This window comes from Acipenser ruthenus, chromosome 4 (genome assembly GCF_902713425.1).
Source record: "Acipenser ruthenus chromosome 4, fAciRut3.2 maternal haplotype, whole genome shotgun sequence".
Taxonomy (NCBI): Eukaryota; Metazoa; Chordata; class Actinopteri; order Acipenseriformes; family Acipenseridae; genus Acipenser; species Acipenser ruthenus.
Genome location: NC_081192.1, coordinates 73,246,322 through 73,347,855, shown reverse-complemented (window position 1 = coordinate 73,347,855; position 101,534 = coordinate 73,246,322). Strand labels below are relative to the sequence as shown.

The 101,534-nt window shown below is 41.0% G+C and overlaps 2 protein-coding genes across 4 annotated transcripts; both read right to left on the bottom strand.

Moving 5' to 3' along the window:
• Nucleotides 1-12,317: 12,317 nt before the first annotated feature.
• Nucleotides 12,318-71,708, bottom strand: LOC117400266 (sterol regulatory element-binding protein cleavage-activating protein-like). The gene is made up of 23 exons (XM_033999931.3): nt 71,534-71,708; nt 46,589-46,783; nt 37,691-37,820; nt 36,313-36,470; nt 35,731-35,951; nt 35,116-35,221; nt 34,457-34,629; nt 33,802-33,928; nt 29,944-30,056; nt 27,846-27,940; nt 27,504-27,602; nt 27,012-27,248; nt 26,315-26,697; nt 25,830-26,015; nt 19,378-19,579; nt 18,729-18,844; nt 17,826-18,312; nt 16,960-17,045; nt 16,441-16,523; nt 15,903-16,069; nt 15,340-15,420; nt 13,160-13,366; nt 12,318-12,925 (listed from the first exon to the last, which is right to left on the bottom strand). The coding sequence occupies exons 2-23, from the start codon at nt 46,708-46,710 to the stop codon at nt 12,680-12,682; spliced, it is 3,825 nt and encodes a 1,274-aa protein (XP_033855822.1). The 5' UTR covers nt 46,711-46,783; nt 71,534-71,708; the 3' UTR covers nt 12,318-12,679.
• Nucleotides 71,709-79,944: 8,236 nt separating this feature from the next.
• elp6 (elongator acetyltransferase complex subunit 6) lies at nt 79,945-86,410 on the bottom strand. Of its 3 annotated transcripts, none has more exons than XM_059022743.1 (8): nt 86,294-86,410; nt 85,503-85,671; nt 84,897-84,975; nt 84,145-84,215; nt 83,698-83,825; nt 82,523-82,721; nt 82,033-82,182; nt 79,945-80,365 (listed from the first exon to the last, which is right to left on the bottom strand). In XM_059022743.1, the coding sequence occupies exons 2-8, from the start codon at nt 85,554-85,556 to the stop codon at nt 80,237-80,239; spliced, it is 810 nt and encodes a 269-aa protein (XP_058878726.1). In that variant the 5' UTR covers nt 85,557-85,671; nt 86,294-86,410; the 3' UTR covers nt 79,945-80,236. The 3 variants fall into 3 exon arrangements, with proteins under 3 accessions (XP_058878726.1, XP_034774006.1, XP_058878727.1); XM_034918115.2 differs by having other exon boundaries at nt 85,503-85,674; nt 86,294-86,366; XM_059022744.1 differs by having other exon boundaries at nt 85,503-85,619; nt 86,294-86,366.
• Nucleotides 86,411-101,534: the final 15,124 nt, after the last annotated feature.

Sequence of the window (101,534 nt, the reverse complement as noted above, 5' to 3'; positions counted from 1 at the left end):
TCCTAAAAAGGAAATTACTGTTGCAGGACATTTGGCTCACCCTGTACCTGTCTTCCAGATCAGATCGTGATGCTTTGCATCACAAGAGAACTTGTGGCCAGATACACTGTGGATTCCACTTTGAAAACTTTTTTTTTTTTTTTTCCTTTGGTTATTTTAATTTAATTGGTGTAATAAAATATTGCATTCCCTTTTCTATTCAATCAAAACAAAAAGACCAGAACATAGGTAAACAAACGTGCTGAAGCATGTTTGTTTGAGCTCCTGGTAATTAATGTAACCGTTTGTTTGAGCTCCTGGTAATTAAGATGGGAGTCCTCTTCAGCAGTGTAGAGCAGATAACCAGTGAGAACAACGCTGACTCGTCTCCAATGGATTAGGTGTGCGGACTGCAGGGAAAGGGTTATGCCAGTGATACTCACCAATTTCCAAAGTCTTCATTGTTTTGCCGAAGTTCTCTTTGCAGTTCATCAGCACTCTTCAACTTCCATAAGCAGGTCACTTGAATCAGACATTCCTGAGAATGTCTTCCATTTCATTCACCTCCTGCAGCAATGGATTGTTCACAAGATGCAACAATGTTTCACACTCTTTGAACTCTCCCAGCATAGTTTGACAGGTCATTCAACACTTTGCAGAACACTTGTTGATTAGCAACAGTACCAAGATTTTGCTCAAGGATGCTTTGTACTTTGGATGGTATTTACCTTTCCTAACTTTGCTGTGCAATACTTGCAGCTTGCAAGTACAAGCTGTGACAGTAGAATGTAACTGATACACTGTTTTATTCTTCACCTGCAATTTAATATTGAACTCTTTTAAGTACTGAGCAATGTGGCACAGAAATACAACACACAGCAACCAGACCGTATCATCCAAGAATTGAAAGCCTCCAGTTTCACCGCAGCCAGTGTGGATACTGCTTCAGCGTAGTGGACACTACATTGAAGAATGAGAAGGTGGTTTAAACGCTGTTCAGTTCTGGATGGGTGGTATTTTCTTCACAGTAAAAAATGGCTTATTTCTTCACAGTCTAAAAGTAAGTATTTCAAGATATTTCACGATTTAAGGTCTCCACACACCGTACACGATGCGATTTGTTCTGCGATAAAATAATACTTTCGCCGCAACACTACCTTTCACATCAGTGGAGCCAAGCGCGCCTGATGTGACAGGCGACTCTCCTCCGATTGTATCATCAGCTGAAAAAAAATCATACGTATGATAGTTATACAGCTAATAAAAATGTAGAATAGCTTTTCAGAATACCTATTTCAGTAAAGATAAACGAATCACACACACCAGCTATATCCACTTCCCAGGAAATGGACTGCCAGATGTTCTCCCTCATGGCCGTGTATTTTTTATAATCTTGGTGTCCTTCATTGTACAGCTCTGGGTACTTTAATACTGCAGGAGTTATCTTTTCTTCTGCAAGGGAAGCTGTTCCTCATTGGTCAGTTCCTTAGCTGCCGTGCGACAAAATGGAAAATATAGACACAAAGCCTTAAGTGTCACCCGTTGCATGGCATGCAGTGTGAACGGCTGGTATCAAAAATACGTCTTGCTTTTTTGTCGTGGTGCGGTGTGTTGTACGACACATTCACGTGTTGTATTGTGTCCGGTGTGTAGAGGCCTTAAAGACCACCAGGCACGATATGATTTTTTCATCCTGCGACATGGTACTTTTGATACTAATGTTGTTGACGCCGACACCCTGGGATCCTTCAAGAAGCTGCTTGATGAGATTCTGGGATCAATAAGCTACTAACAACCAAACGAGCAAGATGGGCTGAATGGCCTCCTCTCGTTTGTAAACTTTCTTATGTTCTTATGCAACGACATGACATTACACACCTAAAGCAACACAGATGTGATGCAACAGATTTGAAAACTGACAGATTTATAAAACTATTAAAAAATTGCTTTTGACAAAACTATGATCAAGACTGGTACATATTTAGCAACATGTGGAAATTATGAGTGTCTTCTCTGACCTTATTTCAAGATATATTTTAATAAATCATACATACCAGGCTTATCCAGTTCCTTCAAAATTGACTCCTATATATTATCTTTCATCTCAGTATCTTTATAATTGCGGTGAAGTATTATTGTTTCCTCCATCATTTTGCACACTGCTTCACCCTGGTGGACACCATGCATTCTCTGGTTGCTCAATTCCATAGTTGTTGTGCGAAGAAATCGCCCAAAAAAAAGTCAGCATGTTCTTAGGAAAGGGGGATCGTGTCTAACTAACCTGCTTGATTTTTTATTTGAGGATGCAGCATCGACAATGGATAATTGCAAAGCATATGACATGGTTTATTTAGATTTCCAGAAAGCTTTTGACAAAGTCCGCATAAAAGATCAAACTGAACGCAGTAGGGATTCAAGGAAATGCATGCACATGGATTAGGGAGTGGTTAACATGTAGAAAACAGAAAGTAATGATTAGAGGAGAAACCTCAAAATGGAGCGAGGTAACCAGTGGTGTACCACAGGGATCAGTATTAGGTCCTCTGCTATTCCTAATCTACATTAATGATTTAGATTCTGGTATAGTAAGCAAACTTGTTAAATTTGCAGACGACACAAAAATAGGCAGAGTGGCAAACACTATTGCAGCAGCAAAGGTCATACAAAATAATCTAGACAGCATTCAGAACTGGGCAGACACAAGGCAAATGACATTTAATAGAGAAAAGTGTAAAGTACTGCACGCAGGCAATAAAGATGTGCATTATAAATATCATATGGGAGATACTGAAATTGAAGAAGGAATCTATGAAAAAGACCTAGGAGTTTATGTTGACTCAAAAATGTCTTCATCTAGACAATGTGGGGAAGCTATAAAAAAAGGCCAACATGATGCTCAGATATATTGTAAAAGGTGTTGAATTTAAATCAAGGAAAGTAATGTTAAAACTTTACAATGCATTAGTAAGACCTCATCTAGAATATTGTGTTCAGTTCTGGTCACCTTGTTACAAAAAGGATATTGCTGCTCTAGAAAGACTGCAAAGAAGAGTTATCCCAGGTTTAAAAGGCATGTCGTATGCAGACAGGCTAAAAGGATTGAATCTATTCAGTCTTGAACAAAGAAGACTACGCGGTGATCTGATTCAAGCATTCAAAATTCTAAAAGGTGTTGACAATGTCGACCCAGGGGACATTTTGGACCTGAAAAGGACCAGGGGTCACAAATGGGGATTAGATAAAGGGGCATTCAGAGCAGAAAATAGGAGGCACTTTTTTACACAGAGAATTATGAGGGTCTGGAACCAACTCCCCAGTAATGTTGTTGAAGCTGACACCCTGGGATCCTTCAAGAAGCTGCTTGATGTAAACTGATTTGTATACTTTCTTCTGTATTAAAAAAAAAAAATATATATATATATATATATATATATATATATATATATATATATATATATATATATATATATATATATATACACACACACACACACACACACACACACAGTGCCTTGCAAAAGTATTCAGACCCCTGACCAATTCTCTCATAATACTGAATTACAAATGGTACATTGAAATTTCGTTCTGTTTGATATTTTATTTTAAAACACTGAAACTCAAAATCAATTATTGTAAGGTGACATTGGTTTTATGTTGGGAAATATTTTAAAAATAAATAAAAAACTGACTACTAAGTCGGAATTCTGACTTACTAAGTCAGAATTCTGAGATAGTTTTTTTTTTTTTCATTTTGTGGCGGGAATGGGCTTCCATAGGGTTTGATTGCTTCACTAAAGAAAATACACTTTTCCCCAGAGCAGAGAAATTGTCAGTGTTTTGGCATACAAGTTCAGGTGTTACATATGGTAGATGTCTACACCCTATAGAATTCTGTACTCTTGACGATTCCACGCCGACACGGCTGCATTTTTTCAAAGATCGCTAGACGTGAACACTTGATGTTTCTGAACAGTATTTACTTGTATTACTTTTTTCCAGTTGAGGCACAAATCTGTATATGTAAAAAAAAACAAAAAAACAAACAAAAAAAAACACATAACTGTTTTGGGCCCCCCCTTGAGTTTGGGCACATGCTTAGTTAATCCGGCCTTGTGGACCTATGCGTTAAAACAGCCCTGATTAAGATGCAATCTTTAATCATCTCACTGTCTACATAAGTGTAGCGGGTGGGACCGAGCGCTCTAGACACCCGCAGTTAATTAGGTGCTCATTATTGATAAATAGGTTAATTGCATTGGGACCAGATAAAAGTCATTTGTTTCAGCTGTGCACCACAAGCTTTCATTGTGGGTCCCTCCTTTTGTAGAGCGTGACAGTGTTGGCTGGACGGGGAGGTTTCCTCTCTCCGCCATTGAAGTAAGGGGAAGCGTGGTGAGAATGTGGCCATGTTAAATCAGCGCCTTGCCTTAATGGTTAGTGTCAATAACCGTTTCCGTAGTACTAGAAACTACCGTTGACTTTCAAGTAGCAAATTGTAACCATTACTGTATGGGTATATACCTCTGAAAGACCCAAAACCTGAATAAGATATAGCTGCTCATAGACCCTGTGAAGCAGTCATGGCCTGCACAATAAATGCAAAATATTTAGCAGAAAAAGTACTTATCTGAACCAGCTCTCCTGTCAGGTCAGTTCTTTAAAGAAAAAATGTCGTTGAGGTCTGTGCACGCAATACTTTTATGCCCTCAGGGGCGGGCCATGACTGCGTCACAGGCTCTGCGAGCAGCTTTGATATATCTTATTGAGGTTTCAGGTCTTTAGGAGATAAATACCCATATGGTAATGGTTACATTTTTATTTCAGGGAACCAGGGTTATGATAATATGTTTTCTTGGTACTAGAAACTACTGTTATTGTAAAAGGCTGTGTTTTCTTTATATGTTATCTTTTCTTTGCTTCTGTTGTTTGTTTTGTTTTTGTTGTATGTAGTGCCGTGACTTCCTGTGCATATCAACCGGGTAGCTGGAATCCAGTCTACTGTTTGGGTGCAGCTACGAATACTGAGAGTAATATTTGATGTCTATATTAAAGGTCCTAAATCAGATATTTAGTAGGACGCAAAAAGTTATTCTCTCCGGCAGTACCTGGCAGTTAATCCTACCGGAATCATATTAGTAGTAGATTATTAGTGTGTGATTTTGAAGTATATGATTGTTGATTATTAGAGCATTATTGTAGTGATTTGAGTTGTCACTTTGATATTATTTATTCACTGGGTTATTGTGTTTGTGTTTTATTTAGGATCCCGCTAGCCTTTCTTTGCCGGAGGTGCTGGGGATTACCATACTCTCCATTATTCCACTGTGTATGTTACTATCCTTTAGCCAAGATCTCTGGCTAGTGGCGCAAGGCGGTACCGCAACTGCCTGAATCCAATTGTAAAACTGTTTTCTTTTTTTACTTTGTGTTTGTATTTATCTGTTTTATTTACTTTGCGGGTGTTCAGTATTGGGAATTGAGGCACTTCTTAATAAAACATTAGTACTTTTATAAATGTATACCTGTTTCCTTGGGTTGTCATTTATTTGATGAGGGTCTGTGTGTGGAATTTAATTGTCCGTCTTCTGTGACTAGAATTCTGAGAGAGGGTATTTTGGGGCTCCTTATGCCCCAGGCATAGTCGATATTTTTTAATCTGTAATTTGCCTGAGGCATTGTGGTTCCTGCTGCCATATTGCATGTCGTGTATGGTTTGCAACATAAGGTTTCCTTCATTTTATTATTCCGTAAGAGGCAAGTGTAACGTGTTGGTTTATGTTACAAAAATGCAAAACATGCATTTTTGATTCAGTCTTTGCTGTTTGAGTTTTTTTAAGTTTGTGTTCTCTATGAGTCTGAGTCTCAGTTCACTACCAAGTGGGAAATTGTTATCAAATGTGCTGTACGGTAATGTCTATCCAAGTTCAGTTATTTTTTTTTTTTTAACACAAATTTAAAATCCCATTATTCACAGAAGCATCTATAGTCGCCTTAGTATCTTCATTTTTTTTAACGGTTGTCCAATTCCTGGCCCTACAACTGTTCTGTATGAAACACATAACCATAGTAATGCATCCTGGTTGGTTAATACCGTACAGTGCTATTTGTATTGCTTACTGGGAAATGTTGTATTTTACTCCAAAATGAGATATAGTGGGCGATTGATAATCAGAGATTATTCATGATTGAAGGAAAGACACACCCAATGCAAGCAGAAAAAAAACAACAAAAAAAACAATGATACATTTTTATGCAAAGAACCACTTGATGCTTGGGAGCCATAGCCGGAGTATCACCGGTTTATACCATCTCTGCTTTTAGAATTCTAGAGTGCAGTACCCACTCCTCAAGGCAACCAGATACAGAATCGAAACCAACACGGTTTGTAATATTGCACACAAGTAAATATTTAGCTTCTTTACTATTTTATATTTTCACAAAACTCAACTAATTGAGGTTAATTTTGTTACAATACCTGACACATTTGATTATTAATGCATTTAAAGCAGAGGAATGCAGTGTGACCTCAAACGGGATGAATAACATATAATGAAAATAAATGGTTAATGTGATCCAACAAGCAGCATTTTGAGTGAGTTTAAATTTCTTCACATCTTTGTAATCTGGATTCTGTACAGTGCTCTTGTATGCAGTTGGGCAGTGTCTCTTCAGGGTAACTGCCCCCAGTACTGCCCTACCTGGGAGAAGTGTGACTGGAAAGCCAACATACACCAACATCTAAATTAAGCCTTTATCCTTTGTACACATAAAGGCACTTGTAGTTATGCTGCACACTTCATCTTATTGTGTTGAAAATTGGTAAAGGCATTCATTGGCACAAGATTGTTAGCCCAACCAATCACCAATGAAACCTGGTATACACCTCAGATTCTTGGTGACCTAAAAGTAAATACTGATTTATGGCTTGTCATTACTTACAATAATAAAGGCTATCTGTAAATTTCTCTGAATTTCACTAAAGCTCACATGTGTAACATGGCGGAGGCTTGGAGTGAACCGGCGACAAAGCACACCAAGCGTTTTAACCTCTGCAGAAGAGCCGGACTCGTCTACAGTCTCACCAACGGGTCAAAATCCAAAACACGTTATTTAACATGCATCCCGGAGAAAAGCATTCAGGGTCCCTCATTCTTAAGTCTGTTTTTATGTCCTTCAAGACAGAATTGTGCATCTGTAAAAGGCAGTAAACTGCAATGCAGCATAGCTCTGCCAGGATAATGGTTATGTACAACTTTGCACAAGTGAAACAGTTTTATGGCTTGCATGTCTGCTTTGCCTTGTTACATTCAAATACATTTGTCTTTGGCAGTATTAAGAACACCAGTAGCTTTATTGTGTCATTGCTGTAATCTGATCCAGCACATACTGGATATTGAAACAGTCCCTGCCACCCTGAAAACAAAACACTCACTGCTTCAGAGGTATCAAAGCATTTTATTTGAAATTACTAAAAGTCTTCCTCATGTGTTAAAATGTTAAAAATAGTACAGCACTCTTTTTCCCCTCTACATACAGTATCTTCACACTGTACAAGTAAGCCGGCAGAGGGGTGGGACAGCAGGTTTAAGACTCTGAAACTCAACAACATTTACATCAGGAATAAATTCCCACACTCACAAAATAAAACAAGATATCTTTTCACATTTCAAAAATAAAAATAATAAATCCCACAAAAGTTAAATACTCAAGCGGAGTTCATTATTTACAAATATGAAATTAATTCCAACCGTGCGAGCTACAGATAACCACTGCTTCAAAAGCAAGCATCATCTGGATGGGTCACTGTTAACCCCAAACTCCCTATACTTCATTTCTTTTTTATATTTTCATCGAAGTGACGTCATTCATGTGTTGTGCACAGGATCATCTGAGGACACACAGTAGTATTCATCACACATACTCGGCACCCCATTCCCATCTGTCCCTGGTTAAAGGCACTAATCAAAAACAAGCTAAGAAACCCTCCACCCTATTCACTCTATCAACTCGTTGAAAATAGGATTGTAATTAAGTATTCATGTCCTCCACACTGGTCAATGCCTGCTAGATAACTGACCACTGCAACAGTTAGCGTCCTCTACCGAATGCGAAGGGCCCTTGACGAAAAGCAAGGTTAATTACCTACAGATAATGAGGACATTACTGTTACTATACACTGAACAATCTGTGTTTATGAAGAATTTTCTCAAATGTGTTTTTAGTTTTTATTTTGTTCTGGGTCACTGCTTGAAATGCATGTTACCATTTTATAAGCGAGTTTCAAGTCCTGTTAGCTTTCAGAACATGGGATATTGACCATTCTGTTCAGAATCTGGTTGGCTGAGACAAGTGACGGTGAAGGATTAGCGTCACTGCAAATATCTCCCCTGACCCGAACATATCTCTACCTTTTTTAAAGTATATAAATGCGCGACACTAATTGAAGCTGTAGTGTCAGCTGGTATATCAGCATAACCCTTGGGTGATGAAGCACTTGGTCTGCTTTTAAGCCTTGTGTTTCACTCAATAAAACTGTGCGGGTGGAGGAAGACCACATCTCATCTGAAGGAGGAGGTATTTCAGTTTACAAACATCTCGTCAATACTTTGGCCAAAAGATGCAGCCTCTTTAAACATGTCAACGGATTGTGAGGAAATGTGGTAAAACGCAAAACGTGACTGCAGTGTTTCATTACATTCACAAACATTCATTTTCTTTTACACTTCCAGCCTTTGCAATATATAGCTTATTTAAGGTTTATATCAAAACATGGCTTCATTAACTTTAGAGTTGCTGTGAAAAAAACCAAAAAGATTTGTATGAATTATTATTATTTTTTTTAACTATATAGACCTACATCTCATACTTCATATTTTCTGGAAGTAATTTAGCTCAACGTGTTTTAAATGTTTATTTTAACATATATACAGCAACACAGAACTTTGTTTGGAAAAAGCGTGTCCTCTCCCTTGCTTGCTGTTGCCTTTTCGGAACGGGATTGGCTGCGCCTGCATTTATAAACCTCCTCCTACCCGGTTAGTTTGAGACGCAGTCGCCCCGTCTGTGCCGTCACTGGAATCGCTCAAAGACAAGCAAATGAGGCCAATTCGAAAAGTTATGCCGACCACTTGCACTAACACAGACAGTAAAGGATAGGGCAAAAGATGTCACCAAAATCAGGGGCAAACGTATTTTGCTGTAGCATCAGAGGTTTGCCCTGTCATCAAAACCGCCCCCTAGTCCCACATCTGGAGGTGTTCTGGTGGCTGTCCAATCACCTCTATAAAGAAGAGGTGTTTAAAAGTCTAAGATCCTGGAAAACATTCTTACAACCAGGTGCTTGGAAAGTTTCCAGAAAATTTAACCTTACGCTTTGCACGCTTCACATCTGAATCGCAAGGTTAAACTATTGAAAAACCCCAAACTAACTGAAGACAGCAAACAGGGACCTGGCAGAGTCTAATGTTGTGTCACCTCCGTGTGTCATCTCTAGCTGCCTTGGAGTCGCTACAGAGACGACTCTTTCTCACAGCTTTAGTTCTGTAGTGGTCCTACAGTGTCATGAGACGGGGTATCACTCACTCAGCCTGCCTGTTCAGTGAGTGAGCACGTGAGCCACACTGAGAAATACACCAGTGCTCAGTACTAGCAATGGCCCCACATCCCAACTTCTAACTTGAAAAGAAATATTAAACAGAATAAGAAAAAAAACACAACACCAATAATAATAATAATAATAATAATAATAATAATAATAATAATAATAAACAACCGATTTCAAATAAACTTAACCTCTATAAAAAAGGTACCTCACCTAATATTTACATCCAAAATAACTAATAAATTATAAACATTGCATTATTAGCATCAGCTTTTCTTTTTTAATATTCTTACTAGAGCGAGCCCTGCTAAGATACATTCATTCCACGGGGAGCTGGTCTGAATGGTTACCATGATGCTAGTTTACAGCACTCCGAGGCAAGCAGAAACCAAGTTTGTTAGGGTGTGTTCACTCTGGGTCCGTTTAGAGGGTCTGTTCTGCACTCGGTGTGGTTCGGTATGTTTGGTGTGAAGCGTGAACAACAAAGTCCGCTTGGGAAACGAACCACACAGAGTCCACCTAAAGAGGAGGCCTCCTTCTGTTTGGCAAATTGCTAACCATTACCATATGGGTATTTACCTCCTAAAGACCCGAAACCTGAATAAGATATATCAAAGCTGCTCGTAGAGCCTGTGACGCAGTCATGGCCCGCCCCCGAGGGCACAAAATCACTGTGGTCACAGACCTCAACGTCATTTTTCCTTCAAGCTTGCTGTAATCATGGACGCAGCGACCTTGGTTAATGGTTACATATATATTTCAGGGAACCAGGGTTATGATAATAACCTAACGTTCCCTTTCAGGTACGAAATGTAATTGTGACTGTCTTTGAGACTGCTTCAGCCTAGGGCGCCAGTTTGCCACTGGTTTACGCACTAGAGGTGGTTGCTTGGAAAGCAGGCGCTACAGCTTCTCATCCCCCATGGGACCAAACTTATGCCCAGGTATAATCGGGGCATCCAACAGAGGTGCCTTGTTCCCGTCCGGCGCGTGTGCCTGGGAAAGCTAATGCTACCTACATGCAGCTACCAGCACAGCCAGGTTCCTACCCACAGCCTGCCCGTTGACTTTGGACACACGGAGCAGGTTCTTGTTAACCAGGTGCAGCTCATCCAACTGTTGTGGTGAGGGCCTGCCGTTCTCAGAAAGGGACCTCAGCAAATGGCACTGGTAGGCTACCAGGATGCTATTATAACTGCCCAGCGGGCAGTGTAGAACCGTGTAGAAACCGGGTCGGTGACTTTAGCACCGGGTCGGTACGGTACCGGTTCTGTGAATTTAGCATTGGGTCGGTATGGTACTGGGTCGGAACCGGGACATTACCGGGTCGGTTCAGTGACTTTAGCACCAGGTCGGAACCGGGTCGATTCAGTACCAGTTCGGTGACTTTAGCACCAGGTCGGTACGGTACGGGCACGGTACTGGGTCGGCATCATTGCGGTACTGGTTCGGTGCCGGTCAGGCACGGAGCGGAGACCTCAGTATCGTACGATACTGGTCCACCAGTTCACAGTTACTACGGGTAGCAATGTACAGGGTAGCCCACCTGTACAAGCTACTGGGATAACCACTTAGTCAGTACTCACACAAGATGAAGGGAAGCCTGCTTGTTAGAATGAACTAACAGCCTTCGTAATGGTGATGCTAAAGCGGTCACCAAAATGGCATCAAGATACTATGGGAGAGATTGCAAGCAACCACAACCGAAGCAAGCACCTTGGGCCTGCGCAGTGCAGCTGTTAGCCCAGCAGCTGTCTCTGCTGCACGTGTGCTATAGCACCCTGTTGCAGACAGGAAAAACAATTTTCTCAACAAAATACACTCATTTAACAATTACATAAATAATATAAAACGTCTTGTAATTTTAGCCAAAGCCAAAACGAGAAGTAAATAACTCCAACCGGAGCTATTGCAGTCTATGGGGAAGAGCACAAAGTCAGCTGACGTATGTTGCTTGATCCCTGGAAAGGTGCGACTCAAGCCGCTGGCTTCACGTAGGTCACAAGGCCGCAGTGGGACATAACAAACAACAGGTTTTAGTGCACAAATTCGTGTAATTAGTAAAACAAATACAGCGACTATTTTTAATATCACATATAATTTGTGTGAAAATATATGTGAAATAAATGTGAAGTATATAGCAGAAAAAGTAACAACTATTTATCTGAACCAGCTCTAACTCTTGAAAGGAAAGATGGCGCTGAGGTCTGCGACCGCAGTGCTTTTGTGCCCTCGGAGGCGGGCCATGACTGCATCACAGGCTCTGCGAGCAGGTTTGAATATCTTATTCAGGTTTTGGGTCTTTTGGAGGTAAATACCCAAATGGTAATGGTTACATTTCGTACTTGAAAGGGACTTAGAAGATAATTCCTGGTGCTTTTATCTGCATGTTATTGAAAACCAAAAGTGAGTGAAAAAAAAGGGTTAATGGACGTTTGCCGTTCCCCTTAGAGAAAAATGTAAAATATCTTTAAAACAGAATTGTGCACTTTGGGCACAGTGGGGTGTTGTGTACTACAAAATCCCAACAGAATCAAACACATTTAGGGGGATGAGATTTTTTTTGGAGCCACGTGTCTTTTTGATAATACAGTGTTGCTCTAAAACATAAAACCTATTCTGCCTGCTATCACTAAAACTTAGTTCTGTACAGAAGAGGACTATTATTTAAACTGTAGAATGTTGTTTTCAATGTTGAAAAGCAATTCCGCAGAACGTTGAACCATCTCCTTTGATAAAAAAAAAAAAAAAGTTCTAAAAACGCAGATTCTCACTAAGGTAGCTCTTTGCATCAGACAGAATCCCACCACTACAGGTCGGAAGGTGTAATGGGATACACACAGGGATACAATGCAGAGACAGAGCTGGTCTGTGTTTAGAACTGCTCACAGACACCCCGATCTTCTGCACTGGTTCTGTATGGAACAGGACTTAAAACTGTCTATAAAAATCTGCTTGAGGCTGGTCTACATTCTTGTTTTTAACATGGAAAGCAGGGTTCATGCGCCAGGAGTCTCAAAGCTCAGTACTGTGGGTCTGAGCCCCCCTGCCTGTCTCGTCCTGTCCTGTGTCGGGGTGTAGTCGGTCAGTGCCTCTTGCTCAGTCCAGTTTCTCCAGCACGGAGGGCACATACACCAGGCTCAGCTCACTCCCGAAGTCGCACACGATGGCTGCGTTGTCCAGCACTCTGAGCTGCCGCACCCCCTGGCCCTCATTGCTCTTGCCCAGGTACACAGTCTGCAGCAAGTCCCCGTAGCTGAGGTCCCAGAAGGAGACGCAGCCCTGGCCTCCCGTCACTAGGAGGCTCTCCGAGATCACACCCAGACTGGCGCCGCAGCCAACTTCCTGCAGGGAATGACACAGACATAGGGCCGTGATATTTGGCACAGTGCTCAAAGTCTTTATTACTAGGTATTACTGTCGGTAGCTGACAGCGTCAAGAAATCAATCCAATTTTTTTAAATCTCATTTTTGATTATTTTCCTGGGAGTATCAATAAGGGATTTTTTGTGATCATGTTTTCTTTCTGTTATGAGTCAGTTCTACATATAGGAGCCTCCTCCCCTCTCTCCCCCTTACCTGCTGGATGGAGTACAGTTTAATCCCAGTGCTTCGGTCCCAAATACAGATGAGGTCATCCAGGCCACTGCTGATCACACAGGAAGAGGTGCAGATGAGGGAAGTGACATCGCCGCGGTGCCCGTACATGTGACTGACACGGCTCCCTGTCAGGACGTCCCACAGACAGATAGCTCCATCCTGACCCCCGCTGGCCAAAACCATTGTCTGGAACACAACAACCCCCAGAGACACAGAGTGAGACAGGACAGTTACTTCTGTACACGCTACCCTACTCACAACAACTTGCTACAGAGGGGCTGTAACATGATGTGTCTGCTTGGTCTAAGCTACAACAAATATTTCTCAGGTGTACAAGAATACACATACTGTAGAGTAAAATGTGATTTGCAGAAAGGAAAACCATTTCATTACTGTCTTCTTATTTTTATCATTTTTGCATCACTTACTCAAAAAAAAAGCTTTAGGGATGTAAATAGTTTAAAAGTTTAAACATTTGAATTTTGCTATTGTTAAAAACATGCAACCAAATATAGTTGTTAGCCTGTGTGTGTACATAGTAGTAAGAGTACAGTGTAGGCGAGTTTATTTCATATTCAATATTTCTTCACAGTCTTTTCCACATTGGAGCCCGCAGCCGTATGCACTTTACGCAATGTGCGTACCATTGGTTTGCAAAGTTTCAGCATCATCACGTGTGGACTCGCATGTAATCTCGCAAGATCGGTTGAAGCGAAACAGACATTTGAAGCTTTCTGAATTGTACAGTGTACCTAATCATGCCGTTTTTAGATCATCTAACCATCCAGTTGAATGATCAAGTGTGCAGTTCTTTGCCTCGACTGAAAGCCAGTATCGCCTAGCCAACAAGCTGGCCACGCTGACCCCAGCTATGTGCAATGAGATAAAAGAGCAGTATGAGGCTATGATACCCAGTGTAGAAACAGCTGATGTGGAGCTTGAGCTCTGGAGGCATTCCAGGACTGCCAAGGGCAGAAGTGATATGTGCACTATATTAGAGGATACTGTTGTGCTCAACCCCAACATCCACAACGTTTTAAAAGTGCTGCTTACCATGCCTGTGTGCATATTTAAAAGTTTAATTTGTATTTTAACCCTTTGCGGTCCAATGTCGGACCCTGTCCGACATCATCAAAAAAACGGGTTTCTAGTCGTTTTTTCTCCAGAAAAAGCTGAGAAAAAAGCTGAGAAAACCTATGACTTGGATCGCATTAAAAATAATGACTTGGATCGCATTATTGAGGAGTTTGGTGATAAAACAAGTGATCAGGAGATGATTGTTCGGTATGTACGACTATTATTATTATTATTATTTATTAGCATATGTGAAAGCTATAGCGAACGAAAGGGTGGGGCGGGGCTGGAGATGCCTATTGAGTGCTTTGTTGATATGCAGGGCCTTTTAAACCCGTTTGACTGTGAAAAAAAATATTTTTAAACAGCGCGTCTAAAATTAACTGCGCGTGTGAAAATAAATTGGACCTGACGCGCACTTAATAAATGGACTGCAAAGGGTTAACCATTAACACATATTTTCCAAGTTATTATTAGTATTATTATTGTTGTTGTTGTTTTATTTCGTAAGTGCCTGTTTTGCCACACAGTGTAGAGAAAGAAAGCTTATGTTTATATGCCATGCTTAGTTAAAGGGGATGAGTTATGATTACACTGGCTGTAGTGATTGTAAAAGTAACGATTAGAATGGAACCAGCATACCATATTTGTGAAGTAGTTTTTTCCCCTGGTTTAAGCCTGTACTTCAAATATGTTTATTTGTACCTTTTATTGTTGTCATGGACTATTTGGTTTACTGTTTGGATTTTCATGGCTCTCACTGTAGTTGTTTTTCTGTCTCGATGGCAGTGTGCTGTGTTTATTCATTTTTAGAAATGTGATTGTAGTTTTCTAATGTGACCTGCTATTCCACATATAATTAAATGATGCATACATAGTGTTACACACTGATGAAAGTTATAACATGTAAACGTGTTTTACAATACTTAACCGTTAAATGGAAACCAACAACCCCAATCACAGTTGTTTTTTTTTTTTGCCTGCCTCCCCCCAGTCCAAACTGCTCTGTGGCCTCTCTATAAAACTTGCCCCTCTCAACTGTTTAGAAAATCCCAAGTGACTACAGGATTGGGATCGGTGCTGACCTGGTCGATATACAATGCAGTGATCCCCCCAGAGTGACCCTGCAGCGTGAAGAGGCAGCACGAGTCTTCGAGCCGGTACACCTGAGAGAGAGTGAGCGAGAGAGAGAGAGAGAGAGGGGGGGGTCAGGGTGCATGTCTGCATGGACAGCTCAGGGCTGGGTTCAGTGCCTGGGAAAGGAGTGAGAGACAGAACTGTCTGTCTGTTTGAGGACAGGAACTCACAGCGCTAGAAATTGAACTCTCAATAAATACAGATCAATGGGGGGGGTTTACTGGAAAGACAGACAGACAGACAATGAATTCAGGTCGACCTCTCTATCTGTCTGTGGGTTAAGTTTGGTGCAGAAGAGGGACTCTGTTTTTTTTTCTCTTTTCTTACAAGTTCAGGGGTTGGTAGCAGAAATGCATCTCTTGAAAAACTGTGATAGAGCGAGAGAGAGAGAGAGAGAGAGAGAGAGAGAAAGAGAGAGAGAGGAGAGAGAGAGAGAGAACCGGTTTCACTGGATTGGAAACAAACCAGGAAACACCAGAAAGCAGACAGAAAGATTCCAGATGAGTCTCACCCGCACTGTGTGGTCCTGGCTGCCCGTCACGACCCGCCCTGCTGCTGCACGCAGCACTGTGATTGGCTTCTGGTGGGCACAGTGCACCGAGTGGGTCAGCCGACAGCAGATGACATCATCACTGCTGTAGCAGGGGGAAGGGGGCATGCTGCCATGATTGGATGTTCCTGAGAGAGACATGCACACCGGGTAAGAAAATGACACGCAACACTTTGGGAATAATTCAAAACCCTGGGGATATATATTCCTAGATAAGACCTCAGATTAAAACAATGTTCCAATGAGTTGATTTTTATTGGTAAATTCAGTTAATGGAATACATCAGAGTTATGGAAAATAGTGATGTACCACCTGTAAAGGCACTACAGTATCTCAAAGCATAGTTTCTGTATCACAGATATGGCCAGAGCTCAGAATACACATTTGAAAGCCTTGGTTAGCACTTGGGTTGTCCCTAAATTCCTATTTTAAATCAGACCAGCACAGCCTGGTGCTGGACTAGGGACAGGAAGGTAAGAGACACGGCTGACACTCTTACCTCTGTACTGCAGTAGGTTCATGGGTTTGTTGATATCCACAGTAAAGAAATCTAACGATCCGTTCAGCCTGGCAGCTACAATTCTATTAAAAGAGGAAAACACAATCAACACCCTCATTCTGAAGACAGGGAAAGGAGAAGATGGCACTCATGTAAAGAACTGGATGCAAAATAGGAACAATGACCTGAAAATGAGCAAACTTGCGCAAATAAATCAACATGGAGAAATAAGAATGTGGCAGTTGACTAATTTCTGCAAATATACCATTTTGTTCCATTAAAGTGGAAACATCTTCTATAGCACATATTTCATATTTTGTTCGTCACTTGTAGGCAAAATTCCCTAAATTCTTCCAACACCCCCACTCCCTGATTTATAAGTTTTAAAGCTATTTCTTAAGAAAAAATAAATAAAAAATAGCAAATTTTCCTGGAATCTTTGAACAATATAATAATGAAACAAGAATGCCACCAAAATAAAATAAAATTATATATAGGGGTGGGATGAGTGCAGTGTACCTGTTGTTGAGGAAGACAAGGGCAGTGATCCCAGACTTGCCCTCCTCGTTACTGCAGTGCAGACAGCCTTCTACTGCGTCCCAGAGCTGCAGAGAGGAGAGGGGGGCGTTACACCTCACACACAGGCACCAACAAAAAAAGCAGACTTTCTAGGGTTTGTGTCAATTTGTGGAAGATGTTGTATTATTACTTGAATCTACATTCTGTGTTTACTAATTAATTAGGGCAGCAGTGTGGAGTAGTGGTTAGGGCTTTGGACTCTTGACCAGAGGGTTGTGGGTTCAATCCCTGGTCGGGGACACTGCTGCTGTACCCTTGAGCAAGGTACTTTACCTAGATAGCTCCAGTAAAAACCCAACTGTATAAATGGGTAATTGTATGTAAAAATAATGTGATATCTTGTAACAGTTGTAAGTCGCCCTGGATAAGGGCGTCTGCTAAGAAATAAATATTAATTAATTAATTAATTAATTAATTAATTAATTAATTAATTAAATTAGTTAAACAAAAATGTACTGGGAAATTAAGAACTGTCTTTCTCGTTTTGATAAACTGTGTTTGCTTAGGGGTAAAGTTAGGGATTCATTAAGATGGAAAAGTCATTAAAGTTATAGGGACTGTTTTAAAAAGTGCCTTAGTACAGAAACAATAAAACGTGGCACAAAAGCATACTAAGCATGCGTTTGAATTCCAAAACCTCACTGCTGTGCCATCACATCTGTAACTTCAGACAACTGTTGAGGCTAGTTGCTTCATCTGTGCACAAATGTTTGATTCTTCTATGGTTTATATTATAACAGTCTTGCTTGGGGGTGCTCAGCTAGTCAGCACCCCAGCACTGGTGTTTCTGATCCAGACTCACTCACCTCCAGCTTTCCGCTGCTGCGGCCGGCTGCAATAAGGCTCCCCTGCAGGTCCAGAGCCCACACTGCGCTGTCCCAATCCCCAGGGTCGGCAGACAGACAGGTGGCGGGACGGGGATCGGGGCTGCACAGGGGCTCGTCCCCCTGGCTGCGTCTCCGACAAGGGGAGCAGGGGGCAGGGGAAGGAGGGTAGCCCTGCAAGTTGGGGGTGGTGGCCCCATGTTCCTCGTAGGCTCTCTCCACCTGCCCCCCAAAGTGGAAGCCCCCGCTGGCCCCCTTGCTGGCGTGCCCCGGGCAAGTGGGCTGCTCAGAGAAATTGGTGTCGATGAGCGGGGTGAGGTCAGGCTGGTCTCCAAATAGGATGGGCCTGGAGGGGAGCAGCCTCCTCCTGAGCGGGTAGCCCCCCACTACAGCCTCCAGCCCCTCCTCCTCGGGCTCTGGCTCACAGTTCTCCTGGCGCTCCCACACCCCACTGCTACTCCGGCATAGCCTGGACATCAACGACAAGCAAGCAGGATACTTCAAACTGGTGACAGGAGACCAGATACATTACCTACAGGGCCTCTCCACCACAATTTACTACTGTTTGTACCTTAACTCTTTGAGAACTAAGTATCTTTACAAGTAGACAACTCTTTTGTTGTGCTATTCTTTAGTGAAATTGTTATTCTTGACATCTGAAAAGCCTACTGAAATTTTTACTTTTGTGATTGATGATTGACTAGTTTTTGCACACTGTATATCATAAACAGTCTTCCTGGGGAGAAATGAGGAATTGCATTCAATACTGCTCCAGATCTGTTTATCGTGGGGAAACAAGACTTGATCATTGGAGGACCTGACTAATTTCAAAATGCTGAACACACTGTGTGCCTTACTCCCCCCGGTGGAGTGCCCTCCTCTTACCTGGGGTCAGGGATGACAGTGAGGCAGTCTCCTGTCTGTGCGTCCCACACACGGATCTGTCTGGCCAGACAGCAGCTCACCAGCAGCATACCATCACTGGCCAGGCACTCAATATCCTGCAGGGTTAGGGGGACGAGGAGGGGAAACACAGTAAATACACTCAAATAAGGGGCACGTTCTTCCCCAAATTCCATGTAACAATTACATTTGTAAATATGTTTTGGGGAGAAGAGAAAACAGAAGGACTTCTATTCCTTTGTCCCAATTACAGGTATGGAAATAAGACTTCCATTGCATAGCAGTTTGTTCCATTCCTGGTTTTACTAGGAGTTTATTAAGACACACCTGAACTTGTTACTTGTACACTGTGGCTAACCAGGATCATTTTAAGACCTTGAGTGGCGGAAACAGCTATACAATAGGAGTCTTATTTCTATCCCTGAATTATGCAGCTACCTGTCAGACAGATATTAAAAGACAACAATTCAGTGTAAAACGTATAACACATAATCTTGTCATGCTAATAAAGCCTATATGAGTTTGAATTGGAGAGGACAGAGAGGAGTGGGGGGAGAAGAGACAGAAAGGAGTGGGGGAGAAGAGACAGAGAAGAGGGGGGAGAAGGGTGAAGGGAGAGGGAGGTGTGTACCATGTGGTGCCCGCGCAGCAGCAGGGGGGAGATCTCGCTGATGGGGGGGGAATAGCCGTAGTCATCACAGGGCAGCTCTCCGCGCCGTCGTCGCCCGTGGGACAACCCATTCTGACCGTAGTTGCGTGGACACAGGACCCGGTACAGACAGAACAACAGCAGCACCAAGACCACCCCTGCTGCCAGACCCAGAGCAGCCACCCTGAGAGAGAGAGGAGAGAGGAGAGAGGGGTAGACAGACGCTTATAAAAGTTTACCACAGTATTTGTTTACAGCATGTTTGCAGTTCTCCCATGTGTATACTATGCATTTACCATAGTTTACCCTGATTTGCCATGTTTATTAATATGTTTTAAAAAGGATTCACACACCGAAGTAATCGAGGTGCAAGTTCACAAGGCTGAATCTATATTCTAAATATAGAGAAAGAGAGAACCGCACACTCAACTGCACTCCAAAATATCTTTAATTCATAAAAACATGTCACCGATGTTTCGACACAGAAGCGCCTTCATCAGGGTGCAAAATGCAAGTGTAGGATTACAGAGTTAAACACAATTGAGGTTATAAAGAGCAGGTGAATATAATTGCACATTAGTAAAGTACATTCATGTGCCAATTAATCAATCAATCAGTTTGCTACAATGTCGCCAGAATATAATTCCACAATTAAAGAAAATTATAAATGACAATCAGTCGGAAAGGCTTGTATAATGTTTATAAACTGGATTCAATATAACCCCCAATAGAAAAGAGAAACATTTAAAACATTTTGTGTACATATAATAGAGAAATACACAAGGAGAATGTGAGACCAAATAAATCAGATATATTAATGCACATGCCTTAATGTAAGATGACACAGATCATAAAAAGGACTTAAAGTTGAATTCAACATTCCTTCCAATAGGAACCGCAGTTTTTAAATAATAAAACAGCTCCTCTTTGTAAAAGTAAATTATCTAAATTTCCTCCTCTCCTAGGTAGTCTAACCTTCTTCATCCCTAGAAGAGAAGAAACTGAATGTTGGACTTGACAAAAATGAGCAGCCACTCCATAGACTAAATGTCTGCACCTAATTGTACTACGATGTTCATCTCTTCTAGATTTAAAATCTTGTTTAGTTTTACCTACATAAGATTTACCACGGGGACATTGAATCATATACAATTACACCTTGAGTTGTACAGGAGATTACTCCCTTAATGGGAATTACTTTTCCAGTAAGTGGATGCTTAAAAGAGTGACATTTCAAAGTGCTATTGCATTGTGTGCAAGAGCCACATTTATAATTGCATAAAGAGACTGAGCTGGAGGTAAATCAGCTCACAAGAGTGTCCCTTAAGTTACCTCCTCGTTTACATGCCAGTAAAGGTGGTACAGTAAATGAACCTGAGATAGAGGGATCCGATTTCAAAATATACCAGTCTTTTTCTAATTCCTTTTATTTTCTCTGCACATGTGGAGTATTTCGTAACAAAAATTGCAGAACGATGTTTGGATGTATTAATTTTACAGTGCTGGAGTGAGTCTGTACCTGCTTTTGATTAAACACATAAAGACATTTGTCTTTATATCCACGTGCTTCAAATCTAGCCTGCATAGCAGACAAATTGTATGAAAAATCAGATTCTTGTTTGCAAATATGTTTAATTCTATAAAAGTGACTCTAAGGTAGACTATTCTTTAATGGAAGCGGATGAAAACTGTCTGCTGTCAGCAAAGTATTGCGGTCCGTAGGCTTTCTATATAAATTGGTATACAGAGAAGGACTCTCTTTAACAATCCATAAATCAAGGAAATTAATCTTTTCAAAATCAGATTCCATGGTAAATTGAAGAATTAATGAAATCATGAAATAAAAGAAAGTTTGTGAGCATTTCCCTTCCACAAGATACAAATACTGTCAATGTATCTTTTCCAAAGAACAATATTAGGTAAATGCACATTTGCTGAAGCATTAGAAATAATAAATTACATACATATAGGAGGCTGTGTGGTCCAGTGGTTAAAGAAAAGCGCTTGTAACCAGGAGGTCCCCGGTTTGAATCCCACCTCAACCACTAACTCATTGTGTGACCCTGAGCAAGTCGCTTGTGCTCCGTCTTTCGGGTGAGACGTAATTGTAATTGACTCTGCAGCTGTTGCACGGTTCACACACCCTAGTCTCTGTAAGTCGCCTTGGATAAAGGCGTCTGCTAAATAAACAAACAATAATAATATAAATTTGCATAATTTGGTGCCATTGTAGCACCCATTGCAGTACCTTTAATTTGATCTTTAATCATTTTTTGACAGCACCAATTCAGCTAAAGTTAGCACTCAAGTTAAAGGAGAATGATCACCGTCTTGTTTGCAAAGGAAATGCTCAAGAGCCTTTAGACCATCATCATGAAGGCTATTAACTTTGGACTCATTTCAGAAGTTACAAGAATAATGTGTTGAGGAAGAATCTTGAATATTCGTGTAGGATCAGATTCCAATTTTAAATAAAGTGGAATGTCTATAAATCGCCCGTGTGTCGTCATCTTTACTCTGAATAACTACCCACACCTTTATCTGCCGATTTAATAAAAATGGACTGATCAGATGTCAAGTCTTGTAAAGCAATTTTTTCTTCTTTTGTCAGATGTAAAATGATCTGTGTTGATGTTTATTGTTAAGTAAAACATCAACATCTTTCTCCACAAGCCTACCATAGGCTTCAATAGAGGTATTTCTATTGCCAGCAGGTACAGATGTACTTGTTCCTCTAAAAGGTGTCTGTATACGGAAGGGTGTTTCAATAGAAGATATATTATCAGAGCTGGAGACCGCAATACGTAGACTGGAATTATTAGCAAAAAAAACCAAAAAAAAAACTACAAATACGAACATTCTTACGAAATTTAAACATATCAACTTTAATCTAAAAATCATTCCTTTGGGAAGTAGGGACAAATGTTAATCCCTTATCTAGAATGCGTAATTGTAAAGGAGACAGAATCTTACTTGACAGGTGTAACGGGGGAGATCTGTGCTGACTGTCTGGCGCATGCGTTTTTCTGCAGGAAGAGGGCAGCAGCCTCGTAATATCCGCCTGTCAGTCATGGCGATAACACGGAGAGGTGAGGAAGAGGGTGTGTTGGCTTTCCCTCTCTCTGAGTGGCTGAGAGGCGGGCCTTGTGGGATTGCTCTGTCCAGAAGTACTGCGCTTGGTTATGCATTCGGGTGGCCGTGATTGGGAATACACAGAGACGCTGGCTGAGAAGGCCAGTGTAAACATAGACCAGGCAAGAACGCCGTGGTTGGAGCGAGCGACCAAAATAGGCAAGCACGGCTGAGGAAGACAGCCAGCCTAGAGAAAGAAAATAATATATAAAATAAATTGTTACGTATCCGAGGGAACATGTATGAGTAGAAGGGGAACCTTGGCCACCCCAGAGTATAGTGCATAACAGCATAGGACAGAGACCCAAGCTGACCGGCTTAGTGGCAGTGGGGACACTGCATAAGCAGCACCTTTATTTTGAAGTTTTATTACTGTGTTTTATTTTCCCTTTTCTTTCGCCTTTTGTTATTTATTATTTCACAGCACCTGTGAGTGCGCCAGCATTTAACTGTTTACCAGTATTGGTATTTCTGTGGTCCTGTTTACTGTTGTCGATATTCAGGCCACAGACACCAGCACCCTCTGCAGGCTAAAAGAAAATATATAAAATAATAAAACGGCACCAGTGCAGTGTTTTCAATTAAACCTTCTGTCTCCTGTGTGTGTCAGTGAATTGCCCACCACCCTTCCACAACAGGTTAAACACATTCAGCTCGTTGGTATAGGCCCGTGTTATGGGTCTCAATCCTGGAATGTTTCTTCTTTTTGCCCCGTCGGGTGCGTTTCTTCCCCAAGATCGACCTTGTCGTCGAAATCCATTGTGGTCTTTTACTCTTTGTAAAAAACGGTCACCCACTCCTGCCGAGCTGGAGTGAATGTGAGCAGATGTAAATTGGTGTGATCTATTCTTTGTAAGATAAGTCTTGGAATTTTGGTCTGTTAGAACCACTCTTTCGCAAGAAGTATACATAATTTTCATTTTGATCACGTCTGAATTTCTTAATTAAGCCTTTTTTATAGTATGTTCAGACTGATAATTGACAAGGAAGTAATTACCTTGCTATGAACGTGTAAGAGTACTGCTAGCATTGTTTTGTTACAGACAACATCTGCAGCTTATTTATTTATTTTGCTTTAAAATAAAATAAATGTAGAGATACTTTATTATAAAGAGTAGCAAGGGATTTGAACCACAATTTCAAGATGACTTGAGTGAACCTTCATGGAGATTTCTGTTTTTAGAAAAAGTATAAATGTGGGGCAGCAGTGTGAAGTAGTGGTTAGGGCTCTGGACTCTTGACCGGAGGGTTGTGGGTTCAATCCCCAGTGGGGAACACTGCTGTTGTACCCTTGAGCAAGGTACTTTACCTAGATTGCTCCAGTAAAAAACCCAACTGTATAAATGGGTAATTGTATGTAAAAATAATGTGATATCTGTATAATGTGAAATAATGTATAATGTGATATGTTGTAACAATTGTAAGTCGCCCTGGATAAGGGCGTCTGCTAAGAAATAAATAATAATAATAATAATATGGCAAAGAAACCTATAACAGCTGATTTCAGAGAATCACTATCCTTGGATCAAGCTGCTTAACAACGCAATGGTGGTGTGATCTTGAATAATGCGATTCACCTGGTTCTATTTGAATGAATGCAAGATAAATTCCAAAATGAGATCCATTCAAATTATGATTCTATGCTGTTATTCGATGTTAGATCTCCTAACGTGTTGTAAAACAAAAAATCTAATATAATGAAATGAATGAAGACATTAGGTAATAGAATTAACAACAAAAATAGTCAAAACGATTGTCATTGTATTTACTAATTTCATTTTGAAGTTTCTTTAGGTATTTCTAAATGCATTGCTATTAATTATTTTATAGCTATGGATCATGTTTGTTTTAAGCCAAGGGGACACTGGTGAAGCAGACTTTTGTAATCTCCTAGTTCATATAGAAGTAGCACTGAGCTGTATGGACTCTCTGCTGCAGGCGGGTTTCCCTCCAGTTTCTGAGCCTCCACATGTCCCCCCTCCACCGCCAGCAGAGAGGCACCCCAAGGACCTGGCACCTTTAAGACACCTCACAGTGACATCACTGCCAGGCTCCTCTTTACACCTGAGGCTGGACCAATGAGCAGCAGGCAAGGGGAGGGGCCTGTAGGGCTGTAAACCTTGGGTGATGGAACCCGTTATCACAGGCCATAGAGATAAAGCTAGTAAAAACACAGATACACACACGCGTTATCTGTGTTTTAATGCACTGACGGCAAACATTAGTTAAGCTGTTGCCATTATGAATAAGTAGACCAGTGTTTTATTCTTTACTGCTGATTAGAGTGTGGGGTGCATGGTTGGTAATGTAACCACTGTCTGAAGACACCTTTGCTAATGAATGACATTCCAAAGCATTCTCTTCCTAATAAAGTTAAGTTATGACTGTCATCTCTTACTGGGGATGTGTGTTAAGAGTGTCAGCTGTTTGCTTATTTTATCAGTAAGTCACGATAAACATCAAATAAACAAAACTGGATCTCAGGGAAACATGCACTTTCTTCATCAGGCTCTGTAGAAAATAAGTCTCACTGTATGCCGAGTTAAAATACCATGAGGGCACAGTTACAACCCTGCACAAGCATTGGCACAGTGCGCTACAAACAATCCCATCAGAAGTGAATGCCCAGAGAAACAATGGAAAAGGGGAATAAAACGAGGTGCTGCATATTGTACTAGGGAATCGATATTTGAAAAAACTAAACACAGAAGAGCAAGGAAAAGATAAGTGTTGTTCAATTACCACATAAAGAAATATCGTAGTATATTGTGAGAAATATAGAAGCTGGGTATTTTATTTAAAAGGGGCTTAATCCATTGCACTTAACGTAAATGGATGGAGACACATATGGATCACATTAGTTTACTGTAAAGCTACGTCTTAGTTGGTGTTTATCTTGGCGAGAGCCGAGTTCAAATCAGCATGAAGTTTTAACATCTACTCTCGTGTAATGGAAATCATGGTAGAATATTCAGTTATACTGAAAGAAACTTCTAAAAGAATCTGATGAGACTTCCCCTTCCAGAAGAAGATGCAAGTTAATCGGTGGTGTCTAGTGTCTCTTGTTATGAGAGATGTAATCTCAAGCAGTCAGGCTGCTCAAACTGTGCGAAAGAATATCTGCTATAATAAGAGACACCCAATACACAGTGTATTAACGTATTCTAAATCACAAAAACGAAGATGCACAGGGTGGACTTTATACACAACACAAGATGCCCTGGAATGCAGGTGATGGATTGATTTCTCACGCGTGATTCATAATGTTTTTCGCAATACTGATGAGGTTTGAGTGCACTCACTTGTACAAAGTGAAGTCAGGCTGACTCAGGGTCTTGCCATTGGGCTCAGGGGCTTGGTCCGCCCGCATGTCGAAACCTGGGAAGGGGGAGTGGAAGCGCTGCGCGTCCTGGGGGTGTCTGGCCTCCACAGCTTCCTGAGCACTCAAGTAAAACGAGACGGGGATCACTGGCAGGATGCTTATGTACCTGCACAGACACAGAGAAAGAACACCACATCACTCCTGACACTAGCACACAGGCAAGGAGAAAGAACACCACATCACTCCTGACACTAGCACACAGACAAGGAGAAAGTCAGGCAAGCAGAAAGGCAGGGAAAGAGACAAGCAGGCAGACAGATAGACAGACTAGGACAGGCAGGCTGGCAGAGAGACAGACAAGAGGTGGGAAAACAGGCAGAGAGACGAAGGACTGACAAAGACAGACATCCAAGCAGGCAGAAAGACATTCAGGGAGACGGACAGGCAGACAGAGAGGGCCCTCACCTCTTGGCCAGTGTGATGTTGTAGTAGCTGAAAAGGGAGGGCCAGTGTCTGAAAGACAGCCTCCTCCAGGTCTCCTCGTCAGGGGGGCTCCAGGAGATCTCGGGAGTGTTGTCTTGGCCAGGGGGCTGATCTCTCTGACTGGTCCAGGGGGGGCGTGGTTGGTCCCGGGAATGGTTCTCCAACAGGGGGGTGGGCTCAGGGTGGGGCAGCACTGTCAGTGTGCTCTCAGGGTCCCCCCCAGGAAACACAGGGGGCACCGAAAGTGGGGGCAGCCCCCCTGACTCGCCAAGGGGACTCTGCTCAGACACCTGGGCTGCTAGGTAGGTGCGCAGACCGGCTGGGTCTGTGTACACCAGGATCCCAATCCAGATCACTGTGCCAGCCTGGGAGATAGAGAAGGAGCAGGGGGGGAAAAGGGGAGAGATGGAGAAGGGGGGAGAAAGGGGAGCAATGGAGAAAGAGGGAGAGGGAGAGATGAGGAGATGGGGAGAGGCAGATATTAAACTAAGCATTGCAAACGGGTGTAACTGTGAGTCAGATGTAATAGTTGTAAATTAATACTGTTTGACAGCACAGCATGCAAATGTGAAAAAACTGCGAAAGAAAAATACCATATGCCCAATGTCTCCCACCCTTTCTCATACAGCGCCTCCCCTCTCCCACCCTTGCTCACACAGCCCCTCCCCTCTTCCCTCACCATAATGATGCGCTGAGCGAGGCGGGTCCTGGCCAGGAAGTAGATGACGCGCAGTCTCTTGGGCAGCCTGAGGTTTCGGAAGGAGGAGGGCTGCAGGGTGATGGTGTGGGGGGTGGAGGGGCGCAGGGGGGGCGGCCTCTCGTACCGCTGCTGCTGGGCCTCGCGTGGGCACAAAGTTGAGGGCTTAGGGGAAGTCAGACAGGCCTCGGCAGGGAGGCGCCGGTTCAAGTCTGCAAGCTGTGGCAGGAGGGGGAAGGAAGGGGTAATAAGAACACATGGACCAACCATTTAACATTCAATGAACAGCCTACTGAATGGTTGACTATTACCATAATTGTTTTACAAAGTTAAATTTACAGATACAGGGCTATATACAGGGCATAAGGTAGGTTTTGTCAGGTTTTCCTATCTTGCAGGGACTTTTTTTAAACCCTATACGTACTAAAGGTGCACACGTACACACACACGCACAGGCACAAACACTTCTTTTACCTCCATACGTCGGATATCGATGGAGAGGACGGTGGTGAAGAAAAACATCTGCAGGAAGAAATCTGAGACTAGGCCAACCACAGCGAACAGGCAGAACTCCTGGGGAGGCACACAGTTACTAAACTTCATAACGACATTTATAAAGAAAAGGAGGCCATTCAGCCCATTAGTGCTTGCCCAGTTAAATCAATGGTTGTTGTTCATCTCAATCTCCGACCTATTTCGAGCTAATCTTGGAAATGGAGAACGAGGATGAGGAAATAGGAGGTCTGTTCCAGGCAGCTGCAGATATATTCAGGTGTCAATAACACATTCAACCCATACGACCTACTGGTGGGTTACCTGGATAGCCGGGACGAGAGTGAAATAGCCAATCAGGATGATGCCCAGCTCTGTGGCCATGTTCTTCATGATGGACCAGCTCTCGTTGCTCAGACCTGGGGGAAGAGAGACAGTGTGAAGGGGTGTTCACACCAGACGCGACCGGAGCCGACTCCTTGCACATCGCTTTTGTGTTGCCGCAGACCCCTTCACGCCGAAGGCGGCAAGGGGAAAAGTAGGTGGGTGGCCTGTTGTGACATCACACGTGGATGTCTTGAATGCAGGACTCACAACCAGCATAGATAACAGAATTGGGGGAAGAATTATTTTTTGTTAAGTTTAAAAAAAAACAAGAAATGTATACATTTTAAAAGGAATTAGCTGTTGTGGTGAATTACTGTGGTGACCTGTACTATGTAATTCCACAGACTCTCTTTTTTACCATTTAAGTAAAAACAGATATATTTTAAATTGATTAATTATTTGATTTGTTGGGGTATTCAAAGTTTTTCTGTTAGTCATTTAACATTTTTACAGGAGCTGTGTAGCAACTATCTTCCGTTACTACTTCAGCTCTTAAACATTTAAACTAACATTAGAGGGAAAACACTTATTTATTTATTTATTTTCTCTAGCCATACGCTAATGAAGGTCCATGAGAACTGAAACATGTTCGTGTTTGTTTGCCTGTTAATTTGAAATAAAATAAAAAGTTGAATTTGAACAGCTCTGGATGCTCGGACACATATCAGCTTTTCTTCCTCCATCTTGTTTGTTCGATCCGTGAGGGCTGTCTTCTCTTGGGGAAAGGAGCCTCCTACTTTTACCCGATTGGCTGCTGGTAGCATGCACCCCTGCACACCACCTTCGGTGTGAATGCCTTGATTGAAAACAATAGCTGCTACATTTTTTGTCACGCGCCCTGGTGCCATGTCGCGTTTTGTGTCTAGTTGTGTATACTGCAATTCTTCAGTGGCTGACAATGCTAATTATGTCTTTAATCCTTACCTACATAAGCCCTTAGCAATATCCGCTAAACAACAAACTAATACAAACGAAACAAACAAGCGCCTGTCTTTTTTCCCCCTCCAGGTTATAAAACTTTCAATGCTACAAAAAGGAAAGCTACTGCCATATTCCCGAGCGCCATGGAAATACAGAATTATTGGCAGTTTTGCTTTGGAATAATAATCCTGCAGCCCTCAGCAATGCCAAGGTGTTTTATATGCTTGAGGGGGTTCCAAGGCATATTTATTCCTCATATTTCAAATGGCCAGCTTGTGGCAGTGTGGCATCACAATACCGGCTTTGCCAAAATCCATAAAACTAAATTACTTAAATAAGTCTATCACCCAAAGTGCTTAATTGCACTTGCGTAAACATATGGCTCTGTGGGTGAAAAACAATCAGTTTGTGAGTAAAAACACAGACTTGGTCCCGCAGGGTACATGTCATCCCTCAGAACAGAGTCCCCTTTTACCTTTGGACCCCCTATCTGCTTTATCTCTCTCAGCTCTTGTACAAGACTGCAGAGATTGCCACGCTGCTTGACCCCTGCACTGAGCAGTGAATGTAAAGAGATGAACTTGAAGACCTTGATGTATCTGGCTCAGTGTATTTATTAGCCTGCAGGAATAAACCTGGGTGACACCTGGACTCTTGAACTCATTATCAGCAGTGACACTGCAAAGGGAAGTCCCTCGCAACTTCTGGAAAAAACATCAAACACAGCTTTAGCAAGAGAGCTGACCCAGTTCTCTACTGTACTGAATTGTCTGTGGGTAAAGCAACAATAAATATGAGTGCTTTTATCCATAATAAACATAGACTAGCTTAAACAATGATGTTTGTAGTGTGTAAGGCAGTGGGTTTGAGGAGCTTGTGGTTAGAGTGCTGGGCTGCAGTGTGGAAGGGACGGGGTTTGAGGAGCTTGTGGTTAGAGTGCTGGGCTGCAGTGTGGAAGGGAGGGGGTTTGAGGAGCTCGTGGTTAGAGTGCTGGGCTGCAGTGTGGAAGGGAGAGGGTTTGAGGAGTTCCGCGGTTACAGAATGTGTTGGATTGCTTCACAATTCAGTGCAAGTCTGTGTAGTGTACATGTGCTGCAACAGCCTCGTCTCTCACCTTGTGCAATGCGCAGCTTGACCTCCAGGTCGACAGGGGTGGACACCACAGACTTGGTGAGGACCAGCACGTTCTCCAGGCCGATCACCACCACCAGGTAGGGGAAGATCTCCCTGCAGAGAGAGAGCAAGAGCGAGAGCAAGCGCGAGAGAGAAAGGGATGGGAAGTTATTGAGTGTTGTGACCCCGGTGTGTTCCCATGAACCTGCTGCATGAGAACACTGCACAGTACTGTGCTGACTCCATATTTCATTTGGTTTATTCACTGTTAGGCAGGCAAGTTGTCTGTAAACTGTAAAAGTCCTATATTTCCCTGTATAAGAGCCTGTCAGTAATTTCAATACCTCACATTTTTTTGAAGTGCAAGTCAGATAGTGTAATAAAGAGGGATGTATGTGTGTAAATCAAAAGAAGCCAAAAGCACACAAACACATTCTGGTTCTGCACAGACAATGTATACTCGGAGTACACCGAGACCCTGCCAAGCAAGTCTGGAATATCAAATAGCAACATTAGTGGAAAGCGAAGGTGCAGATTTTGAAGATGGGTTGCTTGTAGCCACCTGGCTATAAGAAAACAAGCAGCAGTTACTTTGTTGTCCTGTTCTTGGACCAAGGACTCGTTATCTGCTTTTATCTTTCAATGTCAGGTCACCAGCAGCAGCATCTAACAGTGTGAAAGTGAATTTACTAGAACAACTTTGTTCTGAGACACACAGCAGGATATGTGTATAGAGAAGGTCAGTTATATTTACTAAAGCCTTAATAAAAAAACAGAAATACAAAAAAAAAAAAAGATTTGCAGCCTTGGAGGTGTACAGACAAGTATTTCTTGCCCTGGCAGGTGATTCGTGGGAGCTCAGTGGTGCAACAACCTCACCCCACCTGTCACCTAGCAACACAGGACGACATCACAGCGTTCCTGATCTGATCATTAGTAAACGGTGGACTCTGAGTGCATGCTCTATTAACTGAATAAGAAATTACTACCAGCATAACAAAGACATTTACTTTAAATACAATCTCATTTTCATGTTTTAGACTTTTGCTTAGGTACAGTAGCCAATGTTTACCTTTTGAATGCTCTCTGTGAATAAAGTTTGTTTGGGAGAAAAAGGGGGTGGATTCAATGCCCAGCAGTCTGAGCTCTAACTTTGACTGGACAAGTGGCAGAGACCAGTAAGACTAAAACTACACTGAAAGTAGAAAGTAGAAACGATGATCTTAAATAGACCTTACGCAGAACACTGTGATAATGTACCTGGATTTACAATGATAAGAATCAATGAGGTTCCCACATGCAAAGTCAAGAGCGAGCCTGGAGTTCTCATTGATCCATAGAGTTTAAATTAATATTTGCAAATGATTAGTGGAACAGACCATAATGCTGGGACTGCTTTATCAGGAATTCACAACAGGGGCCATGACTAAGCAGTTTTTTTGTGGTAATTAGACCAATATTCATAAATGTTCACTGATAAATAAAGCATCCAGTGGTTTTGTCTTCAAGTTCAGAGCCTTCTTTGTGAAATGGCATTGATTAGCCTTTTCTCTTCTATACTAATGCATTTCTTGGTCCTCAAAAACAGTTTCTACTTGTGTTTGTTTGGAGTGCATGACATCCAAGCAGCCAGCTCACATTAGAACTGCTTCCTCGTGTGCAGGTGTATCCAGATCGGACCTGTGTGCAAATATTAACCTCTTCTATCACACTCGTTGATTGATATGTTTTACGGTAAAAGTCAGAATATTGGCAAATGTTAAGATTCACTGGTAAAATGTCAACATTTACCAAGCCAAGCAGTAAATGTCCAAAATAAACATAACACTTTACTTCAGACATTTACTGGTAAATCTCAAGAATAACCAAGTGCCTTCGGATAATGACTGAATGTCTCGTTTTCGCACATTGTAAGGTGTCAGGAGTCCTGTGTAACTCCAAGTGCAACAAGAATCTACCATGCTGCAGTAAGTAAATATATCTATTCACTGCCTGTCTTTGTGGCGTTTTGTGTCATAACCAAAATGTTATTTTCTGTTGAAAAAAGTAAGGTCCTAAATGATTTCATTTGCATTTAACAGAACGTTACATTTTTATTAAACGACTACCTATTTAGAGTGCAGTATCCTCAACACTATTGTGAATGGTTTGATACACAAATGTGTTGGTTGTTCTACATACGTGAATCACAATATTTGTTCAGTACCATGTTGAATTGCTCAATCGTGCATTTAGTGTAAGCTCATTAATGATTATTTTGTTAATGGAAAATGTGTATGCAGAAATAAATATATTGCTCGACATGAATGTTTTTGTTAATTGAACATTTGTGTGCAGAAATATATATATATTGTACAGCATCAATGTTTTTGTTAATGGAAAATGTGTATGCAGAAATTGACAATTTATATGCAGGGATAAATAAATAATTCAATAATACACCTTGTGGCAGGGTGCCCCGCCCCTGTGTGTATTTTGTGTTTTGTGTTTAATGTTGTCTGTTATATTTATTATTGTACTGGTGCATGGAGTGTGGGTTATGTAGCACTAATTGTATTTAGGCACAGGGATTGCACAATCCCTTCACATGCAGATTAAAGTGGGTATTTGTATTGGGGCACGGGGAAGTGCACAATTAGTCCACGTGCAGACTGTGCCGAGATTCAAGTGAATAATTGATTAGCAATCGAGTCTCGGCACAGCAGTATAAAAGAATGAATGTTTCATGCACACAGGGTCGGGTGTACAGTGAGGAGGTACGGGAGAGAGGAGAATTAATAACAATTGCTACTCGTGCTGGAGGACCAGCACGACACTTGTTTGTTTCATCCAGTTTGGTTGAGTGTTCATTTTGTTTTGTTTGTTCAGTGTGTTTCTGTTTTGTTAAATCTTTTTATTTATAATAAACCATCGCAAGCAGCGCATTCGCATTCACAAAACAGACTGTGTCCAATCAGTTCCTTGTCTGACGTCCCCAGCAAAGCCATTCTGCTCACATACTTGTATTTACCAATGAGTTCCTGTAAATCATAATATTAACCGGTGAAGGTCTGAAAAGCAATCTATGTCTTCATAATTTTGGACATTTACAACCTTTGGTAAATACTGATATTTACCGGTAAAAATGTAAGAGTAAGTAGCGAGGTTCCGAAAAATATAGCATTATACATCCCCATGTGTTGCTACAACTGTTTAAATAATGTACCTTTAATTTTTATTTTCATTGTTAACATCCTGACAACTCTTTACACGTATAACTTTAAAGTCTGTTTCAACGCTCTTTTCAAAATGTATATGCAATTTTAGCATGAAAATGATTTTATGGCTGTGCATGTTCCTTACTCTGACGTAATGTTTTCCTCACCCCAAGCCAAGCCACCCCTTAACGATCATTTTGAATTAACTGGAAAAGAAAAGTAGAGGAAATCAAGCTCTCAGAAGCTTTAGAGAGCCTGCGCGTCCTTCCTGGAACCCAACAATGTCCTCTGGTAAAAGGTATGTAAAAAGAGCCTCACATGTGCCCGAGTAATCAGTGGAACTTTCAATCCCAGGTGGGGGACACTGCTGCTGTACCCTTGAGCAAGGTACTTTACCTAGATTGCTCCAGTAAAAACCCAACTGCATAAATGGGTAATTGTATATAAAAATAATGTGATATCTTGTAACAATTGTAAGTCACCCTGGATAAGGGCATCTGCTAAGAAATGAATAATAATAATAATAATAATAATAATAATAATAATAATAATAATAATAATAAATAACTTGAAAAGCACTTCAAAATGTACAGCACCACTGTTGCTGCCAGTGCTATTAAATAAAGTGTTGTGATAAATGGTAATTGTAAGACAGGACCTACCCTCCGTTGAGTGTGGGCGTGAGTCCGAAGAGCGTGCAGAGACCGACTGACATGAGCAGAGAGCTCAGCACCGTCACCACAGCCGCCAGGGCCAGACCCCACTTGGACTTCACCATGTCGATCTTCCCTGTGACACACACACACACACGCACTCAGCACCGGAGCAGCATGCTGCACACACAACACAAAGTACCCCTGTAATACCAGATCACAGGACTCACGACCACCACTGCTCACTTCTCCCTTGTCTGTTTAGCTACTGCAGTTTGGAAGACGTATTTTTGAGTATTATGGCTTATTTATAAATACTAAATAAAAAGGGGCCATTTTTTGGGAAACCTTCTATAAAAGAGACCATCCCAGCTTACCTTTACAAGTAAGAGATACAAGAGATGTATACTGTATGGTACAATATGCTAGTTTAGTAATTTGTACAATGCGTGTCTTGTATTTGATGAATATTCTTCAAAACTGAACTCAGAGTAAATCAAACCCAACTGCAATATACAGGATGAAAGCAAATGGGATATTGGTGAGGAACACCCATGTGTTTAGAAGTACACGTACATGAAGAGGATGCTGTATAGTATGTGAGTGTGAAGGCGTACGTGTCTGAGGGTGTGTGAGGGTGACGGTGAGGGTGAGGGATACCCACGTGTGGAGAAGTAGATGTAAGCGAAGAGGATGATATATGTGGTGACGAGGGGGATGAGCTCCACGATGCCAATCTCCTCTTTGAAGTGGACATGCACCATCTGGTCCTCGCGCAGGCTGCAGTTCACACTGGGGTGGAGCTGCTTGAGCCGGGAGCGCAGGCTACTCAGGAACCTGGCGACAGGAGGAGAGGAGAGGGTGAGAGGGACAGGCACTCCAGGGCATAAGCCTCAACCAGCTGTGATAAGACCGTTTACTAAAATGACAAGTTACACCAGCTTCTGAAGTTCAAGAACGATATGTGTGTGTGTTTATATTCGTGATAGTGGTGCAAGCAAACCTGTATTAGACAACCTAAAACTGTCTGCATGTGTGTGTCTAGCTGAGTTTATACAAAAAGTGGTATTCTGGATCAGGGTGGATCTCTTGGTCTATGCGTCTATATATTCATGCCTGTGTGCTAGTACCTCTCACTGCAATGGAAGTGAAGGCATTCTTTTGAATTATGCTTTTCAACTCTTTGGGGTTGGAATCAGGAATCATAAAAGGTATAATATAATGAAAGTCAATAAATAGTAATGCGTAGGTGTGCGTGTGTGTGTGTGTGTGCATGCGCGCGTGTGTGTCTCTGCTGCATGCGTGCAGCTCATTCCCACTCACCTGGCATGGTAGCTCTGCAATGCAATGGTGATGGTGTAGGACACTACCCGCTTCCTGTTGTACAGGCTCAACCCGCTGTACTTCCCTGGAACTCCAAACAGCAAATCTGAAACACACACAGATTGTCAATACTGCTGCATCACACACACACACACACAAATTGTCAATACTGCTACAACACACACAGACTGTCAATCGCACTACAACACATACACAGACTCTCAACACCGCTACAAATCACACACACAATACAACTATAACACACCCACACCCACAAACTGTCAATACTGCTATATCAAACACACAGTGTGTAGCAGTATTGACAGCTTGTGCATGTCTTAGAGCAGTATTAACAGAATGTGTGTGTGTTAAAGCAGTATTGACAGTGTGCGTGTGTGTTATAGCGGTATGAACACACACACATACACACGCACACACAGACTGTGACGTACTGTGTACATTATGCATATCTGACAATTGTTCAACAAACTTTTGGGGAAAATTCTAAATATTCACAATGGAAATCGTTTGACCGTATAAATCGTTTGACCGTATAATTTGAACTCAAAGCTGGATGCTGTCTCTTCCCTGCTCCATGGAGCCCCCTGTCTATACCTTTGACTGTGGCAGAGGTGTGCAGGCCCTTGGGCTCGTGCTGGTGCACGGTGCGGATGATGTCCGCGTCGGAGTCGAATCGCTCACGCTCATTCTGCCAGAAGTTTCCGGGAGAGATGAGCAGGCAGCCGTGCTCCGGTAGCTGGCTCTGCACCTTCTTCAGCCCAGACAGCAAGTCTGTCACCTGGAGACACAGCTCATCCAGGCTGTGAGAGCCGGTACTGCGGGGTGAGAGGGCGAGAGGGTAGAGCACATCTATTAGTTGAGCTGTGCTGTGGGCAGGCAGTTGTGTTACCTGCCTCTCTGATCACGGTTGTGGATGACACTTTAACCACAGCACAGAAACCAGGACAGAGGACACAGTTGAAAATAAAGTGGAGACAGACTTATGACAGAGGGAAGGAGACACTTCTTCACACAGAGAGTAGTGAGTGTATGGAATGGAATGCTTTCTCATGTAGTTGATCCATTAAAGACATCTTCTTGACAAAGTTTTGAGATCAATCAGCCACTAGGAACCGGATGAGCTTAGATGGGCCTCTCTTTCATAATATGCTCTTCCGAGTCATGTTGTGGGGTTACCTGTCTCTGTGCACATGGTTGCGAATCTCCTCAACAAGCTGGAAGACCTGTGCCAGGGGAGAGCGGAAGATGTCCACGGGAAGGAGGCTCTGGTCCCACGGAGACACCACGGCCTTCACCAGGACCTGCTGGATATAGGCCACCGGCGGACCCACGTACTGCAGACACACAACAAGGGAGAAGACATTCACAAACTGCCTCTTGTATGTGAGACAAACCAGTAAGTCAACAGCATTTGATGAAGGACCGAGTGCACTTAAGACCTAAAGGGGGGGCTAACCAAGGTTTTAAAAAAAATGTTCTTACATCTTATTAGTACAAGCAGGATTATCTTTTCTTGTGTTAAATATTATTTGGTTTTGTGCTTGTATTTGTAAACTTAACCCTTTGCGGTCCATTGTCGGACTGGGTCCGACATTGCAATTATTCCTCACAGGTCCTTTGTTGGACTGGGTCCGACATCATTATAGCAACGCAATAAACGGGTGTTTAGTCGTTTTTTCTCCGGAAAAAGCCGAGAAAACCATTCAATTGCCGAGTGGTAGCGACAGGAGCCGAGACAAGTCGGAAAAAAAAAAAAAAAAAAAAAAAAAAAAAAGGCGTATTTCATGAATAGTCATACATGGTATCAGGTATCAGATAATGGGCGTCCATAATAAACAAGCTGGCTAAGTGTGTCAGCGCACTGAGACTATCATGGACATTTGCAGAGCTTTTTTCAGATGTTATAGTAATAAAATAATGACTTGGATCGCATTATTGAGGAGTTTGGTGATAAAACGAGTGATCTGGAGATGATCGATCGGTATGTACGACTATTATTATTATTATTATTTATTTCTTACACAGCTGAACGCTATAGCAAACAAAAGGCTGGGGAGGGGCTGGAGATGCCTAGTGTGTGCTTTGTTGATATGCAGGGCCATTTAAACCCGTTTGACTGTGAAAAAAAATACTTTTAAACAGCGCGTATAAAATTAACTGCGCGTGTGAAAATTAATTAGACCTGGCGTGCCTGACGCGCGATTAATAAATGGACCGCAAAGGGTTAATCTGAAATAACATTTGAAAAAAGTACAAAAAGGCAGTAAAAAAAACCCCAGAAGATCTTCAACACAGTGATAATGCCATTAAGTAATGTTGTAATATACTTCTAAAAAATGACATGTTACTGGCCGGAAAAGCTGATTGGCTATAAAAAGGCCTGGAATCCCTGTTAACCAATATCGTCAGAAGTTTGAAGTAATGTTCCCCTTGTGATAGGATGAAAAAATAAAAATGTATTACAAAAAAAAAAAAAAAAGGCACAAAAGGCACACATGACATATGATTGCCAAATGATAGGTAATTCCCCCAAATAAACAAGATGGTGTCTCACCCAGTCTGGCCTGTCGCTGGGGTCCGTCTGTAGGGGGCGGGGGTCGGAGGGGGGAGGGCTGTAGTCCCGCACAGCTGTCGTGTACTCCTCTGGGCCAGTCCCGGGCAGAGGCAGCTTCAGAAGAGGGTAGCTGGAGAGGGAGAGAGGAAGACCATCAGAAACTACAGATATAATGAGCACAGTATGGGTCATTTCATTGCTTCTTTGGACAAACATCAAGACTCTCTAATATTACGAAATCTCAATAATTTGTGCTAAATAATGTCCTTAGCAAGATTCATCACAAATAGATAACCAGTCCTCTTCTTATATGTAAGAACTTTGTGAGACATACCTATATAAGTAGGTATAGATCCTTGGGGTGAGAATTCCAGGTAAAACATATTCAAAGACTTGAGCACTACAAATTTACAGTACCTGGAGCAACTCATGGGTTCACAGGCTGTGGGGTAGCAAGGGGGGGTGACTGACATTCTGAACTCTCAACTCAGAATGTGTGTGGAATCACTCCCCACCTCCCCAGCCCCTCCTGCAAAGTAATGTATGTGAATATTACATGCCTGTTATTAAGGAATTGCCAGCTACTGGACTCTGCCTTTAGCACTTAGAGCACAGAGAATGCTCTCATTCTACAGTATTAGAAAAAGCACCATTGACATTCCACAAAGTGGACATAAAATACATACCCAGGCACATTCCAGAGTAGTTATTTTTACAGGAGATCCCATGGGTCTAAATATATGTAGATACAATACACCCATTCATCCAATAATCAAGTGCTGGTTCTCAAGGGTTTGGTTTAAATTGTCAACAGAACACAGGATTGTGAGGATACAAGGGGTCTGTTTTCAACATAACTTTTAACACAGAGGTTACACGGGGCAATGCAACACAGTCATTAAGGCTCCTTAAAACCACATTCTAGTTTACTGTGGTTTGCTGTCACACTGCTGGATACTGGCAACAAGGTCAGGCTGCCTTCTTCCTGGATTGTGATCTGCTCAGACCTTCAGCAGCCTGAGCTCAAAGCCCACCTGTTAGAAGGTGACTCCCTGTGCAGCCTTAGCGGTGGACCTGTGGCCAGACTAGAAGAACTGTTGCAATTCACTGTCGAAAGCTGCTCTATCCCTCATTTCCAGAACAGAGTTCTTTCACTCCAAACCCTCTCCAGATAACGAGGCACAGGGCACCCAAACAGCACTGAACAGCTGAATCAACATATGAATGGAGTCTAGACCAGTCGCACAGCTCCACCCCACAACACAACTTGTCGTCAAGGCAACCCTTCCAACACCATAGGCCCCCCTTTCAAAATATTGACACAGTTTGCTGTAACAGGGCCCAGGTTTTGAAATTTGGGTAGGTACAGTAGTTCATCTGTTCATTTTAAATGACTTTATTTACGTATTTATTTTGAAGCAAAGGTCTGTGTTTGCTCCACCAGCTTCTCTGGAAAATTGCATAATTCTAAAACCATGTTGCAAAATTTTTTTTCGTTCATCTCAATGAATTTCGCCTGGTGTAATGTGTCAGTAAAGTTCAAAACAAGTTTCTGTACTGCTTAAAATGCACTAATGAAGAGACTGCATTGATGGATTTGGCTAGCTTGAATTTTTTTATTTGTTTAATTCAGGTGTGATGAGTCAAAGGGGTTTCGGTTTGTAATTCAGCCTCCTGGCACCAAGCTAATTTGGGACTTCCCTTACAAAGAGCACATGACAGTGACAGAAGTCACCTTTATGAGGGGTGGAAGTGCAAGTATGTAGGTCCCGGTCACTCGAGTCAAGTGAATTGTAGCAACACTTGTCAGTTCGGGATTGGTGTTCCACTGACTACAGGGGCGGGGCTTTGGATACAAAAGGGTACGCACTACTGTGTTCCAGTTGGTCTTTGAAATACAGGCAGGCTTATGAGGCTGGAGGGTGTAAGAAAGGAGTGCCACAGCGGGAATGTGTGGTATCGGTTGTGTTTTATTAACTTTTTGTTTTCTTTTTATGTACAGTGGCCGATCCACAGAGGACTGAGAAGGTGAAAGGTGCACGGAAGAATATTATTTTTGTTTGATATAGCGCTCCCCCCCTCACGACAGTTATTTTTTCGTGTAACAAAATAAAATACCTTTTTTTCATGTATTTTTGTCTGGAAATTCCATTATTTACTCACACGCCTCACATTACAGTGGCTCTCAAAAGTATTCACCCCCCTTGGACTTTTCCACATTTTATTGTGTCACAACATGGAATCAAAATGGATTTAATTAGGAGTTTTTGCCACTGATCAACACAAAAAAAGTCCATAATGTCAAAGTGAAAAATAAAATCTACAAATTGTTCTAAATAAATTACAAATATAAAACAGAAAATAATTGATTGCATAAGTACTCACCCCCTTTGCTATGACATACCTAAATAAGCTCTGGTGCAACCAATTGTCTTCAGAAGTCACATAATTAGTTTAATGGAGTCCACCTGTGTGCAATTAAGGTGTTTCACATGATTTCAGGTTAAATACACCTGTTAGGTTAAATACACATTTCCTAAAAAAAACTACATCATGAAGACGAAGAAACATTCAAAGCAAATCCGGAATAAGGTTCTTCAAAAGCACCAATCAGGGGTAGGATATAAGAACATTTCCAAGGCATTGAATATCCCCCGGAGCACAGTAAAGTCCATTATTAAGAAATGGAGAGAATATGGCACAACTGTGAATCTGTCTAGAACAGGCCATCCTCAAAAACTGAGTATCCAGGCGAGAAGGGCACTAGTCAGGGAGGCCACCAAGAGGCCTATGGCAACTCTAAAAGGGGTTACAGTCTTCCACGGCTGAGCTGGGAGACACTGTGCATACGGCAACAATAGCCCGGATGCTTCACAAAACTGGCCTTTGGGAGAGTGGCAAAAAGAAAGCCACTGTTGAAAAAAACTCGCATCAAATCTCGGCTAGAGTTTGCCAGAAGACATGTGTGTGACTCTGAGACCAAGTGTAAGAAGATTCTATGGTCTGATGAGACCAAAATAGAGCTTTTTGGCCTCAACGCTAAGCGCTATGTTTGGCTCAAGCCTAACACCGCACATCATCCTGAGAACACCATCCCTACCGTGAAGCATGGTGGTGGCAGTATCACGCTATGGGGATGCTTCTCTGCGTCAGGGCCTGGAAAGCTTGTGAAGATAGAGGGCAAAATGGATGCAGCAAAATACAGAGAAATCCTGGAGGAAAACCTGCTGAAGTCTGCAAGAGACCTGGGACTTGGGAGAAGATTCATCTTCCAGCAGGACAATGACCCCAAACATATACCCAAAGCCACACTGGAGTGGCTTAAAAACAAAAATGTCAATGTCCTGGAGTGGCCCAGTCAAATCCCGGACCTCAATCCAATTGAGAATATGTGGAAAGAGTTGAAAATTGCTGTTCACCAAAGGTCCCCATCCAACTTGACAGAGCAATTTTGCAAAGAAGAATGGGCAACAATTGCAGTGTCCAGATGTGAAAACCTGCCAAAGGTGCCTCTACCAAATATTGACTCAAGGGGGTGAATACTTATGCAATCAATTATTTTCTGTTTTGTATTTGTAATTAATTTAGAACAATTTGTAGATTTTATTTTTCACTTTGACATAATGGACTTTTTTGTGTTGATCAGTGGCAAAAACTCCTAATTAAATCCATTTTGACTCCATGTTGTAACACAATAAAATGTGGAAAAGTCCAAGTGGGGTGTGAATACTTTTGACAGCCACTGTAAGATTATCCTATAATCAAGTATTTGAAGTGATGGGTGCAATATTAAGAAAGTAATTAAAAGTAATAAAGAAATACAAACCAGGGACCACAAAGTACTAGGCTCCATTAAAGAGAGGGAACACAAGAATGAGTCACAAAGATCCTCAAACCATTAGGTCCCTTGACTCGCTGAATAAAAATAAAATATTACAATAAAACTGATATTAATGTACTTAGTCTGTTTTTAAGAACCTGTTGTGGTTTAAAAATGTAGAATGCTTTGTCATTGACATTCTGAGTGCGAGATCTACACTCTTGGCGAGATGTGAAAGTGTAGCTGCCGCTAATAGGTTCCAATGGGGACGTGCCTTATAATGGATTGTGGATTGTGGCTAAACCACCCTTCTAGGAAGTTACACAAGCAGAGCCCAGCCCAAAGCCTGAACAGTACAGAAGCCCCAAATCTGAACAGTGTGCCTGTTTGAAGAGAGGGGAGTGTTTACTAGGTGTTTCATCAGCTCTCCCTCCAGACAGTGCTGTGGAGGGTTCAGGGTCTAGACGGTATACACTCTTCTCTGCTTCTCTCTAAATAAACACTCTCTAGTGGTTTGGTGCTGCTCTGACAGTACTCTTGTTCATGACAGGCAGGCAGGAGGTTGAGGTAAGTCATGCAAAAGAAACAAACACAGCAACACCACAACCACGCAAGGATATCGGCTACCTTTATAGCTCAAAGAACTGCGTGAAGACAGAAAGCTGTGCTTAAGAAATCGTTTTTATTTCTTACATGGCTATTGCAGCAGCCTTTACGTTTATTTAAAAGGGGCTGTCAGTCATTATCCTCTGCAGCACACTGCATACATTCATCGTAAACAGCAATACTGCAACTGTGCCATTAATCAAGTCTGTCTCTCATCCAGTTTGTTCCATTACAGGACTTTCACTTCAGACAGTTCCTTAATTAATTATGTGTCCCTGCTTCTGAAGATCATTTCAATAATTAAACAGGCATTGATGGAAGAAATGTTTGCACCGGAAGAGCTGGAAAAGCTAAAGTTGCCCTTCCTACTCCTATGCAGGGCAATCATCACCAAAAATGCATTTTATATTCAATGTCTAGGGCAGCCTTACTGAGAGTTCTGGCTAGCCAATTAAAAGAGTTGCCATGACAAACAATGAATGGGATTCAGGCTGGAGCCAATCAGAAGCCTACCAATGCTACTGTGATTACAAGCTGTGACCTGCACTAAGCTTTTTAACAAATTATACAATTTTAAAACAAATCTACACAAGCTTTTTGACGTATAAACCCAGAAAAAAAAAAAAAAAAATCACCAAAATCTGTCCTTCACCATAGAAAAACCTCCAATTCATAATACCCTTTGTGGGATAGTCTGCTGGACCTAGCAGAGCATAGTCCTGGGACAGACTGCTTCAGAATGTTGCCAAAATGTCTAAACCTTGTGCTACTTAGATTAAACCTGACACAGCTAGGTATCCTCCTCCTCTTTGCACAATCCTGACAGGCTCCTCTGATTCTCCAAGTGAGGAACAGGTTCCAGTTGTCCTAAAGTTACCCGCTGGCTCAGTAGGTTACACACACAGCTCCAGCTGCTCATGCCAATGTGACACATCAGTCTGTCTCAGTGGAGCGTGCCCCCTTCCCATTTCTAAATACAATGTAGATTAAGGGCTGAAAACACCTATATCTGTACTGTAGTAACCTGCAGTATGAAATTAGCATTCCATACAACCAACACTCCAGATAAGGCTTTGGGTCACTGTGTAACTTACTTTTCAATTTAAATATTATGTGCGTAAACTGTATTTGGGTGAGTAAAATGCAACATTACCTTAAAGTCACGAGTACTTCCAATAAATACAGTACATACTTTATTGCCAACTTATGGGGTATGCAGTAACCACAGCCTTACATTTTAACTGTACTGGTAATGTTAATTACCAGGTCTTATTTAGTCCTGCCGTAATAATATTATAGTCCAGGAAGTTGCTACTCTTGATGTCGTTATCTACTGCGTTCACAGAGTCTCTTCCCACTAGTACTAGGCTGTTACGTTTTTTTTTTTGTTTTCTGTAAATGTTCCTTTCTCAGTCTTTTGTGTTCTCCCTTTCCAAGTCGACAGACACGCTCCCTAAAATAAAAAAAGTCCACCAATATTTTTAAAAAACTGTACCGATACTGCACTAATGCCAACAAAAGAAACGATATTGTATTCCTTACTGATCAACTTGCTATAGCAATAGAGCATCCCGACACTCTCCAAACACAGAATATTGTATTTATTATATAGATTTACCTTCCAAAAATTCGGCTGACAGATAGTAGCTTGATAGGTTAGGTTGAGGGGGACTAAGACGCACCGAGAATTAAAAGTGGCTGAGTGGCTTTGAAGAGAAGAGGAGTGCGGGACAGATATACAGTTGTAGTCAAAAGTTTACATACCCCAATGGAAATTTATAATTTCTAGACATTTCTCAAAAACAAATTCTAGGAAATAATTTTTGTAGCAAAAGTTTTGCTTTTGTGAATGAGGGAAAAAAAAAAAAAAAAAAGTTACAAGAAATAGATGTCTTCAGTTATTTATTTCAGCAATTTTTTTGCAAAACTGCTAATTTAAAAGTATTCATACCCAGACAAGGAAAATGAAATTAATAGCTAGTTGAGGCACCTTTAGCAATAATAACCTCTTTTAAACGATTAGGATATTTAATTATATCCTGATGTAACTATCACTGACACTGTTATCTGCTCCGTTATTGAATGGTATTTTATTATACTTGTACTTGCTAGAACCAAAGTCATTGTATTTTTATCTTGCTCCTAATTGTATTATTACTTGTACTGTGATTCTTGAAATGTATTTTTGTTTACGACTGTAAGTCGCCCTGGATAAGGGCGTCTGCTAAGAAATAAATAATAATAATAATAATAATAATAATAAATAATAATAATAATATTTGTCAATGAGCTTTTGACACGATTCTTTAGTAATTATTTACCATTCTTCAACGCAAAATTGTTCCAGTTCACTCAAATTCCGAGGACCTCTTCTGCACAGCCTTCTTCAACTCATAACAAAGATTCTCAAATCGGATTTAGATCGGGACTGTGGACTAGGCCATTCCAGAACCTTGATTTTAATGTGTGCTTTGGATAGTTGCCATGTTGGAACGTCCAGTTGCGCTTTAAACCAAGTTTTGTAGCGGAGGGTTTCAGATGATTGGCCAGTATCTTTTGGTATGCTATGGAATCCATTTGACCATGCATTAAAACTAAATTTCCTGTACCATTAGAGGAAAAACAGCCCCATAGAAGGATATTACCACATCCATGCTTGACAGTAGGTATGGTGTTCTTTTCTTTGTATGCCTCACCAGACTTTCTCCAAACAAAATGACTCTCAGTGTGACCAAATAGCTCAATTTTTGTTTCATCACTCCACAAAACCTTTGACCAGAACTCATATCGATAATTCAAATGCTGTTTTGCAAACTTTAAGCAATTGTCCTTGTGACGTTTTCCTAAGAGTGGCTTTTTCCTTGGCCTGCGACCATTGAGACCTTCACCATGCAATACTCGACCTATGACTGAAATAGAAACCCCATTTCTGCCAATTCACTTTAAATATCTTTGGCAGTCAATCTCAGATTGTTATTAACCTTCCTCACAATTCTTCTACTTGTTCTTGGTGAAAGAACCTTCTTTCTTCCAGACCGAGGGAGCGTTGTGACAGTACCACGAGTCTTATACTTTTTGCTAATAGACGCAATAGTTGAAATTGGTATACTTAAATGCTTGGAAATCTTCTTGTAACCTTCTCCAGCTTTATGACAAACAATTTTAAAGGTCTTCAGGTAGCTCTTTACTTTTCCCCCCATATTGACTTATTGGGAATGATAGCAATCATCCTATGCCTAACCATTTTATACTCTCTAACAATGTTCACCGACAATACAGCATTTTTCTAGAATTAGGTTCTGCATAATCCATATTGAAATGTCTAGCACCTTGTATACAACACTATCATAGCATCAAAGAGTATGAATACTTCTGAATTAGCATTTTTGGAGTTTTGCAAAAAAAAATGCTGAAATAAATATTTGTAGACATCTAATTCTTGTAACTGTTTTTCCTCATCCACAAAAGCAATACTTTTGCTACAGAAGATTTTTTCCTAAAATTCTTTCTTTTCTAGAAATTATAAAATTTCCATTGGGGTATGTAAACTTTTCACTACAACTGTATTGTTGATAAACAAATCCACAGTTAGTGCTACGAATCCACAGAAAACTGGATTCGTTAATGAAACCACAGTGAGTCAGAACAATTCAACAGAAAAGCAAATACCATTTTATTATGCAACAAATCATTTCAACAATTAGTTAATTAGTATCACACATTTCAAATGTAACACTTAGAAAAGGGCTTGCAGTTTCAATTTAGCATTTCATATTGTTTGCTAAAAGTAGGGTAATACAATTATACACACACACAATGTAAAACTTTTTTTTTTTTCATAATTACAAATTGTGACAAAGCTTCTTTATTTACGGTACAACTGAACACAGTTCCTAACACTTCTTTGGTGGATAAAGCACTCTCTAAAACAAAGGAATGGTTTAAACCAGACGATACCTGTTTTTGTTCAGCGGTGTCCCTTTTCCAGTGGGAACACGGCTTCTTTTAACAAACAATATAAAATAAAAATAAATCCTAGCTCCTGTTTTGGAGCTCATTCAGGTCTATACACAGTTCCTTACCTTCCCACAGAGAACTCTTGTCTTTAAAACCTGTCCTTTTATACCTGCCTAAATTACAAACAGGTGTATAAGTTTAACTGATTGCCAGTCGATCAGGGTGGTTGTTGTTGTTTTTTTGTTTTTTTTAAGTAACAAAAGCGATTTCATCATCACTTTGTAACCTCCATCAATTACACAGACGTTAGATTTCAACTCAGCTTTTGCATTTCTTTTCTGGCTTTAACCATTGTTCAAACAAGCTTACAGCCCACTTACGCCGAAGACTCACATGCCACCTATGGTTAAAACCAAGACTCTCAAACTGCTCTGCAATGGGAGTCTTGCCTTGCACAGCCACACAGCACAGCACCCCCCACCACGCCACCCCCCTGCCCAGTGGAGAGTACTCACCAGCAGGCAAGGATGCAGATGGCAGTGAAGAGGATAATGGGAACAGGGTAAGAGGCGCACAACAGGCCGTGTCGATAGAAGGCGCCTGAGATCTTCTGGCGGAGCCGCTCACTCAGGGTCATCCTGGGGGTCACCTGGCATACATTGGGGTACGCAGGGGGGTCAAGGGGGGGGATCCAGGGGGCATCCAGGGACCTGCACTCCAAAACACAAAGCAATAGTTAGTGTGTGTGTGCATGGAGACTGAGAAGCTCAACTCAAACTGCAGAGGGGTCATTCCATTTTATGGAATGGCTCTCTGTACAAAACACATTTGGTAGAAACATTAAACAAGTTCAGATACCGGAAACACAGACAAGTGTCTGATACAGTGAACCTCTTCAGTGCATTAACAGTCCAGGTTTTTGCCTGCTATACTGGACGCACCCGCTGGAGGATCCTGCAGTAAGGTTTGCTGGTCGGTCGGGTTTCAGTCTGCAGCGCAGGGTTGACGCAGACATAGAGCCCGGGCAGTTTTAAGGTCCCCTGTCTGCAGTGTATGTACTGTATCTGAAAGCCACACTGTTCCAGCTAGGGTCAGAGGAGTGGTGGGAATGTGTAGCACCTCTGTCTAGGGCACACTCAGTATACCCTTCTAAAAGGGGATTGTGAGTGTGCTACAGCATACAATATACATAGCGCTCCTTCATAAACATCTGCTAAAAGCAAGCACAAGTTTTGACAAGAAGTAGATTCTTCAAAGTGTCTTAATCAAGGTCTTCAGCATAAAAAGATACACAGTTGAAATTCTGACTTACTTAATAACCTCCACTCTGATGTTAGAAGGATTTTCAGTCCCCGGGAAACAGTGTGAAATTGTGCCAGAAAGATAACTGTCCTTGATACTGTACACAGTGTGGCAGGGTTAAATAAACCTACTGTACCTCCATCACTCTCCCTGCTCTGCTAGTTCACGCTGCTGTAACATGGCTTTGCAGCTGTTACTGAATTCTGTACTCTGTCCCAGATGCACTTTATGGACAACATCAGGTTAAAGAACCTGCAGCTACTTCCTTATAAAAAAGTTTGCCACAGTAATTGTGCAGTATTTCCCATGCTTATACTATGCATTAATTCAACCATAGTTTACCACGATTTGTCATGTTTTTTAGCCTTACCATACCTCTTACAGTGCTTTATTGCACTTTGCTATGCCTTTACTAGGGTAAACTTTTACAAGGGGGAGTCCGGACTACATGGAATTCAATAACTAACGCAACACTGCGCTAAAATCGTTTCATCCCAGACTAGACCCGGCACCTCCGCTCTGCTGGTGTTAGAAAGGTCACCCTCAGTCAATGTCACTGGTGTGGTCTGAATGTGACAGGAGGACTGTTTTAAACAGGGGAGAACAGACAACAGTCTATTGGGATAAATCACACCTCCATGTCAACTGCAGTCATAGCGCTGGATCCTGAGAGTCCAGGGTTGGGGCTGGGGTATGCTGCAATATGTTAAACCTATGTTGCATGCTACAAAAACCAAAAAAAGTGATCACAATTGGTCAAACCCCAAATAAATCCTTTCCGGATAATTTAACTATGTTTTTTTTATCCAACAAATAATAAATAAAGGAGCAAGAAAAGAATACAAACACATACTGCCCGCGCTTTTTTAAATAAAACAATTACTGTACACCAGTGGGACCACTTCATTTACTGTCACGTATTGTATTGGACACAATGCAACACTGAGTTAAGTGGTTCTGGAGCTAGGGCTCAGCCAACAGTACAGTAGTATGGTGTGAGCAGGTCCTTGTGATCTTCAGTAAGGGCCGGTGTTAACTTCTGTTTAATTTACTAAATTATTAAACACATTTAAAACTAACATACAGTGGAGGTTAGTACATTAAGAAGCACTCCAATACAGTTTAAAATAAAGGACTGCAAAATGAATACTACAGGTGTGTGTATATGAGGAATAGACTGGATAAATACTGTATATGAAACAGATAACTTTAAACTACATAGTTACTACTCCTGTGTAAACACTAAGGCCAGTGTCTATATTTCACATGCATATTTCTGATTCTAAATCTCCTTCTCATCTTGGCTGGCCTGGTCCCAGCTATGCAGGTTGAACGGGGACACACTCAATATGCAATAGCACACTATGTGCAGCTGGCATTGCTTAAACTTTGATACAACAGTTAATGTCACTGTGGCAGGGCAGGGCCTGTAAATAATATTGTGTTTTGGTGGTGGTTGGCAGGGATGGGGTTAATTTCCTATCCCTGCCAAAATACATGTGAGAATGTGGCTGGAGCTAGTTGAATAATTGATGATAATTAGGCTCCAGCCACATGGTATAAAAAAGCAAGAAAAATCCTTTGTTTGGTGGAGAGAGTTGGTGAGTTAACAGTTTGTTTCTGCGTGTCTATTTTTGGTTTGATAAAAGTTCAGTGAAGGCTCTACCCAGCCTGAACAGTTTTGTTTTTGTGTAAACCTTTGTTTTGGCCCATGTGCTTTTTTGTTTGCACTTTGTTTATTAAAATGCACAGCCGTGCTTAAACTGCAGCTTCCTTGTTTCTGAGTCTCTGTCCCTCATGATACCATCTGGGCCTGCAACGCTACCCTATCACAGTAACTTTAGAATGTTTTATTTGCAAACACTGCACTTAATTACTTTAAAAAGTGCATGCCCACACAGGTAAAACAATCGGTTTTACTTGTTTTAGAATATTTTGGGATTCAGCCAGGTGTACAGTATTCCTTATAAATCAGGGCTGTGAAATTCCTATCACCCAATGCCCAGGATTTGTCTGAGGTAAAACAGGTTACCGTAATACTTTAGACATTTTCTCTCACTACGTTTGTTCTGTTGCTAGAAAAACCTCTAAACTTCAAACCAAAACAATAATCACTAAGGCTGGAAGAGTTTAAAATGGTAAACAGAATTTGTTTTACATTTTAATTATACATATACCCCCTCTTTTCCCCTCCTCTATAAATAAAAAGCAAAACATTTCCATTGTTATTTTTACTTCCTCTGCGCCTTAAGCTTGTCCTACCCCTCCTCCAGTCCACCACGTGATTAATCTTTAGCCAGTCAGAGAAGAATGCAGTGTGCAATAAGTATAGACGTCCTTCGAGTCGGTAGAGATAGAAGCAAGTACACAATGTCTCATTCAAAAAGTTGAGAAGTCCTGTTTGAAAAAGTTGAGGACAATACTGTAAAATTAGTTTGTTTGTTCAAACTTGCTAAGCTATCGCAGAGGTTCCACGGGTGTATGCTCAATCATCTCCGGTTGAAACATCCTCACTACCAGCTAGATGAAGACTCGGCCCAAGCATGTCAGCCTAGGATAACACAATTTACACGCCATCGCTTTTGTGATCCAGTAAGAGCAGATAAAACATGTGATCTATAGCAGAGGTGATTGCGACAGACTGTTTCCAGTTTGAGCTGTGGAAGGACAAGGATTTAGTCAGCTTCTGTCTTTTATTGAGCCTGATTACAAACTGCCTTCCCGGCCCTCTGTGATGTGTAGAACACATCGTCTTTACGACACTGTGAAGGCACTGAATTAAGCTCTGCATGTAAGATTAGCAACGGACTGCTGGACACCAACAGCACAAGATTCCTACATTTCCTTTGTGGTTCATGATGTAAGATTTCTAAATTTCTTTTGAAATTAAATAATATTTCCTTTGTGAATGGTTATCTGAGTGTTTCCGTGAAGCCTTCTTCAGGTTGCTATAAGAATATAGTCTTTGTCTTCAAATCAAAACCACTCATTTATTGCAGGGAACGCTCTTTACAAGAACAGAAGAAGAATTCATTCAACATTCAGCATAATACATTTATACAGCAAATTCAAACTCTGTGTCCCCCTCCACTGTTTCCTCCGTGCTCCAGTCAGCTCAGGACAGCGTCCCGTTAACCCCTCCTATCTTATTGTGCCGTGTCTAAAATACTAGTATCATGTGCCTAACTCTGAACTCTGAAACCTTTCTAGCTGTTTGCTCTTACATGAATTTTATGGTTTCAGCCGGGTCCCTAATGTATCCTCAGCCCAAACCATGACTGCTCCCACTATGCATACAGATTGGTCTTGCTTCGGTATTTCATTAACACTGTGCATTCCCAGACGTTGTGGCTCCTGCTTTGGTTCTCTCTGTTGTCAGCAGTCGTGCATGCAGGACAGAACACAACAGCTTTCTACCTCCCCTGTTAAATCACCTTTTAGAAAGAAACAGGGTGTAAGTCTGCATGCTTCACAAACTGCGACCCAAACTAGTCCATGTTCTCCAACAGTTCACTACATAACTGATGACTGGGAGTTTAAAACAGCAGTCTTGGCAACAACCGAAATAGAGGCGCATCGGACGTACTTGTCGGATTAGTTCAAAATGTCATAGAAACAATCGTGTCTACAAGGCAAAGTAGTTGCTATTGTCCATGACAATGCTTCAAACTTGCTGATCTTGGTAAAAAAAAGTTGCAATGTACAAGATCTCTCGTGTACTGCAAACTGATTACAGATCTCAGTTAATGCCGGCCTGAAATCGGACAGTATATTGCATACGCTGGGGGCAGGACGACACCTAGTGAATCACTTTAAGCACAGCACTTGTTCTTGGAATGCTCTGGAAGAACAGCAGCATATCATGAACCTTCCACAGCACAAAGCAATATCCACTAGAAACTATCCTCAGGGAATCAGATGATTCCAGGGCCACCTTTCACTTCCCGAAGCTCTGCACCTCTCCAACATCAACCCGCCCTGACCATAACCCATCCCCAACCCTAACTCTTTAGAATCATCCGATGCCTTGAGGACAGTTTCTAGTGGATATTCCTTTGTGCTGCTAACCTTCCAAAACACCAGCTCGTTCAGCACGTAAAAACGCGTTGGAACAGTGATTATTGTATGCTTGAGCGTCCCTTGGAACAGAGATGACCAATTTGTGCTGTCTTAAGCGTCAGACGAATCACTAAACTCACTGATGCTCGTACTCTTGAAATGAGAGATGAGAGCTGGCAGATAGCCGAGTCTCTTGTGACCGCATTAAAGCCATTGTATTTTGCCACGACTGTTCTGTATGCTGAAAGCACAGCAAACAAATATGCGACCATTGTACACCCTCTTACGCAGGGATTACTCGACAACCATCTTGTTTTTTTCCCCCAATGACGACTTCCCCGCAATTAAAAAAATTCAAGAGGGTGGTTAATGGAGAGATTCGGTCCAGATTCAATGTAGAAAACATACAATCAGTTGCTGTACTTTCAGCTGTATTAGATCCCTGCTACAAGATCACTGCAATTCATTGATGCTGATATGAGAGAGCAAATCTATCATGTAGCAAAGGAGGTAATGCATACAGTAATTATCCCTACCAACATTGGCAGTGAAAAAACACAGGCATCTGAAACTGTATTATCAAACACAGACATCGAAGCCTCATCAACTCGAGGTACTCCGGCAGCGAAGTGGGGACGTGAGGATCCGAAGTCAGCTTTGTGCTCTCTATTGGGAAGAAACACACAGAATGCGCCCTCCTTGCCAAGTCTGAACGATCGTGAATTTGAACAGTACTTAACTGAAGCCAATCCTGATATTCACAGTAACCCACTCAACTGGTGGGCACTGAACAGTACAAGATACCAGCGACTGGCTAAACTGGCACGCAAATATCTTAACTGGTCCAGCCACTTCTATACTAGTAGAGAGGATTTTTTCGACTGCTGGGAATATTGTTACAAAATTCTTTGGATCCGGAAAACGTAGACATGCTAGTTTTCTTGCAGAAAAGCACGAGGAGTGGATTTTACCATTGAACTGGCTTGGATTTGTTTGGACATTTTAATTTGATTCGCATTTAGTTGACATTTGCTGTCTTTTAAGTTTTTTTTCGACTGACGAGTAGCCATAATAAAAGACTGCTTGAATTTATAGATTCACATGCCTTCACATGAATTTTTATTTCTGTACAATAACTTTAACCCTTTGCGGTCCTATGTCGGACCTGGTCCAACATTGCAATTATTCCTATCCGGTCCAATGTCGGACCTTGTCCGACATCATCAAAAAGATGCAAAAAAACGGGTTTCTAATCGTTTTTTCTCCGGAAAAAGCCGAGAAAACCATTCAATGGCTGAGTGGGAGCGACAGGAGCAGAGACAAGCGGAAAAAAAGGGCGTATCTCATGAATAGTCATACTTGCCCCTGGCATCAGATAATGGTGGCCATTAGGAAACAAGCTGATTGCTACTGAATCAGCGCTCAGAGAATATCATGGACATTTGCAGAGCTTTTTTGAGATGTTATAATAATAAAATAATGACTTGGATCGCATTATTGAGAAGTTTGGTGATAAAACGAGTGATCAGGAGATGATTGATCGGTATGTACGACTATTATTATTATTATTATTATTGTTTTCTTAGCATATGTGAAAGCTATAGAGAACGAAGGAGTAGGGCGGGGCTGGAGATGCCTAGTGAGTGCTTTGTTGATATGCAGGGCCTTTTAAACCAGTTTGACTGTGGAAAAAAATACTTTTAAACAACGTGTCTAAAATTAACTGCGTGTGTGAAAATAAATTGGACCTGACGCGCCTGACACGCGCAAATGGACTGCAAAGGGTTAACGAATGATAATGACGTTTAGAATGGCCCAGCTATATTGAAAAAAGATTAAAAATAATCCACAAGGTGATTAAATTATATATTAGTTGATTCCTGAATAAGGTAAGGTAATTCTATTATTAGAAAATAATGTTTTGTGACAACCTGTGTCAACTAATGTATTTCACTTCCAAATAGCACTTTTACCACTAGTTGGTGTAACAAAAAGTATATTGTGCATATCAGTACTGACCATACAGTAGTTTGCAGAAGTATTAATCCCCCTGCAAATTTTTCACATTTTGTTGGCACCTGAGACTTTACATGTAGAATCTACACAAAAAAAAGCATATACAACATAAATAAGTAAGATTTACAGAGAAAAACAGATTAATCTCAGTTGCATAAGGATTCAACCCCTAAATCAGCTCAGGTGCAAATTTTGTTTGAAAGGTCACAAAATTAGTGAAATGGTTTCAGCCTGTGTGTACTCAAAGTGGTTTAACTTGTAGATAACTTCCCTCAGGTATATAAAGACTTTCAAGCTGCAACTCACATAGTGATCCAACAAAGCAACCATGAAGACCAAGGAGCTTTCAAGTCATGGATAAAGTGGTAGAGAGGCACAGAGCAGGAGAAGGGTACAAGAAAATTTCAAAGGTGCTGATTATCCCTCTCAGCACAGTGAAGTCCATCATTAAGAAGTGGAAGATGCATCATACCACCCAGACACTACCCAGATCGGGTCACCCTGAGCAGCCAGGCAAGCAGGAAACTGGTTTGGGATGTCACTCTGAAGCCAACAATGACCCTGAGAGATCTGCAAAGTTCTGTGTCTGAGATGGGAGTCAGTTTTTACACATCAACAATAAGCCGGTCCCTACACAAAGCTGGCCTGTATGGACGGATGGCAAGAAAGAAGCCATTACTCAAAAAGCCTCATCTTAAAGCATGTATGGATTTTGCAAAAAAGCATGTAGATGATACTGAAGACATGTGGAAAAAGGTTTTGTGGTCAGACGAGACAAAAATTGAACTTTTCGGTCTAAATTCCAAGCGTTACATCTGGCGCAAGCCCAACACTGCACATCACCCAGTCAACACCATCCCAACTGTCAAGCATGGTGGTGGCAGCATCATGTTATGGGGATGCTTCTCATCAGCAGGGACTGGGAAGCTTGTCAGGATAGAGGGGAGAATGGATGGTGCAAAGTACAGGCGAATCCTTGAGGAAAACCTGTTTGAGTCAGCCAAGACTCTGAAACTGGGGAGGAAATTCACATTTCGGCAGGACAATGACCCGAAGCACAAAGCCAAAGCAACACTGGAGTGGTTGAACAAGAAGAGAATTAATGTTCTTGAGTGGCCCAGTCAAAGTCCTGACTTGAAGATTGCAGTCCATCGACGATCCCCAATAAACTTATCAGAACTGGAGCAATTTTCCCGTGAAGAATGGGCAAAAAAATGTCACCATTCTACTGTGCAAAGCTAGTAGAGACCTACCCAAAAAGACTCCTAGCAGTAATTGCTGCAAAAGGTGCTTTTACCAAGTACTGACTTAAGGGGTTAGTTTTGCTGACATTTAACCGCCTCCTCATATAACAGTGTTCAGTTTAACCACTGCAGCTTTGAATAAAAAAAGTTTGTTTGAAAAACTGTGCATACATTATTTGTAATTCAACAAAATGTGTCATTATTGGTAGGGGGTGAATACTTCTGCAAACCACTGTATATGTCAGTATAAAGTTAGTAACATTTGAATAAGAGTCACAAGAGTACTCTACATAAATAGAGATGTTATGAACTGGTAAATGACCAGATATTTAAACACTTTACATGTATATTAATTTAAACAGATTTACAGCCTTAATACTCACATATACATATCCCTTTAATTCACAAACCCTCAGTCACACACAGTAACAAAACATACTTAAATTAATGCAAAGATATTATGACTAATTTCCATTGCTTTAAATATATAATTAATACCCGCATCCGGTTCATCCATTTTGTATTGTAAAATAAATAAATAAATAAATAAATAAATAAATAAATCTTACAGCTGGCAACCGACAGAGAATATAGCGAAAAACAATCCATGTTTCAGTGTTTTGCATCTTATGAAATCAGTTTTTTTTAATAAGTTACATATTGTCGATTTACTAACTGCGTCTGAGTAATTAGAGTACCTTTGTGCAAACAATTGTGTCATCTGTGCATTTTATCTGGCTTTCTCATTTTTTGGCAGAGGTGTGGAAAAAGCAAGCCCAGGGTTTAACCTGTTGTAGAAAGACAGGTCCCCTTTATCAAAACTTGTCGTTATTCCTGAAACTTAGGCAGCTGCATGATTTATTTATTTTTTCTGCACGAGCCAAGTGTGCTGTATAACAGATCACGTTTAAATAGATCATTAGCAAATAACTAGTTTTAACTGTGTCAAGCTTCTTTTCAACTTTGAGTTCAGGAAAAAAAATCTAAGATAAAGAAAAAAAAAATGAAAAAAGAGCAGTGTAAACCAAGTGCCGGTGATGATGCTGCCGCTACATTTCATGAAGCAAAAATAGTTACTAAATCACTAATTGATGGATTGTGTTCAAAGTCAAATAAAAGCAATATTATATTCTACTTTTTTGTGTGTGTTTTGTGCGACGGGGAGGGGGCAAGTACATTTTTCTAGCATTTTGTCCCTTGGACAAGAATATTTTTCAAAAACTTCACACCCCTAAAAAAACACAATCATATTTTATTACTAAATTATAATTTACAGCGATTGGGGGCAGTAACTAGTGTACACCCAATGGCCACACCTTAATAACATAGTCCCAGAGAATACAAGACTATATATAAAACACACATTTAAAAAAATCTTGTGAAGGGGTACATTTTTTAAACCCAGTCTCTCATACATAATGAATGTTACAGTAGCTTGTGCACTCAAGTCATTCAATAGCCCTGGGAAATGGAGAGCTCTCAAATGCACCACACAGTTGTCTCACTAGTGGACACAGCAAACTTACAGAGAAACCTAAAAAAAAATCACAATCCTACATAATTGAATGAATGACTGCTAAAATAAAATCTCACCCAAAGGTAGCTCTCTAACTGAAAGCCGTTGTATTTGCTGATGAAAACTCTAGGCCCTTTCCCGCTGGCACATCCAAGCTGTGAGGGCGCCAGGCCCCCAAGGTTCGGGTGGTTCTCCACTGGCTATTTGTCGGGCCGCGCGAGAACCAAAAAGTGAAACTCTGGCCTCACAAGACATCTCAATCTGGTTTGGAGCCGAGCAGGGCCAGGTGCGGGGTTAATATATTTCATCATTGCGTTGGGTCAGTCAGTTCACTCGAGGAAGACGAATAATGCGGTGTGAAGCAAGTTGGAGGAGCGAAAAGTCAAAATTACAGCTCTCTCCAAGAAGCATTCTTCTCCTGTTTGCGTAATCAGCCCGTCATTGCATTTCAGTTGTATTCATTAAAGGGATTGTCCAAAATGATCATAAATTACAGCAAGCGTACAGTGTGCTCTTTTTCACTCCCCCAAAAAGGGTACAGAAACATTTTAATTACAGACCAGAGTGAATGTAAAAAGACACTTTTGACTGGTTTACTGTATCCTATATAGTGCTGCCTTGTAAACGAGGTGATCGGATTACAATATTATTAATCCTTTTCAAATTCGATCTCGCTGCCTTGTAAACGCGGTGATCGGATTACAATATTATTAATCCTTTTCAAATCCCATCTCGCTGCCTTGTAAACGCGGTGATCGGATTACAATATTATTAATCCTTTTCAAATCCGATCTCGCTGCCTTGTAAACGCGGTGATCGGATTACAATATTATTAATCCTTTTCAAATCCGATCTCGCTGCCTTGTAAACGCGGTGATCGGATTACAATATTATGAATCCTTTTCAAATCCCATCTCGCTGCCTTGTAAACGCGGTGATCGGATTACAATATTATGAATCCTTTTCAAATCCCATCTCGCTGCCTTGTAAACGCGGTGATCGGATTACAATATTATGAATCCTTTTCAAATCCCATCTCGCTGCCTTGTAAACGCGGTGATCGGATTACAATATTATGAATCCTTTTCAAATCCCATCTCGCTGCCTTGTAAACGCGGTGATCGGATTACAATATTATGAATCCTTTTCAAATCCCATCTCGCTGCCTTGTAAACGCGGTGATCGGATTACAATATTATGAATCCTTTTCAAATCCCATCTCGCTGCCTTGTAAACGCGGTGATCGGATTACAATATTATGAATCCTTTTCAAATCCCATCTCGCTGCCTTGTAAACGCGGTGATCGGATTACAATATTATGAATCCTTTTCAAATCCGATCTCGCTGCCTTGTAAACGCGGTGATCGGATTACAATATTATGAATCCTTTTCAAATCCCATCTCGCTGCCTTGTAAACGCGGTGATCGGATTACAATATTATGAATCCTTTTCAAATCCCATCTCGCTGCCTTGTAAACGCGGTGATCGGATTACAATATTATTAATCCTTTTCAAATCCCATCTCGCTGCCTTGTAAACGCGGTGATCGGATTACAATATTATGAATCCTTTTCAAATCCCATCTCGCTGCCTTGTAAACGCGGTGATCGGATTACAATATTATGAATCCTTTTCAAATCCCATCTCGCTGCCTTGTAAACGCGGTGATCGGATTACAATATTATGAATCCTTTTCAAATCCCATCTCGCTGCCTTGTAAACGCGGTGATCGGATTACAATATTATTAATCTTTTTCAAATCCGATCTCGCTGCCTTGTAAACGCGGTGATCGGATTACATTATTATTAATCTTTTTCAAATCCGATCTCGCTGCCTTGTAAACGAGGTGATCGGATTACAATATTATTAATCCTTTTCAAATCCGATCTCGCTGCCTTGTAAACGCGGTGATCGGATTACAATATTATTTCGGCAGTGCGCATGTGTACTAAAAATCAGAGAGCAGTCCTGCGTCTGAGTGGTTGTGTATGTTTGGGTTCAGCATGATGTCTCGTCAGAAGGAAGCAGCTTACTACTGGAGTGACAAGAAAACTGTTTTTTTAATAAAATGTCTCGACAAATTAAAAATTATAAATCACCTTGACGGTCGAAAACGCCGAAACGACCTCTTCAAAAGAGTGGTGGAAAAAATGGCATCTGCTGGATACAACAGAACGGTCGACCAAGTGAAATACATACGACTGTGCTCACTGAAAGCAACAGCTGTACGTAACAAAATTGGGGTGTAATCGTCAGTATGGCCCTGTCTGTCTTGCTCTAGAGCTAAACGCTGACAATAGACCTTATCAGGCGAATGGGCGAGCGTTACTTTCTAACCCTGTATTTACCAAACATTTGTTTTAGTGGAGAGTTGAAACAAAGTCTTGGAACAGGTAAACAGAGTCTCAGCACAAAGGATAAAGAACTCCAAAGGTGCATGTGGTCTCTGTGGATGATTCCTTGTTGCTGAAAAGAAAGAAAGATGGCGACTCCTCAAAGAAGGTTGAAATCAAAGAAACGTTTTTCCTGGCTATCTTGTTAGCTTGTAATAGTGTACAGCAGGATGAAGGCAGGAGTCTGTAATGTGCAGGCTGCGTTGTTTTGAGATGAGACGTTAGTTAGATGACACACTGGAGGGTCGAAGGTGGTTTTTTCGTAGCGTGTGTCGAAATGTCCCGTGTTTCAGTTTAAATATCCATGGAAAAGAGGCAGGACAATCCCAAATTCTCCAGTCACACTGAATCTATTTCTGTCCTTGATCAATGAAAAGAAAGAATTAGAAAAGAAAGATTAACTTTTCATTGAGGCTTCCAATACACACATCTGTTGAAATCCAATCATACCATTTCATCCATTCTTTACTCAGAACAATAAATTGTCTTGCGCTCACAGCTGGAAGTTAAATCAAGGTACTGTTTCTTCTCAATGAAAACCAGTAAAACAGGTTTTTAATTTGTAGAGTCTGGTTTTTATTTTCCTTTGAAGCCAAGAACACATGTGGGGGCCTTGTAAACAAATTGTTCTTTTGTTTAAAATGGAGATCCAAGAGCCTTGTGCATACGACGATGATGATGACGATGATGATGATGATGATGATGATGTATGCCTTTACCTAAGATTATGTTTTAATAGTAAACAAAAGCAAAATACAAATCTTATCTCCCAGCTCAACAGCGACATGCTCCACTTTTGTGTCTTGATTACCCCAGCAACCCATCTATTTATTAATTATTATTAGTTATTTTATTTTACTTCCGTCTCAAATAACTCTTAATACATTTAATTATATAATAGATACAATATATTTAAACACATTATACATTGTAGACTTTTTCCCTTTTACATCTCTATGGCTCGTAAGAGGTTCATAAATCTGTAAATTAATTCGCTAATGGGTTTTCAACGCAGTAAAACCTTTTTTTTTCTGTTTGTTGAAAAAAAAAAAAAAAAACCACCTCACTCACTATGTTTCATTCCATACTGATCACTGTCAGTGTGTGGAAAGCAGGTACTAAACTACTTAGTTTTACATATTTCTTCCTAGCATTCCATTGATCGACAGGAAGTTCAAGTCATTTTAAGGTAAATTATATCTTACTATAAGTCCTCCATGATAGTCCTACACACGTTTTCCCTATTTATACTATAAAAATACATATATGTGTCAAACGGGATTGTATTCTTCAAGGATTAGTTAGTTCAAAAGGTTATATTTTAGCTACAAATAAATTGCAAGAAATGTTGACTTTTCTAATCTGATTTTGCAATGAAACCAAGTAGTACTGCGTGACAGGCTGGATTTTTCAATCTACCTGTATTTTTTTTTTTTTTTTTTAAAGAAGCTTTTTTTATGGTACAGCGTACTGTATAAGAAACAGATTTCAGACACATTACTGTACTGTATTTTAATGAATTGTGCACCTATTTGCAAACTAGGTGAATAAAACACTCTTCACTCGAAGCACAGAAAACAGGACCAGAGAACACAGCTGGAAATGAAGTGAGCGGTCAGGCTGTGGAATGGGTTTCCTAGCCATGTTGTTGATGTTGAATCATTGGGATCCTTTAAGACCCAACTTAACAAAATTGAACAAAGGCACCAGACTAGCATTGAAGGGCTGAATGGATCGTTCATAATTTCTCTTATCTATAGTATGTGGCACTAGACATAAAACAATAGTACATTTCCACGATACGAACGGTTGTGAACCCACTCTTTCACGATACACCGATTATCACGATAGTAGCAGTTATTTTTCAGTTACTTTAACTGAATACAATGAAAAAAATAACAAGTTATGTCTTTTTTTTTCTCTGTGGGATATAAGAACATAAAAACATAAGAAAGTTTACAAACGAGGAGGCCATTCAGCCCATCTTGCTTGTTTCGTTGTTAGTAGCTTATTGATCCCAGAATCTCATCAAGCAGCTTCTTGAAGGATCCCAGGGTATCAGCTTCAACAACATTACTGGGGAGTTGGTTCCAGACCCTCACAATTCTCTGTGTAAAAAAGTGCCTCCTATTTTCTGTTCTGAATGCCCCTTTATCTAATCTCCATTTGTGACCCCTGGTCCTTGTTTTTTTTTCCAGGTCAAAAAAAGTCCCCTGGGTCGACATTGTCTATACCTTTTAGGATTTTGAATGCTTGAATCAGATCACTGCGTAGTCTTCTTTTTTCATGACTGAATGGATTCAATTCTTTTAGCCTGTCTGCATACAACATGCCTTTTAAACCCGGGATAATTCTGGTTACTCTTCTTTGCACTCTTTCTACAGCAGCAATATCCTTTTTGTAACGAGGTGACCAGAACTGAACACAATATTCTAGGTGAGGTCTTGCATTGTAAAAACTAATGCATTGTAAAGTTTTAACATTATTTTCCTTGATTTAAATTCAACACTTTTCAGAATATATCTGAGCATCTTGTTGGCCTTTTTTATAGCTTCCCCACATTGTCTAGATGAAGACATTTCTGAGTCAACATAAACTCCTAGGTCTTTTTCATAGATTCCTTCTTCAATTTCAGTATCTCCCATATGATATTTATAATGCACATTTTTATTGCCTGCGTGCAATACTTTACACTTTTCTCTATTAAATGTCATTTGCCATGTGTCTGCCCAATTCTGAATGCTGTCTAGATTATTTGGAATGACCTTTGCTGCTGCAACAGTGTTTGCCACTCCTCCTATTTTTGTGTCGTCTGCAAATTTAACAAGTTTGCTTACTATACCAGAATCTAAATCATTAATGTAGATTAGGAATAGCAGAGGACCTAATTCTGATCCCTGTGGTACACCACTGGTTACCTCGCTCCATTTTGAGGTTTCTCCTCTAATCAGTACTTTCTGTTCTCTACATGTTAACCACTCCCTAATCCATGTGCATGCATTTCCTTGAATCCCTACTGTGTTCAGTTTGAGTATTAATCTTTTATGCGGGACTTTGTCAAAAGCTTTCTGGAAATCTAAATAAACCATGTTGTATGCTTTGCAATTATCCATTGTTGATGTTGCATCCTCGAAAAAATCAAGCAGGTCAGTTAGACACGATCTCCCTTTCCTAAAACCAGGATATTGTTACCATATAGGTAATTTTCCATTTTGGATCTTATTATAGTTTCCATAAGTTTACGTATAATAGAAGTCAGGCTTATTGGTCTGTAGTTACCTGGTTCAGTTTTGTCTCTCTTTTTGTGGATCGGTATTACGTTTGCAATTTTCCAGTCTGTCGGTACAACCCCTGTGTCAAGAGACTGCTGCATGATCTTGGCTAGCAGTTTGTAAATAACTTCTTTCATTTCTTTGAGTACTATTGGGAGGATCTCATCCACCCCAGGGGATTTGTTTATTTTAAGAGTAAAGAAATCCCCTGGGCCGGATGAGATCCTCCCACTAGTACTCAAAGAAATGAAAGAAGTTATATGGTCTGCTGCAACACAAGGAAGCTACAGACTTTTAAAAAAAATAGCATAATTCTAGCAAGAATGAAAAAAATTACTAGCACACAGGTGGAAGAAAAATAATGAAATGAAATGAAACTGACCTTATATAACCATTAATAGTTATAAAAATGCCTTAATTTAAGTCTGTCAGAATGGGACTGCAAGCTTTTTTCCTCCTTATGCCTTATTTGCACATTGTATTTATTTAGAAACAGTACATAATTACAAAATATGAAGCATCTGTATTTCTTTCAATACATTTAAAGTATTTGCTTTCTGTAAGGCACACACATATACTGCTAACTATTCTCAATTCTTTTTCAAATAGTCTGCAAAATAAATTATTTTGTACGACCTGTGAATATGGAATAGAGCAGTATGGGCATGATGTTCTTTATGCATATTACTTTTTTTTTTAATTCCTTTTTTTGCTGTTATTATTTCATTTATAAAATTTAAGAAACGCATTTCAATACCGTTATCAACTTTACCCGAGGTAGCATGTTTTTCTGGTGGCATAATAGCCTATAATGTGTACATTTTAATGAACGTATTGAAATTTTATACTGATAATTGAGGGTGGAACAGAGGACAGAAGGCGCCACACTGAAAAAAAAAAAAAAGTGACCTTGCTTGTTGACCGCTGACGTCTTTTAACTCCACCGGGTGGTAAGTACGTAAGGGCAAAGCTGTTCCTGCTTTCATTGTAGATCATGTACATCCTATGGCATTTCGTAGCTATCGAAAAATCGTTTAATCCCTATGTGGCATTACAAGACCCATAAACTTAAAATGACATCGAAAAAAAATCCATTAAACTAAGCCATTTCTTTGCCAGCAGTACGATAATACAACAAACAACTGACAATACTCAAAAATAATCTTCATACAGTGCCTATAGAAAGTCTACACCCCCTTTCAAAATGTTCACCTTTTATTGCCTTATAGCCTGGAATTAAAATGCATTAAAATCGTGTTGTTTTTTTTTTTCCATTTATCTACACATCCTACCCCATAACTTCCAAGTGAAAAAAATATTCTAGAAATTTGTAGAAAATTAATTAAAAATAAAAACTGAAATAGCTTGGTTGGATAATCCTAAATTAGCTCAGGTGTAACCAATCGCCTTCAAAATCACACACCAAGTTAAGTGGCCTCCACCTGTGTTAAATTGTAGTGATTCACATGATTTCAGGATAAATTCAGCACTTCCTGTAGGTTCCCTCTGCTGGGTAGTGCATTTCAAAGCAAAGACTTTACCATGAGCACCAAGGTGCTTTCAAAAGAACTCAGGGACAAAGGCACAGATCAGGGGACGGGTATAAAAAAATATCAAAGGCCTTGAATATCCCTTGGAGCACGGACAAGACGATTATTAAGAAGTGGAAGGTGTATGGCACCACCAAGACCCTGCCTACATCCGACCGTCCCTCCAAACTGGATGACCGAGCAAGGAGACTGATCAGAGAGGCTACCAAGAGGCCAATGGCAACTTTTGCAAGAGCTACAGGCTTTTATGTGCATGTGACAACATTCTCCCAAGCACTCCACAAATCTGGCCTGTATGGTAGGGTGGCAAGAAGGAAGCCATTACTCAAGAAAGCCCACCTTGAATCCTGTTTGATGTATGCAAAAAAACCACCCTGAGTATTAACTCAGGGGGGGTGGAGACTTATCCAATTATGAACTTTCAGTTTTGCATTTTTAATATTTAATTTTTTTCTCAATAAAAACTTTTTTTCCCCTTAACAGTGTGGAGTATGGTGCATGAAACTCTGAGGCACTGACACAACAAAATGTGAAAAAAGTTTAAGGGGGTGTAGACTTTCTATAGGCACTGTATATATTTTTTTTAAATAAAAGTAGCCAGCGCAAATAACGATTTAGATGGTGGATCGAGCCGGTCGCTGGCTTATTTTGAAAACCCTGTCTTATTCCGGGTACTGCTAGCTGTTAAAGACATTCACGTTTGGAACACATTAAGCCATATTAAGGAAAAGAACAAAAATAACTTTGTTTGATCATTTTCAACAAACGTTCCTAAATATTTAAAAGCTTTAAGGTTCTAGATCATTTGGTCTCCTTTAACATTGACAGCAGGGGGGATGTCTGGTTGAGTAGAATGGCTGGTTGTCCTTTGATCTTTATGGAATTTTGCTTTTGTAGATTCTATTGCCTTTTTGTTCTTTGTTCATATAGACAGAAAACAACTGTTTTGTTTGTGGCTTTTAGTGTTTGTTTCTTATTGTTAAAAAAAGTTGTCAAAACTTTAATAAATTAAGAAGAAAAAAGAAAATGGTGTGCCATAACATTAAGACTTTGTAGTTTATTGAGACCTTCAGTTTCTTTAAGTTGAGAGTCCTGACCCTTCAAAGGGAAAACATTTTGGAGAGCTCTGGGCTGTGAAGTGCTAGCTTCATATGGTTTCTATATAAAATTGTACATATAATAAATAAAAAGTAGAGCAGCACTGGTGGGAAGGCTCTTTGTCAGTTCCTGCAATACAAATGTTCCCGTCATCACAAACCCCACACAGGAGCGCACAGCCTGCCAGCCAGCCAGCCTGTGACAACACCAGCGTTCAGATTCACAGCAGCACTCAAGGCTCTAAACAGAGTTGAGCTAGGATTGTTGCAGGAAGCAGTCTGCCATGTTCTCTAATCAGGCAGTCAGTATCAACAAGGCCATCAGTGACATAACTCAGTCACAGGCTCATGCAAAGCAAGCAGTAAACTCTGGCACAGAGTGCTATAGTATCATGTTTTTACTCTCAGTCCTGGTTCCTGGTGGACCACTTCACAATTCCTGGGAAAGGTAAAACATGAACAGTCAAAATAAACAACATGAATGAGTGGTCACAAACTGGAAGAGTTTGCGCTTGCTAAGGTTACAGTCTGTCACTTGGGGCTATTTTGGAATCCCTGAAACCGACCAACAAGAGAAAAATCCAAAGATTTGCTGTAAAAAGAGTGTAATGTAAAAAGCTTGTGTCAGATCCTGGTGGCAACACCTATCATTTATTTAGTCATCTGTGTGATCGGCACCCCCAACTTCAAGCTGAAGCTAAGAAACAGCAATTTCAATCCAAGCCACATATCAGTGCCACTGCCAAAGTAAATCAGTCTGAAATCACAACCGCTTTTGGTGTGCAAAAAGTGTACGTTATCAGTAGTGCTGAGACTACGAAGCTTCACAAAGCTGCTGGATACTGGCTTGCAGCAGACATGGTGCCAGTCAAAGGTGTTGAAAAACGAGGGGTGAAGCGTATGTTGCACGCATTTAAGCCTCGTCACTGGGTAGTCCTGCGTTACACAAAAATACAAAATAAACGACACACATTAAGTTAAGCTTAGAATTTTAAAACATGCTAGCAGCCTACATGTAAGAAAGAGCATTTACCTGTGTAGTGAGAAGTTTGATTACACCCCTGAAAACTCTAGGCTAATTATTTTTAATGACATATTTTCTGTGAAAATAAAAATTAAAAATGTAAGCATATTTGGTATGCCTTGTATTGAAAATAAGCACAGAGTTTTGTAACGTGAATCTAGGGCTACTGATTTTCATTGATAGTGGAAGGAATCACGGAATTAGGCACTGGGAATGGAATTAGGCAACGGTGTTGTCTTTTTCACCTCATAACTCCAGTTTTCTGCTTTGTTTTTGTTTTGCACTACGCCCAGCCAAGTTGAGTTCATTCATCATGTGACTTCACTCACGTGTCTGCTGAAACTCAACATGGCGGCTGCACCAACAGAAAAAAAATTGCAATGTTTCAGCAAAAGACAGAGCTCAAACATTTTCTGATAATCTAAGAGGATAGTAGGATACAATTCTGCAAATGCTGTTGTCATTCGATTGCTCATGTACAAGTCAATGCCATTATATATCATAATGCCAGTCATAAACACATAGAGAACAAGAAAGCAAAAGACCGCAACAAATGCAAAGCACTGCATTCTTCTACGCTGAAAAAATTAGACCCAAGGTACTGCGCTCAAGGCAGAGCTTTCCCGAAGTAAGCTAAATTAATTGCGTATTTAATTATTGTTTAGTTTATTTGTTTCCACTCTACCTGCCTTTAATAAAGCTAGAATTAGCAATGTTAAACCACGACCGTTTCTTCATTAAATTATATTATCTGATGATGAAGAAACAAGCTCAAAGCTATTTTCCTAGCTATACATTCCTTAAAGGAAATTGATCACTTTACTGTGTAAAGGATATAGTCACTACACTACACACCGTTTGTTTCCTAAGGGCATTCTGTCTGGAGACACACCTCCTGTTAAATTTTGCAAATAATGCAGAATCAGCAAAGAAACAATTGGGAGGATAAATTATGCGTTTACATTAAAAGGGGCGCTATTTAAATAAATCGGGTGATACACAGCAGAGAACCTTTGTTTATCAAAGTGTTTCATATTTAATCCTGGTTATTGCAATGGCAGTAAAACGCTAAACTTCATTTGTGGAGTCCTGTACATAGGATTACTCTCACATGACATTGCTGGACTGTTACTAAACGGTTTCATATTATTTATTGTTATTGTAATGACAGCAACAAGTTAACCAGGTATTTTCAAAACACCTTTATCTCACAACAGTGCTGGACATTTATTTTCTAAACTGTTGTAATAGAATTAGGTTTTCCTGCTTATTTTAATGCCAGCAAGGAGCCAAATGGTGTCATTTTTTTAAAAACGGAATTGGCTATTGCCCAGAATGGAAATGTATACTATTGTATGACTTTTGGAAGTTTACAAGAATACAATTCAGAGAGAAATAAATAACTAAATAAATAAAATATGATATATATTTCCTTGAAACGCTGTTCTATAATGTTATTGTTGACATTAAATGTTCCTTTCTTAAATTATCAAAAAGAAAAAAAATATATCTGTTCTAGATTACAGATGATTATTATCTTGATATCGCCATTTTGTCTTCAGCTTATATCGTGATGTGTAAAATCTTGTATTGCTGCAACCCTAGCGCATGCAGCACAGTACAGTACAAGAGCCCCAATGCCAGGCACGAGAACAAATGTACAACTGAATGTCTGTGAACCACTGCTGCATATACTGTAACAGCATGGAAAGTTACTGTTTGATGGTGAAATTGGCTTCAGTTCAAGGATAAAAGACCACATTCAATCCTTGTACTGTACAGTAGATTCTCTAGAAATCCTTTATGACATCCTGTGAGTCTTAATTGCAATTTACCTGTACACGCGGTGTAAGGTGTTTCTGATTAAGGCTCACACTGAAAGCTGAAATGGCTCAAACTGCTACTGTATGTAGTGGGAGTCTTATGTTATACCCTGGGTTTCTAATCTCGTACTGAATCCCACAAACAAGCCCATGCACTACCAGGGCAATTCTGTGTGTGTGTGCGTATTTCTGCCTGGCACAATAGTATCTGAAACAAGGTTTTACTACTAAAAACGGATTCAAATTTCCTCTTATTCTTGTACGATTTTATTACTGCGAGTTTCCCTAGGCAGGGATCCTGGATAGTGGTCTTAAACCAGGATGTACTGAGAACAATGCTGCCTGCTCACAAAAAGAATGCAGACTATCAGTTAAGAAAATCTTACCAAAGTATCTAATCAGTAGTAAACAGAGAATAATACATGGGTCAGAATATCTTACCACTTTTTAAAATATAGCCACAACACTGTTGTCTCGTACAGTAGAGGGGTGGGGGAGCTGAGCTCATGTAATTATGTGGCACTTGGTTTCAGAAGACCAATGTTTTGCCGATTTATACAATTGTTTATAACAATTGTTCAGTTAAAAATAATAAATCAAGACTAAACACATTTGTGACAATATCACAATAGCCCATTAAGTTTACTGTGCAGGTTCCAAGACAGCATTTCTCTACAGATTGTGAAATGCATTAGGTAACGTAAGAGAAACCAAACCAAAATCTGAAGTTACTATCCCCATACCTGAATGATCACACAGGGTGCTTAGAACCACTCCACCTCAGTCTATATATCACTATGCTCATAAACACTACCACTGCAGTAAGCAACAATAAATAGCCTTTACCTCTTCTAGTAGATCACCACCAAACAGACTGCAAAGAGAAGTAAACCAAAGTGTCCGCCTCGCAATACAACATCAACAGTCAGTGACGGCACACCCTGTTGCAATCCCCAAATGTAGGCCTATGCAATAGCCGACGACAAGCATGTAGCATTTGAGAGTGAGTGAGTGAGTGAGTCAGGGACAGAGAGGACAGAGAGGGAGGAGAGAAAGAGCGATATGGGTGAGTGAGTGAGAGACAGCTTTCATTCTCCAGCAGGCTAGCAAAACAGACAGCCAAACACTGTGCCATGTGCTACAGAACTTCCCTTCCTTTCTGTCTGTGTAGGGATTTACAGTACCACAAACACAGCAAGTAGGTATTGTACATATAACAACATAGAAGAAAGTCAAGAAGACAATGCCTTTGAGTGTTACAATTACTGTACCATGCTGTTAGACGTGAACAGCACTTTCATCATTGCTAATCCGCTGATACTTTGGCTAAAAATATCCCAGCATCATCAACACTGCAGCACATGTTACTTTAGTAATCCAGGGGTTGGTTTTCACACTGCAGATGAAAACAATGAACTGGTAAATTACACTGTTGCTTTTGATAAAGGCATTTAGTCCTAACATTTATCAACCGGACCTCTGCTTCTGATTTTTCTTAGAAAAGTGTAACCACCCAAAAATGTTTTTTGTTTTAACCAACCAGAGTAGGCAAAACACGTACATCTATTAATGCCTAATTATGTGCATCAAAGGGATACACGTGGATGTTTAAAGCAACACAAGAATGTGAAATGCCTAATTTGGAGTTGAACTGAAATGGATACACCCAAGACATACAGCACTGTAGCTAAACAAATACAGTACAGTGATCATTCCTGGTTTATCTGCCTCTGTTTCCCAGTGAATTTCCACGTGAGAGAAATGAATCAGGTAGCAAGTAGAGCAGTATTCTTCAAATGGCAGCCCGCAGGCCAAGTCTGGCCCGTGAGAGCCTTCCACCTGGCCCATCGGGCTTCTCTTGTACCTGTTTTTGAGTAAGTGAAGCTATATGGGTGTACATTGTGGGTCAGCTTTTCACTTGTGAAATGATATTGATGCACAACCATTTCTTCATAACATTACTGTGATCTTGGGCTGTATACAAATTTGACAGCCGGGTTCATTAAACTACCCACCACATGTTCGCTTCTCATTGTTCAGTTTCCCTAGTTACGGCGGGTGACCTCCAGTATCGGATCAAGATTACGGATCAGTGGAGCCTCATCCAGATCCACATAGTACAACACCTTCTCATGATCCGGTTCCAGTGAGCCCAGATCCGATCCCATTTTTTGTTAGTTAGTACAACTGGCCTGGTGCAGGATGGCTGACAAAACAAGAGTTCAGTGTGCAAGAAGGAGCAGTGAGGTGCTGTAATATATGTGTGTATGTGTGTGTGTGTGTATTATTATGTCTTACATAATGTCTTTATAATATTATGACTGACAAATTAAAAGTTAAAGGTGCTTTGCTTTTAAGAAATAAAAGAAGCAAAATAAAAAAGCCCACAGTAAACAATGAGCTATATTTGTAGCTCACATAGTTTTCACTTGTAGCTACAGTTAACTTCAATTTTGTTATTGATGACATTTTCAAAGTATTTTGTCACCTGCTTTTAAACCAATATGGTGAGCATGAAATATTGCTATTTTCACATCAACAGAAAACAAGATACACGGAAAGGACAAGTATTATTAATTTTCTTTTTAGTCCACAGTGACGGCTTGCCTGTGTTGAACAATCCCAGTCTCATTTACTACAAGATGTTTCTGTGTATGCTGGTTTCAAGAAAATGTATCATGACAATTTTATTTTCTTGTTATCATTTTCTAGGGTAAAATACACACAGCAAATGCTTGCTGTTTAAATACTTGCTGTTCTCCCTGGGCCACTTCTGACACAGAACATGATTTGGGCATTGCCTTATGACCTATTTCATAATTTAGTAACAGGTGCAGTTCATGAAATTAACTAGACAGTGCAAATTAGTAGACTAAAGCAGGGTTCTGCCTCGATGCTTCCATTCCGTTCTAGAAGTTTTCTTATTTAAAAAATAAATAAATAAATAAAAATTGCGTATTAGGGATTTCAGTGTCCTATTTTCATATCAATCTTTCACCCACATCAACAATTTTTTTAATCTTAAAATATTGATTATATTTTCTGCAAAACCGTACAGCTGTAATCATTTCATCAGTCGTCCCCCCCCCCCCCCCCTTTTGACGAATGACTGACAACCTAACTGACCTGTTCCGGAGAAGGTGTGATCCGGACCATCATCACAGGTCAGAAGCACATTATTATTAGAAATAAATACTGACCTTTATTACTGTAAATTAAGTATTAGTACAATAAAATAATTAGCTTAAAGCAAAATTCACGATAAAACTGTCAAATCAGAATATAACAGTGGCAGCCTCAGTGGTCCGGACCACCTCTTTGTACACAAGAGGCACAGCACCATAGTTCTGTTCGAGTGGTCCGGACCGCTGGCCACAGAATGCTACAAGCCTCCTACTAGCTGTCCGGCAACTATGTACAGACCAGCTAGAACAGTACAGTTTAATTACGAAGTCTAGTAGCAGCCAGTGTAGTAAAACAATCAATGTGCAATCAAACTAAGCAAGGACTGGACTGTAACATACTGGTATTACCTTCCGTTTCGGCGGACTTGTTGTTACTATATTACAATATTACATTAAAAAGTAGCTATACTTGTATGTCCACCTATGGCTGAGCCAGAGTCACTGACAATGACTGCTTTACAGAAACTGTACATGAATTACTAGTACTGGTAGTAATTTACCAGTAGCCAATAATTACATTAAAAGCATAGGCTTATTCAGAAACCAGTACTGATTTAAAAAATAATAATAATCTGATCTACCATCTATTAATTTGATCCCATTCAAAGAAATGATGGTCGTTGCTGAGTGCTGTGTAAGCCAACCAAAATAAACAAAAGGGGCGCGTTTGTTATTACATCAGCACGAACTCGGAAGCAGGTTTCCCACAGTTCTATCCGATTCACCAGAATCACCTCGACTAATAATAATGCGTTATTCACTCTGGTTCATGTTCTAATCGCCTCGATTAAAACTATTGCTGTCATCTCATGATATCGTATAATAATAATAGCCGGTAGTGTCCCCGGCTCAAAATCATACGAGTCCTGCACAGGGAGTCTGGGGGCAGATCCGGGCCCCGGAGCGCAAAACCGGGATATATCGCCCACCACACTGTGATAAACCCCCAGACAACAACTTCTGATCCGGCGCTTACCTCAGGGCTGCTCTTCTCTTTGTCTCTTGACGCTTTGCTCGGCCTCAGATCGGTCTTTTTTTCTTGTGTTTTGTAGTCTGACGCTTCGCTAGTTATAGAGCATGAGGGATCCTGTCACTGACAGCAACGTGAAATCCCAAGCCGCGACCCCTGAACTCCAACCTCTCACCCGCCTTCCAGTCTGAGAGAGACAGGGCGCTGGGTCCCTCTAGCGGCAACGCCGAGGTACTAACGCTCTTAGTAGAACAAGTATGCAAGGAAAATCTCAATATAATAATTAGTGTGGCTTGTGAAGCAAGAGTCCCCACTTTAAATATTTGACATACTTCTTATTATTATTCTTTGGTACGCTACTCCTCTTACACCGTTTAAGCTAGAAACACCGGTCAAACTTTAAAACGTGTAGACCGGTCTGGAATAGTGTGCTTGTATTCAACATTTTGATATATGTTATACTTTTTAAACTATTAAGCTTTTGTCCTTTTTTGTCTATCTTCATTCCTTTAATGGGACTTTTTTCAACATTCTAAAGCTCCCCATTGTTTAAAAACTCCCAGACTTCCAACATTCTATTTACTGTAAACGATGTAACTTTTGACACAAATCAGCTACTTTGACCACTTTCCCAACAAGCTAGACAGAAAGTTAGAGGGTATGACTTCTTCCTCTACATCTCTGCTATTGAAATCAAAACAGAAATAACTTTTACCAATCAAGGGGTACAACTGTTTTAGTAACCGCACCAAGTACGTTTTCTGTGAATTTTTAGAAATAACTGCCGTTTTGACCACGTTCCCAACAAGTTAGACAAATACTTAAAGGAAATGAAATCTTCCTCTACTTCTCAGCTATTCAAAATTGGAACGGCGTCTACCAATCAAGAGGTGCAGCTGTTTTAGTAACCGCATCAGCGTCTTTCAGTAGGCTACTTCCCACTGTTGAATTAACTGTCATAGAACTTTGAGACATTTCAAATTATAGCACATTCTAAACATGAGACAATTAGTAAACAATTTGACTTTTGACACAAATCAGCTACTTTGACCACTTTCCCAACATTAGACAAAAAGTTAGAGTGTATGAAATCTTCCTCTACTTCTCTGCTATTCAAATCTGAAATCAGTTAAAAAATATCTTCTCCCACTCAAACGGTACATGTCTTATGAAATGCGTGATCTAACTGCCCCACAGTCCAAAGTAATAAGGTTGATATAGTAGTCTATCAAAGTAATCAGACCAACTGCTTTACTAAATTTAACTTTGACTGTATATAACTGCTTTGCTTTAAAAAGTAAAACTTTTTAAACTTTTCCACTACCACAAAAATACTTTTAAAGAGCTAAAGCAAGCCCCACAACTTTACTTGTAAAGTATCTAGTTATTTTAAAGAGATTAAGCGGTATTTAAAATAAAATACTGCAAAGAACACTGAATTTAAATCTGCTTCAATACATACATACATATATATATATACACACACACACACACACACACACTGCTGTGCAAAAGTCTTAGACATGTTGCATTTTTCTACTCTGATGCATTATGAGCATCAACAATTTACTCTAAGCCTCCATGTCTTTCTATTATTATATATTATGCAACCTTGACTTACATAAAGAAGGAAAAACATTGATTTCCATTACACGAGAGTAGATGTTAAAACTACATGCTGATTTGAACTCGGCTCTCGCCAAGATAAGCACCAACTAAGATGTAGCTTTACAGTAAACTAATGTGATCCATCTGTGTCTCCATCCATTTGCGCTTCCTTCCATATGATGATGTAGATATCCTTCTGTCTGGTGTTGATGGCTGAAGTGTAATGCTGGCTCCAGGGATCAGCTTATTGCCTCCCTAGCGCATCAGCACACACAACGGCTGCGATGCTGGCTCCGGGGATCAACCACAGTGCGGTCTCCCCAGCGCAATCCGTCTGGATTGAGCTAAGAAGGGTACATCTCTGGGGTCTTCAAGTGGGCACCTTCCATCCTCGGTGTTTCGTCGACTTGCCCACGACACCTCAAGAGGGCTCGACGGTGATTCTGGCGTCCCAGAATCACCCCCCTCCGTCCCCCATTCAACTGAGCCCAGCTTACTTACCTGTACATCAGCGTTTCTTTCTTTCTGTTGTGCTTGAGATCCCCAGACAGAATCTTTCCATCTCAACCACAGCCAGTTGCTGCTCCTCTCTGCTGCTTCAGATAAGTTCTTCACTGTGCGACGCAACTCTTGGCCACTGAATCCGACGTCTCTGAGAAACCGGGTTGTAGCGTGTGCCACAAATCCTCGACAACCCACCTCCACTGGGTAAACCCGAACTCTCCATCCTTGCTGTTCCGCTTCAGTGGCTAGTTGAGCATACCGCAGTTTCTTCCTCTCATAAGCCTCATCTACAGCATAGCCCATGGCACTGTTAACTCTACCAGGTGAACAAGGCGTGCTGATCCAGATCACAAGACAATATCTGGTCGAAGGTTAGTGGTGGCAATCTCAGGTGGAAAAATAAGCCGTTGACCAACATCTGCCAGCATTTTCCAGTCTCTAGCAGCTTCCCGTTGTCCTGGGCAAGGATTGGTTTTAATACCTTTTCTTGGTGGTTGCTCTCCTGGGCAGAGGAATGTTGTCTTTTGTGTGTAATGTTTTGATGGCACACGTGGCAACTTATTGGTCATGTTACGCTTGTCTTCCAATGCTAAGGCCAAACATTGTAGCACCTGGTCATGGCGCCAAGTAAACCGTCCTTGGCTAAGAGCCACCTTACATCCTGTCAAAATGTGCCTTAATGTTCCAGGTGATGAACACAAAGGACATGAGGGATCCTCTCCTACCCAGAGGTTTAGGTTCTGTGGTGATGGGAGAACATCATATGTTGACCTGATGAGAAAACTGATCCTGCTCTGTTCCATTGACCATAGGTCTTGCCAGCTAATCTTGCGTTGTTCCACACACTCCCATCTCATCCATTCTCCCTGCTTGGCCTGGGAAATGGCCTTTATGCACCTCATCCTCTCCTCCTGCTTTTGCACCTTGTTGACCACCAGTTTCCGTTGAGTTGGGGCTGCCTTGTGCCATGTAGGAGGAGCTGAACTGAGACCAAGACCCCCTCTTCCATGCTTGCCCCATGATGTCACCAATTCGAAGGGCAGCCTTTGCATCCTCCACAGCTTTATTTGCTGCCCACTTTCTTCCAGTTTTCACTTGATTTTCAAGGTGTGGTATCCGAAGCATAATCAACAAGTACAGAGAAACATCATCTGTAATTGACAAACCCAGGTCTGGAAGACCCAAAAACTTGCCTAACAAGGATGAGCAATACTTGAAGTTAATATCCTTAAACAATAAAAAGAAGACAAGGGTTGAATTGACAACAGAACTGGCAGAAGGCACAGGTGTCGTTGTCCATCCATCAACATTCCAAAGCACCTTTGACCATTGTTCCATAGTCAAATGTCTGTGTTCCTGTGCATATTTTAGCCTTTTAGTCTTGTTCTCCTTTTGTAGCAGAGGTATTCTTACTGCAACACATCCTTTAAGTCCTGATTTCAAGAGTGACCTTCGTACTGTTAATTTGATGGACAACGACACCTGTGCCTTCTGCCACTGGATACTTTGGAGATATATATACATATATATATATATATATAATGTGTGTGTGTTATGTGCTTATAAACAGCTTTCCTCTTGTGTATCTTATGTTTCTAATAGTATATATGCATTTAATGTTATTTAGTACATGTTTATTGAAACATTTTCTATAAAAGGTTTGATTTAATAGTATTGCCAAAACGTTTTAATAAAAACTTGATATTATTGTGTTTAATGATGAAAAAAATACAAAAATGCTGGATCTCTTTTTTTGTCCAAATCACACATACAGTACATTATGTCAAAAATCATACAGTTGTGTGTTGAATGCACCCCTGCCTAGAAAATTGTCTTTACTACTCTCTACTGGTGAGATATCAGTACTACTGCTTTAGATTTCAGGGCTGCAAAGTGAGTGGTGCACCCTTCTGGGAAAAGACTGCATTCTGCACCACTTGAGCATTCCACTGGAATACAGCACTCTCTTAAGGGTCTCATTCATTAAAGGCTCTTATGCTTTAAGGTGTGCCTTCTTCATGGAAGAGTACCACTGATGGAGTATCACTGATGCTTAGTACCACTGATGGAGAGCAAGTGTTATGAGCCAAGATCCTTCTTATAAAAAGCTGCCTTTCAGCACGTTTTTTTTTTCAGATCATGGTGGCAAGAGGAAGAATAAAGGCTCATAGCCCGAATAAGAGTGAGATCCTTTCTGTGGGAAGGCAAACCTTTCTAGGTATGTCAGAGGAAGAAATCCTCACAAGATACAGATTGAGCACAAACACAATACTATCTTTATATGAGCAAAGAGGACATCCAGCTTGCCAGATTCTGACATTTCTGACTTCTTTTCGGTTTCACAATGAAAACTTCCCCACACTTCCTCTATCTCAGTGCCTTGCTTTATAGGTTATGGGCCCTGTATGGCGTAATTTCCTCATGGCTCGTCTTATCAGATAAAGCGTGCACTATAGTATGCTAATTAAGAGCGGAGCTGATTAAAGATGGTGTTCACATTTAAAAAAAAAAATGGATATAACACGATGATTACCTGTTGTACACAGAGGCGCACAGTAAAGTGTGTAGTTCCTATGGTTCTCACTAAGAGACAAGCTCCAGTGGGATCAACACAAGGGGAGTTTTCTAACGCGTGTACAAGCTTATAATCCATCAAGTAACCTGATTTCTGTTATGGCAGCAATACAAAACTCGATTCACTACTTAGACTATGGAGAAAGAGAGCCTATCAACTACAACTCAAGAGCTGCTCCTGAACTCAGGTCAAAGCCTCCTAACACAGGGTATATGAAAAATCAATTAAATACCACTCAGCATGAATGGAAACATTAGAGGAAGGTAAGAGCACAGTAAAACAAAATCCATGACAATGTAATTTAAAGCTACTTACTATTTAATGCTACCTCTTCTCACAGTGCCACACTGAAGAGTCTTCTAACAGTTTCTACTGCCCCACAAGCCTGCGATTTTATGTGCCCTGGAAATCAATATTGGTTTAATAAAGCACAGGTATCTGCTGGGAATGAAACCTGGACTGGTTAACACTGGGAAGGGGTGTCACTATACACAAGTGGTCCTCAGCTGTGTCCGATTATAAATAGAGAATAGAAAAATAAACAGGCAATTATGTCAGTAACATCTCCAGCACAACTGTAAATACACAATTCGAGCCATCAGGAAGAGGAGAAAGTGAGCACCATGACCTACACCCTGTATATACTTAGGACAATGTTTGGATCTACAGGTCCCTCCCTCAGATTCTGATGCCCTCAATAACTGATGGTAAAGAATGTCCATACCAAGTTTCATCACAAGTGGTTAAACAGTTATCTTGATACATTTTAATACTGTACAAACATGCATACAGGTACCAAAGACATTGGGCAGTAGTGTGGAGTAGTGGTTAGGGCTCTGGACGCTTGACCGGAGGGTCATGGGTTCAATCCCAGGTGGGGGACGCTGCTGTACCCTTGAGCAAGGTACTTTGCCTAGATTGCTCCAGTAAAAACCTAACTGTATAAATGGGTAATTGTATGTAAAAATAATAATGTGATATCTGTATAATGTATAAATGTGCATAATGTGATATCTTGTAACAATTGTAAGTGGCCTTGGATAAGGGTGTCTGCTAAATAATAAATAAGCCTATCAGAACTGATTATATTTGAAAACTCCATAATGATTATTTATTTAGGCTTGTAGTTGAACATAAACCATCAAACAACGTCTTCTTAAATTATATACAGTGCCTTGCAAAAGTATTCAGACCCCTGACCAATTCTCTCATATTACTGAATTACAAATGGTACATTGAAATTTCGTTCTGTTTGATATTTTATTTTAAAACACTGAAACTCAAAATCAATTATTGTAAGGTGACATTGGTTTTATGTTGGGAAATATTTTTAAGAAAAATAAAAAACTGAAATATCTTGCTTGCATAAGTATTCAACCCCTGTGCTGTAGAAGCTCCCAGTTTACACAGATGAAAGAAATGGCCCTAACAAGGACACAATTACCTTACCCTTGGCCTCCACCTGTGAACCATTAAAGTTGCTGACACATTTTCTGGATAAAAACCCTACTGTTGGAGGATCATTGGTCAGGCTGTGAATCTGAAGGAAAATGAAGACCAAAGAGCATTCTACAGAAGTTAGAGATAAAGTAATACAAATGCATAGATTAGGGAAAGAGTACAAAATAATATCCAAGTGTTTGGATATCCCAGTGAGCAGAGTTGATCAATAATCAGGAAGTGGAAGCTGCATCACACCACCCAGGCACTGCCAAGAAAAGGCCGTCCCTCAAAACTCAGCGCTCAAACAAGTGACAACAAGACTTGTGAGAGAAGCCACAGAGAGGCCAACAATCACTTTGAAGGAGCTACAGAGTTCAGTGGCTGGGAGTGGAGTAATGGTGCACCAGTCAACCATATCAAGAGCTCTGCATAACAATGGCCTGTATGGGAGGGTGGCAAGAAAGAAGCCGTTACTCAAAAAGTACCATCTGAAAGCACGTCTGGAGTTTGCCAGAAAGCATGAGAGTGACCCAGCTGCGACGTGGGAAAAGGTTTTGTGGTCGGATGAGACCAAGATAGAGCTTTTTGGCCAAAACTCAAAGCGCTATGTGTGGCGCAAACCTAACACTGCCCATGCCTCAAGACACACCATCCCTACAGTGAAGTATGGTGGTGGCAGCATCATGCTGTGGGGATGCTTCTCATCAGCAGGGATTAGGCATCTTGTTAAAATTGAAGGAAGAATGGATGGAGCAAAATACAGGGAAATACTGCAAGAGAACCTGCTTCAGTCTGCTAAAAAACTGAAGCTTGGGAGGAAATTCACCTTTCAGCAGGACAATGATCCCAAGCACAAGGCCAAAGCAACATTGGAGTGGCTGAAGAACAAAAAGGTGAATGTCCTACAGTTGCCCAGTCAAAGTCCTGATCTCAATCCCATTGAGAATCTGTGGCACTATTTGAAAATTGCGGTCCACAAGCGTCGTCCAACCAACCTGAACAACCTGGAGCAAATCTGCCAAGAATGGGCCAAAATCACTCCGACACTGTGTGCAAAGCTGGTACATACTTACCCCAAAAGACTTAAAGCTGTTATTGCAGCAAAAGGTGGCTCTACCAAATATTAATGTGTGGGGGTTGAATACTTATGCAAGCAAGATATTTCAGTGTTTTATTTTTCTTAAAAATATTTCCCAACATAAAACCAATGTCACCTTACAATAATTGATTTTGAGTTTCAGTGTTTTAAAATATCAAACAGAACGAAATTTCAATGTACCATTTGTAATTCAGTAATATGAGAGAATTGGTCAGGGATCTGAATACTTTTGCAAGGCACTGTATATATATATATATATATATATATATATATATATATATATATATATATATATATATATATATATATATACACACATACATACACACACACACAGTATATTTGTATTATTTTATTATACTGGTATTTGTTTTTAAAACTTGTTTTAATCCAGAGAAGTTACGTGGTGACTGTTTTAAACAGTACAATCCCAGGGTGTCCATTTAACCTGCAGTATCTGCAGCTGTTTTTTTTTCTCACAGGGTGTGATTATGACAGTTGGTACAGTAGGCGGGCACTGCAGTGGGACGGCTCTGGTCTGGTAATTTGGAACTTTTACAGATATACAGCTATTGTGAAAAGTTTTGCATCACCCTATAGAATTAACAAATTTTGCTTCATAAAGTTAAATTAAACCTGCTGAATAACGTTCCGTTAACATGAATTATACCGCATTGTAGTTTTCAATATACTTAATGAAAAACTGACAAATTTTTTTAAAAAATTGACAGTTTGAAGTCTAACATGAAATACTGCACTACTGTTTGGCTTCTGGCAGACTTTTGTGATATCATGTTGTAGTTTCTGTGATTACATGATTTTAAATAAAAGAGCTAAATTATGTTCATATAGTTTAAAAAAAAAAGTCTCAATCTTAAAATTCTAGGTGATGCTAAACTTTTTGCTGTAGGTCTGGCATTAAAGGCAAATAAACGCAGCACTACAGTGATTCAAAAAAGTATTCAACCATTCGTGCTGCATTTGTTACTCATTTTACCCAGAGTGCTAATAGTCCATTCTACAAATATAAATACCAAGCCGTCTCAAAATGCCAGACTGTTAACCATTGTCTCAAAATACAGACATGTATTGCCTGTGAACCCCACTTATTATATCTTGGTATCTAAGACACCTGATAGTATCACCTCTTCAAAATTAGGCAAAATAATTTAACAGGAAAGACAAAAGTGTAGAGGCACAGTTATTTATTTACAACCAATTTTACCCCCAAATGGGTTTCTGCAATGATCACTGCCAAGACTTGTATCACACTGAATCTCATGCCAGTCTTAGTCAATATTTCAGACACCTGTAAAAAAGCATTCGTTTAGGATCAATTAGGTCAAGCACTTATAAATGGTGTTTTGAGCCATGTCTGTAGGAGGAGTTCAATAAGGATGAGGCAGGTATTTGATTGGAGGAGGTGTCAGTCAGTAGGTTCTTTCTCCAGGGTGTGCTGCATGAGGCCCTGTTCCTGCTCTCACAGCACTGCACTGGAGGTGCCCCGAGCGAAGAAAGACACACCCTTGTCCTGGACCTTGTACTGGAACAGCTTGACCTGGTCTCTTCCAGGCCGACCCTGACTGCCTCCCCTCCATCTCAGCTCCATCTGCAACAGCGACAATACACACCTCACTGCAGTGACAGACAGGGCTAATAGCACACACCTCGCTGCAGTGACAGACAGGGCTAATAGCACACACCTCGCTGCAGTGACAGACAGGGCTAATAGCACACACCTCGCTGCAGTGACAGACAGGGCTAATAGCACACACCTCGCTGCAGTGACAGACAGGGCTAATAGCACACACCTCGCTGCAGTGACAGACAGGGCTAATAGCACACACCTCGCTGCAGTGACAGACAGGGCTAATAGCACACACCTCGCTGCAGTGACAGACAGGGCTAATGGCACACACCTCGCTGCAGTGACAGACAGGGCTAATAGCACACACCTCGCTGCAGTGACAGACAGGGCTAATAGCACACACCTCGCTGCAGTGACAGACAGGGCTAATAGCACACACCTCGCTGCAGTGACAGACAGGGCTAACAGCACACACCTCGCTGCAGTGACAGACAGGGCTAACAGCACACACCTCGCTGCAGTGACAGACAGGGCTAATAGCACACACCTCGCTGCAGTGACAGACAGGGCTAATAGCACACACCTCGCTGCAGTGACAGACAGGGCTAATAGCACACACCTCGCTGCAGTTAGCATCCAAACTAATCCCAGAACTCTAAGGAATGAGCCATGAAGAAAAGAAGAGTAGTCTGGATACTATAGTACAGCAGAGATTGCTGCAGAGTGTTACGTGCACACCGAGAGCGCTACCTAACAGTAGTGAACCCAGCAGTGAAACCCATCACTGCCAACCTTACATTCCCACACACACACTATGTACAGCAGCAGGGCTTCAGCCCTGCCACAAGACTAACGAATATTTGTTAAGGACTGCGGACAGATGTTAATTGGGATATGGCCGGTGTTTGTGTATTGGTTATCAGTTCAGGTGTATGGGGAAATAAGGTGTTATTTCTTTAAGGGATTTCCAGGTACCAGGAGTTTGGCACTTCAAAAGCTTATCCAAATTCTCCCTATTACAGTTAGCTTGTAGAGCTCAAAAAGTACAGAGCAATCGGCTCTTGATATCGTTAAGAAAACTACATTTTTCTTTTTCCGGTTTGCTTGGTTATTTATTGGGTATAATATGTTTCAGGACTTCTCTAACCCCTTGGAGTAATGAGCTCTGTGACATGATGCAGATCATCTCACAGCATAACCCACATCCCTGGCAGCTCAGCAGCAACAAGCCAGGAGTCTCCCAGCAGCAGTGTGTAACCTCTCCTTGTACATTGGTTCAAAAACTTTTCAAACACTGTTGCTGGTTTATGGTGCTTGGAGGTTGGACACTTGACTTAGCTAACTCAAGATTGCTTGCTAAATATCTCGATATGCCTGAATTGTCAATAATAGGCAGTTATTTTTAATAAGAAGTACCACAAGTGCATTGGCACCCCAAATGTTATTATTTTACTACCAAAGCAGAACGACTGGGCAGTGTATTTGTTCTTTAGCAACTGTTCCTGCCAAAATGGGGTGGAAATAGGGCAATTGTCTACCCTTAAGCATCACAAACCCGAAGTGGTGGTGCAGCACTTTTCTGTGGCCCTGTACCTGCAGGACCACAGTGAAGGCTGGTTCATGTTTCAATCGTGGTGGTCGCAAGACTGATGTATGAACCAACCTTAACCCCCCACCCCCAGTCTCACCTGTCCGTGGATGTCCCTGCAGTAGCCAGTGGCAAGACCCTGTACCTGCAGGGTCAGGCTGCTCTGGTGTGTGAGTGAGCGCAGCAGCAGCTCACTGTCCTCGTCCCCCAGCTCCTCCTCCTCATTGTGGACCAGCGTCACCATGTTCCCCTGGAGAGGGCACACAAGACACACACATGGAACTGAAGCTTAAATGTACAAGAACTACCATTTAGGATCTGAACAAAAATGGATTTTCGAGCTATTACTGTAATTTGTTTAGTCTTGATCATTTTTTGTACTGAGAAAATATGATGGATATTCGTGTTTCTGAAAGTCATATAAAGCCACTGCTACTGAGATTTTTGCTACCATGAATGAGTATAAATATATAAATTGTATCTAAAATGAATTATCTATGTACTGATTCATAATCTGTTTCTCTACATGTGTGCATAAACTGAATATTTTACTGGACAATTCAAATAAAATAGTATCTCTGTTCTCTCACCTGCATCCTGGAGCACACAGCTACCCTGCAGTAATGCATGAAGTCGAGCACAGCCCCAGGGCTGACTCCCAGACTCAGCAGAACACTCAGGTCATCCACAATCAGGACCGGTGGACCCCAGGCAGCAACCTCTTCCTCCGTGGATGACAGGGATGACTGCACAAACTCAAAGAGGCCCCGCAACTCAGGGACAGGGGATCTGACAGACCGGGAGAGAAAACACCATCACGAGAAGGATAAGAGAGGATTGTCAGCACTGCCGACAAACTGGGGTGCGCGGACTAGTTTGGGGGACCCCTTTTTATAAACTATATTCAATAGGAACCCCCAACTGAAAATCTTGCTAGAAATTTCTTGGGGACTTGGGCAACCTTTAGGTTTTTTTTAAAAGGGGTCCCCCTAACTTAAAAGTTTGAGAACCTCTGTCAACGAGTCAATGAAAAATCTACCTAGCTGGAAATTATACAGAAGGTCCCTGGAACTGGGTTCTGATGAGTGGACATTGATACAACCAAAAAAAAGCATCACTCTGAGGCAAGAAGTATAAAACAAAGCATCACTTTGAGGCAAGTATAAAGATTATAATTTTCTTTGTATTATTATTAATATTATTATTATTACTACTAAACACTGGTGTAAAGTTCAGTCTTGTGTCCAACAGGAGATGGTGGTGCAATGTGACGAGACAGAGTTTAGAAAAAGTAAACTCTGGTGACCAGTCTCCTTGGATCTCAACAGTTGCACAACTAGAGACTGGAAATCAGGCTTGCACAATGGAAGTATAAACCAGACTGCATCTGCAAACTGACAGTAAAAAAAACACCCCAGCTTGCTTTAGCTTTGTGTGCTTGTGTATGTATTTGTATACCTCTATTCTCCCTGACATCCATCAGTGTCAGCGATAGAATTAAGACTTATTGCATAACAGTTTCATCCATTCCAAATTTTAATGCGAGCTTGATTAGCCACAATGTGTAGGGGTAACAAGCTCAGCTATGTCTTACTAAACCCATAGTAAACCCCGGAATGGATCAAACTGCTATGCAATGGGAGATTTACTTCCATCCCTGCTCAGAGTAGAAGGGACAGTGAGACAGATTATGTAGATTGACAGCTGGATCAGAAATGCTAGTGGGAGACAGATAGACAGATGGATAGAATGAAGAAGGGTGTACCTGAGGAAGCCGAGTGGCTGAGCGGTGTCTGGGATGGGGCCGTCCTGCAGCAGCACGTCCAGAGAGCCTCGCAGACCCTCCAGGAACACCAGCTGGCCCTTCTCGCGGGCCTGCGGCAGACTCACCCCCTGAGAGAGCAGGAACCACACATGGGGGACAGCACAGACAACAACCACCACCACGCATCTAACCACTGCAGAGTCACTAAACTCAGACATCTCCACCAGCACACATTCACATAGGGGAGTTAGTTAGATTACCAGAACCACCATGGTTGCCAAGAAAATACTAATGTAACTTTCCCTTTAAGAAAATGGTACTTCAATTACACAATTTAAAATGTTGTTGAAATAAACCACTTTTTTAAGCTTAGGAAAACATTGTGGATTAACAAGTACGTATGTCTTTTTGTTTGTGTGCACAAGTAAGTGCGTGACATAGACTCACCAGTCTCTGGCCCACTGCACTGTAGTGACTGAAGGACTGCACCAGACCTAGGACACACACCCTGCAGCCCGCTGAAAAAGCACACCGAGCATGAGAACATTTAGTTGTCATGTTGCCAGGGATGGAAATAAAACTCCTATTGTATAGACGTTCCACCCATTTCAGGTTTTAATAAGAGCTTGACGAGCCACAGTGTATAAGGTAACAAGCTCAGGTGTGTCTTGTTAAATTCTTAGTAAAACCAGGAATGGATCAAAGTGCTTTGCAATAGAAGTCTTATTTCCATCCTTGTGTTCCTAGGAAGTAAGTGTCTGTTAAAATAACAGTTTGAAACACAGCTTGCAAGTCACTTTTACCCTGATGGGATAAGCCACCCGTTTTTTGTTTTAGAGCATTTTACAACACAGGGGAATCACTCTGAATTTCAGCAGCCACTAATGTTTTTGACTGATCCAGTGATACCCACAAATAGGTGGTTGATGCAAGGGTGACTCCCCAGTGCTGTACAATCCTCTAATAAAACCCAACTATGGTTTATCACTGCTGGGACAGCATAACAACACACTTCGGTTGTCTAGCTTCTATTACTGGATTTAAGAACCCAATCATAACATATTCAACAGTACTAAAAAGAAAATTAGAGAAAGTATGGCTTATCTCTGCTGGGTATAGGTTGGTCAAATCAAACATGACATGATACCCACTGCCTGTATACCTCTACTTTGTATCAGGTGTATTTAATGCACCCCCACCTTTCAGGTAGAAGGAGATGAAGTGATGAATCAGGAAGGTGCCGTCTGTCTTGCTGTCTGACACCAGGATGAACTGACCCTGTCATTGGCAGTGAGGAATAAGTTATTTAAACACTTTCTTAAAGGGTAAAGACACAAACAGAACAAAAGAGGATAATTCAACATGAGAGAAAGTCAGTTTGCTCCTCATTCAAAATATGCCTTAATTTTGCACCAACCTTCACCAAACTTTCATACACTCCTAGACTCCTATAGACGTTTCAGGTTGCATTTGGCTGTAATCCGATTAACCTGATTATTTTAAAATATATTTGAACTTTTCAGGTACTGTGAGATCATTACGTGATTATGAGGACTCTCTGTATGCTTGTGGACTGTTCGATAATAGAAAAAAAAAATGATAAAATAACCAAAGAACATGCTCAGCCATACACAACACACAATGCAATCCATGAGCACAGTACGTTTACCACAGTCATTTTGCAGTTCTCCCATGCTTTCCCATGGTTATACTGTGTATTTACTGTAGTTTACAATGGTTTTCCAGGATTTAGAATATGCTTTACCATACCTCCCTGGACTTCACAATGCGTTCACTATGCTTACCTGTTCAAACTTGTCAGGGCTAGTGTTTAAAATGTTGTTTAGTTCTGGAAACATCCTGCAGGTTCGGTGAGATCCAGTCAGGTCTTTATACAGTGTCTTCCCAATTCTTTGGTTAAACTAGGCAGTTGAAATGACAGCATGAAAAAATTGAAACTGAATCCATTCTGTCCTGCTAAGGGCGAAATTGACCGTATTAGACCCACAATACAATGTGCATTGATCAGTTTCCATCATAGTACCGTAAATGACACATACCACCGGTAAGAGTATCATGTCAGTAGGAGCAGATATGACAGGTTCTACTGTATTTGGTTTCATCATATTATTGCTATGCAGTACTGTGTATTATCAAAATGAAACACATCTATATATTATAATATGAAGCGCTGGTAAACTGCTGTTAACTGCGGACCAGGTGGTACTTTGGTGAATTCTGGTTTAAACTGCATACATTCTTTATTAGTTTAAAACTGAAAACCGTTTGCACACAACTGTAACAATGTTAAATCTTTAATTAGAGTACTTGTGCACTTTACGTACAAATGTTTATTATTGTACAGTACCAGTACATATACCAATTGAACTGCACCACTTGACTTCATTGCATGAACGCAGGGTAAAAAATAAATAAATTACAAGCTACACCGACCGAGCAGAATTTATTCTTATATTAAAACTCTCTTTACATTGTTACGCACAATGCTGTGTGCTAGTATTCATCGGTGGAAATGTATTGTTCAATCAAGTGCTTTATATAATTTTCAATTAGTAGTTGCTACAGCAATACAAACCTAGTCGCTTTCCACCACGTTGATTACCTGTCATCACAGAAAAACATCGCCTCGTTAATCTACGGCAGCTGCAGAAGGACAAACCCGCTCTTAAATGCACAGGCATTTTTTTTTTTTTTTAAACGCGGTTTGTCAACAGGGAGCGTTTACTCACTGTCGAAGTAGTGCCGTATTATCAAGAATATAAGCTCATACGCCTGTATGCCATTTTGTGCTTATGCGCGAATGTAGACATGTGGAAAGAGTTCTATTAGAGTACAGATCAAACTCAAATTAAGGTATAATAATAATAATAATAATAATAATAATTATTATTATTTATTTCTTAGCTGACGCCCTTATCCAGGGCAACTTACAATTGTTACAAGATATCACATTATTTTTACATACAATTACCCATTTATACAGTTGGGTTTTTACTGGAGCAATCTAGGTAAAGTATCTTGCTCAAGGGTACAGCAGCAGTGTCCCCACCGGGGATTGAACCCACGACCCTCTGGTCAAGAGTCCAGAGCCCTAACCACTACTCCACACTGAATAATAATAATAATAATAATAATAATAATAATAATAATAATAATAATAATAATAATAATAATAATAATAATAATAATAATAATAATAATAATAATAATAATAATAATAATAATAATAATAATAATAATAATAACCTAATCAAATAAAATCAAATTTATAAAGCACCTTTCATTGCAAGTCGTCCCAAGGCGCTTTTAACAAGAAAAAGGACATTCGGAAGTACATTTAGTACAATAAAAACAATATAAACAATAAAAACAGCACGAGAAAACAACATTCTAAAATGAAAGCAAATAAAAGCAACAGATGAGGAACACAAACCGAATAAACAGAAATACAGTATTATAAAGATCTAAAAGCCCTATTATAAAAGTATGTTTTTAATTTATTTTTAAAAATTGACAATGTAGGTGTGTCTGTCACTGTGCATGGTAAAGCATTCCAGAGTTCAGGTGCCCTATGACTGAATGCTCTACCACCTGTCCTTTGCTTTAAAATCCTTGGGACAGATAGCAGCCCTGCATCTTGGGATTGGAGTGGCCAGCCAGGGGCATACGGGACTAAAACATCCTTCAAATAGGCAGGAGCCAAACCGTTTAGGGCTTTATAGGCGATAAGAAGGACCTTAAAGTCAGTCCTGGACAGCACCGGGAGCCAGTGGAGGGCTGCTAACACTGGGGTAATGTGCTCCCTTTTTTTTGTTTTGGTTAGCACGCTGGCTGCAGCATTTTGTACAAGCTGCAAAAGTGACAGAACACAGATTGGAATTCCAGAGAACAGGGCATTGCAGTTATCAGTCCTAAAAGATATGAAGACATGCATCAGTCTCTCAGAATCGTGCTGTGAAAGGAAGCGGCTCACCTTGGCAATATTTCTAAGGTGAAAGAAAGATATATTTAATTATATCCCGAATGTGTGGCTCAAAGGAGAGGTCAGGGTCAAAAATTACACCCAGATTCCTCATTTCAGTTTCCTGAGAGTATGGGAAACTATTCTCTGTGAAGACGGACAGATCTATGTTTTTTTTTTCTTTTATCTTTTGATCCCAAAATCATTATCTATGTTTGATCTGAATTTAACATAATGAAATTATTAGACAGCCATACCTTGATATCAGCAAGACAGCTTATCATTTTTTATAGAAGAGACACCATCTGGTTTTAGAGACAGATATAGCTGGATGTCATCAGCATAGCAGTGAAAGTTGACCCCTTGTCTACGGACAGTGTCACCCAAGGGCAGCATATATAATGAAAATAAAACTGCCCCAAGAACAGAACCCTGAGGAATGCCACAAGTATTCTCAGATAGTAAGGAGATGTCGTCCCCAATTTTAACATATTGTTGCCTATTTGAGAGATATGATTTAAACCAGGACAATGCAGTGCCTGACAATCTCACAAGATGCTTGAGACGGTCAGTCAGGGTGGCATGGTCAATGGTGTCAAAAGCTGCACTAAGAGTCTATGAGTAGGACTGTAGGTGGACATAAGGACATCGTTCACCACTCTTACTAGAGCAGTTTCAGTACTATGTACCGGGTGGAAACCCGACTAAAATTTCTCACATATGTCAAGGGCTGCTAAAAAGGAATTTAATTGTTTACCTACCACTTTCTCTAAGACTTTAGATAGAAAGGGGAGATTTGAAATAGGCCTAAAGTTGTTCAGTGTTTGTGGATCAAGGGTAGGTTTTTTAAGCAGTGGTCGTACTACAGCAACCTTGAAAGACTCAGGAACAGTGCCAGATGAAAGAGAGCTAGTAATTATATTTAAGACCGTGTTATTTATTTTAGAAAAATAAAATAGCAATTTAGTAGGAATGGGGTCCATATCACATGTGGTGGTTTTAGTCTTACCAATTATTAATAATAATAATAATAATAATAATAATAATAATAATAATAATAATAATAATAATAATAACAATGCTCTTATCAGTGCCAGATTAAACTATTTTGGGGCCCTGTGCATGCCCCCCCCCCCCCCCATAATAATAATAATAATAATAATAATAATAATAATAATAATAATAATAATAATAAATGAGTAAGATATTTCTTAGTAGAAAGCACTCAAGCACCAAAGTTTAACACTCAGCCATCTCTAACTGGGGTCGCCTTCAGCTTCTTCTGGATTAGATTGCACTAGGCCGTCTTCAACAGCACAGCCTGAACTTGACATTCCTCCTATTTCAAGGTCAGTGTCAGTTACCACTTGATTGAAAAAAATGCCCAGTTTGGCCACTTTGCTGAGTAGTTCTTTGCCCTGCCTTTCCTTTTCTTTAATTAATTTTCTTTTGGTGGAACAGCTTATATATTTCCGACATGACGTTTTTAAATAAAACCAATCGTTACAGTTAACTAATGTGATTGAGTGCCTGTCACAAAGACGGCCAGAGTGGGTGGCGTCAGACCAGAAGCAGGGAGTAAACAGACAGACAGTGGTTGATGATGAGCTGAGTGCAAGAAATGTGCGTCTATATATACTATTGTGCTGGGATTCAATTACTAATTAATTACTCACTTGAATCCCAGCACGTGAATTCATTACGTGCAACCCCGTGCCACACATTATACACATTTTATCTGCACGTGAAGTAATATAATTATACACTTTAAACACACGTGAAACACAGACCCGTTTATATCCCTTGTACCAATCTATACACCAACATTTACACACGCACGCATACAAATGCACACAGGGAAGGGGCACATTGCCACATATACCCCCCCTTGTGCGCAGCACACATGGCCTCAACGGCCACCTCCCCCCTTAAAAACCCAGCAGTCCAGGACAAAGTCTCGGGCTGGGAAGGGAGGCTTCAGTGGGCCCATGGCTGGAAATGCTGTCAGCTCCCCTGCCGGTAGTGGCACGGCTGACAGCATGCTGGTCCCGTCCTGCAGCGAAAAAGCTGCGGGGGCAGGTGGTCCCCCGACCTCCCCCTTCTTCGTAGCCGGCAGCTCCCTCCTGTGGGGCTCCGGCCACAAGAACTCCTGCAGCGAAACTGCTGCTGGGGAAAGTGGTCTCCAGACCTCCTCCCCCTTCTTCGTGGCCGGCAGCTCCCCTTTCTGGGGCTCCGGCCACCGTACTCCCTGCGGAGGTACGGGCAGCAGAGACAGCTCCTGCTCCTCTGCTCCGGGCGGTGGCGGAGGCAGAGGCAGCTCCAGCTCCTCTGCTCCTGGCGGTGGTGGTGGCGGAGGCAGAGGCAGCTCCTGCTCCTCTGCTCCTTGCGGTGGTGGTGGCGGAGGCAGAGGCAGCTCCTGCTCCTCTGCTCCTGGAGGTGGTGGAGGCAGAGGCAGCTCCTGCTCCTCTGCTCCTTGCGGTGGTGGTGGCGGAGGCAGAGGCAGCTCCTGCTCCTCTGCTCCTGGCGGTGGTGGAGGCAGAGGCAGCTCCTGCTCCTCTGCTCCTGGCGGTGGTGGAGGCAGAGGCAGCTCCTGCTCCTCTGCTCCTGGAGGTGGTGGAGGCAGAGGCAGCTCCAGCTCCTCTGCTCCTGGCAGTGCTGGCTCCCTCTGCCGTGGCGGCTGGGCATGTGCACGCCGTGCTGCCTTCAGCAGCATAGCGAGAGGCTGCTGGGGGACACCAGCATCCTGCCCTTCTCCCCCCCAAAAATTTTCAGGGGGTTGAGCCTGTAACCCCTCCCCTTCCGGCTCTTGGGGCTGAACCAGCAGGCATTTTCCCTCTGCTGGTGGCTTGGGTCCCAGGGCTGTGGAAGCCCCGACTTGCCTCCCTTTGGGCTGTGGACGCACCGACTCCTCCCTTTTGGGCTGTGGACGCACCGACTCCTCCCTTTTGGGCTGTGGACGCACCGACTCCTCCCTTTTGGGCTGTGGACGCACCGACTCCCCCCTCTTGGGCTTAGGACGTTCGGGCTCCCCCCACTCAGGCGTAGGACGTTCGGGCTCCTCCCACTCAGGCGTAGGACGTTCGGGCTCCTCCCACTCAGGCGTAGGACGTTCGGGCTCCTCCCACTCAGGCGTAGGACGTTCGGGCTCCTCCCATTTGGGCTGTGAAGGCAAAACCAGCAGGCATTCACCCTCTGCTGGTGGAGATGGGGACAGCAGGTACTCACCCTCTGCTGGTGGAGATGGGGACAGCAGGTACTCCTCTGCTGGTGGTCCTGCTACCCGGGCTGCTGTTCCATTTATGGTTGCCTCCAGGTAGCTGAGGACAAACTCCACACCTTCCTCCAAGGTGTTTGGGGTGTGTTCCTCCTGATAGACCTCCCATCTCTCACTGTCCATCATCCACAGGGCCCGGACGACTATGGGCAGAGACTGGGCCTCCAGCCCAGCATTCTCCAGTAACCAGCCCCGCAGTTTGATGGCGTCTTCTGCCATTGACTTTTTCTCTTCTTTTTTTTTTTTTTTTTCCCCCAAAAACAATATTTGTAATCCTTTTTTTTTTTTTTTTTTTTTTTTTTTTTTTTTTTTAAATCCAGACCCCTCCTGGTCTGACGCTTGGAGGCGCGGCTATCCCATGATGACACCACGTGTCACAAAGACGGCCAGAGTGGGTGGCGTCAGACCAGAAGCAGGGAGTAAACAGACAGACAGTGGTTGATGATGAGCTGAGTGCAAGAAATGTGCGTCTATATATACTATTGTGCTGGGATTCAATTACTAATTAATTACTCACTTGAATCCCAGCACGTGAATTCATTACGTGCAACCCCGTGCCACACATTATACACATTTTATCTGTGCCATCCTCGTGCCTAAATATAATTATACACTTTAAACACACGTGAAACACAGACCCGTTTATATCCCGTGTACCAATCTATACACCAACATTTACACACGCACGCATACAAATGCACACAGGGACGGGGCACATTGCCACAGTGCCATACGTTTTTTTTTTGCGCTACTTACCTGTATGCTAAGGCTAAACCACGGCAGCCTCAGAGGGACAAACAGAAAGGTGCTCGAATGTTTTGTGACAACAATGAATTTAACAGAATGCGTTATTGTGTTTTTAATATAAATGTGATGTTTATGTGTATTGCTAATTTGGGCTGATTCTGATTGTCATATACACCCACTTCTCATCACATTGAGGTAATTTAAATTTGTTATTGTTATTATTATTATTTTTTTAATCATTGGTGGTCGGGGGCCCTGTGCAAGTGCACATTGGTTAATCCGAGCCTGGCTCTTATGTTGTATCTGTGTAGGAAACAAACAGAAAGAAATATTGGGGAAAATCTTTTCAGCTCATAGGTAATTGTGCTACTATTTGGGATAATATGGTAAAGTGCTGCCTATCCATTTTGTTAAACAGAGATGTTTGGTATGGGAGAATTTGGGAGAACTTTAGGCCTATGAGAAATATGGTAATTGAATACTGTATATTTAAGTATATATCAAAATATTAACTCAACTGCACAATGAGGTCCCACAAGTGCAGTAATACCCTACGTCTTGGCAGTCACAATAAACCAATTCTGGGTTTTAAAGTGAAAATAAATATCATACCAAGACTTTCTGCATTTATTGAGGTGCTACCAACACATTTTTCAGACAGCTTGCTAATTAAAACCATTTTTTCATATGCATTTGAAGAGAAAACAATGATCAATTCAGGGATACCAAGGTATTTAGTAAAATCGTTTTTGTTTTCAAAACAGATTACCCCCTCCCCCTTTCAGGAGTTGTTTGGACCCCGCAACCCTTTACATTGTTGGCCCTTTGTTAATAGACGTGAAGTTCCCAAGGCTGATGGGAGCAGGAACAATGTAATTCCCTAGGAACCACCACGCTTGGTGATGCTAGCCCTAAATGATTAATGGCATTTCTTCATAAAGGCTTCAGGATCTGTTGGCTGAGATATCATATGGGCTGGGGGGCTGTGTGATGGAAACACTCAGTGATGCAGGCTAAGGCTGGGGTGTAAGAATAGAGAGGAGATGGAATAAAGGGGGCTCTGTGTGCTACTGTGCAGTTTGCTTTCGAACCCCCCCCCCTCCCCCCCCCTTGTGTGTGTGTGTGTTTGGTTGCCCCCCACCCCACCCCACTCCCAAGCCTCTTCATCACATGCAAATTATTCATTTGTTTCCTTCTGTCACTGGTCCAACGGCAAAGCGGCACCCTGGGAAACGTTTAATACACAAAGTACCCAAGCATGCCTCAATTGAAAGGCAAAGCATTTAAACGAAGGAGAAGAATTGAAAAAGAAAAGAAATGAGATTCACACAACTAACTGTTTCAAGTTTTGAATCTGTTCTAAGTTGTAGCAAATAGCATCAGTCGCACATCATTTTTAAATTAATTTAACTAATCTAAAAGTTGATAGAAGTGGTGGCATCTTTCTTTCTTTCTTTTTTCTTTCTTTCTTTGTGTGTGTCTGTGTGTGGACTTAAGAGACAGTCACAGTGTGATTCTTTAATAATCCCTCAGTGTTCCCAACACTGATTAAAAAGCTGCAGTTTGCAAAACTGACAGCAGAGAGTGGCATAATGTACATAAACAAATGTGGAAAAATGTGTGTTGTGTGTGTGTGTGTGTGTGTGTGTGTGTGTGTGTGTTGTGTTTCCCTACCTTCTTTTTTCTCTCTCCAGCCAGTTACTGATTTGAATGTAATCCCTGTGCCTCAGTGAGCTATGGGGCTTGCGAGACACCCTGACCTACACTCAGTTCACACCACATACCCTTTCAATGCATTCAGACCTGCCTGGCTGGCAGCCACCATTCACCCTGAACCAGCGGAACAAGAGCCTTCCTGTTCATCTCCATCACAGCAGTTGAACAGTTTACTCAAAGAAGCGTAATAAATCAATCAACAAGCATTTCGACTGGAAGTCTTTTTCAGTGTCTTCAATCTTCTACTTGAAATGTTTGTCATTGGACTAATACTGTTTCTTTTAGTATTTCTAAATGCAATACTATTGAGTGTTTTATAATTGTGGGTGTGTTTAAGCAGTAACTGTCATCAATTGACTGACAGCTTTGGAGAATTAAGCTCTGTGTCTGTCTGTCAGTCTGTCTGTCTATATGTCTGTTTGTTTGTTCACTGGGCAAGTACAGTGCATGGCAGGGTGAGATAACGCCATCACTAGAGATTCCCTTATAAAACCAAACCACAGTAAGTTTGGACTTTTCTAAGCTTTTTTCTGTACCATGTGTTACCTGTATATACACACCTGTGATTTGCCCTGCTTATACCTGTGCTTTACCATGATTTCACTAAGGATTTAGTGCATGTGGAAGGTGCAATTTGATAACAAAGTTCCTGAGAACAGAGGAAATGTGTGGATAGAGAAGTGGCCATTAGACCTATAATTCATGGCTCTTCTCTTGGCTAGCACACACACTCACTTCAAGGCAGTCTTGGTTTTTTAAATAACTTTAGGTGTTGAAACTTCATGTGAAACACTTTCCTTTGTTATATATATATATATATATATATATATATATATATATATATATATATATATATATATATATATATTAAAGGGAAAGGAGAAAAGTTTCTGTTAGAAATAGTCACATTTTACAAAGAAAATGTCATCAATTTTATACGAAGAACTTAGGAATCATCAAAGCCAATGTAGTGTTGGAAAGACTAGCGAGATCTGAGAGTGGTGAAATCCATGCCTACCCCAAGCTCACTGCCAAGAATATCAAAGAAAATGTCATCAATTTCATCAGAAGCTTGTCTTCAGTCCATCACGGCAGCCAGTTGGAAAGACAAAGTTCACTTCATTCACTTCAGTGAGCATTAGAATATTAAAAGGCCATCAGGTGGCGTCGGTGTACATGCTTATAATTATGGTTTGCTGAACCAAAATGCATACTGTACTTGCATATGCTGGAACAGACAAGCCTATTTGTATGTACCCCTTGTTACAATATGAGCAGCTCTGTACCTCACTTCACAACCAAGCCCCCTGTGTAGTCCTGTGTGTTCCTCTCGGTACAGGCAGCAGAGCTGAACCCAGCCCAGATGGCTGCCCTCCTTTAGGGTAGCTCTTTAATCTGCAGATCTCAGACAGCAGATTGCAGCCGGCTGCAGGCTCCGCACACATAGACGAGAGCTGCTGAGCTGCATGTCCGGGTTCACAGTCTATAGGTGATGATCTAACTCAGACAAGGTTCTTTACACATCCTGCCTCTCTGTGGCCCCTCAAAGTAGTACAGTATACAATTTTTAGAGACCAAAATGGAATGCCCTTTTTCATAAGAGTGCACCAGCAAAATAGAGTGTTTTAGTCCTGCCACTCAAATGCATTTAACATGTGTGTAAATGTGGATTCTACATATACGATGGGCACAGCAGGGGTCTGTATGAGTATAGAAATACTAAAAGAAACTTTGCAAAATTCAGTGAACAATGTTATTAGTCTTTAGTGGGGTCTGCATTAAACATAAAATGCCTATAACACACCCGAGATATTTTGTAAAAGTGTGCCTGCTTGGTCCTTGTACAGGGTTCCTTTTTATTTATTATTATTTATTTTTTAGCAGACGCCCTTATCCAGGGCGACTTACAATTGTTACAAGATATCACATTATACATTATTTCACATACAATTACCCATTTATACAGTTGGGTTTTTACTGGAGCAACCTAGGTAAAGTACCTTGCTCAAGGGTACAGCAGCAGTGTCCCCCACTGGGGATTGAACCCACAACCCTCCGGTCAAGAGTCCAGAGCCCTAACCACTACTCCACACTGCTGCCCTGGTATCCCACTGTGAAATTGTCTTTGAGCCCCATAGGCATGGTGTTATACAGCACATGTTTCTGGTGCATTGAGCCCACTACTGCTATTTGGGAATAAATGGGTGTAAGAAAACCTTATTACCCCTTTAATACACAATGACACCTTTAATTACACGATGGTAACAGTAGCACATCTCTTAGGTATGTACAATTTAATGTGTGCCCTTTGTATGAAAAAGTCATTCTGCTTTTTAACTGCGATTAAAATCACTGTAATCAAGTGTTAACCTTTTTTTAACACTACATTAATTAAACTGTAACCAGGGAACATCCCTACAGTACTGTAAGATCATTAGAAACATAATGTAACCTCAACTACAATTAAAGATCTTAAGCTGTCACTCAAAATTACTGAAACACACATCCCCTACAGTGAGGGATTTTTTTTTTTACAAGGGGCTAAACGTTGTGAAAGGTCTGGGAGGAGAGCTGCTGCCCCTGTGTCCCAATGAACTAGCGCTGAGTAGCTCTGTGTTCTGATGAAGTAGCACTGAGTAGCTCTGTGTTCTGATGAAGTAGCACTGAGTAGCTCTGTGTTCCGATGAAGTAGCACTGAGTAGCACTGTGTACCGATGAACTAGCGCTGAGTAGCCCTGTGTCCTAATGAACTAGTGCTGAGTAGCCCTGTGTCCTAATGAACTAGCGCTGAGTAGCCCTGTGTCCTGATGAACTAGTAATGAGTAGCCCTGTGTCCTGATGAACTAGCGCTGAGTAGCCCTGTGTCCTAATGAACTAGTGCTGAGTAGCCCTGTGTTCCGATGAACTAGCGCTGAGTAGCCCTGTGTCTCGATGAACTAGTAATGAGTAGCCCTGTGTCCTGATGAACTATCACTGAGTAGCCCTGTGTCCTGATGAATGGAGAGAGAGAAATGGAAAAGGGGGAGAAGGGTTATTTTAAGACACTTTAACAAGATCCACTCAGTTGTGACATTCAGTTTACAGGATGTTCTCCTGGGAAGCCAAAGAACTGTTGGGAATGTAGCCAGGTCAGGATGCTGCCCTTACATTTACTCAATCTCAGCCCATTGAATTGAATGGAAAGACAAGGGCTCAAAGCTGGTTCAAACCATTGAACAAAAAATCAAGCTCTGTAGTTGAGAGGCAAGTATGCTGATGTCAGGATTATTAACTCATCTGCCGCTAGGAGGAGATTCATTACATCACGTTTGATTGTAAGCACAGTCATGGCCTCCCATGTGTGTGCTATGGTTGGCAGCATCTCAACTGTGAACTCCAGCTGGATTTTAGATGTACCTGTGTCTCACTTATTTCCTCAAACTGTTCAATATAGAGCACTCTGTCTAAGCAAGTGCAAAGACAATTTTTCAGTGAGGAATAAAAATCAATATAAGGAGATAAAACTATTAAGAAACCACTCAGGGCAATTGAATGGCTCTTTCCTGCAGCTAAGGTGTTACTGTTATGATTTAATTCCTCTCAGAAATGTGCCTTCGCATCTGGCCTGTAGTATACTGAAGGATGAAGCGTGTAGCAAAGTATTTCAAACTGCTGAATGTTATAGTTGATTGTCATTCTCAAGAAAGGTTTGTTCCAGTGGATCTTGAAGGGGATCTTGTGAAAATGTTCCCACGTCAGCTGCTTTATCTTCAGGTACACCACCATCACTCCTCCATGTGACTTGAGAACACACACAGAGAAACATGCACACATTAACATGTTTTTTTAAATCTTTATATTATTAAAACTTCTTTACATAGGGGTCAATGGATCTTTAAGATTGTGTTCCTTTAAGAAGGGCTTCCAATATCAAATCAAATTAAATGGCACCATAAGTATATCAGCACTTTATATTATGAATGTTTTAAAAAAGTGTACTAATATATATTTTATTGGATTTGATTAATAAAGTTTGGTATTCATAAAAACTGTTAAAATAATGTCAGACTTTTTAAAAACAGTGCATAACAGTTCTGTGAATTCCAATCTTTAAATAACTTCAGCTTTGGTAAATAGGTGTAAATATTTATTTTCTTTCCTACTCAGTATCTCACTGTGGGCCAGGTGGAAACAACAGGTTTATCAAGAACCTGCTGTTGGCTAATTTAACAAACGTGGTGTGATGTACTTAGACAAGGCAAAGCAAGGCAAATGCTTATTGCACCCAGTCCAGTGTGTTTTCAGTATTTAGACAGGATGCGTGTCTGGGGTTGGTCTAGGTCACTGTCATTAGTCCTGATGGGACTTAACACATTTTCAGCAGCAAAAATGTTCAGTGCTAGAAATATCTGGTCCAAGTTGAAATGGCACTAACAAGCTACTGGTATTGTTTTCCTGAAATTCTTCCATATTACTATTCTCTCACTGCTCCATGATTAAACAGAAACTGCCTCTACTCTAACACGCAGTGCAGCAGTGGTGGGGGGGGTGACACAATAGGTGCAGGCATCCAGTTTGCAACCAGGCTTTCCACCAGCTTCAGAGCATTCTGTCTGCAGAGACAAGAGGCGCTGGATGTGGCTAGGGTCAGGCTGGGGGGAGTGTGGGGCTCAGCTCCTCCATCTTGCATAGGAAGACGTTGTATCTGAGTGGGGAGCTGGAGGGAGGCAGGCCCTTGGCGTGTTTGGGAATGTGCAGCTCCACCTCAATGGTGACGCCAGCCTGCAGAGTGAACACACATATACAACAAGGAGGGGTTAGTGCAGTTACAGGGTCCTCTGATCAGCTTCTACACTCCTGGGAAATGAATACTGCAGCAGCTGCCTTTGAAATCATTCAGCTGGAGGATGTAGGTTATCTGATTCTAGCTGATGAAATAAATCAAGAATTCTCTTACCTGTTGTGCACTTCCATTCTCTATATGGGTTGCATGTGTGCAGTTTTGAAAGAAGTACATGCTATAGCAAACCAACTTTCATGTTAAATCATATCTGGTTCCGGGTGCTCCCGAGTGGCGCATCCAGTAAAGGCGCTCCACGTGGAGTGCAGGATGCGCTCTATAGTCTGGACGTCGCAAGTTTGAGTCCAGGCTATTCCACAGCTGACCGTGGATGGGAGCTCCAAGGGGGCGGCGCACAATTGGCCCAGCGTCGCCCGGGGGGAAGGAGGGTTAGGTCGGCCAGGGTGTCCTCAGCTCACCATGCACCAGCAACCCCTGTAGTCTGGCCGGGCGCCTGCGGGCTTGCCTGTAAGCTGCCCGAGAGCTGTGTTGTCCTCCGACACTGTAGCTCTTGGGTGGTTGCATGGTGAGTCCGCAGTGTGAAAAAAAGCGGTCGGCTGACGGCACACGCTTCGGAGGACAGCTTGTGTTCATCTTCGCAGTAGTCAGCGCAGGGGTGGTAGCGGTGAGCTGAACTTAAAAAATAATTGGCCATTCTAAATTGGGAGAAAAATAATAAAAATAATTGGGAACGACTAAATTTATTAAAAAAAAATAAAAAATAAATCATATCTGGTTCCATACTAGATTAATAAAAGCTTGCATGTCTTACATTCAGGCTGTCATTCAGGTTTTATTTGCACTGCATTGGTCATTTTACCAGCTGCTTCCCCTAATGAGTGATTACTATCCAGTGAGTGACATGCATTGGCCCAGCTGTGGTGAAATTAGGAAATACAAGTGTAACAGTCTACCTGAAAGTAAGGCATGCAATCTGAGAACTTTCATTAGCCCAGTATGGTATCCAATATGATTGTATAAAATGTATACACATGCATGCTATAACATGTGTGTCTTTCAGAGCTGCACATCTGAGACCTAGATAGTTAATGGATGTGTAAAAGAGTTACAGTTATAATACAATCATTCCATTAGCTGTGACCACTTTATTGGGTGCAATAACCAAGGCCAACAAAACATTTTCTGACCCTTTATTAGCATCACAAAATTCTCACCAGTCTTGTAGTTTTTGCTTTCCAGACCTTCACTCAGTACTGTACTGTGCTCTAAATACAATGTTAAGATGTGAGTCAGTTTGGAAGGATTCTTGTCTTGGCTTGTCTGAAAGCAGCTTGAATGACATGCTCTATATTGCAGAATTCATTTCTGAGACCACTGTGAATCTTAGACCTATGATAGCATTTTCCAGGAGTGCATATGGTTAATCTTTTGAAGAAAAATCAGAACCGTCCTGTAAATCTGGAGGTATAAAGAAGCTATCTTACCTTTCTTTCAGTGTATGCTCCCAGCAGACTGTAGCATGCAACTTCAGGGATTGTTTAGACTTTGCCAAAGATCACGTCACTTGATTCATTAGCTTTTTACTGCTGACTTCAAGTTTGTGTGGATTATCACGTTGATTATAATGGTGAAACAATTTAACGTGGAAAATGTTTGTTCCATGGTTCAGAATGCTATTGGAATGCTGTCGTCTGTTACATGTACCTATACCTTATTCTTTAAATAATTTTACAGGAGTTTTGAAAATTGATGTATGGATAATAAGTTGTAGAACCAATACGCTTTCAACAAGAATCTTTATCAGTAACAAATCTCTCAGAAACAAATCAGTAATTATGTGCGCAAGCTCCTGTGTTTTCTTGTTGCTTGTTTTCTTGAATGATTGGATGTTTCTGTGAAAGCTTGTCACCCTTTGAACTTCTGAATTCCTTGTCAGATTCATCTGAAATGCTGTATGTTGGTTCATAATGGTGGGATCAAAACAGACAGATTTAACAAATTGTTCCAATTGTAACAAAGGGTCACCCCGCCAAACGCTTATTTATAGATCTCTATACTGAGTGTGAGGGGGTTCCAAAGCATATTTATTTTTCATATTTCAATGCCCAGCTTGTAGCAGTGTGATGTCACAATAGCAGCTTTGATGGGCTTTGAATTCAGAGATCCCCACAGCAATGACAAAAAATAAATAAAAATAATAATAATAATTTTGGTATGAACATAAAACATAATTGTTTGTGGGTAATTCAAATAACCAATTATTAGTGTTTTCCGTAATCATAGATTACACCATTTTAGTACAAATGTTTACAAAGAAAACAGTAAGTGAGGTCTGTAATAGTGTTGAGTGATATTACCTGCATACATGATGAGGTTATCAAACTTTGACTGAGTATCCAATCTGACTATAGAGAACTTGTAATTACAGTCATCCAAAATACAGCTCAGTAGCAGATTTGAAGAGGAAGCTCTCACTAAAAGTTTGCATATAGACAGGCAATTTGATCAAATTGCTGTCACAATAGGCTGGACCATATCTACAATTGTATTGTGATTGTAAAAAAAAAAAACATTTCAATCCTGACCACCATCTATATATACTCAGGTAATAGAAAAACAATCCCATTTTCACAGGCACTGATACATTGTAGTGTATTGTTATGTGTATAATAACAGCCCTGCAGAATGACCTTTGCAGGTTCAAGTGGGTGCAGTTCTCTCCACCCACATCAGTGCTGAATTCAGTCTCTCTACAGATGATCAACAGGAGAACTTTTGGGGTATTAAACTGTATATATTTAAATTATACCCACCATTTAGGCTTGATGTACAATGTGTTTGCCTGTTAACTGGACGTAGAAAAGTGTTGGACCCTGTGCAACCCTTTCCTTATAAAAGGTTACCACAGTAAAAGCATAGCTAAGTATAATAAAGTATAGTGGAAGCATGGTAAAGCACAGGTAAGCATTGTAAATCAGAAAGAAGTAACTGTATGGTAAAGCACATTGAAAAAAACATGGCAAACCATGATAAACTATTGTAAATGCATAGTATAACTATTGGAAACGCATTACAGGAAAACTGCAAAAACACCTGTGCAAATTTACAATAGTAAAATGTTATAAAGGTACAAAGAGCAAAGGGATAGGGGTAGGTGTTCCATTAACAGTTTGCAGATCTTAGCCATATTTCTACCCCCAGATGAATTTGGGAGCGCTGATCAGACTTGAATTCATTAAAAAATGATTAGCAGAATGGGAGTCACACAAATAATGTGCACTGGAAACTCGTGCATCACATCACTTTCAGAAGAGTATGGGCCATCCTGCCACCTTCCA

Bases quoted from the DNA above. Each gene is read 5' to 3' on its own strand.
- LOC117400266 (XM_033999931.3), bottom strand. From the start codon at position 46,710: ATGACCCTGAGTGAGCGGCTCCGCCAGAAGATCTCAGGCGCCTTCTAT. The intron at 37,821-46,588 runs GTGAGTACTCTC...CTCCCTCTCCAG, and splicing joins ATCTGCATCCTTGCCTGCTG to CTACCCTCTTCTGAAGCTGC. The intron at 17,046-17,825 runs GTGAGTGAGTCT...TCCTCTCTGCAG, and splicing joins GCAGCAGCGGAAAGCTGGAG to CTCTGGGACGCAGTAGAAGG.
- elp6 (XM_059022743.1), bottom strand. From the start codon at position 85,556: ATGTTTCCAGAACTAAACAACATTTTAAACACTAGCCCTGACAAGTTT. The intron at 83,826-84,144 runs GTGAGTCTATGT...CTGCTCTCTCAG, and splicing joins GTGCAGTGGGCCAGAGACTG to GGGGTGAGTCTGCCGCAGGC. The intron at 82,183-82,522 runs GTGAGAGAACAG...TGCCCTCTCCAG, and splicing joins CTGTGTGCTCCAGGATGCAG to GGGAACATGGTGACGCTGGT.